General features: G+C 40.6%; 1 protein-coding gene across 1 annotated transcript; it reads right to left on the bottom strand.

The window, feature by feature from the left end:
- Positions 1 to 25,532: 25,532 nt before the first annotated feature.
- On the bottom strand, positions 25,533 to 105,695 carry ABO5 (ABA Overly-Sensitive 5). The gene is made up of 2 exons (XM_089395075.1): positions 104,440 to 105,695; positions 25,533 to 27,062 (listed from the first exon to the last, which is right to left on the bottom strand). Exons 1-2 carry the CDS (start codon positions 105,268 to 105,270, stop codon positions 25,851 to 25,853), a joined length of 2,043 nt encoding a protein of 680 aa, XP_089251201.1. The 5' UTR covers positions 105,271 to 105,695; the 3' UTR covers positions 25,533 to 25,850.
- Positions 105,696 to 144,179: the final 38,484 nt, after the last annotated feature.

Here is a 144,179-nt window from a genome sequence, read left to right as displayed (position 1 = left end):
CTTTCTCGGCCTCCTCATGAGTGAGGCACCTATGTAAAATCGTATCAATACCACGATGATAAAGCATGTCACCAATGATCAGATAATTCTTGGCTTGGTATTTGATACGTCGTTGTTTAGAGCGAGAGGTATCGAGCCGGAAAGCTTGGGTCTGGAGATAGATCAGTATATCTACATACCATGAATCACTTGAAAAAATGAGAAATAGAGACTCATCCATGATTGATGTCTTTGATGTTGAATCGTTGGAGGATGAGGGAAGATCGGAAAGTAGTTCGGCAAATACGAGAGATTTCTTTGACTTAGATTTAATGAATTCCAAATCAAATTCCTGCAATATAACTATCCACTTCGAGTATTTTCCCCCTAGCAATTGACGTGACAAAATGTATGTCATAGGGTTGCAATCGAAGATAATTATAGTTTTACGCAGGAGAATATAGTGACAAAACCTCTACACAGCTCGAACGGAAGCCAAAGCTAACTTTTCCACATACGAATATTTTATTTCTGTATCATTGAGATTGCGACTCAAATAATATACAGGATGTTCAATTCTATCTACTTCTTGGACTAAAACCATTCTAATGGTTGTATCTGCAACGATGAGATATAGGTAATAGTCATGTTGATAGTTTGGGGCATACATTAATGATGCTCTAATTAGGGAATCTTTAAGAGCACTAAAGGAAGCTTGCACAACCTAATCCCAATAGAAGGGTACCTCTTTCTTCAACAGACGTGTAAAACCTTTAGCCAACTCAGCATAGTTTGGAATGAACCTCCTCAGAAAGTTTGCCTTCCCTTGAAGTTTCTGTAACTCTAATAAATTCGAAGGTGGAGGCAAGTCAAGTATTGCCTGAACCTTAGTTGGATCAAGTCAAATTCCGTCTTTTGAGACCACGAATCCAAGCAATCGACCAGAGCCAACACAAAACACACACTTGTGCGGATTGAGTCTTATTTTGTAGTGTCAGCACCGTAAGAATATTGCTCTAAGATGCTATGGGTGATCAGTCCGCTTTCGTGAATGAGCAGGAAAATCATCAAGATATGGTTGTATGATGTTCTTAATGTCATGGAAGGCATAATTCATTGCCCTCTGAAATGTAGCCCCTGCATTCTTCAAACCAAAGGGTAATTTCATATACGCGAATGTGCCCCAGGGACAAATAAATGCAGTTTTTCACTAATCCTCTGGGTGGATATTGATTTGATTGTAATCGGAAAATCCATCCATGAATGAAAAGATTTCACATCCAACACATTCATTAATAATCTAGTCGATGAAGGGTGTAGGATAATTATCTTTTGGACATGCTTTATTTACATCCCGGTAATCAACACACACTCGGATTGTTCCTTGTTTTTCATCACGGGAACAATATTTGATACACAATCGGTAAGAGGTACATACTACAAGGTAAATGAAGCCATCACGCAAAATTTTTTCAACCTCTGTCTTAATGGTAGCAGCTTTCTTTGGATGTACAGGTCAAAGCCGTTGTCGTACTAGTTTGACATCAGGGTACATTTTGATTTAATGTTCAACAATACTTGAATCAATGCCTAGCATTTCCTCATAAGACCATGCAAATACATCTCTAAATTCATGAAACAGAGCACGGTAACTATCGAGTTTCGAAGGAGAACAAGATTTGTCGACATGAATGTTTTCTACAATGTTAGGCTTGGTCGAAATGTATATAGAAATGGTTTTTGTCTATGTTAGACAAACTACGCTCAGAATCTACCAAATCTATTCTAACAGAATTCGAAAAGAAATCTACAATTGAAGGGTGTACTAGTTCATCTGAATAATCCTCATTGGAATCTGGAGGAAGGAAGCGATGATGATAATCTTCCCAAGGTTCTTCTCCTATCATCATGGATTGGATGCTTTCCTCATCTGTAGAATATATACAAGCAAAAGGATCAGAAGAAGTACCATATTCATGTGAATGATCTACCCATACAATTGGCGAATGTGGATCTAGAAATGCCGCACAAGTAAGAAAAATTGATTTCTATGTGAGTTCAATAGGAATTAGCGGAATAACCTCAACAAAATTCTCATCTTCATCACTATTGGTGATCCTATTTAAATCATATGAAGTAGAGGATAACATATTACATGTCTCGACTCTCGCAGTTTCCAATATTCCAGATGGTGGCGGAAGTGTGAAAGTACCCATTAAGGAGGGAGCTTTGAAAAGACCTACACCAACATATTGAAGTGAAAGCGGGGGTCCGTTAACAAATGGAATGCTTTCCATAACTTGAGAACTAGAGGCAAAAAATGAGGTTTTGTTGATAACTGTTATTCCACCTTTATGAGGAAATGTAATCGTACGAAAGTACGTGGAAACAATAGCAGCCATAGCATAAACCCATGGTCGTCCAAGTAAAATGTTGTAATCAAGGGGTCCATCAACCACCTCAATCTCAACAGTTACTGTTTTGCCCCCTAGTTCTACTTGCAAATTATTCAAAATCCCACATGAAGTATAAGTCCTTCCATCAAAATCCTTCAATGTGGTTGGTGATCTTGACAACGTAGGTGACCCCAGTGTTTTCCAGCAGCTCATTGACATAATACAGGTAGAAGCTCCCTCATCTACGATGGTTCAATGAATATTTTTGTTGAGAGATTTAACCTAAATTAGAAAGGCTAATTGAGCTGGTAACTGTGGTGTATATCCTGAGTGATTAAAAACCACAAGATTAGAATCCGTTGGATCTATTCCACCTATTGCCGACAGTAAAGCCTACTTCTGGGAGGGGCAATTTTGTAATACCTCAAGCGTCGACATAGCAGAAGGAGACTGAGCAAGATCTTCTACTATGTTATAATTTTGAGCAACTTGAGCTCGAGGGTTAAATGTTGATTTATGTACAACTCCCTTAGGTGGGTTTATTGTTAATTATGGTGCAATGGGTAGTGGAATATTTTCCGATGCGGTCGAAGTCGAAGAACCAGGTTGATCAGTGGCCTAATTATTTGACGACGATGGCGGATTACCATAATCTTTATTACGTGTCTGAACCAAAACTTCATCTTTAGGTTTTTCGATGGATAACATTAATACCTAGGATGTGGAAGCATTTTCAATTGCAACCATATTGGTATCCGAGTTCGGAAACAGATCTGTCAACACTGTAGATGCGGTAGAAGCTTTTAACAGTTTAGAAACTTTTGAGCGGTGAGGACAATCCCTTGTAAAATGCTCGTTATCACATATCAGACATGGATAACGAGGTTTCTTTCCCGAAGTAGAGGAATCAGATGATTTCTCTTGAGGAGGGTTTTCATTTTTCTTTTTATTTTCCCTTTCTTCTTGCTTCTTGGTTGCTTTGGATTCTTACCTTTGTCAGATGACATGGAATTAATCTCGGAAGCAAGAACCTCAGGTGCATTTACAGTTTGATTTGTGGCAAGTGATTGACCAGATGGTTTACTCATCGTTTGCGTGCTCAAGGAACCGATCACATTGTCTCCGGCATGAGAGTCCCTATTTGATGGTGGAGGTGGAATGGATTGATTTAGGCGCGGTGCATGTGGAATTTTTTCATAGAGCATGCTAGATTGTGTGTAAATTAAATCCAAATATTGGGCATGAGCAACCACTTACTCTTCTGTAACAACTCCTCCTTTAGCCACATCCTCAGTGATAGATGGCAATAAGGACTTAATGAACCACTCAGCTAAAAGCTGATCAAGAACATAGGTTTTAACCATACGACGACAACGACGCCACTCATGAGTATGATTTGATATGTGAGTAGAAGTCATTTGTTTAAAGTTGGTCAAAAGTTCTGTTCCAGTTTCATATCTGATGGGTAATTGGAAGTGGGTCAAAAAGGTAGTGGCTAAATGGGTGAAATTATTAAAAGAAGCTCTCGGCAATTCAATATACCACTTAGCAGCTGAACCAATTAGTGTTCTTTGGAAAAGATGGAGTCTTACCGAATCATCATTCAAGGAGTTTGAAGAACACCATAAATGATAAGTCATAACATGATTTGACGAGTTTTCTACAGGATTTCCACTAAACTTTGGAATATCAGAAGGCAACTTATGAGGAATTACCGGCCACAATGGTGAATACAAAATAGGATCATTAGTGAGCCAGTTTAAATCTGGTAATTCTAGAGTTTCCATAAATGGCAACTACCGATTTAGATCAGGTTGAGCATACCTGGGATAAGATGGAATTGCATGTGCCATAGGCCTTTGCATACCCGCATAAGGCGGGTATCCTTGATAAGGCGGTGGGACATATCTGGTATATGGATTAAAACCAGGTTGACCTTGCATTTGTCTGTAACTGGTTTGGGCTTGATACACAGGACCCTGATATGCTTGATATTGTCCTTGCCCAGGTTGAGCTTGAAAAGCAGGCCCATACTGAGGTTGGACATTCTGAAAAGGAGGTTGTGGATACTGTGGCTTCCAAGGTTGTTGGGGTATCGGTTGTGAAGTTTGATATTTCCCCCCAACACCAGTTTGACACAAGAATAAATTAAACCTGTAGCAACTTGAGTCACTCCAGATAATGGCACACTAACCTGAGGTAATTGTACCCCAGAGACAAGCAGTTGTTTCATAACAGCGTGAGAAGTTTGGGTTTGCTGACTCGAAACTTGAGGTTGCGAGGCAGTAGAACTAACTTGCACAGGTTGAGATACGACTGGTTGAGCTTGTATCTGTGGTTCCATAGTTACGACAGGCTGGGTTGAAATAATTGGCTCAGTTCGCATAGGTTTTGTCGGATACAGAAGCCTTGTTTGTTGTGACATAGTTGGCTTCCACTGACAGACTCTAATTTCAGACTGACCTGGATATGGCGGGACATAACCATAGGGTTGTCCTCCTTGATAGGGAGGATGTTGTGAATAGGAATATTGTTGACCATATGGTAGCAATCCAGTGTTAAGAGGATAAATGGGTCTTTGTTCACCGAATTGCCCAGTTTGATACTGGTAAGCAGGATCAAACTGTTTTCCTTGATAAGAACCAGGTAAAATTCTCGATGATGACATGGGTGATGACCATGGCGAAGAAGAAACCCCTGAGTGGATTCCAGACATATACTGGTAACCAGTCAGGACGGACGATTGTCCATATAAATGTGACTTAGGTGTGGTTGTAAACATCGAAGAAGTAGAAACAAAGGACTTTGTCGCAGCTACATCAGATGAAGCAGTCTAGGATGTTTGCGGTTGTTCTAACATGGTTAACTGACCCAAAAGTTGACCTAATGAATCAAGTGGGATTTCAAAGGCAACAACAAAACGAGGAAGAGACTCAGGATAAAGATATAAATCAGGTCCAAAATGATGTGGAGTTCCAGGAGTAGAATCTTCTTCAGCTTCTTCCTCGACAGCAATTAATCCAGGTGGAAGGATTTCATCGTCAAGTCTGAAAAAGACTTCTGGCGTTAAAGGTGGAGTTTCAGGAACTATAGATGACTGAGGTATTTCAGTAAAAACCTCGGAATGTTCAAGGTCAAAGTCCAGATGTTCCGGTAAAAGAACTTCAATTTCAATGGAAGGTTCTTGAACAACTTCAGGTTCATAAATGTCTTCGGTTTGAACTGCTATGGGTTCTGGATCAAATTCCAACTGAACAGGTTCAACTTTTGAAGTAATTTTTAGTCGATTAACTTCAAGTTGTGGATCAACTTCAGTTACTGGTTCACTTGTTTCCGTTATAATGGCCTCAGGTAGTTGAGTAACTTCTTCTTGTGTAATAGATATGCCAGAAATAGTTGGAGTAACGTGAGGCTCAGTACTAGTCGTAATAGGTGGCTCTGGTAATTCATATGAAGTACCAGACTCAGTTTGACAAGTCCGTCTTGACTGGACGGGTGTTGCTTCCAGTGGCAAGGGTGGTTTGCTCGTAACTCTCCTCGAATGATGGAGTGGAGGTTGATTTTCCTCCAGAATTGCTGATTATTCTTATCAACCTAAACTCAACTAAGGAAAAAAGGGTGTTTTTCACGATCAATTAACTTTTACGACACTATAACTTAACTTTTCTTTTTCATTTTGTAAGAGTCGATAAAAAGCAAAAGATGACTCTAGTTGCTTTCATTGTTTAATGAGCTTGCAAGGACAAGTTCTCAGATGAAGCTTTTCTTTTAAGGAGTCGAAAAGGAGCAAAAGTGACTACTCTGGAGATACTAAGCAAGAGGGTTTACCAAACTAATCACAAAACTGCAATATACACCTTGGTGTTAAATTAAAGAGAAATTACCAAAGATTTACCGTACGGCAGTCAGTCTTCCTGAATACTGTGTTCGATGCATTGTGATTGGTAAGGCGGTAGACTCGGCTTCCTAGGGATAAAAGATTTAAGCCTATTGGGGTCTCCCAATATATACATGATGGTACAAGGAGCACAAGTCCGTACTAGTACTTATCGGTTCAGAGAGGAGGAATCACCCAACCTCAATAAAAACGACAGCCACTAGGTTTTAAGACATCAGAACACATCTCTAGCCTAGACACCTCTAGATGTTTGCGTTAAATTGCAATGCGTTATTAGGTTAATTTTAGGTTGATCTTGCTTAAAATTTTCCTTTGGGTTTCACCATGAGATGTTTTCCAAAATTCCTAAGTATGAAACTAGAATGAGAAGCACTATTTCCATTTGTTTTCAACAATGAAAATCCTAACTACAAGGGATAGAGAAAACAAGTACTTTTTGGATCAAACAACAAAGAGCACAAACTAATGCACTTCCCTAACCATTCCTTTTAAGCACACACACTCAAACTCTAAAATGCAATTACATGTATTTATTTTCTTTTCAGTTCTCCTTAATGTAATTATGCACTAAGAAACACTAATGCACAACTATTCAAAAACTCTTTTCATAAAAATGTTGATTTATAACAATTTCTCTTAAAGGTAAAGGAAAGACACTTTCAACTTTAAGGAAACGAAGATTTTCGACTCTTTAAACGAAAATATGAATCAGATGTACAAATAGACCAAACGACTATTCAATGAAGGAAGATTTTACGACACTTCGTTTTTGACAAAACAATCAACTGAAACCATTTTCGACAAAGGACTGCGAATGATAAACAAATACATAAACAAACATTTAACAATCCAGTCTAATTTGGGTCGAAATAAGGAAACAAAGACTATTTTCAGAGACAAGACCTCACCTAAATCCAACAGACAATTCAAACAACTGAAAATTGACTTAAGGTTTCAGCTCCTAGATGGGAAAATTGATCCTAAAGGGATCATCGCAGGCCAAAGTGAGGGACAGTGGGATGCATCTCATTGTCTCTATGTAGAGGGTGCAATGCAGTGCACTGTTTCAGTTACAGAGGTGTGCTAATTACATAATGACAATTTTATACTCAAAACTGACTCAATCTTCAGTGAATTGAACTTGAATTCGATGAACAGCAAAAAGGAAAGTATGTCAAAGTGTTTTAAGAGATTGATAAGCTACTGTAAGGGATAAATTCGATCCCCAGTATGGTCGCCATTTTGTTATGGGAAAATTTTGTGTTTCTTCAAACAACTAACCCCTAGACCTAGTAGCAAGTCTAGAACAACAGTTAAAGTAATTCCATTGCTTTTCCTATAGCTAACAGAAAAAAGAAAGAGGAGAAAAAGAACCAACCTATATCTCTCGCTCGATCCCTCTTCCCTTTGACCGCTTTCACTGCTCCCTTCCGTACTTAACTCGCTTGAAAGGTACCTGCACACAAGCCGAGACAGAAAACCATCAAAGCATACATATCGATTTGTTAACTAAGCATATTATAGAATCAAAAATAAAATATACATCACATAACACATGAATGGAAAAAGCATAGAACTCTTTATTCATACAAGAAAAGATTACAACCCATGTAGATTCATGTCTGATTCAGTGTCATCCTTCTAGCTTCAAACCCTTCTCTCCTCATGAAACAACAATTTGACATGCTAACATTACTCTGTCTACTAATCTCATTCCAACAGCATTTCCTTAGCTCAAGAAGTTTCAACCTAGACCAGTGTTTGAATGCTTGGTCCTTTTATAGCTGAATGGAGGAGGTTAAGCCATTAATGGCCCTCATGAATGCTTTGCCATAATTCAGTAGTGGTTCCATGGAGGAAGGGATAATGGATTAAGGTTCATTCATTTCCTTCCTCATCCAAAAGTGAGTTCTATCCTTCTAGAAACCTCTAGAAGCATCCATTGGATGAGGAATCCAATGGATTCATTTCAAAAATTTGATGGATCTCGCTCAGCACAGGTAGAAAAAAGTCTAGGTGCGATGCATAGCACCCAGACAGTGCAGTTCCTGCAATGCATTGCAGCCTGATAAAGGGCCATCTACGCTGATCTCTCTAGGGGCATTTTTTGGATGAATGGTGTCATGAAACTCATGGGAGGCAAGCATGATGTAGGTTAACTTCATTAGGGAATGAAAACAACTGAATTAGGGGTTTATGGACCCTAATAATACGGATCTGGAAGTCGGTGTTGATGTGCCCAAATTTTCTTATAACACTAACCATGCAGCCTCATCATAACAGTTCACTCCAGTTTGGAATAGTAGTCAAAAGGTGTGTTTGACTGAGTTTTACCTTCAGTTGGAGCCTAGTATCTCGATCAATTTGGATGGGATACTTGTTGCAACCTATGGAAGCCATGAGTTGAAGTTGACTTGGGTGATAGAAGACTTCAACAAGGAGTAGATTTCACAGTGAAGAGTTGGGAGCCATTGGACTGGTGGAGGGTAACGTGTTGGCTACCCAAATTAACCCTAGAGCAGCATACAAGAAGGATGTTGGTTGATTCATAATTAGGTGAAGTTTGAGCCTAATGTGTAGCCCTTTGATGGTCGAAAGAGGCTATTAGCTTGGCAAATTGGAGCTCAGGTATTGGCCATCCTAGATAGCATATTGGATCAGCCTGTGTTCATTGTAACACAAGCAACTTGCAATAGTGATAGGTGGCAGCCCTCCTAGAGACTCTATGTGTTGTCCTTTGATGGACTAAGGGATAGCTAGAGAGCAGAACGGGAGTGAAGGACCAACGGGACAAGATACGACATAGAGTCTGCAGCGTGATTGTCATTGTATCTTGTATACCATAGACTCTTGTATTATTCAGATTGGTTTTATTATAATGAAGATTGGGTTGTACATTATTGTACAATATTTTGTTAAAAATTGTCTATACTTGTGCATATATGATTTACTGCTTGATATTTTCCGTTGTGCAAAGTATTTCTTGTTGAGATTCTTGGTTTGGTAGCATCAACAATTCTAAGATTCTATCCTAGACCCGAGATCGTGGAAATTCAACATGGTATTGAAGCGTGCCTGAGCTACTTTGGAAGACAATGAATCAGAGTTATACACAGCGAAGTACAAATTAATAGGGATTTGGTCACATTGTAGGTGACAATGTCGAAGTTGCAGGTTGGTCTCCAGTATGAGGACAGGTTGGAGGGGTTGTCCAACTATAGTCCATGGAAGGAAAGGATCAAGTTGGTCTTGCAGGTCAACAGGATCTGGGAGTTTGCCGAGAAAGCCATAAAGAAGCCAACTGACCCAAAGGAGCTGGAAGTGTACGAGGATTTGGATACGAGAGCGAGATTGATCATCCTTGATGGTGTGAAGGATGCCCAAATATCTCATTTGTCCAAGAAGAACACTACATATGAGATGTGGATGGCTCTTCAAAATTTGTACCTGAATAAGAACGAGAACCGGGTATTGGTATTGGAGGATAAGTTGAAGTCCACCAAGATGATACAGGGTGAAGGAGTGACTTCGTATCTAACGATATCGTCTTGGGTCAAAGATGAGATTGTTGTCGTTGGTGTGACTATTTCAGATTCTAATATGGTGAGGAATCCTTTCAAAGGGTTCACCGAGAAATGGAAGCCCTTCATCAAAGGGATTGTTCCCAGAGAGAAGTTAGCATACTAGAATAGGTTGTGGGACGACTTCATGCAGGAAGAGTTGCGAGATGAGAATCTTCATTCAAAGAAGAGGGCTTCAAATGATGACATGGAACTTGTAGCACGAATAAAGGATAAGAAAAAGAAGGACTTGAGTAAAGTCAAGTGTTTCAATTGTGGCGAGATGGGTCATTTTTCGCCGAGATGTCCGATGAAGAAGAAGGGAGATGACGAGAAGAAGAAAGTGAAGCAGGTGATTGGTGTTGCCACTTCTGCTGAGATAGATGCTCTCACCAGGAGGTTGGAGGAGGAGGACTTTTCTAAGATATCTCATTTCTCGCAGGGTACTATTAGGATTGATGGTACATGAACAGTGGTGCGTTGAAACATATGATAGGGTCATAGGAGGTTTTTGAGACTCTAGCTGAATGGGACTTGAAGTTGCACATGGTGTTGGGCGACAAGAGTCAAAAGGAGATTAATGGATCAGGAATTGTGCCATTCAGAATGGAGACAGAACGAGTGATGCCGATCCAAGATGTATTGTTTGTACCAGGACTCAAATATAGCATGATTTTGTCTCGGTGATCGAGAAGAAGGGGTTTGAGGTCTTATTCCAAGATGGGAAGGCAAGACTCAAGCCTAGAGGCTCTAGATCCAATGGTATTGTGCTTGGAGTTAGAGAGCATGGTCTATACAGGCTAACGGGAAAGCCTATGGATCATGGGAAGAAGGAGCAAGTGCAGTTTCCAGAGAAGCAATTGCAGATGCAGGCTTCAGAGGAGGAGGTACATGTTCTCGAGAAGAAGGTCTAGTTTCCAGAGGCTCAGAGGGAGTCGAGTTCTAGCAGGAGCTTGCAGATTCAGAGGGAGAATTTGCAGCCCAAGAAGAGTGTGTGGTTAGTGGGAAGCAAGGGTGATTCCACATCTGGAAAGAAGGAATCATGGAGGGATTGGAAAGTAATACAGCAAAATAAGAAGCAGGATGCTTCTTATGACAATGACACTTTCGAGAGAGGCGTAGTTTATGCTACATGGATTGCTGCAGTGGTGAGCTCCAAGAGTTGGGTGAGTGTTGCGAGTAGTGATGATGATGATGAGTTACTTCCTAGTCCTAGAAGTACCCCCCTCACTAAGAGGGATTGTTTATTTTTTAGTAGCTTGGGAGTTACTCCAAGCCCTAGGGTTCGGGGTTTGGAGGGAAAAGCGCCACAAGAGTCACTTGTTGGCTTGGAACCCAAGCTTGGGGTTTTGCACCCATCGTGCTTTGGGCCAAAACCATGGACACATTTTGACATGTGATGGATGAGGATGATATCTCTCTTCAAGACGATTCTGATGCAACAAAAATCCTCTGATTTCGAGTTGTAGAAATGGAGTTATGAATTTTTGAAGTATATGGTTGGGTTTTTCACATGTATGGTCAAATCGGCCTAATGATTAGAAGGCTCATTATAGTTGTACAAGCCCAAAAGGACGTTTGGGGAAGCCATTTTTATGGATATAAATAGAAGGTGATTGGTGTGTCATTCCTCACATCCAAAGAGCAATACAAGGCAGCGTAGAAGGAGAAGGAAGCTCGTTCAAAGAAGAGAAGGGTCTATTATTTTGGGTCATAGGTTAGGGAAACTTCAGCGAGTAAGGGAAGGACATTAGGGTCACTCTCATGATTGTTTTGAAGTGAAAATGAACCAGCAGTAAGGTTGCATTACATGAGACTATTTATGGATTGTTTGTGAGGTTGTTTGTGGCAAGGTTCAACATTATTTTGGGCAACGGATTGCACAAGAGATATTCCAGGTTGGACGAGCCCCAAACAGTGGGTTGTTGGGTGAGTATAGGGGTTGGTTTTAGCCCTATATTCTAGTGTTTGATAGCAGCAAGGAAGGGAGACTATGCCGCAATTGTAGGAGGCTTGTTGAGGGTAAATGAGTGGGCTGACAAGTGGTTGTTGGAAGCCCTAACCAGGCAGCCTCATCACAACAGTTCACTTTAGTTTGGAACAATAGTCAAAAGGTGTGTTTGAATGAGTTTTTCCTTCTGTTGGATCCTAGTATCTGGATCAATTTGGATGGGATACTTGTTGCAGCCTGTGGAAGCCATGAGTTGAAGTTGATTTGGGTGATAGAAGACTTCAACAAGGAGCGGATTTTTCAATGAATAGTTGGGAACCATTGGATTGGTGGAGGGCAACGTGTTGGCTACCCAAAGTAGCCGTAAAGCAGCATACAAGAAGGACGTTGATTGGTGCGTGATTAGGTGAAGTTGGAGCCTAATGTGTAGCCCTTTGATGGATGAAAGAGGCTATTAGATTGGTAGCTTGGAGCTCAAGTATTGGCCAACCTAGAGAGCAGATTGGATCAGCTCATGTTCATTGTAGCAGAAGCAACTTGCACCAGTGATAGGTGGCAGCCCTCCTGGAGACTCTATGTGTTGTCCTTTGATGGACTAAGGGGCGACTAGAGAGTAGAACGGGAGGGAAGGACCATCGGGACGAGATACGACATAGAGTCTGTAGTTTGATTGTCATTGTATCTTGTATACCATAGACTGTTGTATTATTCATATTGGTTTAATATAACGATGATTGGGTTGTACATTATTGTACAATATTTTGTTAAAATTTGTCTATACTTTTGCATATATGATTTACTGCTTTACATTTTCCTTTGTGCAAAGTAGTTCTTGTTGAGATTCTTGGTTTGGTAACCTTAGAGATTCTAAGATTGTATCCTAGACCCAAGATCGTGGAAATTCAATAGGGTTAGAGTTTAGTAGATGCTCAATGTCTTGAATAATAGGCTCACACATAATTCTCCTTTTTGCTACCTTTGATAATAGGTTTGGTCCCTTGAGATACTTGTAACCTTCTATTCATTCATAAAAATATATTGTAAAGTAGCTTTGATACTTCTCCAAGATTGCAAATTAGATTCCTCTTCAACGTTTCATAATTTGATGAATGGATAAGTTGTCACTAGCTTGAAGATGATTGATATAAATTGATGTGTTAGGACTTTGACAACCACTGAAGTAGGCCTTATTACAAGACCCTTATATCATTGCACACTCTTATAATTTTGATTTTGAGATGATTTCAATTATCTTATGCTTGGGTCTTCGATATTCCTTTCAGTAGACTCAACATTATAGTATAGTTTTTTTATCCTTGAAAAGATGGCTAGGTTTCTTCTCCACTGTCTTAATCATTTTAGACTTTTAGTCTAGGTCTGTGACCCAATTGCAGTGATCTAGACCTTTTAATAAGCACGGAAATATGCTCTTTAAATGGCTTGGTCCTGCTTCTATAATATTTATTCTTGATTCTTCTACAACGTGCATACTTTGATGGCCTATAAGTTTGATTTTAGGCCTCTGAGATTTCAATTTCGTACTTTCTAGTTAGGTCTCTTTGTTGTGCACTTGAGATGATGAAAATTGGAGCTTATAAATGCCACAAGCTCCTCGGATATTAAGCACAACACTTTGGATTAGTTTATGAGGTGTATACTTATTATAACAATGACCTAGAATAGTCCTTTAACTTGCTTGGACATCCTTTTGGATGGTACAAATTTTAGGGCTATTATAGACAGTCCTCAAATTCTTGACTTTGAATAATCCTTAAAGCAGTATGAAACTCTTCTTGTGATCTTCTAGCAGCCTATTCTCGTAACCTTAGCTCTGATACCATGTTGAGAAATCCTTAGGGCAACATTAGGTCATTTGTTAACTTGATTTTTCTTTACATGAAAATTATTTGTGATTATGTATTTTATTATTTATTTATGTTTATGTTCTCATCATCAAAAAATTGCCAAAACTATGAAGATCACAAAGCAAATAACACAAGATGTAGGCACTCAACCAGGGAAAAACCCCTCTCTTAGGGGAAAACCCAAAAAATATTCTTCTCTTCTTTAAGAATCAAATCAAAGAGACAACCAACATCACTAAACAACAACAAATCTTCCTCCGACCCACCAAGTCATCCTCCCAAGAAGATTGATCAATCTATAGTCAAGTTCTCCACATATCAACACAAGACAACCCTTCCAAAACAAGTCAACTAGGATATCGACCCACTCTGCAACTTTTGAACTTCGGCTTGCAACACTTTGGACCTACAATAACCCTAACAACTTGCACACGTGACAAAACAAAGATAATTTTGGTGTCTATTTCTTGACAGATTGTTCCTTCCTTCCTTGCTATGGTTTGACTTTTTTTCAACTTCACACTCATTTTCCCTTACCAAAATTGCAGATTGAATTCCATGATTGGATGGCCACACAATAGGTCAAATGCACAACTATATATAGTGGTTGAAGCTCCTTAATGAGGCCAACATGAGGAGAGGGCAGGCCGACTTGGTGGAGGAGAATTACATGACCAAATTATATGAAATAAATTTTCTTTCTTTGACGTAATAATCCCAAGAAGCGCCTTTTACATGATGACTATGACATTGACTTATGACTCAACCCTAGAAGCACACAATGGGTGCCTTGACCTAGAAACATAATAAATAGAACATGAAACCCATGCTTATAAAAAAAAAAAATTATTTTATGATATTTTTTCTTTCTTTTGACAAATACATAAGAATTACATCACGATCAAAATACAATTATGAAGATCGCTACTAGTTACATTTTCAACAACCCCAGCTCTCATCAGCCTCAGACAGCTCCTAGGGCATTCTAGGTGGACAGAGTGGAGGATGTACTCTCTGTGGAAATTTCACACCCAGACTTAGAGGACTTCCTTCAACTCTACATTGAGTCGGGCCTCATCTGTCGTTTCAATGGCTTATGGTCGCGTACAGAGGATCTTTATAAGTGGATTCATTTGTCCTGGACCAAGAAGTGCAAGGTCATTTTATACTCAAAATGCTTTTTTGTAGTGTTTTTCATTGAACTGGAAGACTACCAGAAGGCCCTAACTGGTGGGCCTTGGTTCTGGGGTAAATTTGGTATGTGTATAACCTCTTGGTTTCTAGTTTTCAACCCCTCTACAACAATTTTCACCAAGCTCCCAATCTAGGTTCGACTTCCCAATCTGCTTGCCCACCTATGGCACTTTTTAGTTTTTTAGGGTATTGGAAATTCCTTGGGTCATTTTCTTGCCAAAGAACCTCTCGAGGACAACTTGGCTTGAGTAGAATTTGCGTGAAAATTGACATTAGCAAAGGGCTGCTAGAGCAAATAAATTTAAAAAACAGAAATTATCATTAGACCCAATCTTTGGATTATGAGAAAATTTTGTTTCAATGTCGAGTTTGTCTTCAAACTGGACATTTACAATATTCCTACCCTCGGTCAAATCCCAAAAAGAAACGTCTCAATAGAACTTCAAAATCTAAAAGTTGGAAACTTTGTGTCTCGCCCCCTATGGAGGGACCTGTGAAACTTCTATTTCTGACCAAGAGGATGAGGGTGTTGATGATGTTATAATTTCGGGAGATCAAGGTCATGTTGGAAAATACTGGGGGGGGTGAATCAGTGCAACTAGCACTTTTAAATCTTTTCAGAGCATTAGTTAATCTTCAATTATTATTAATGTTTATGCAGTAATAACAGTAAATAAAAGAACAAAGGAGGCACAAAAATTTTAGGTGGAAAACCCCCTCCAGGTCAAAAACCACCGAGCGTTTTTCTAATAAATTATTTAATCTTCAGCCCCAACTAAAATGAAATCAACGACTTCCTAGAATTCTAGAAAAGCATTCTTCTCCAGCTCCCACTGAAAGGATGCCCCAACGCCCTGGTTTCTTCAATAATCAACTGAATGGATGCCCCAACACCCTAGACCAACATACCACCCTAAAGTGTTCACAGGCTCCAACCTGTAGGCAACTTCATGCACCTGCCTAGCACCTCCCTGCCACCCTATAATGACTGAAATGAGACAAGAGTGTGGATTCTCGTACCAAGGACAATGATCCACGGTACAATATGATTTACAATGATTTTGACCAAACACCCAATCACACTATTACCTGCATCCCAACCATGACATCATTCCGACAGAGACTCCTATACCTCCCAACAATTCCTTTTCGACTCTAGGTAGATTGATTCTTTTACAATAATGACTCTTCCAATGATGACACTTTTACAAATGAATCTTTTACAACTTTACAATGATGACTCTTGGCCTTGACACTGTCATGTCTTCAAAGGATGTCCCACTACAATGCTTCCTTTGATTTGATATTTCTGCTCTTGAATTCTTGCTTGAAGTTGTACTTGAATCTTCTTCTACTTACATGCAAAATTTGCCCGGAAAAACCAATCCCAAAACAAAACAAAATACCCTTCAACTTACGTCTGCCTGCAAAACACATGTAAGTGCATAATAATAAATACAAATTAAAATTACAATGTGTACCTGAAATATTCTTGTCAATTTTGTTGTTGACTTGTTGCAGCAGTGGACAAAGGCTCCCACTCTTGATATAGGTCTGGACTCTATGCAAGACTATATCCAAAACTGACCTAAAGATATATACAATAGAAACTGATGACAGACCCTAGACTTGTGATGAACCAAGTTCTAAGTACAACAACAGAGACCATTCTATCAACTATGACAAGACAAGTAACATGAACTTACAACATCATATAGATTTAGCAAACTTGGTGTAGCATCAAATGTGTAGTATCAAGAATAGGAAATCTGAAATGTGGTATCAAAACTAACTGTGACATATAGAGACATAGAGATATAACTGAGACCCTGTATATACTTACGTTGTCCTGCAAAAACATATGTCATAGATGATATTCAAAAATTCAAATGTAAACACTTAATCATACATACCTTGTTGTAGGAGACTTGCCCTTGACTGTTGATGTGTGGTCCTTACTGCAGTGATCCTTGAATGCATGTTTTTTCTTGCCTTCTAGGAGCTCGATATTGAATCTGTTGTATCTATGTAATTTCAAATCTTCAGGGTCTGAAATTTCGTCTTGTGGTAGCCCTCTGAGTTCTCTTTCCAAACCCACATGTCTGATTAAGATTGGATTCTTCAAGAAAGAGTTATGTCTAATCTCCCACGATGACCTGATTATAAACTAGTTTAGTATAGTGAATTTGTATGAAGTGCCACGTGTCATTGTTGCAACCTTAGGTCCTGAAAACGCTACTCAACAAACTACAGTCTGTCCTCTTTCTGTGAATATTTATGAAATTTGAATCCAATGCTTAGAGAGAAAGTTATGACAATTTTCCCAACATCACCTGTTTGACATGGAATTTGGGAGTCTGCAAAAACCCTAACTTCCTCATATCATATCTCCGAAAATATAGCAAATCAAGATTTGAAATTCGGTCACGAGGTTCATCAATATTTCGGCTCAAATGGGTTTTAATTTCAGCTTCTGAAGCTTCGTACAAAAAAAGTTATATCGAAAATTCCACGATGACCTATTTGAAGCCACAAAATCCCTACTAGAGGAGGATATGAGGGTCATTATTTATATGAATGTCTTGAGTGGAGAAGGACCTCAACAAGTGAACGTTGGAGGGATTTTAGGAGCAATTTTTTTTTATTAATTATTGATTATTCAATGACCACAACCAATTATGAGTGCCATGCCACAACTCCATAGGGTTTTAGCCCACTAACTGGCATTACTAACTTCAAACGTGAATATCTCTCAAACCGTGAAGAATTACTTGGCATGCCATATATCAACGAACACATCTCGACGAGCAAAATACATCTAGAAGATCCTTGACTCATAATAGAGTAAGTTGTCAAGTCAAAATGCCCATGCAAGATCAGGGTAGCCCCTGGTGCTGCTTAGGTTGACATCAATGACAACCACTGACAATAGATCAAACTATCATTATTCACCAAACTCATGAGGACTTAGCAAGGAATCCAGTAACCCCTGCAAACAAGCAGTCGGTAAAGAAGCAAGTATATTTGGGTATTTTGAAGCGTGCTCATGAATAAACATCTTTTGACACTAATAAGGAGTCTCCTTCAGCTCTCAACAATAATTTGCAAATTACTTGGTCCAACCCGCTTCTTGTTGGGTGGACCAAGGTTGTGAGAGAGAGAGGAGAGTGATTCTTTCTGGTCTGTCAAATCCATGAGAGTGTCAATGAAGAACATGAAAGTCTTGTGATAATCAACTGCTACATCCATGTAATTATGTTTTTTGATAATAAAACGTATTAATTTACCCAAAAAAAAAACTTTATTTTTATTTATTTATTTATTTATTTTTCCAAAAGTGGATTTTTTTTTCTCATATATATATATATATATAGTACCTTAAATTTTTTGTTTTAATCATATTTTTGTTAGGATATTCCGACACATAAGAAATAGTTAAGTATAACTTGGTCTAGTGTAGAGTTAGGTAAAGTGTGTTTTCTTTACTATGTACTTTTGTAACTTACAATCCGACGGTCACGATATGTTCTAGACATGAAGTAATCTGATGGTTCATTCTTTCATCGGTATTACCAACACTTGATACGTGGCTTAACATCTTATTGGTCCATGATCTCTATTTAAAGAGCATGGAGGGTCATTTGTAGGTTGACCGTTCATGAGATAAGCTTATGTAAATTTTCATTCTTTTATTAATAAATTGCCTGAAGTCGTTGCGTTGGCTCAGGCCGTGGATTGTTTCCCTCTTTGAGGGTTTTAACCACGTCAAGAATACTGGTGTATTGATCTGTGATCTGTTTGTTAGCGGTGTCCTTTGGTGTTCTGTCTTAGGAACTTACCCTGTAAATTTCTACAGGGTATCAGAGCTATTTGAGGGCCGCATACGTTAGTGATCCAAATCTGAAGCCGGTATAACTGCATTCAATTGTCGTTTCCTAGATCTACTGTTTTTGATTGTTTTCGTGCCAAGAGGACTGCTCTATTGTGTTACAGGCATCTGTTCCAGTGAGGAACCCCTTTCGTTTTACACGAAAAGGTTTCTGGTAGCCCTAGCTACATCATTTTTAAGATCTGGAGGTATACAGTCTTTATTTACAGTTCTAGCTATTCATCTCTCTGCTTATTTCAGTTTATTTAGCTCTCTATTTTTTTATTATTGGATCTATACCTTTCATTTCTGCGTATGCTCTTTACCCTACGACTCTGTGCGATTTGAGCAAATCTGAAACAGAAAGGAAGGATTTTTCTCATGCGTATGCTCTTTTCCATCGTCCCTTAGTGTGATCTCGGAAAATCAGAAACATTGAGGAGAATATTTAGTTACCGGCTAAAGCTAACTTCAAGTCGTAAGGTTTGTTTTTGTTTTGTATGTCCGTGCTGGGTTTTGTGGTTTTTATTTTGTAAGCAAAAAAGAGTTTTCTCAAGTAAGCACGCACCCCAAAGCTTCAGTGACTTACACACAAAAAAAATCCCCTTCCTCTTTTTCAAAAATTACTAACCTTTTAAACTAGCTCACTTGGTCCAAAGTTACTTTATGAGAATAGAGATCTTGGGTTCAAGTCTTTCTTTTTGTTGAGTTACTTTTTCAAAAAGCACATGTAGCTTATGTTTTAAAGTTACTTTATGTAAAAATGTTCTCACCCATTATAAAAAGTGAGTCACTTATAATTCTAAAGTCTCTTTATCTTTTATTTAAGTTACAATTTAGTGGGTAGCTCATAAAGTACCATTGTGAAAGTGACTTTCACTTATTTATAAAAGTGAGTCACATAATTTATTTTTAAGTGAGCTAATTAGATTAAGTTTGGAAAGGGGGCAGATTTTCTTTTAAATATAACATTATCATTCATTTCCGCACATTCACGCACTTCATCGGCATCTTCATCAACTTTTCTTTAAAAGTCATAACTTCTTCATCCGGAGGCCGTTTTCAGAGCCGTTTTTTTAATCAGCCTAATTTTTCGAGATCTTTCCATTGGAACACTTAGTTTCAGTGTCTATAGCTTCAGTTTCTATTAAAATGGAAAGTTCATGCCAAGTTATTCTTGACAGCGCCAACTACTTCCAATGGTGGTCTTACATTGTAGATTTACTTAGAAGTAAAGGTCTTTACAGAATAGTCTCAGGCCAAGAAACCAAACCTCAAGATGAAGATAAAGGCAGCCAAATGGGAAAATAGGCAAGATCAATCATATGGGTTGATAGGGATGTCTATTTCTCCAGATCTTAAATTCCATATCGCAAAACTTGATACTCATAATGAAGCAATGAAACAGCGCACTAAAGTTTTTGAAATTAAAAATGAAAATTTATATAAGCTTCTCTCATGAACGGTTAATCTACAAATGATCCTCCATGCTCTTTAAATAAAGATCATGGACCAATCGGGTGTTAAGCCACGGATCAAGCGTCAATAATACCGAGGAGAGAATGAACCATTGGATCACTTCATGTCTAGAACATATCGTGACCGTCGGATTGCAAGTTACAAAAGTACATAGTAAAGAAACACACTTTACCTAACTCTACACTAGACCAAGTTATACTTAACTATTTCCTATGTGTCGGAATATCCTAACATCCCCCCTTAAAAACAACTTAGGATAGGATTGAAGGATGTACAAGTATGACACAATAGGAGAAGGAAGGACCTTTCCTTTGTTGTTGGCCTTATTTCTCGGTTTATGCAAAACCCACATGAAAGTCATGGGAAAGTAGCTAAAAGAATACTTCGTTATGTTCGAGGTACAATTCAGTTTGGGATTCATTGCAGTGCAGAAGCATCTCCTCTATTGGTTGGTTTCACTGATTCTGATTGCGCTGGTGATCCTGATGATCGAAAGTCTACTACAGGTTATGTGTTCACTCTTGGTTAAGGATCTATTACATGGGCTTGCAAGAAACAAAGTACCATTTCTCTTTCTTCAGCAGAAGCAGAGTATCATGGTGCCATAGAAGCTAGTAAGGAAGCCTTGTGGCTTCGTAAGATCCTGCCAGAGTTTGGCTTTCAGCAGCAGCATCCAACTACACTTTGGTGTGATAATCAAAGTGCCATTCAACTATGCAAAGATTCAATTCAACATCAGTGCAGCAAATACATTGAACTGCACATGCACTTCATCGGAAAGCTCATTCATGACCATGTTCTAGTGCAATATTGTTCAACAAATGATCAAGTTGTAGACATCTTTACAAAGGCTCTCATAGAGGCGAAGTTTACTAAACTTCAATTTATGGTTGGAGTTCAGGAAGTTGTCACTAAGGGGGATAGGCTCTAGTGCCTTCTTCCTTCTCCTATTGTGTCATATCTTTACATCCTTCAATCCTATCCCAAGTTGTTCTTAAGGGGGGATGTTAGGATATTCCGACACATATGAAATAGTTAAGTATAACTTGGTCTAGTGTAGAGTTAGGTAAAGTGTGTTTCTTTACTATGTACTTTTGTAGCTTACAATCCGACAGTCACGATATTTTTTAGACATGAAGTGATCTGACGGTTCATTCTCTCCTTGGTATTACTGACACTTGATCCGTAGCTTAACACCCGATTGGTCCATGATCTCTATTTAAAGAGCATGGAGGGTCGTTTGTAGGTTAACCATTCATGAGAGAAACTTGTGTAAATTTTCATTCTTTTATTAATAAATTGCATGAAGTGGCCGCGTTGGCTCAGGTCATGGACTGTTTCCCTCTTTGAGGGTTTTAACCACGTCAAGAATATTGGTGTATTGATCTATGATCTGTTTGTGAGCGGTGTCCTTTGGTGTTCTGTCTTAGGAACTTACCCTATAAATTCCTACAATTTTATCTTTTTTTTTGGAAAATACATGTTAAAAAATTATTTAATTTGTTTTAAACCAAAAAAAATAAAAATTTTATATTTGATATTTTTTTATATTTTTTACTCTTTACATTACGCCACTTTTGCGATGTTTTTCATGATTTTGTGTACACTAATAATAATCTTATAAGTCATAGTTAACAAATATTGCAATTTTAGTGTCCCATTGAAAATGGGTCAAATTGTCATAAGTTAAAATCTCAAAAGAACTATGATTTTAGCTCTTAGAAGAAATATTGCTCTCGGTAGAATTAATTTTTGATTTAGGCATTGAATTTAAGGTTTTTTAATCATGATATTGTTGGAGTTAATGCTTACATCCTATATTTGAGATGTTGGTTTGAGATGGTTGAGAAATTCTCTCAACCTCTCCTTCTAAGTTAGGAATAAATTAGATCTGAGAAACTCTATATATTAGAGTAATCTCTAAATGTAAAAGTGTGTGTGTGTTGAGCACATACACCTTTGTGTGAAATATATGAGTGCTTTCAGCCATTCTTAACATGGTATCAGAGCTCAAGGTTGGAGCTGAGTTTCCCTAAAACATGGCTGAGGTTTTTGAGTGAAAATTTGTCATTGAACATGCTGCAAGATTGAGATCTGATGAAAGCCACAAACATAAGAATCCATTGCGCTGAAGGAAAAGCAAGGCCCTTTCTGTAGCGTAGCTAGATCAATTATGAAGAATGTGGGTGAAGTGACAAAGAGCGAATGGATCTGCTAATTCAAACAATTGTTGCCTTGTGAAGTAGATCTGTCGATTCAAACAACCAGTCCCTCCATGAGAAGTAACGAAGGGCCACCGTATGCATGGAAATCCATTCTCTGTGCACTGTCTTGTTGAAGGACTCGGAGACATCGTCAGATTCCCCTCCATATGCAATATCAACGATGGCTTCTACAAGTTTAGCAATGCCACTCAAATAGTCTTCTTCGTGATCGAGGACAGGTTCCTGCCCAAAAGCATAGATTGTCTTGGTGTGTTGTGGAGGCTTTCGTGGAGCATCGTCATCGTCGTGAGTTTGATCTAAGTCGTGGAGCACAGAACAGTGAGATGGGAGGAGAATGAGCCATAGAGAATAAGTCGTGGAGCGTAGATGAGTTGACTGCACTGTTCAGAAATTATAAAAGAAAAATTCTCTAGAAACTGCACATTTCAGCGCATTCTTATGTGAGACTGTCTTGTTTTGTTTTGTTCGAATTTCGAGGTTTATCCAAGGCATGCAATTTTCACAAAGCAACCGAAGCATTTTTTTTAATTGCAGGGAGGTACCTCGGTGTTGAAGTTTGAACAGGGATTTTTTAATAGTCTTCTTTGATCATGGAGTTTATGGTTTTAGAAAAAATTAGTGGTGCAAATTTCCCTTCATGTAAAGTAAAAATTCAAACGCAATTATTGAAGAAAAATATGTGGGGCATATTGAATGGTTCAGAAGTAGCACCTACAAATGTTAAACAGTTAAATGAATGGCAAAATAGAGAGGACAAAGCTAAGTCCATTATTGGACTTGCTCTTTCAGATTCGCAATTACATCTTGTAGATCTCACTAAACCATCTAAGGAAATATGGGAACATTTGACTCAGTTGTTTGGTGTAAAAGCTACAAATGCAAAATTTTCCATAAAATTGCAATTATTTAGACTGAAAATGAATGACAAGACATCTATGTTCACTCATGTAAACAATTTAATGTCTCTTATAAGACAATTAGCTAAAGCAGGTGCCAAGGTGGAGGATGAAGATGCTAAAGCAATATTACTAAATAGTCTTCCTTCAAGTTATAGTAATGTTGTCTTCACTTTGAGTCAAATGTCTTCACAAAAATTGCATGAGACAATTGCAACACTTCTCGCAGAAGAAAAGAGACTAAAACTGGAGGATACAGAAGAGAACTCTCCAATAGAAAACACATTGTTTACAAAGACAATGATGAAAAAGAAAAATGCAAACAAAAGTGAAATTGAATGCTACTATTGTAGGAAAATTGGGCATACAGCATGGAATTGCAGAAGTCATGCCAGTGATTTGTTAAAAGGGAAAGAATAAGCAAATATAGCCACAGATGAATATCCAATTAATTCTGATGATGAATTCAATGAAGAATTTGAACCTCTTAAACTTTTTTAGAACATTGCAGTGAAAAGGCTCAACATGAATGGTTGTCCACGGTAGTTGCGGATCTTAGGAAGAATCCATCATTCATTGAAGACAAGGGAATGGTTTTCTAATGAGGTTATGTGACGGCTTGGGAAGTTGTTCAATAATTGACTTCGGGAGGTCCTTGATTCGGGAGTTCACGAGACAAACTCGGGAATCCAACTTACCGACTACACCTTTACGAGGTTTATGAGGCAACTTGATGGAGTCTATACTAATAAGTTATAAACCAGTTAAAGAATGACTATGTATTTTGTTGTTAGTGGATGATTTCAATAAATTTATGTAATATCAGCGTTAAGAGAAGATGTTGGAGTTAATGCTTACATCCTATATTTGAGATGTTGGTTTGAGATGGTTGAGAAATCTCTCAACCTCTCCTTCTAAATTAGGAATAAATTATATCTGAGAAACTCTATATATTAAAGTTGTAAAAGTGTATGTGTGTTGAGCGCATACACCTTTGTGTGAAATATATGAATGCTTTCAGCCATTCTTAATAGATATTTGATTTATAATGCAATGGTTAAAAAATGTTCAAATTTTAAGGTTTTTTATATTAATGATATTTGGTTTTAATTCCATGGTTGAAAAATGTCAAAAAAAAAAACAGATTTATGTTATTTGATCTTTAACGCTATGGTCGATTTTGGAATGCTAAGATTTTCCATGATCATGATTTTGGTTTTTAATGCCATGGCTTAAAAAAGTTGGAATTTTAATCCTAAAAAAAGGGTGATGCAACATAACCGCTTTTTTATTTTAGGGTGTTTTTTCATGTATTTTTCCCAAAAATAGGGGTTTTTTGGGCCAGCTTTCTCATTTTAAAGTTATAGTTCTTGTTAAATTGGTAGCATTGTTAATAATGGAAAATGGTAAGTATGAAATACCATGTACATGCTACTTCAATCCAAGTCTCCAAAGTAGTGCCCCTCCTATAACCCCAAGGCCTCGGAAGAGGTCCCATTGGACTAGGGTCAAAAACTAATCTCCCTACTGAAGTGAGAGAACAGGTTTATAGTCAAGATCAGCCAATCATCCAGATAACCCCTTAATCCATGTTAGAATGCCAAAAACATAAAGTAAAACTTAAAAGCACATGATTGCAAGATGGTTAAAGTGCCTACGGAATGATGACTCATCTTTCTTAAGAGGAATGGTAGATGGTGAAAAGTGTCTAACCGGTACAAATGGTGGAGGATCGTGGCATAATGTCATGCACTGAGCAATGTAGGGCTGTTGGTTGGCTGGCAGTCAAGATAAGGAGAAAACATTTATCCTATTGGGTTACCCACATTTTGGTGGGTAACAATTGCCATTCCAATGACCTAAAATAGTGTAAACTCATTGGGAAATACATACAATGTGAAGTACAGTAAAACATAGAATAGAAAGTATGCAGTGTCTTCTCATTGGCATGAGCACAACTCTGAGTAGAGATTTGATAATCAAGAGCACACATTTTATCACTTCATTAATTGAAATAGAGGGTGGTAGGAATCAAGAGCATAACTTCAGAAGTTTCACTTCTCTCACTATCAATTCACATATTTCCATACTGACACTACATAAATGTGTTTAAAGGCAAAACAAGCCAAACTGTCCAGCTTTTTCAATGATGGAAAACATATTCTTATCGAAAGTAATTCTTTTCTAAAAGCTCCAAGTATTGATTTATCATACAGCAGAGCAGAAAGAATAGTTGGCAGCTTTCATTACAAAATAAGGGTTCTATTTTGCAGATACAACTTTGATGAATCACATTCAATTTGTTAGTGGAAAGCTCAACTATAATGCATTTCTTACATGTAAACTACCAACATTTTCGCTCAATATGTTACAGATTGTTAGTGGAAAGCTCAACTATAATGCATTTCTTACATGTAAACTACCAACATTTTAGCTCAACATGTTACAGATAATATTGGAATTTTCCTGGGGATTATGGAAAGAAAATATGAAGAGCTGCTTGCACAATATCTTCAGCCAGCTTGCCATTCTACCCTGTTCATTTAGGTGAGAGAGGGCTAACAACCCAACCTGCTATAGAGCGCTGTTTACGAGATCGTAAGGGTCTATGAGGACCACTTTGCAGACGTTCAAGCACGGAATAAGTGATAGAATCAGGAGTTAAGCCCTGTTGCTTTAGCTGCTCATAAAGATTCAGGGCTTCATTTGATTTTCCATCTTTTTCAAGGCAGTCAAGGAGAATGTTATAGGTCACAATATTTGGGTAGCAACCTTTATCCGACATCTCTTCAAACAAAGCGTAGGCCATCTGCACCCGACCTAATTTGCCAAAACATTCTATAAGTGTGCTGTAAGTGACAACATTTGGATTCAAGCCTTTTTCTTGCATCTCCTTGAAACGAAAATGGGCTTCATCTAACTCACTGTTTTTTCCAAGACAATTAATCAGAGTGTTATACGTAACAACATCAGGCTTGCATGCCCCTTCATCCATTTCATTGAACAACTTGCAAGCCTCATCCACATCACCTGCTCTACTAAAGCTTGATATCAGAATATTATACGTCAATATATCTGGAAGAATACCAGCCTGTTTCATTTGTTCATAAAGAGCATAAATCAAGGATATCTGTTTTGTTTTGCCGAGGGCTGAGAATATAATATTGTACATGGCACTATCAATTTTCAAATCAGACTCACACATCTTGTTGAACAGGTCAATAGCCTCTTTTATTTGACCTGCATTACAAAGGTTATCCAACATTGTGACATAAGCATTTCTATCAGCTTTATATCCATCATCCCACATTGTACAGAACAATTTATGGGCCTCTGCAACATGCCCCAACTTACTGACCTCTCTAATTAGAAACCCATAGATTGACCTATTCATAAAACGCTTTGCTAATCTTACAACCTGATTTGTCTTGTCCAACTGACCTGCTGCTGCCAAACCCTCTAGGAGAACAGAATACGTGAACTGGTTAGGGCAACAACCCTTGTTAATCATATTGTCAAAGATTGAAATAGCTTTGTCAACCCTACAATGTTTACAAAGGGCGTGAAGAATGGTATTGTATGCAACCAGATTTGGAGTGCACCCATTTGTAATCATCTCATCAAAAATCATAAGGAATTCATCCACTCGTCCTTTCATCCCCAACATACGAATAAGGATTGTATATGTATATTCATCTGGCTTGCAGTGGCGCTTCTTCATTTCCATAAAGAGCTTGAACGCATTTTCAACCTGGCAGAATGTTTTTTCCTCAGACTATCAGTAGACATGTATTCAGCCCAAATTGTCTCTTGGCTTGAAGAAAGTGAAGAAAAAATAACAAGAGCATGGAAAAATTAAAATTTTGGAAGGTCCATGAGAACACCTACTGGGTCAGCTCATCATTTATTATCGCCCATTCCTATATTTAAGAAACCAGTCATTTTCAATGATAGCATAAAAACTATAACTAATTATAAGCCAAATGAAAATAGCCAATATAAATAAGCACTTTCATATCCAAATAATAGTTCTAGGTAAGCAGAAAGATGGCCCACAATAATATTAAAGACGGTGTACATGGGGACCAACATTCCGTCCCATCATCAGCTAATATCAGCGACAAGGATTCATATGTAGACACCTCAGCCACATTTATTATTCTTTATAACGTAGAACAAAGCAACAAATACAAATAAAATTCATGTTATCACACACCAGAGATCAAAAGGCCTCTGGACTCAAAACCATTACAGAATGACTATATTAAACAACTTCTAGTTTTTGTTTAGATGGGAGATTTGGTACTCAAATGAGGAGCCAAGGATTACACAGATGCTGCAATAGTTGGTATTTAAAACTCTTTTCTTCATTCAGATAAATCATTAAAATCAAATCTTAAATTAGAGCCATTACAAATTAATAATGGATATATATCCTATGAAATTATAGTAGTTTACAATACCAATAAGAAGCATACAAAAGGCACAGCAGACTGAATTCCCTGCTCCAAGATAGTGCCATCACAATAACCAACAAACAACCAATCTTCACAGATGTGGGACAACGAACAACAAATATTGCATGAAGCATGAGGACCAGGTATGCTATCTAACGAAAGAATATCCAAGCATGTACCCACTCACCAGACGAGAGGAATAAGCCACAGATTAAATCTAAAAAATCTGCATCTTGCAGAAAGAAAGAATATGAACATAAAAACTATTACATAAATTTACAAGCTAAAGATAATACCAACTCTGCACAATGGGTAACACAAATATCAAAAAACAAGCAGAATATCTGATGGATGCAACCATAAAGTTTAAATGCAAGGTCTCTGTAACCTACCAAGTAGATGCAGAGCCTAGGTATCCATCAACAGGTTCAATCAGTTGAACTTCAAAATGATATAAGAGGCAATGCTATCAGAAAACATTATTCATGAACAGCACAACAAGAAAAAAACTGTTCACATTGCATACAACTTGAAGCAAGTAAAACATTCAGGGTCACCTCAAGAAGGTATCCACAACTCAAGAAAGCCACCATATAAACAATAGGATTCTAAATAATAAATATAAAGCATACATGTGGAAGAAGCATACCTGCAGTGTCAAGACTTTACATGAGATCAAAAAGTTACAAATGGAAGATCACATGAATCAAGTCCATAAATATCATACTTAAAGGGAAAACACAATTGATAGAAATCTGACTGCCAGATTGGAAATAAAAAGATTATACTAAAGCATCAACAGGATGTTTGTACTTGATGGTTGCATCTTCACATTTCCACAGTTCCTTGACCTAGGACGTCATGTTTTAATTGATAAAAACAACTCTGAGCCTAGCCTTAAATGGTCAACATATGTTAGTTGACTGTAAACCTGTTGATCCAACCTAGGAGAAAAGCATATTAAATTGACATCACAAGAACTGGCCAGCTACATCCATAACTAGCTGATCTAGATCCTAAACTATACCAGCAATCCCTACTCATTAAAATCAATATAACATAAAACCCATGGGTGTTTCTTTTACGAAAAACATATCGGAAGCTCCAATACAAGAAAATTGAAACTGCAAATATGCCCATTGTTAGGGTGATCCACTACCATATGTAGTCAACTTGATCAAGTCAGCATCTGGGTCTATAAGAATGTCGGTTGGCTAGTCAACATAGTTAAATTGGTGTTGAGGAAAATTTTGGGGCACAAGTTAATGATACTTGTGGGAATGACTCATCCCAAAGTACAGAAAATAATTGCAAAAGTAAAGGGAAAACTAGAGAGTTTTGCTCCACTTTGGAGAGGATCAGTGCCCTGCAAAAAGATTCTCTTTTTAAATTCTGTGCTCAAAGCCCTCAAGGGAGGTGTGAAATGCTCTTGTATGTAAATGAGAAGGAGATCTCATGCGAGAACTAAAGATGCCATCCACCGCATGGGAAGAAGATAGTTCCAAAGCAAAGGCATTTAGACAAATAAGATAGAACTGGAGGACTGGCATAACAGAGATCAATCTATTCAGAACGTACTCCCAAAGTCATGTCAACCCAGAATATTGGGAACTTCCTGTTGAAATTTGATGACTAAAAAGTTTCCTGCAATCCCAACCCGGTTTTAATTTCACCTTATCACTCCCATTTAGTTAAATGCCCTTTCTCATAAACATACATTCAATATACAGAATTCTGGAAATGAAAATTTCAGATTAAAATCAACACATGCTGAAAATAAATATGGACATAAACAGAGTAGCAACAAATATAAAAATACACAGATTTTTGGTCAGCTTAGACCCAAGTAAAACCCCTTCAATCTTCTCCAGGGAAAACCTGTTAGAGAGCTCTTCAAATTTATTTATCTTTCAAGTTCAAGAAAAATACATTTGCAGACAAAACAAAACAGAAAAATACAACTTATCTCTTCAACCCAAAACTCCTTGAAAACCGTGCCCACTTTACTTCGATTTTCATGCCCACTTGAAGCTGAAAATGTGTATTGTACAGATATGGACTATACTGTATGGATTCCATACGGACTATATGGATTTATGTACCACTATACGGATTGTATGAATTTTTTCCAATTTTTTTCTCAAAAACTTTTCTCGAATGGCGTGCAACTCACAACATTAATTGTTGTTCGTATGTACCTTTTGTTGTCTTCTATGTCTTGATTTCCATGCCCAGCTTTGCCTAGAAATCACTCCTTCAACTTGCTGCAACAAATTTCTCCTTCAAAACTTTTCTCCAGCTCCCAGCCTCCTTTCTCCAATCTGTTCATGAAGAATGAATGCAGTCTCTCTTTTCTTTTCCCCTTTTTGTTTCCCTAAATGACTTTTGGGAAACCCTAAGATCTAATGGCTCAAATTCATTTAGATCAAGAGATGAGAATAAATGCGCATTTAATTCTAACTTTCTATTTTTTAACTCACCCATTAAATAAAGTACCCACATTGTACTTTATGTCTAAAGTCACTTTTCACTTTATAATTTAACATTGACTTTACCACTTATAAAGTCACTTTCACTTTATAAAGTCACACTTTTCCCTAGGTAGAGGCTAACCCATGGGAAACCACTTGTCCAAGGTACATTAAAAATCAACACTTCCTTTTTATTATTATAGGAAGAGACTAAGTACATTATCAAGATCTTATATCAAGAAAATTTTACAAAGCCCAAAGAAGGATGTATCTCCAAGTCTCAAATGCCAAAACAATGCTCAAAATAACTTGATTGAGACTAGCACTAGGCCCCTTGTGATCCATGCTCCTTGTTGCTCATTGGCTTTAAATATTGGATTTCAAGTAATCACGGGCAGTTATAATAAGCCTGACCACTACTTGGGATACTGCTTGTTGTAACTTGTGTTTGTGTTGAATAGTTGTTGGCCAATTATCTTATAGCAGAAATAACTTCCCCATAACGAGCTGAAATTTGGTTCAGACAGTTGAAATTCCCTCTAACTATCCCTTCATGCACCTTTGCAACAACTTCTTCGATGCTCTAACTATCCCTTCATGCACCTTTGCAACAACTTCTTCGATGCTCTAACTATCCCTTCATGCACCTTTGCAACAACTTCTTCGATGCTCTAACTATCCCTTCATGCACCTTTGCAACAACTTCTTCAATGTAATCAGCAACATCCACTATGACAGGAGGCAAGTCCTTCACTTGTGAGAGTTTCCAACGGTTGGAACTTGAAAGTTCTAAAATCTTAGAAGAATTACTAGTACACCTATTGTGCTTTTTTTAAATGTACACTAGAAATATTATGTGTGTTGGGTGGTCCAATAATGTACACATGGCAACTTCTGTTTGGCTAGATGAAAGTGTTGAGCCTATGGCAATCTATCATTGATTGTACCATGGACAGTTGGCACCTTATTATTAGGGCAAGGTTGTTGACAAGTCACTTGTAATTTTGATATCCTTCGGCCTCTTGAGTCTTGGGTCTCTGCCCTCCAAGGCTAACAAGTAGGGTTAGACCCACCTGGGAAGACAATGAAGAGCAAATGGATCAAGGATCCAAAATCTTGTTTTACTCCTTCAAAATCCCATCCCTCCAAATGGGTGGAAACCATAAAAACAAGTTATTGGAGGGCCTTTGAACTATAATCATCCTCCAAAGTCCCACTCCTACCATTGAGTGGGATCATATGGGAGGTTGAACAATCATGCTCCTATTAGGTGGTACCCAATCAAAGGTTATGAGATCAAAGGGCCTTCCAATGACTTCCTCCTCCACCATCCCACTCCTTTGATTGTGCGAGGCCCAATCAAAGGTTAAGTTATCAAAGGAGGTAAGATTCCAATTCTTTCCTCCTACAAATGTGTGGGACCCATCATAGGCATGGTGACCCCATTCTGTTGAGGGTTATACAAAACAGTCAACTACTTCTTAATACCTCCCTGAGCACACAAGTCCTTGAAGGCATTAGAGGTGTACTTGCCTCCATCACTTGACCTCAGGGTCTTGATCTTCCTCCCTGTTTGATTCTCCACGAGAGCCTTAAACTCCTTGAACATGTTGAAGGCCTTATCCTTATTCTTCAGAAAATATATCCAGGTCTTCCCAAAGAAATCATCAAGGAAGGTAACATAATACTCGTACCCACTCAAGGATAATGTTGACATGGGCCCACACAAATCTGAGTTTACTAGACCCACAATATTTTGGACCTAGTGTTGCTACTCGAAAAACTGGTCTTGGCATATTTCCCCAGTGCACAACCATTACACACCTCATGCTTCTCGACCTTCATCTCCGGCAACCCTGTAACTATCTCCTTGAGCACATTAAGTGCTCCATAGTGAAGATGGGCCATCCTCCTGTGCCACAATTCTCCTAACCCTCTATTGTTGCTCACCAACGGGTGTGCTCACTAAAACTGCAACCGAAACAAGTTTCCATGTCTAACTCCAATCACTTTCGTTACCTTAGAATCGTTGGGACAAATATAGACTTTGTCCCCCTCAAAGGTCACGAGGAAACCTTTGTCTTCCAAAGTAGAAACTGACATTAGGTTCTTTGTCATCCCTGGGATATACAACACATCCTCCACCAACAAGGGCTTGTCGAACTCCCTCTAAAATGTTGATTTTTGGTAGCATCGAACGTGCTCTAAGTCTCAAAATTTGCAGGGAGGCTTAGACACATGCATTCTCCAATACCCAGAAATCATTTTAGGAAATTCCATCCGAAGATAGTTCTATTAAAATAATTAAATATTTTTAATGGGGCCCTAAGTCTAAACTTGGGAAATTAAAATAATTAATGGGTATTAATCTAAACTGTGGGTGTAACTTCTAGAAGAATATGAGGATCAAGCCAAAATGATCTAAGCCATTGCCTTGAAGTTAATCTGGGTCGATGGTTGTCCAACAGAAAGATATAAGAAGAGGCTCAAGGGGCTCTTGGAGGATACACAGAGAGAAGATCAAAAGTTTGATTTTCGGAAGCAGAGCAGCTGCCAGAAAGATTTTCAATAGTGATCTTTTGCAGAGAGGGGCAGGGATAGTATCTGAAAGGAGATCTTTCTCATTCTGAGAATACTCAGCAGAGAAGGCAGAGCGAGATCCAGCAGTGGCAGTGCAAAGCTAGAGAGGTTGTCACAGGGCCATGCAGAGGCAGCGAAGAAGCCAGGAGGGAACCTAAAAATCAGCTGAAGGAATCGATTGCAGAAGTCGGAAGTCGGGGTGTGAGTCCGAGAGGTGAAAATCAAATTTCCTGAGCAACAGATTGATTAGCTAAAGGGTTGACGCTATCCCCAGGGGTGTGACGTTGACCCGGCGCAGTGATTGCGCAGAGGCAGCCAAGGGCAGTTCATTCAGTGGCTGGATCAGCCAGCATTTCCAGTGATAGTGTGAGGTAATCTCAATTATCTTTCTGTCAATGATATTCTCTTTAACTGGATCGCTGGGAAGGCATCCAGAGATTGTATTCAGAAATTACTACTACATAAAAATAAAACCCTCAATTGCTGCACCGGTTTCCCCGCATTGGGTTTTTCCGAGGACATTTGTCCAAACTAACTGTGTAGATGTGTTGTATTTCTTTCTTGTTCAGTTTCTTGTTTGCACTTATAATTCAAATGGTGTAGACTGCAATGTATTAGTTTCGATATTTACTGTAGGAAACAGTAACTTGATTCAGAAATTAACAACTAGGAGAAACTTAATCAGTTGTTGCGGTAGAAATTTAGGCATCCAAATTTTCACACGGTATCAGAGTTGCAGGTGAAACAAAAGAGCAGTGTCGGAAGAGCCCAGTGCAAAAGGAGGAAGGGAGTTCAAAATTCCTGCAGAGGTAGCAATTTGAATCCCCTGAGGGTTTGCGTAGTCAGGCCAAGAGGGCAAGATTTTCGTGGTAAATCGATCTCTCTGAGTGGGTCAACAGAGAGGTAGGATTTCCAAATCGAAATTTGTCAACGACAGAGGGAGTAGCACAGCAAAAGCCTCAGCAAAGAGGGGTTTCTAGTGGGACGTTCTTTTCTACAAGCAGTTGTTGCGCAAAAAGACGTCAGAGGAAAGAGAGAGACACGATTGAGGGAATTCTTCCTTAAAGGACTTCCAGCCGAGGAGTCTGAATTCTCACTTACTGAGCAACAATGGAGGGGCAGATCTATAATCTCCAGTAGGGAGTGCGTAGGTCAGTCTAGTGCTGCGCAGAGGAGAGAGGAGGCTATTCGACTTTTTCGATTTGCAGAGATGGCAGTGAGTGGACTGAGAAATGAGGATAGGTTGGATGGTGCATCCAACTATGTGATCTAGAAGGCAAGGATGTCATGCCTTCTGGATAAGCATTCTCTTAAAGTCTACGTCGACAGTGTGGTAGCTGAGCCCACAGATCTAGATCTGCTCAAGAAGTACAACGGAAAAATGGCGAAGACAGAGAATGATTCTCGACGAAGTGAAGGATCATATAGTTTGTCACATTGCTGGCAGAAACATTGCCAAGGAGATGTGGGATGCATTGTCGACACTATATCAGGGATCTTCCGAGCAGCGGAAGATGTACTTGGAGCAAAATATGAGGTCTATGCAGATGCAGAAGGGGGAACGCATTGATCTGTTCCTTGCAAAGCTTCAAGAGACCCGAGATGAGTTGGCAATTGTGGGGTCAACACCTCAAGGTTCCGAGATGGTAAGATTGGCCCTAAATTCAGTATCTGAAGAGTGGCAAGTCTTTGTCCAAAGCATCCTGGGCAGGGCGACTTTGCCAAACTGGGATGAGATGTGGGCAGCTCTTAAGCAAGAGGAGCTGAGGAGAGACTTGGTCAAGTGTAAACTTGACGGAAGTAGCAGGAGTGTGTCGAAGCCCAAGGAGGAGGAAGAAAATGCAGCCCTTGCATCTAAGGGGTGGTAGGAGCAGTGGAGGCGAAAGAAGGACGTCTCGAAGATCAAATGCTTCTTATGCGGTGAATTTGGTCACTAAGAAACACAATGTCCTCTCAGGAAGAAGGACAAAGATGAGAAGCATGCTCCAAAGGTTGTAGCAGCGAAGATCGAGGAGGAGGAGTTCGCCTTGACAACCCAGGCATCTCCAGGAGGGAGGTGGGGAGATTTAGTGCTGTAGTTCGAACGGACTGCAGTTGGGCAGGATCCTTGAGGAGCCTACCTATCGAATCAATTCCTTGTTACAGGAGCCCAGATGAGAAGTAGCAAGATGGACCAGTGTCATTTGGTGCAGAGTGCCAGAGTGACAACTGCAGTGGCTAGTAGCACCAGAGATTGAGTAGTGCAGAGCAGAGTTGGCAGCAGTGCACATGGCACAGAGCAGAGGTCAGTAGCAGTGCAGAGGCTTCAAAGGGTAAGCGTAGAGATGCGTGATACTGAACACCGGTTTAGTAATTTGGGATGATTTTCCATTGTTGATGCAGTAGCAGCAGCAGTTGGAGAAGGTTGCAATGCAGATGCAGTGTTGGCAGTGGCAGTGCTAGCAGCAGCACGGATGCAGAATTGAGAGGAAGTTGCAGTACAGATGCAGTGTTAACAGTCACAGGGTCAACAGCAGTACAGATGCAGCATTTGCGCAATAGTTGGTGGATAGAAGCGCAGAAGGAGATGTTACAAAACAGAGTGATGCTTCAGCAGGTTGCATTGCTAGAGCACATTCCTCGCTAAGAGGGAGTGTTGATTTTTGGTAGCATTGGATGTGCTCTAAGTCTCAAAATTTGCAAGGAGGCTTAGACACATGCATTCTACAATACCCAGAAATCGTTTTAGGAAATTCCACCTAGAGATAGTTTTATTAAAATAATTAATTATTTTTAATGAGACCCTAAATCTAAACTTAGGAAATTAAAATAATTAATGGGTATTAATCTAAACTATGGGTGTAACTTCTAGAAGAAGACGATGATCAAGCCAAATTGATCTAAGATATTGATTAGAAGTTAATCTGAGTCATTGGTTGTCCAACAGAAAGATACAAGAAGAGGCTTGAGGGGCTCTTGGAGAATACACCAAGAGAAGATTAAAAGTTCGATTTTCTGAAGCAGAGCAGCTGCCAGAGAGATTTTTGATAGTGATCTTTTGCAGAGAGGGTAAGGGATAGTATCTGAAAGGAGATCTTTCCCGGTCGGAGAATACTCAGCAGAGAAGGCAAAGAGAGATCCAGCAGTGACAGCGCAAAGCTAGAGAGGTTGACGTAGGGCCACATAGAGGTAGCGTAGAAGCCAGGAGGGAATCCGAAAATCAGTTGCAGGAATCGATTGCAGAAGCCGAAAGCCGAGGTGTGAGCCTAAGAGGTGAAAATCAAATTTCCTGAGCAGCAGATTGATCAGCTTAAGGGGTGACGTTGGCCCCAGAGGGTGTGACATTGGGCTTACGCAGTGACTACGCAGAAGCAGCTAGGGGCAGCGCATTCAGTGGCTGGATCAGCCAGAATTTCCAGTGATAGTGTGAGGTAATCTCACTTATCTTTCTACCAGTGATATTCTCTGTAACCGGATTACTGGGAAGGCATCGAAAGATTGTATTCAGAAATTACAATTGCATAATAATAAAACATCAGATACTGCACCGGTTTTCCTGCATTGGGTTTTTCCGAGGACATTTGTCCAAAAATAACTGTGTAGATGTGTTGTATTTCTTTCTTGTTCAGTTCTTGTTTTTGTTTATAATTCAAATGGTGTAGACTACAGTGTATTATTTTCAATATTTACTATAGGAAAAAGTAAGTAACTTGATTCAGAAATTAACAAGTAGGAGAAACTTAATTAGTAGTTGCAGTAGAAATTTGGGCATCCAAATTTTCACATGGTATCAGAGCTGCAGGTGAAACAAGAGAGCAGTGTCGGAAGAGCCCAGTGTTGAAGGAAGAAGGGAGTTTGAAATTCCTGCAGAGGCAACAATTCAAATCCCCTGAGGGTTTGCACAGTCAGGACAGGAGGGCAAGATTTTCGTGGTAAATCTCTCTCTAAGTGAGTCGACAAAGAGATAGGATTTCCAGATCGAAATTTGTCAGCGGCGGAGGGAGCAGTGCAGCAAAAGCTTCAGCAAAGAGGGGTTTCTAGTGGCACACAATTTTCTACAAGCAGTTGTTGGGCAGAAAGACATCAGAGGGAAGAGAGAGAAACAATTGAGGGAATTCTTCCTCAGAGAAATTTTTAGCCAAGGAGTTTGAATCTTACTTGTTGAGCAACAGCGGAGAGGGGTAGATCAAGAAGCTACAACAGGGAATGCATAGGCCAGTCTAGTGCTGCGTAGAGGAGAGAGGATGCTTTTCGACTTTTTCGATTGGCAAAGATGGCAGCCAGTGGACTGAGAGATCAGGATAGGTTGGATGGTGCATCCAACTATGTGATCTGGAAGGAAAGGATGTCATGCCTCCTGGATGTGCATTTTCTCAAAGTCTACGTTGACAGTGTGGTAGCTGAGCCCGCAAATCCAAATCCGCTCAAGAAGTACAAGGGAGAAATGGCGAAGACAAAGAAAATGATCCTCAACGAAGTGAAGGATCATATAGTTTGCCACATTTCTGGCAGAAACACTGCCAAGGAGAAGTGGGATGCATTGTCGACGCTATATCAGGGATCTTCCGAGCAGCAGAAGATGTACTTGGAGCAGAAGATGAGGTCTATGCAGATGCAAAACGGGGAACACATTGATCCGTTCCTTACAAAGCTTCAGGAGACCTGAGATGAGTTGGCAATTGTAGGGTCAACACCTCAAGGTTCCGAGATGGTAAGATTGGCCCTAAATTCAGTATCTAAGGAGTGGCAAGTCTTTGTCCAGAGCATCCTGGGTAGGGCAACTTTGCCAAACTAGGATGAGATGTGGGCAGCTCTTAAGCAAGAGGAGCTGAGGAGAGACTTGGTCAAGTGTAAACTTGACAGAAGCAGCAGCAGTGAGTCGAAGCCCAAGGAGGAGGAAGAAAATGCAGCCCTTGCATCTAAGGGGCAGCAGGAGCAGTGGATGCAAAATAAGGATGTCTCGAAGATCAAATTCTTCCGGTGTGGTGAATTTGGTCACTACGCAACACAGTGTCCTCTCAGGAAGAAGGGCAAAGATGAGAAGCATGATCCAAAGGTTGCAGTCGTAGAGATCGAGGAGGAGGAGTTCGCCATGATAGCCCAGGCATCTCCAGGAGGGAGGTGGGGAGATTTAGAGTTTTAGTTCAAAAGGACTGCAGTTGGGCAGGATCCTTGAGGAGCCCACCTCTTGGATCAATTCCTTGCTACAAGAGCCCAAATCAGAAGTAGCAGTATGGACCAGTGTCAGTTGGTGCAAAGGAGTGTCGGAGTGACAGTTGCAGTGGCTAGTAGTGCCAGACACTGAGCAGTGCGGACGAGAGTTGGCAGCAGTGCAAATGGCACAGAGCAGAGGTCATCAGTAGCGCAGAGGCTTCAGAAGGTCAGCGTAGATATTAGCAGCAATCAGACTCCAACAAGATGTATCATACTGAACACAGTCAGTAATTTGGGATGTTTTTCCATTGTTGACGCAATAGCAACAGCAGTTGGAGAAGGTTGCAGTGTAGATGCAGTGTTGGCAGTGGCAGTGGCAACAGCAACACGGATGCAGAATTGACAGTGACAAGGTCAGCAGCAGTACAGATGCAGTAGTTGGTAGACCGGATGTCAGACATCGGCAGCGCAAAAGGAGATGTTACAGAACAGAGTGATGCTTCAGTAGGTTGCATTGCTAGAGCACATTCCTCGCTAAGAGGGAGTGTTGATTTCTGGCATCGGATGTGCTCTAAATCTCAAAATTTGCAGGGAGGCTTAGACACACATACTCAGAAAATGTTTTGGGAAATTCCACTCAGAGACAGTTTTATTAAAATAATTAATTATTTTTAATGGGACCGTAAGTCTAAACTTAGGAAATTAAAATAATCAATGGGTATTAATCTAAACTGTGGGTGTAACTTCTAGAAGAAGACGAGGATCAAGCCAAAATTATCTAAGCCATTGATTAGAAGTTAATCAAGGTCGTTGGTTGTCCAACAGAAAGATATAAGAAGAGGCTTGAGGGGCTCTTTGAGGTTACACAGAGAGAAGATCAGAAGTTCGATTTTCTGAAGCAAAGCAACTGCCAAAGAGATTTTCTATAGTGATCTTTTGCAGAGAGGGGCAAGGATAGTATCTGAAGGGAGATCTTTCCTGGTCAGAGAATACTCAGCAGAGAAGGCAAAGAGAGATCCAGCAGTGGCAGCGCATAGCTAGAGAGGCTGACGTAGGGCCACGCAGAGGCAGCGTAGAAGCCAGGAGGGAATCCAAATATTAGCTAAAGGAATCAATTGCAGAAGCCGGAAACTGGGGTGTGAGTCCGAGAGGTGAAAATCGAATTTCCTTAGCAGCAGATTGATCAGATGAAGGGGTGACGCTGTCCCCAGAGGGTGTGATGTTGGGCTAATGCACTGACTGCATAGAGGCAGCGCAGAGGCAATGCATTCAATGGTTGGATCAACCAGGATTTCCAACGATAATGTAAGGTAATCTCACTTATCTTTCTGTCAGTGATATTCTCTGTAACTGGATTGCCAGGAAGGCATCCAGAAATTGTATTCAGAAATTACTAACTGCATAATAATAAAACCCTCAGTTGCTGCACCATTTTCCCGCCTTAGGTTTTTGCGGGGACATATGTCCAAAAATAATTGTGTAGATGTGTTGTATTTCTTTCTTGTTCAGTTTCTTGTTTCCGCTTATAATTGAAATAGTGTAGATTGCAGTGTATTAGTTTCAATATTGACTATAGTAAACACTAAGTAACTTGATTCAGAAATTAACAAGTAGGAGAAACTTAATCAGTTGCTGCAATATAAATTTGGGCATCCAAATTTTCACGTTAAACTTGACTATACCATCACCAGTTGCATGGTACTTAGCATTGTCTCCAAGCTCAATATAGAAATCCAACTTCTTCTCCTTCAACTTGGTGAAATACTCTCTTGACTCCCATCATGTGGTGAGAAGCCCCACCATCAATATACTACACATTGTTGGCAACTAGGCTTGAGAGACAAGCAATGAGTGAAAACTCATTCTCCAACCGTGCTACAAACTCATCTACCTTTGTAGTAGCCACAACTTGCTTCTTCTGCTTGCCCTTTTTTTCTTATTCAGGCACTGACTAGCATAGTGATCCAACTGATGGCAACGAAAACAATTCACCTTACTTGAATCTTTCTTCTTTCCACTCTTGGAAGAAGACCACTCGCTTGGCCCTTTCTTGGCCTTCTGCTTACCCTTGCTTGCAAGAGCAAGGTTCTCCTCTTCTTCAAACCTCTTCTTTTGATCTCTTCGTTGACCACTTTCTCAAATCTCCTCCTAGATAAAATCATCCCAAAGCCTTGCCTCGTCGGGTAGGTGATCCCATCCCATAATACACTTGACAAAGACCTCCTAGTGCTTCGCAAAGCCATTCAATGTTATGCGCACGAGCTCCTCCTCAACAATCATCTCTCCAACATCAATCAACTCATCCCTAACCTATGTTAGCCTAGACAAGTAAGAAGTCATGCTCTCGCCCCTGGACATTCTTGTGCCATGTAACTTGTCCTTGAGCATCATCTTTCGACTCTCATAGTCACTCTAAAATAGTTTCATGAGCGCATCCCACATCTTCTTTGTAGTGTCTTTCTCCAACCGATGGGGTATCAAATAATCTCTAACCCCATCAAGGATAATCCTTTGTGTCTTGGCCTCTTTGACCTCATGCCAATCTAGGGCAATGGGATCATTTGTTGGTGGAACCACTTATGTACTTGCATGGGCCCATAACCTATTCTCCTTGAGAATAGTTGTGATTTGAACCTTCCATTGCAAGTGGTTCGAAGCACCCTCAAGCACATCCTCACATCAAACACTGGTTGCCATTCTAGAATAAAAGCCTCGAAGAGATTGAAAACTGGATTTTGACTTTTTGTCCTAAAACTTGTGTCAAATATCCTTCACTTCATATTCAGAGTTTAAAGCTCTAATGCAATGTTAATTTTTTATAGCCCAGTTACAGATTAGCGACACAACAAATTTGCACAAAATAGAACCAAAAGAAATTTTATCTATGTGATTTGTAACAATCAATACTCTAGGTTAATTAACAACAATAAAAATCAAAAGCAAATACACATGAAACCAATCACATCAACAAAATAACACAGGTATACCTAGGAAACCCCAGTGTGGGGAAAATCTACAAATGTTGAGCTCTTTTATTCAGCTTTAGGAGCAAGATTTCTTACAACAGTTACACGAATTTGCTACAACAATTACACAACAATAATTTCAGCCTCAAAACCCTCACTCAGCCCTCTCGTACAACCCACACTTGGCCCTCTACCCACATGTGTGGCCCAATTGATTTACTTTAGCGTATAAGAAACTTAACCTCTAAATGACTCAGCCTCTTTGCTAATCAATTCACTCTTGGACCCACTATAGCTAGCTCGACCTCACAACTTGCTTTCTCTACCCAGATCAATGTTGCACGAAGCAGAGACAAAATGGAATCGTTTTTGGAAGCAGGGACGCGGAAGCATCATTTTCCAAAAATCTTGGAAGCAAAGCGTCTCAGAAGCGTCTACTCTATATATATATATATATATACATATATATATATATATATATATATATATATATATATATATATATATGATTTTTTAATATTTTTTTGCATTTATATTAAAAAAATCCAAAATACCAATTTAGTTGTAGAAGACATGAAAACATGCATATTTTTACATAAATTAAGATAGATATGGCATCCATTGTACATCAATGATTAATTATTCTAGCATCAACCATCTACAATCTAGATTCCTCTTCTCTTGTCTAGCCTTTGCCTCTACTTCAATTCTATAGGGATTTTAGTCAACATTGCCTAATTTTGATCAAATAGCTTAATCCAAGCCTTATAATATGGTAGAGAAAGCTTAACATGCCTGATCAATGTTTTTTACTTGAGTGAAGGGTACATAATTGTTAAGGCCATGACAAAGGAGTTCAACAATCAATAACACCAACACTGGGGTACATATAGGGCTTGTTGCTCTTGATTAAATGCCAATCACATGCCCTCATACATGATATAACCCAATGAAACACCACAATCCCATTGATCCTAAAAACTATCAAGTCTGCTGAATTTGAATGGGATATGAAATTCTATTTTCTCCATATGAAGTCTAATGAGGTTGGAACCACTCTCAAACATCCTGAGTCATTTCATGGTAATGTTAAAAATTTAAGTAAAAGGATGGAAATGAAAGATAAAGGAGAATGTCACTTTTACTTTAAGAATTTAACATTACCATTAGGGAGCATTTAGGAAGAGTCTAGGGAGCATCAAGGGGTACCTTAGGAGTATTCGGAAAGTGTCGTTCCTCACAGAACAGTTCGAAATTTCCAAAAATAAGAAAAAATTAAAAAAAAAACCCACAGAACCATCCACCTTCTCTCGGATCCGTTCACGATCCGTGGTGGATACACACCTGAACCTCCACAAATTCGCACCCGATCCTTTCCGGATCCACGGATCGGGCAGTAGTAGCCGCGGATCGGGTCCCCACAAATCCAAATTTGCAGGAATCGCCAAAAAAAGGAGGTACTGCGGATCTGATTTTCCGATCAGTGGTTCCGCCGAAGGTTCAATGGCGGATCCGTACAGGACACGGATCTGCCTTTGGATCCTTGGGGAGGGATGGTTCCTGCAACAATGGCCCAGATGCTCACTCCCAATGAATCTCCAACTCGTGCTAATCAATCGTGTCTTCACCTAAATGCATAGGCTCGACTTATAACTTTTCTAAACCATGACCGACGGCCAAAATTAACTCGTCAAGCTAACTAAAGATAAAGTATTTACCTTTAGTTAACTTTCTTATCTTTAGCTTTCTTTACTTCAACTGAAGTACTAGTCATAAATTTAGCTTGCATTACAATGCATATATCATGCATGCCACATGTAACCCATCTGCATGCATACAACTCTGTATCTGGCATGCAACCCATTTTGTTAGTTTTTGTAGCATCGGAGGTGTTCTATACTTTGTGGAGAGGCTAAAACACAGGAGTTCTCCATAACCCATAAACCGCTTCTATAAATTCCACGTAGAAGTGTCTCAATTAGATTATTAGCCTATTTTTAAATATTTTCTAAGTCTAAACTTGGGAAATATGGTTAATTAATCAGTGTTAATTGAGATAAGATGTGAATCATCTAGAAACTCACATGGATCGACCTACATATGATATTAGCCCTTGATTAAGTTTTAATCTTGGCCGTTAGATTCCCAACAAAAGATTATAAAAAGTCAATGGGTAGATGGAAAACACACACAAGAGATCGATTTCCATGGAGAGTTCGATTTTCCAAAGAGCAACAGCAGTTGTCGAAAGAGTTCAAGCCTGAGAAGGGAAGCAGAGACAGAGAGGGGCAGGGACAGTGAGAACGGAGGAAGATTTTCTAAATCCGGTGAGTATTTTGCTGAGAGGCCAAGAATTTCTCTAGGAGGCTGCACAGAGGCAGTGCAGACCCTTAAGTGAGTAGTTCGTTTTTTGCTGTGGTGAAGTTGATTTTCAGTTCTAGAGGCCCGAAAGCATTTCCAAAGTGTCGGAGATACATTTTCCCAGTCAGCAGCAAGCAGGACGACTAGATTGGTAGTCGATTCAGGCATCACGTGTGACAGGCACAGTGACGCATACCCTGTGCAGGCCAAGTTGGACGACTAGCTTTTCAGGGGCAATCAACTGTCGAGATTGCTCAAAGAGAGGGTAATTTCCCTTAGATAATTTTTGACATTATTTTCTTTTCAGGATTACTAGTTTTCAGCATCCAGATTGTACTCAGACTATTTCACTATTGCTTAATAATAAAAACCCTCAATTGTTGCACCAGTTTTCCCAAGTTGGGTTTTTCCAGGGACATTTGTCCAAAAATAATTGTGTCAATTTTTATGTGTGCTAGAATATTTCTAAGTTTCCAGCACTATTATTTTCCGCAGTATTTTTATGAAGATTACAGTGTGTTTATTTCATTGTTGTCATAGCAATAAACTGCTAATTTAATTAATAGTTAGAAAAAATAATGCCATTTGTTGCAATAGGATTTCAGTGGTGAAATTTCACATGGTATCAGAGCAATTTTGATCAGATGGGGAAGCTTAGAAGCGGAAGCAAAAATTCATTGTTCAGAGGAAGCAGTTGGACGAATTTCTGGAGGTTGCGCAAAGCCTAAGCCAGGCAATTCAAATTGTTGCGCAGATCAATTTTTCAGTGCAGGTTGGCAGAAAAATTCCATTTGCTAGATTCAGTGATTCCAATAGGCAGAGGGAGCAGCAGTCCAGTATTTTCGTTGGGCAGATTCCTTGTTTGGGTGCAGAAGGGTTTTACAACATCTTGCAGTAGCAGAATTAACGTCAAGCGGAAGAGAAAGAGCACAAACAAAGAGAATTTCTCTCAGGGAGTTTCAAGTTCAAGAAATCTAATTTTCCAGTTGCAGATTAGTAGAAGTTGTGAGCGAAGTTTCTCACTCCAAAATGGAGTGCGTGTAGCAGACTCAATAGTGGAGCAGCAGGAAAGAGGGAGATTTTCAACCAGATTCAAAGATGGCCACAACTAGGCTTAGAGATCAAGATAGGTTGGAGGGCGCCTCCAACTATGTCATTTGGAAGGTTAGGATGTCCTTCCTTCTGGATCAATATGACCTGAAAGCCTATGTAGATAATGTGGTAGCAGTACCCCAGGATGTAGATCAGTGGAAGGAGTACATAAAAGATAAAAGAAATGGCAAAGGCGAAGCAAATGATCTTGGATGGAGTCTGAGATCATATAGTCTCACATGTGGCAGACAAAGGTACGGCCAAGGAAATGTGGGATGCTCTCTCCCAGATATATCAGAGTACTTCAGAGTAGCAGAAGATGTTTCTCCAAGAGAAGCTGAGAAGCATCAAGATGCAAAAGGGTGAAGGCATAGATCCCCTTCCTCACCAAGATTTAGGAGGTCTGAGATCAGCTTGCAGCCGTTAAGGAGGCACCTCAACCAATAGAGCTTGTACGGTTGGCACAAAACAGTGTCTCAGAGGAATCGCAGGTATTTGCCCAATGTATCTTGGGCCGAGACATATTGCCTAGGTGGGAAAGGATGTGGGCCGACCTTACAGCAGGAAGAGTTGAGGCAAGCTAAGTTGAAGAGTACCATCAGCGGAAGTAGCAGCAAAGGCATGAAGGGGTGAAAAGGAAGAGGAGAATGTGGCCCTAGCATCAAAGGGTCCCAGTCAGGGATAAGGGGAGAGAAGAAGAAGGACTTATCTAAGGTCAAGTGCTTCAGGTATGGTGAGTTTGGCCACTACAGTACCCGGTGTCCTCTCAAGAAGGACAAGCAGGAGAAGCAAGACCAAGCGGCATCGTCCGTAGAGATAGACAAGTTGTCCTCCAGGCTAGATGAAGATTTTGCCATGTTTGCAGCTACACCTCCAAGATTGAAGTGGGGCGATATGGAGTTATAGTCTAGAGTTGCAGAGATTTGGGCAGGGTCCATTGAGGTGTCCTCCTCATGAATAATTACCTTGCTATAGGAGCCCACAGTATTCAGTAGCAAGATGGATCAGTGCCATTGATGCAGTCAGATTCCAGAGTGACAGTTGTAGACTAGTAGGAGTTAGGTGTTGAGGAGCGCAGAGCAATGTTGACAGCAGAGCAAGAGGCTTAGTGCAAAATTGGCAGCAATGCAGATTCTTCAATGGACAGTGCAGAGGCTAGTAGCAGTCAGATGCTCAAGTGATAGATGTAGCATAGAGACACAATTGATTCAGTATTTTGGATGCTTCTCAGTTGCAGTAGTTACAGTAGAAGCAGTAACAGATGAGAGGGAGTTGTAGTGCAGATGCAAAATTGGTAGTGGTACAACAGTGTCAGCAGCAGCACATATGCAGCATCAGAGTTGTGCAGTGGTTGGTGGGTAGTAGCAGGCAGTCATAGTTGCCAGACATCAGCAACGTGAAAAAGGGTGATACAGAGACAGGGTGTTGTAGCAGTAGTGCAACACTAGAACACCTTCCTCCCTAAGAGGGAGTGTTCGTTTTTGTAGCATCGGAGGTGTTCTAATCTCAAAACTTCATGGAGAGGCTAAAACACAGGAGTTCTCCATAACCCAAAAATTGTTTTTGGAAATTCCACCTAGAAGTGTCTCAATTAGATTATTAGCCTATTTTTAAATATTTCCTAAATCTAAACATAGGAAAATGGTTAATTAATCAGTATTAATTGAGATAAGGTGTGACTCATCTAGAAACTCACACGGATCGACCTAGATATGATCTTAGCCCTTGATTAAGTTTTAATATTGGTCGTTGGAGTCCCAACAAAATATTATACGAAGAAGGTGATGGGTAGATGGAGAACATACACAAGAGATCGATTTTCTTGGAGTTCGATTTTCCAGAGAGCAGCAGCAGTTGCCGGAAGAGTTCGAGCTTGAGAAGGGAAGCAGAGACAGAGAGGGGTAGGGACTGTGAGACCGGAGGAAGATTTTCCAGATCCGGTGAGTATTTTGCAAAGAGGCCTAGATTTTCTCTAGGAGGCTGTGCAGAGCCAGCATAGACCCTTAAGTGAGCAATTCGCTTTTGCTAGGGTGAAGCTGGTTTTCAGCTCCAGAGGCCAAAAATCATTTCCAGAGTACCGGAGAGACAATTTCCCAGTCAGCAGTAGGCAGGACGGTTAGATTGACAGCAGCCTAGCTAGTCCGTTGCCTGCGAGTCGTGGACGATGGAAGCTCTGCGGCCGACGGTGGAAGCCCTAGCCTCTGCGGCGAGCTCAGCGGCCGACGGTGGAAGCCTGTGGAGCGAGACAATAAGCACTCTGTAATGCAATCCGGGCCCGGAGGCGGAGGCCCCAGTAGCAGCGCTTCTCTCTTTTTTCCAGAAGTATTGATCATTGTTATCAAGGCATTGGTCTTTATTTGTTTACCTGACTATTGTCTTATTGATCTAATTGAGATTCATCTTGTGAATATATACATTGATCATCTCATAATCACACTTGTTATATAATCCTTAAATTCAAGTTACTGAAAGAAGTAATTGCCTTGCCCTTATTCTCCTAGGACTTGTTGTTCCAACAAGTTTCCGCTCATCATTGTTTTTAAGGACTACTCCCCTTGACTTAGCTAGGAGAGAGTCTAAACGGAGAGAATAGGGATCAAAGCGACAGCCCCTACTCTGAGCGTTATACCTTAAGTGTATACTTTGGGCGACAACAAGAGGCAATGAGATGTCCTATTGAATGTCTTCCAACATTGTGCTCTGATCTAGTGGAGAGATAGAGCTTACTTGTCAAGGCCTTGGTAATTTGACAATGTTGGTTATGATGATGTTATCATCAATGATGTTTATCAATCTGGATTCTTTCTTATAGAAGTCTTCAACTTGAGAATATCCCGATGAGTCATTATGAATACCTTTCTAGTTAAGGAGTGTTGGAATTATAACTAGGTCCGGTCTTCATAATTATACTTGTCTCAATATGTATTTTTATATAACAACAAAAGAAGAAAATTATTATTATGGTCAAAAGAAAAATCTAAAATGGCATGTTCTTCATGACCCCTGTAAAAGGAAGAAAATTCGAATTTTTGTAAGTGTCATTTGTCTCTCCAAGTTGCCAAGTCGGCTCTCCTAGGAATAGGTCAGCTTGGCCCTCAAGAGACACCTCTTCACATGCATGGAAGACTATAAATAACCCACGAAGGTTCCTCCAAAAGCACACTTCGGATAAGGTTTATCTGAGGCATGAAAACGAGTTTTCTGAAAGCACAAGAACGAGTTTTCTTAAGGAACATCTTTTTGTGTTCAAGCAAACCTTCTATAGCATTTTATTGCAATGACACCCAAACCTTTTGTGACACTATATTACAGTGACATCCCAACCTTCCTGTGGCACCTTCTCTGTGACAATTTGGGTCTGCTTTGAGGCTATTTCTCTGTAGAATCCAAGTGAAATTCTGAGGCTAATCATCTATGCTCTACAAAGGTCTAAAGCTCTGAAGCTAATGCAAATCTGAGGCACAAATTCTTTGTGATATGCAAATCTCTAAGGCATTGTTCATGTGATCAATGCGAAGGTCCTGTGACATTATCTCTGTGGCTTATAAGTTGGAATAAAGGATGAAATTTGGGCTCCTGTTGTGGACAGACATTTGGCATCTTATGGACAATTTTGTGGACAATCTTGTGGGCTCTCTAGTGGACAAACTTGTGGTAGACTTCATGTGGACTGTTGTTTTGTTGGAGGGCTGACTTGGCACTTGGATCACTAGTTAGCTTGACTTGGATTTCTCTTGTTGACAAAGAATCTATAAGGAAAGGATTGATGGGTTTTTCCCTTTGGGTTTTGCCCTTGCCTCTGGCTTGATTTCTGGTGTTCCTTGTCTTTTGTGCATTGTATTTGCATAATTGCTTAATGACATAATGAATGAAGTAATTGCTAAATGGAAAAACATATATAAATTATCACAAGTAATTATCATGATGAAAAATTCAATCTTTTAATCTTTCTGCCTCACATCACCACATTCAAAATGCATACCCCATTTTCCCATTCTACCGTTCTATCATTACCACATTTCGTACGCCTACCCACTACAGAAGGGCCAGTCAACTTTCAGTAAACTTGTCCAGCACACCCTCACCCGGAAATGAAGGAGTATCATTATTGCTTGTATAATTACATATATAATATGCTTAAATTCCTTTAAGATTTCAATTTCTCAATCATACCCGAATCGGAACAGGAAACAACTTCGCTTGGAACATATTCTAAAAACCCTCTCCTGAGGTACGAGGGAGAGCAGTGAGTACCTCGCCCCTCTCATTCTATGGTTTCATGCAATGAAATTGACTCTTTGGGGGAGACGAGGATCTGTTCTAATTGGACACTCAAATTGGATCTTCTTATTTAGGAACTATACGCCTTTGACAACGTTTCTATATAATAAACAGTGTTTCATTACCTCTTCCTAAACCTCTTTATCGACCTAGAATTCTACCCATATGGAACCATACCCCTTGAACCCTGTACATAAAAAAAACTCTCCCCTCTGCCTTTACCTCCTCCAACCCTACAGCTCGACTATACCTTTTGAACTTCTGCCCCTTACCCTACTTGGGTAGGAAGGATTCTCCTTGGGAACATACTCACTATTTATTACTTTACCTCAACTCTACAGCCTTACCCTCATACTTTATCCCTCAACCCCCTAGGTAGGACCTATGAATGAACCTTTCAATCCTTATTCTTTGTTCGCTATAGTAAGTTCGCATTCAACTCCCTATAGTCAGTTACACCCATTAGGCCAACCGCACCAGAAATATGCACGGGGCTCTTTTTCCCGCTATATAAGCCTGGAAGGCCCAGTACGCATTATCGCTTGCCTCCTTGGTGGTTCATGTTTTTTCAACGTTGGCAAGGGAAACAACAGATACAGATACGGCAACGGCAGATATGGCAATAACAACACGCCAACAAACAGCTACGGCACGCAGCTACAATGGATATGGCAACTACGGCAACTACAGAATATATGGCAACAACAAGCAACGCCAGCTACAACGAACGGATACGGCACACTGCAATAAACGGACGGACGGACACAACAGCCAACGAAAGCCAACGAACGACGTATAGTGTTGTAAGGTGCACCAAGAGGTAGAGAGGTGGTATCTTAGTATGCTTGCCGGGTTCTTAAGCTGCTGGCCGGTTGAAGTGACCAGAGGTTCTGTATGCAAAGGTGGGATGCTTGCCGAGTGCTTGCCTACTTCGTGTGGTGCGTGCTTGATCCCTAACGCTTGCCTCCTTCGTTTGGTCGTCGTGGTTGATCAATATTGCTTGCCCCATGAGGTTGGAATGATCGCTACCACTTGTCCCCATGAATAGAAAAGGATCGCTACAGATCGATTATACGCCCCGCATGACCTGGCATAACCAGATTGGCAAAGAAAGGTTCCAAGTTCGCTTACAACAGATTTCATAAACCTCCTAATTCTTTGGTTTCTTTTATGAAAATGCTACTTTGGGGTGTCCAAGGCATTAATCCTCATCGGGCCATACAACTGGATTTTCCTCCATATCAACTATATCCTCTTAGAGCGTTTCTCTTGTATAACCGGTATTTCATTGCCCAGGCATTGATGCCCATCAGCGCGCGTAGTCCTTGTTGAACCCAATACACCCCCCCCATTACACTCTAAGTTCATCCAACATTACACCTTCTGGAACCAATCCTCTATCTACACTTTATGGAATCAATCCTCAAGCCCCAACCGCTTGATTGATATGTATAATATTTGGGAGGGATCACATTGTGTTGTTGGAGGTTAAGCGGTACAAGAGACGGACAACAGCGAACAAACATAGTGTAAAGTTAGGCAAGACATCAGACAGACTAGAACCATTGTTGCGAAGTGGGCCCGGAAACTTCTTTATTTACCACATCAGCGATATAGTTGCTAGCTTCACATAGTAACACACTGTATGGTGGCTTTCGCATAGTCCCCTTTGTATTTCACGCCTAACTAGGCCGGCAGGCAGCTATGCTACAACGATACCAACAATTGAAAGCTTACCCTTATGGAACATAGTGCATACTACACCTTACCAGTACGGAACCAAAAGTAGGTACTTCTACCTGCGCATAGAGCACCAACAACATTCAACCCGACAGAGATATAAGAAACCTTTCAGGAATAGCACTTACCAGAAGGAACACAATTACTACAACCTTCCCCCCTTTTAAAACTTATCTTGCCTAAGCCCCTTTACCCATTATGCATTCACTTATTTGACCAGGTCGTTTTGAAGAGAGAGGTTCAAATACACCTGCGTTACCGACTTATGACGAGATGAACGAAACAACCCTTGAATGAAAGGAATAGTTATCCACATTATTGCTTGCCTCCTTGTTGGTGGTGCGTGGTTGATCGAGACCGCTTTAAGGAAGGATAGTCGCTTCGCCTGCCTATGAATCAGAGTCGTCCCTCCCCCCCCTTGGATTGAGATTTTTTGGAAAATTGATTCAATGGTTTTGAGATGACCGGCTAGTCTCGTCAAAACTTGGACTACCTCCTTCAAATTCAAGTGATCCCATGCAAGGAACAACAAAATGGCTCACCGCGTACAGCACTTCTTCACTAGAGATAGGCCAAGAGCAGGGAAAGGGTGAAAGGAGTGGAAGCCAACGCAAAGGAGACTGCTTAGGAGGTTTGCCTCGCATTTGACGATAAAGTGAAGCCAATTCCGACACCGGGACAATTAGTTTAGTGCCCAGGAATAAAGAAAGGATCTCCCGCGTATTTACAATCGCTTAGCAAAATGAAACCAGCTAAAGATCACCCTTTATACCTACCTATTCTAGATATTGATCTATATTGAATTGGATTTGTCGACTTAAGATCAGAGATCAAGCGTAATCTCTCGTGTAAAGGGCAAATACTCCTCTGGCGGTATCCATCGTACGGACGCAAAGGGTGGGTATAGGCAAGTCAGGTGGTTAGGTATGAATAATATTGCAAGTGTCATACATAAAAGCACTACTGAACTACTAAGCGCTTGGCCTGGTGGTAACAAGACAGGAAAGGGAGTAATCTAGCCGAAGTGAAGCTTTTCCCTTAAGCGAAGAGTATACTAGCAACAGATATTGACTAGCCCCTTTGTTTACGAAGAGCTCCTTTCACCAGATAGAAGTGCCACTGCTGCCTTTCTTTATGGGCTCTGGAGTCGAGATGCCTAGGAAAGCGCCAGAAGAAAAAGGCACTATCATATCGATCGTAAGGCCAGGAAATGAATAAGGGGTAAGCGAATGCCCTCTTGAAGAATAGCTAATCCATTCCCTTCATCAGTGGATGGATCAGAAAATGATTCGGATTGTGGAAGCATATGAAGAAGACTTCTCGTATTTCTCTGAACCAGCGCACGCCCTGCCCTGTCCAATATTCCTCCATCCAATAGATAGTTGCTTTCAGTCACTCTGCTCTACTCTTCTAAGGTATCTATTGATTGAAGAACCGAAATGCTTTTAATTCTAAGTAAGGGCGGGAAAAAAGAATTGGGTTTTAGGACACACTTATGCCTTCCAATCAAGGCAGTGATCTAGACCCGATCTCGACTTATACTTACTCCTTTTACCCCAAACGACGCAGACGCGATGCTACTACTGAGACGGGAATGCCAATGCCTAGGGTTCTGAATACCCATCATTAGTTCCTAAACCCACCATTGGAGCAACCTTTATTTGCGACAATGACGCATAGAAGAGCAAATATTCAAGCAAGCTGGAAACGATCTATCTTGAAGGCGACTGACTCGCTCGATAGGAGGTGGGTCCTTTCTTTAGGCGCCCTTACTACACTACGGGCCCGAATAATTCCTTAGTTTTAGTTCACAACATTGATCGATAGCGAGGAGAGTGAAATTGTCGTTGGAGGAAGAGAGGCTCTATGCGCTAGGGTTTTAACGCTTTCTGCGACGGCAGCCTGCTACAGACAAATGGCGCTCTGCAAACTCTGACGAAATCACAATCCTGGGCCTCCTGCCAGAGGGTTTAGCTATCCATGGACCCCCCTCAGGGGGAGGGTGCAGCGCCTCCCCCGCAAGACGAAGCTGCGCGGCAAGGGAATCAAGAAAGCGATAAACTGGCTCATCAGAGTGAAGACGGTGAGGATCTAGACCAACAACAAGCAAGACAAAACAATAAACATCCCAAGGTTAGCTCGGCTACATGCAAACCTGTAGCCTCTGTGCGTCCGAGGGTAGAACTCCCAGGACACAGGATCAATGCACAGATTCAGTACATGAGAGACCATGCCTTAATCGGTAAGTTCATTGGGCTTTGGCCGACTGAGAAGGCGCTTAGGAGCTGGATTGCTGCAAAATGGAACCCAAAGGGACATATAACCCTGCAACTGGGACCAAAAGGCTTTTTCACTGCCATTTTCAACTGCTTGGAGGACAGGAACAGAGTGCTGGATGGAGGGCCTTACTTCTTTAATGCCGTCGGTCTGTATCTCAGAGGTTGGGTAGAGCGTTTCAACCCTGACAAGGAGGATCTCAGCTGGGCTCCGGTTTGGATCCGACTTTATTCACTCCCAGTGGAGTATTGGGAGGAAGAATCCCTACAAGCGATTGGAAATGTTCTGGGAGAATTTGTCAAGGTTGCTGAGGAAACAAAAATCTGTAAATACACTTCATTTGCAAGAATATGCGTCTACATGCATCTCAATCAGGCGCTCCCGGATGCGGTAAGTGTCTCTCATGATGATATTGAATGGGTTCAGTTGATTGATTACGAACATGTACCATTTAGATGCCGAAGATGTCATGCCCTGGGACATTTATTCAGGGATTGTCCTTTAGTTCCAAAACCTTCTCCTGTTGCCGGATCTGATTCATCTGGTGCAGATGGATTCACCAAAGTAACCAATCGCAGGAAAAATCACAAGAAACAGGCCTCAAATGCTAGAGCGCCTCCGGCCAGTTCCTCCAGGCCATCAACACGGAATAGCTTCGAAGCTTTAGCTCACCAAAATGATACGAGCCCGGAAATTCCTGCCCCCACAGAAACGGAGGTGATGAAGGTCAAACCACAGAGGCAGGCAGATCCCAAAGGATCTCAAACAGAACCCCTGTTCACAGGGGCCTCTACCTCAGAGAAACAAAAAGCCCCAGTATGGAATACACAAGGAATGGACGTGGACAACTTAAACTCAAATACCAGATTAGCAGAAGAGGAATATGAGGAATTCAATGACACTCAGATTATGGAGGAGGAAACAGAGGCTATAGATATTGGGGAACTGGATATCCCAGGCTTAGAACAGGCCTGCACTACAAATAATTTTGAAAATATTCCAGATAGACAACTTGAGAATTTGGAGGAGATCCTAAATCGAGCGCAGAGGCAAAAATCTTTAGGTATTCAGACAGGCGGCCCCTGGGATGGGAAATTCATCACTAAAGACATCAAAAAGCGTGGAAGGAAAACAGACCTCCAGCGAACAATAAGAATAGGTAAAATGTTAGTGGAGTCAGGCAGGTACTCCAAGCTAACTAAGTACTATAACACTGATCACAACCCTTCCCCATGAAGTTAATATCTTGGAACATAAGAGGGCTTAATAGCCCAGGGAAGAGAAGAATTCTTAAAAACATGATGAGGCAAGAAAAACCACAAATCCTTTTCTTGCAAGAAACTAAATGCAATTCATATGCTGTGGAAAGTATTGCAGCTAAAATCTGGCCAGGGAGTCTCAATGCGGCGGTGGATGCTCAGGGGGCTTCTGGAGGCCTGGCAATATTATGGGACTCTCGAACTATCAGACTAGACAAAATACATGCAAACAAGAACTTTATCCAAGCAACATTTCACATCATCGGGACAAATATACACGGGCTCTTAACCAATGTATATTTCCCCCAAGAGGCTCCACATAAAGCAGAAATACTCAGCACTCTCTCTGCAATTAACCACAACAGGGAACACCCTTTATGGATTTCTGGAGGAGACTTCAACATGATTACTAGGCTGGAAGAGAAGAGGGGTGGAAGATGCAGAGGGAGTCAGGAAGGGAAACCTCTAAAAGACTTCATTCAAAACAACTGGCTCATGGATCTACCTTTCAACAATGGTTTATACACATGGAGCAACAGGAGAGCAGGGACTCAGCAGGTGGCTTCTCGTCTGGACAGATTCTTGCTCTCAGATAATGCTATTCATATGGGTGGAGACTTTGCAGCTTCCATCCTGCCTCTGTCGGGATCTGATCACTGGCCCATCTCCCTTCAATGGTCGCGTCCTGGCAACCTGACCCGGAGACCATTCCGCTTTGAGGAGTTTTGGTTGTCTCATCCGGATTTTCAAGAACTAATCACTTCAGAATGGAACAAGTTCTCCCCCCAACAGGATCTAAGATGTTTCAATTTCAGCAGAAGCTAAAGCATCTTAAAAGCAAGATCAAAAGCTGGAATCACAATTCTTTTGGTAATATTTTCCAAGTCCGGAGCGCCCTTGAGATAGAAATGAAGCAACTGCAACAGAGGATTATAGATGAAGGCCGATCAGATGATATGTTAGAACGGGAAAAAATTCTTGAGGCGCAAATCACAGAAAGGGCTAAGCAGGAAGAAATGTTATGGAGACAAAAATCTCGAATCAGATGGCTCAAAGACGGAGAGAAAAATACAAAATTCTTTCATAGCACCACAATCCAGCGCAGAATGAATAATAACATAACTCACCTTCAGAATGAGCAGGGAGTCAAGGTGGAAGCGCATGAGGAGATTGAAAGCGAACTCCTCAACTATTTCAAGCAAATGCATAGCGAACCAAATGCAGATAGATCGAGGGCCATAGACAAAGTTACTCAAAACATTCCTAAAATTGTTTCAGAAGAGCATAACCAACTTCTCCTTAAGCCTGTTGACTTACAGGAGGTGGAATTAGCAGTTCGTCAGCTGAAAGCAGGAAAGGCTCCAGGCCCGGATGGATTCACTTCTAACTTTTTTCACAGCTTCTGGGATTTGATCAAGTTGGAAGTCTGGCAGGTGGTGGAGGAATCGCGATCCTTGAGATGGATGTTTCCGGGAGTGAATGCCACATTCATTGCTCTCGTTCCCAAGGTAGATATGCCTAGCAAGCCTGACAAATATAGACCTATTGCTCTGTGTAATATAATCTACAAGATAGTTTCCAAGGTCATTGCTTCCAGGCTTAAATTGCTGCTTCCTCTCATCATCTCGCCTGAGCAGTCTGGATATGTTGAAGGCAGGCAGATTACTGATGGTATAATCCTAACTCATGAAATAATTCACTCCTTGAAGCAATCAAAAAAGCCAGGTATGCTCCTCAAACTAGATCTATCGAAGGCTTTTGACAGTCTTAGCTGGTTATATATTAAAAAAGTTTTAATCGCTTTTGGCTTTGCTCCCCCCTGGGTTCGATGGGTCATGAGTCTCATCTCCTCTTCATTCTTCTCTGTTTTGGTCAATGGCATCCCCTCCTCCACTTTTCATCCCTCTCGGGGTATCAGACAGGGAGACCCTCTCTCCCCTTTCTTATTTGTTATTATGGCGGAAGGATTAGGCAGGAGTATTAAGCTAGCCCAGCAGTCCCATCGCCTCAGAGGCTTGTCTTTTCATAATTCTTCAGCCTTCACTCACCAGCAGTTCGTTGATGACAACATGCTCTTTGGGCATCCCTCTGTCCAGGAAGCTCGACAGCTCAAATCTCTTCTATCGGACTTTTCGGATGCCTCAGGTGCTTCCATCAATAATTCCAAATCTCAGATCTTCTTTTTCCACACCCCAGCTACCACTCAAGCCGCCATAGCACGCATTTTGGGCTTCTCCATTGCTAACCTCCCATCCACTTATTTAGGTGCTCCTCTGATTGCCTCGGCCCTCAAGCACTCCTCATGGAAAGTTCTCTTGGAAAAATTAGAGACTCGTCTCACCTCCTGGACTCACAGATCTCTAAATATGGCGAGCCGGTTGGTACTTATAAAAGCAGTCCTTCAGGCCATGCCGTTGTATCTCTTCTCCATCCTAGCAGCGCCCAAATGGGTGCTCAAAGAAATCAAGTTGCTCCAATGATCCTTCCTATGGGGCAGCAACGGTCTCAGGCGTAAGTGGGCTCTTGTCAAATGGGAAAAAGCCTGTCTCCCAAAGAATGGGGGTGGGGTTGGATTAAGGGATCCTTCTCACAGTAACGAAGTCATGGGTGCTAGAATTTGGTGGAACTGGCTAACTGCACCTCTCACCCCATGGGCTTCTCTATGGACAGCCAAGTATGCAAGCCATTGCCCAGTGGAGGAACGAATAAGAATTTCAGAAGTCAGCATGGGTTCTCTCATATGGAACTCGGCCAAGCAGCATAGAAGTCTCATTCAGCAGCACAGCTTTTGGGAGGTGAAGAATGGAGACACTGCACAGTTTTGGGAAGATTCATGGCAGCAGATGCCCAAATTAAAGGAACAATTTTCTCACTTGCAACCACCGGAGCAGAATATGCAAGCACAGGATAAAGTTAAAAACTTCTAGAAGCTCTCATCAACCCAAGAATACAGGGAATGGCTCAAGGCGGATCAGTTCTTGAGTCAAGAAACGCCACAAGTCCAACAAATGATAGACACAGAATTAAAGAAAAGGAGAATTCTACCTTCCGAGGAAAAGGATATACTTAGATGGGGATATGAAGAAAAAGGTACCTTCAATACAAGAGAGGCTTACAACATCATTATCAAAGATCATTTAGTGAAAGATCCTATTTGGAGCAAAGTCTGGGACCCTTCCCTATGGCCGAAAATCTCCACCTTTCTTTGGCTCCTATGTCATAACAAGATTCTTACCTGGGACAATCTTAGGAAGAGGAACTTTCATGGGCCCTCAATATGCCCCAATTGCAGACAAGATGAGGAAACCGTAAAGCATCTCATGCACTCCTGCCAATTAGCACAAAAGCTATGGGAAAAGGTTAGTTTCCGCTGCCAGAGGGAAGGAAGAGTTCACGGAGACATCATTACCACAGTGCGTAACTGGGAGTGGACTCCATATCAAAGCAAGATTTTAAATTTCCTATGGAAGCTCATTCCGGGCTTTCTTATGTGGGCCATATGGAAGGAGAGAAACAGCAGAATTTTCAAAGATCACTCTATGCCTCTGGAGAATATATGGAAAATAATTTGCCAAAACATTGAGGAAACCATTTCTCTCAAAACCTGGTACCAGGAGGACCTTCCAAACAGCCCCCAAGAACAATCAATATGGGCCAATTGGAACCTTAACTTGAAGCAAGAACAGATAATCAGAGGAACACAGCCTCCGAGAAATCAGTCACCTGAGAAATGGTTGCCTCCTCCAGTGCATATGTACCAGCTTAACTTTGATGGGGCCTCGAAGGGCAATCCGGGCAATTCAGGCTTCGGAGGGATCTTCAGAGATCATAAGGGTACCCCCCTCTTAAACTTTCTAGGCTCCAAGGGATGGGATACCAATAATTCGGCAGAATTGGAAGGTCTCTGGCAGGGCCTTATCCTTGCGCAAAGCAATGGATTCTTTCCGCTTATTATAGAGGGTGATTCTCAGATCATTATCAACATGATCTCCAAAATCCTGCAAGGAACTCCCTCTCACAAAGTTGGCAATAGCTGGAGGATGGCTAAAAGGCTCGAACTCATTGAATGTTGGCTCTTCTCTCACAGAGCGGTCACGCTGAAGCACATTCGCAGAGAAGGAAATAAAGTAGCGGATTTATTAGCAAACATTGGAGTTGAATGTGGGGTGAACCTTCATGCTGGATCCTTATCCAGGCTGGCCTCTGAGTCACAACTCTTGGACTATAAAAATCTTGTGAAAAATGAAATGTATCAGGAAGGAGAAGCACACCCGGATGCGGGTGAAATCAATGTGTCATAATGTTTCACAGGACAGATGGAGGTGCTTGGTACTGCCAGATGCAGACCCGCGCGATTCTCCAGAAGCTTATTTGGTTGATGTGTGTGACATTCAAGCGACTCACTCGGTTCTTGAGGGATCATTTGCAGAGCAAAAGATTTGGCACGCTCTCTGCATTTACTACTCGTCCCGTCCAAGGTATGGCTTTGGTTATTTTATCCATGGCGTTCAGGGATTTCATTACCACTGTAAGCGCCCTGCCTTCATGTCTCTGGTTAAAGCCGGAAGTGGGTTTCGGGGGCTGGCTGTTCTTTGCAAACAACGGTGAGTTTTCTTTGTGTATTCTGTTTCTTGTTCACCTCTGGCTTGGGAAAGTGTGGTGTTTAGATAGCGGTCTGGTCTCTGGAAACTTTGGCAAGCTTTCAACTTCCCCTGCTACTTTTCCTGCGTCGCTCTCCCTGCATTTACAGTCCTGCCATCCATGTCTTAAGTTGGTTTCTGTGTTGTGTAACCTCTCTCTGGGTTCTGCTTTCGGTTTTCCGGATTGTTTCATCACCCTCCGGTCTCGGCCTCTGCGGACTCTCCTCATCATGGTGTGCCACAGCATGAGGAGTCGTTCCGGGGGAAGTCGGGGAGGGCGTGGAAAACGGCCGACTCCCAGCTCTGTGGATCCTGCTCACAATCCAATTCCGTATCATGGGTTCCAAACAACTCATTTCACTTTTCAGAGCAATTTGAATAGACCTGTAATCACTGCCAATATCACCATTCTCTTCTCTGAAGAAGAAGCTCCGCCTCCAATTCGGGTGCGCCTGATGTCTGAGCCTCCTCAGGAAGCTTTCAACGGAGCCAGCAGTCAAAGCAACAGACAGGTTACTGCAGGGGAAAGTCTGGCGAAAGATCAGGGGGAGAGACTTGAAAGGAGCGAGGCTCCCAGTGCCTCTCGACCTCCGGAAACCATTGTCTCGAGGATTCGGGAAGAGATGGATAGTGACACGCGTCCCCTGATGAGGCACCCAGGCGATGAAGATGTTGGACATGAGGATGCATGGAAGGATAACGCCTGTCCGGTGGTGGAGGAACCTCAGCATGAGGACGCCGCATTTTGAGGCCATCTGGGCCCTTCCACTTTTGATTTTCCGGATGACTAACATGATCAAGCTCAAGCAGTTTTGGACGCAGCTCGGGTCGGAAATCTTCAGACAGGCGGTCTTAATTTTCTCTATGTTGCTTAGTAATGTAAAAATCTTCTGGAATTTTAAGCAATGTAATGATCTCGTGCTCTGGTCATATGCTCTAGACAGACGGTTTTCACCTCCTCTTCATGTTTCCTTGGTTAATTCCTGGTGGCTATATCTGCTCTCTTACTTATGTATCTGGTTCTTCCCTCACAAGGGATAGTTTATGTTGTTCTGAGTGCTCTCGGAGGATGATTCCCGAGGCTTCGCCCCCTTGTATTTTTACTTTGTTTTACAATTAATAGAATTAGCATTTGCCGAGAAAAAAAAAACATTGATCGATAGCATAACCACATCATTACTCTCACAAAAGATATTCACCTACATGCGTGCTTTTTTTTGCTCCAAATGACCATAGTTCCATGGTAGGTACAAGATAGGTCAATCAACTGGCCATCATCAAGCGATAATAAGTGTGTAGGCAGAATCGGCCCAAACCAATGAATCCAATACTACGAATCATGCTTCATCCTTAATGCTTTCCATTGATTGACTTCTGACTCCTGAGTCTATTGTGTGTTGGACTAATCAATAGTGGGCTACCTTATGATGGCATTGTTCATGAGGGCACTATATATCTAGGTAGGCATCTAAGGCACTCTTTTTTTTGTAGTTTTCATTACGCGCACTATTGTTAAATTGGCAACTAGGGCCAAACTCCTTGTGGGTTAGCTTATTTCTGGCAGCTGATATTTTTATTGGATCCCTCTCGTCGAGAGGTGTAGGATTGATCCAAAGATCATCCGATTCCGATAAGTATTTATGGAGATATGAATTTATTTTGTTTATGTAATTATTATCAAGCCGACCAGCAACTTGAGTAGGCTCAGAAGCCCAATAGACGTGTCTATTCATCATCTTTGTTTTTAGTATAAATAGGTGAGGACTTGAAGTCATTTGGTGAGATATTCTTGAGTGATCTCTTCCTCTCCACGTGTTGGGTTTTTGGAGAAGGAGGGACACTAAAGAATTCGCTGGCCTAGCTACAGATGATGCCCTAACCCTATCTGCTATAAATAGAGACATATACGCAGGCATATGAGGATGATATACGTAGCAAACTAAGACCTAATATGCTATCCAAAAGTCTTATACGCAGTTCCTAATCTACGCAGCCAGGAGGCTCCTATAACGCAGTCATAAAGGGTAGCTGTAGTGATATGAAGGAAGCCGTAGTCTATATGCAGTCACTTACTGTCTTGAAGACTTTTATACGCAAGGCATAGACCTTACACGTAGTTCATGAAGACATTCATTCACCGTCAGTGTGATGCCCTAATCTGCTCCGTTGTCATAAAAGAGCCGCAGACATAACAACAGTCAAGCATGGAAGAAGCTGCAGTCATTATAATGTCAAGGAGATCTGGCCACAGTTAAAAGGAGACCTGTAGCTGCCAAACGCAGTGTGAAGGTGTCACCATTACGCAACCCTAAACTACAGCTACGTGGCCCTAAACACTGTAATCATACGCAGTCATGGTTGCCTTTATACACAGAATACAGAGATATTTATATGCAGTCATAACTGCACTCAAGCATAGCCGCAGACTCAGCATACCTGTGTCGCAGAGAAGAATGTATGTGATCTGGGCACATCTATCCTCACGTTGGTAGTCTACATGACCCTCGACCTACTTGTAGCAGTCTCGATGTGCTATGATCACAACAGATTTTGGTTTTGGTTGGATAAAGAAGATCTCGGTGACATACATCTTGTACAGCGGTAACTTGAAGTATTAGATGATGTTCCTATATGCAGTGATAGTGATCACTCTGCAAAGAGTGTTAGTCTCATCGAAGGTAAGAGACAGGATCATAATCTTACAGTACAGTAAGGTGCAGTTATGATCTCAAGGTACAAAGATCATTTCAACCTCTAGGAACAGTCATGGTGTATAATCCTCTCATCAAAGCAGTGATGAATGATGATGAATAGGGCTGCATAATGATAGAAGGTGCAGCACAGTGGGCATGATAAATAATGAGCAGCATGATGATGAGAGTAGATGAGAGCAGCTCAGTCATCAAGGCTCAACACTGTGACAGTACAGCATGGTGTCACTCGATTATGTGTAGCTAATGATGAAAGGCAGCACTACGATAGGTGAAGCAGTCACCTTGGAGAATTAGTTGAAGCAATATGTCTTCAACTGATCTCATTGTTATAGAAGATGATCTATGCTTAGATCTAGACAAGTCAAAGTGTTGACTTCTGTTGTAATTGTACTCTCTCTCTCTCTCTCTTTCTCTGCTGAACTTTGAAGATAAAAAAAGATTTGATCAAAGGGTTTCCCCACACATTGTGGGGTTTGTCCCTGGCTTGCGCCATATCTTGTGTCCTCTTGTCTTGGCTTGTCTTCTGCATATTATATTTATGTTCTATCTGCAGTTTATCGTAATGTTGATGTGATTGCTAACTGTGAAAATTTAAATAAATTGCTCTAGCATAGAACATACCTAAACTTAACATGGTATCAGAGCTGAGGTGAAGACAATGCCCAAGCAAGAGTAAAAGAGCAATCACCGAAGACAATTGGGACAAGACAGAAGGATCAATGGGTTCCTCATAATTCACCTAGGGTGAAGTCGAACCAGAGAATGTTATCAGAATGGCGTAGCGGAAGTTTCTGATGGCCCATCTAAAGATCACTTCATTGGGAAGTTTGGATCTAAGGGTGGAAGGAAAGGTGGATGCCTTGTTGAAATAAGTTCGGCTATTATGCGAAGGAGTGTCTGAATGGAAGAGACACATCTCTTGATGTAAATAACAATCATTCCTGGGACATCTTCAATGATCAAAGGAATGACTGGTAATGCAGGTCATCAAGGAAATGGTCGACTCTTCCACGAAAGCAAGGAACCCCAGAATCTCTTTTATGTACCTGATCGCAAGAAGAACTTGGTGTCCATCTCGGAAATGGAAGTCAAAGGTTACAGGGTGGCACTTATCAATGGAAAGGTACGTGTTTGGAAATAGATCTTTTAAAGATGTTTTTGAGTTCAGGGTTGTATCAAGTTGCAGGAAGTCCACTGGACTCAGCTCTAGAGGTCTGTGAGTCAAATGGTGACTAGGATGCCTGAATTCAAAAGGAAGCATGAAGGTACATGTCTGAAATGTACCAAAGGAAAATATTATAAGCGTACCATTCCCCTCATGCAGCAGGTTCACAGGTTTGGAACAACCCGAGGAGTTTGAGAATCATGATCAAGGAATCTCATGTACACAGGTGGAAGAAAGCCCTCTATGGCTTGAAGAAAAACACCTCAGGCATAATATGAGAGGATTGATAGCTGTCTAATGCAGCTGAGATTCACTAGGAGTGAAACCGATCCAAACCATTACTCGAAGGTTGTGGATGATAAACCTCTCGTACCGGCACCTATGTCTGACAGGTGCAAACCCTCTCATTTATAGGAGACAGAGGGAGTTGGATTCGGAATGTGGGAAGATAAGCTGCAAGCTTGTGACTGCCTCGAGGATCTTAACTTTCAGAAGTTATATGATAATGATGTCGGACCGGATTTGGGAAATGCCTTTGAGTTTCATAAACTCATTCGCATTGATGTTCTTGGAGAACCTCCATTCGAACATATGTGTTGCAGTTAGCATGGTGAGCTCATATTTGGTTGAGCCTCACTGGATTGGTACCAAGAATCTTCTGAGATATCTTCAGGGGCACAATCTCTCATGGATTGAGATACACTGCCGAAAATATGAAACCACATGATTATTCAATGATGAGTGGGCAGGCAGTGTGGAGGATCACTAGAGCACTTTTCAGTGTTGGTTCTCTTTGGATTCTGCTTCGATGCAAGAAGCAGAAGTCGGTCATTATAAGCACCGCCAAGACCGAATACATGGCTACGAGTATGATCTTGTATGAAGCTACATGGTTGCGGAATTTCTTAGATGTTTTCGATTATTGAGGGATCCTGTATTCGACAATTGCTCCAGCGGACAGACATTAGATATTGCCTTATCTAGGATATGGAAAGTCGATGAGCAAGGAGGCTCCATCGCACTGAGATGATGTACAGGACAGAGCCCTGAGGAAAGATCAAATTTGTGATTTTCCCGAACGACTTGGAGTCGTCGAGAGACCTTTGTATAAGGGTCCTACATGTTGCATACATTGAGCTCTGGGAGCTCTGAGGGGTTTGCAGTTCTATTGGAGCAACATACGACCACAGGGTGACTCACCCTCCCCTGGTGGTGCGTACTGGAACAAGATGATTCGCTTTCTTGTGGGACAAGATGATACGCTCTCTTGTGTAGCAGGATGATTAGTTCTCCTGTGAGGCCTGGATTGATGTGTTCTCCATGGTGATTGTAGCAGGATTGATGTGTTCTCCTGTGAGGCCTGGATTGATGTGTTCTCCATGGCGATTGTAGCAGGATTGATGTGTTCTCCTGTGAGGCCTGGATTGATGTGTTCTCCATGGCAGCCTGGATTGATGTGTTCTCCATGGTGATTGTAGCAGGATTGATGTGTTCTCCTGTGAGGACAGGATTGATTAAGTTCTCCAGTCGAGGCATCCTACCCATGCAGTCTGGGACTCATGGGAAGTACCTCTCATCTGATCAATGAGCAGGGAAATGAAGTTAGGGACCATAGTAGTACCGATGGACGCATCGTTGTATCTACCGTACTCCCTACGCTAGGATGTCCTCCATTGATTTGGGATCAATGATACTGGTCTGGGACCAGTGGTAGGAGTTGTACATGCTATGACGCTGACTTCGGGTCGGCTGAGACTGGTCTGGGACCAGTGGTACATACTCCGAGACTGACTTCGTGTCAGTGCAGTACTGGTCTGGGACCAGTGAGAGTGGTACATACTATGACGCTGACTTCGGGTCGGTTGGGACTGGTCTCGGACCAGTGGTACACTCTCTGAGACTGCGATACTGGTCTGGGACCAGTGGTAGGAGTGGTACTTACTATGAAGCTGACTTCGGGTCAGTTGAGACTGGTCTGGGACTAGTGGTATGCACTCTGAGACTGACTTCAGGTCAGTGGAGAATGATATGACTCATTCTCGATCAATTCTTCTTCTTCATAGTTCAGCAGAGATGAGCAGAGCCAGCAGAGCTGAGCTGAGCAGAGCAGAGCCAGTAGAGCTGAGCAGAGCAGAGCCAGCAGAGCCAGCAGCGCTGAGCAGAGCAGAGCTAGCAGAGCCAGCAGCGTTGAGCAGAGCAGAGCTAGCAGAGCCAGCAGCGCTGAGCAGAGCAGAACCAGCAGCGCTAAGCAGAGCAGAGCCAGCAGCGCTGAGCAGAGCAGAGCCGAGCCAGCAGAGCAGAGCTGAGTAGAGCCAGCAGAGCTAGGCAGAGTAGTGCAAGGCACTAATGGCAGAGATAGTATAGTCGTACATATGGATCAGCGGATGGAGTTCCCCCTAGTTGAGAGGGAGTGTTAAATTGGCAACTAGGGCCAAACTCCATGTGGGTTAGCTTATTTCTGGCAGCTGATATTTTTATTGGATCCCTCTCGTCGAGAGGTGTAGGATTGATCCAAAGATCATCCGATTCCGATAAGTATTTATGGATATATGAATTTATTTTGTTTATGTAATTATTATCAAGCCGACCAGCAACTTGAGTAGGCTCAGAAGCCCAATAGACGTGTCTATTCATCATCTTTGTTTTTAGTATAAATAGGTGAGGACTTGAAGTCATTTGGTGAGATATTCTTGAGTGATCTCTTCCTCTCCACGTCTTGGGTTTTTGGAGAAGGAGGGACACTAAAGAATTCGTTGGCCTAGCTACAGATGATGCCCTAACCCTATCCGCTACGCAGGCATATGAGGATGAAATACGTAGCAAACTGAGACCTAATATGCTATCCAAAAGTCTTATACGCAGTTCCTAATCTACGCAGCCAGGAGGCTCCTATAACGCAGTCATAAAGGGTAGTTGTAGTGATATGAAGGAAGCCGTAGTCTATATGCAGTCACTCACTCTCTTGAAGACTTTTATACGCAAGGCATAGACCTTACACGTAGTTCATGAAGACATTCATTCACCGTCAGTGTGATGCCCTAATCTGCTCCGTTGTCATAAAAGAGCCGCAGACATAACAACAGTCAAGCATGGAAGAAGCTGCAGTCATTATAATGTCAAGGAGATCTGGCCACAGTTAAAAGGAGACCTGTAGCTGCCAAACGCAGTGTGAAGGTGTCACCATTACGCAACCCTAAACTACAGCTACATGGCCCTAAACACTGTAATCATACGCAGTCATGATTGCCTTTATACTTTGTTCATAAAGACATTTATACACAGAATACAGAGATATTTATATGCAATCATAACTGCACTCAAGCATAGCCGCAGACTCAGCATACCTATGTAGCAGAGAAGAATGTATGTGATCTGGGCACATCTATCCTCACGTTGGTAGTCTACATGACCCTCGACCTACTTGTAGCAGTCTCGATGTGCTATGATCACAACAGATTTTGGTTTTGGTTGGATAAAGAAGATCTCGGTGACATACATCTTGTACAACGGTAACTTGAAGTATTAGATGATGTTCCTATATGCAGTGATAGTGATCACTCTGCAAAGAGTGTTAGTCTCATCGAAGGTAAGAGACAGGATCATAATCTTACAGTACAGTAAGGTGCAGTTATGATCTCAAGGTACAAAGATCATTTCAACCTCTAGGAACAGTCATGGTGTATAATCCTCTCATCAAAGCAGTGATGAATGATGATGAATAGGGCTGCATAATGATAGAAGGTGCAGCACAGTGGGCATGATAAATAATGAGCAGCATGATGATGAGAGTAGATGAGAGCAGCTCAGTCATCAAGGCTCAACACTGTGACAGTACAGCATGGTGTCACTCGATTATGTGCAGCTAATGATGAAAGGCAGCACTACGATAGGTGAAGCAGTCACCTTGGAGAATTAGTTGAAGCAATATGTCTTCCACTGATCTCACTGTTATAGAAGATGATCTATGCTTAGATCTAGACAAGTCAAAGTGTTGACTTCTGTTGTAATTGTACTCTCTCTCTCTCTCTTTCTCTGCCGAACTTTGAAGATAAAAGAAGATTTGATCAAAGGGTTTCCCCACACATTGTGGGGTTTGTCCCTGGCTTGCGCCATATCTTGTGTCCTCTTGTCTTGGCTTGTCTTCTGCATATTATATTTATGTTCTATCTGCAGTTTATCGTAATGCTGATGTGATTGCTAACTGTGAAAATTTAAATAAATTGCTCTAGCATAGAACATACCTAAACTTAACAACTATAGATCTAGGCTACGAAGGAAGAGTGAAAGCACTAGAGAGTGCCCCCAACATGGCTGGCCCCCACCCATGATAAGAATAGAGTGGATCCACTACATGAATTCTGAACTTTCCCTTACTTGGGGCTCTCCTCTCCTACTAGCTCTGGGTTTCAAGTTTGGTTATGGCAAAGTTGCAGTCCAATTTCCCCAAATAACTTTAGTCGCATCATAATAACGTGAATAATAAATCAATCATACATAGTCACCAAACCTCAAGTCCTAATCCAATGATGGGTTGTCATTAAACATCTAACTACTACTACTTACAGTCCCTTATTCTTCTAGTTTTAGGCCTAGCAATATGACTGGAGCCTTGAGTTAGTAGGTAGGCACTAGTAGGGAGGGAAGCAGCGACACGAGCCCCTACTTTAGCCTACATGCTGGCACAATTCCTACTAACTAGGAATTATGGTACTTGTTGTCGCGCGGATTGACACGACAACGCTCAGACCGGGGGCTGTCACTCTGATCCCCGATCCCTCCGTTTAAGCCTGTCTCCCGCAGCTAAGGGGGGTAGACCCTGCGAGATAATGAAGACCAACTGCCAAACAGTTGGGTGGGAGACACGATACACGATATGATAAGCACTAGATGGATTTAGAGATTTAATAGACCAGTGCCTTGTGAAATTATTGTTAAAATGATTACTTGTTAAATGATATAGAAATATAAGCCGTGAACAGCAATCATTTTTCATCAAGAGATATCAGCTAAATCACGATGACCAGAACGATATCCAGCAACTGAAAGTTTCGAAAAAGATAAATGCTTGAAATTACCAAGAGTCATAAACCATTAACCAGATATCAATTTCATATCTCAACTCAGCATAAAACATATAACGCGAAAGCTCCTGAGACTTGCAAAAAATAATTTTCCACAAAATTTTTATTTTATATTTTTTTTTTTTTTTTTTTTTTTATTTTTTTTTTTTTTTTAAACAAAAAAAGGGCAAATTTCTAAATCTAAACCTAAAATCCTAAAAAAAAACTCATTAAAAAATATTTTTTTTATTTTTTATATTTAAAACAGAACTACATTAAAATCTAACTAAAATAAATCCTAAACTAAACTAAAGGAAATCTAATTGCAAACTATACAAAACTAAAAATTAAATTTGAAATCGAAATTTCAACCTACGCTAACCTTGAATCTGAAGACTAAATAAAAATCTATTTTAAATATGGAACAAAACAAAACTATAAAAATTTTAAACCTAATCGAAACCAAACCACATAAATATCTAAAAATAAAATAAAAATAAAATCGAACCATGTCCCAGGAAATGACTGCGACGAAGAGAACGGAGTTACCTGGCCCGTGAAGACAGCATACCTTTGACAATGCGTTCACCCGCGTGATAGCCTACAGGCTGAGAAGATCTTTACGACTGACGGCATAACCCAGCCCGACATTGCAGATGATAGCAGTTTACGATTGCAGTCATTACCGGGTGAAACTGAAGCTTCTACGCAAAATACTTGAAGCCCTTCGCTGGACGCAATGACAGTCACGGTTTGCAGTCGGTTCTCCGTGGATAGATTTCGACTCGAGATCTTCAACTTAACTGGCCCGCAAGTATTCCTCCACAGGTAATGCGAGTTATGAACTGTGCAGATGGACATGAGCAGAGAGAGATGGAGCGGGTGGCTTCGATGGTAGAGCTCAACGTAGTCAGCCACGTCACATTTTTGATTTGATTTGCAGATAGGACGAGCAGCTTTGGAGCGACTTTGACAAAATCACGCGGATGAGGGGAACAACTATTGAGTAATGGATCTGCGGGTTCTAATGGTTTCCCAAGGATGCATGGGGCTCGGATGGCGGAAGAAGAAAACAAAATGATGCGTTTAGGGAGGAATGAAAAGACTGGCGTTGGATGCACGTCCCACTGTCCGGATGAAGGGCTTCGATTGCAAATGCGATTTTCTTATTTCGTTTGACTGCGCAGTGAGGAGGGAAGGATCAGACGCAAGTTGAGAGAGATGACCATGCTATTTCGCTTTCAAAAGGAAAAAATTGTCCCTGTAACAAAATTTAACACTGAGGAATAGCCAGAAAATTGATTAAACCCTTGAAAGTTTCAGAGAAAACCATGCAACCTGCTGAAGAAAAGGGCAAAATCCTATATTATGCATAAACAAAAATGAAACCAGAGAAAATTGAAACCCTAAGATAGCTGATTTTAAAACCCTAGAACAGCTAATTAATGTACAGATTTTGGCCCCTACACAGCCAGATTTAACAATAAGAGCAGAAATATTTTCAATATATCAGAAATTTTGAACTTCACTGTGAACAGAAAGAGAATCTCTCAATGTAAAACAGAAAAAAGAAACTTTGAATGATTAACCCAGGGAACAATCAGTTGGGCTCTGCACAGAAAAGCCAGTGGGAGTCGGCTGGTTCAGCCTAGAACTTCCCCAAACGCCCACCTGTACCCTTTACCTAAAGATCTCCTGCACACCTCAAGCAAACATCAGTAAACAGGGCAAGAAATGCTGCTAGATTTCAAGGAATAATGGAGATACCTACCATTATTCCAGAAACCCTACAACATTCAAACCCTAGCACGTGAGCAAGATACCTGTACTCACAATACTCTGAAAACCAGCTATTATTAACTGCTGAAAACTGAAATATGCAGAAAAACAATCATCTCACAGCAATTCCGGAGAGTAACACCAGCCAGTTTTGAACCCCAAAGTCTTCTTTTATTAATCAGAAATCAATTTACAAGAGAGCTTTCAGTACAGACTCACAGATCAGATGCTTTGAAATGACCCCCTAAGACCCTATATAAAGGAAATGATCCTAACGGCTAGTTCGAGTGATCCATGTAGAAATGATCTCGACCGTTGATGAGGATCAAGACATCTCTTGATCTCATCCGTCGATTTATTAACTTAAAATATTATTATTTTATTAGTTAGGGTTTTTGCTTCATTTTTTTTTTTATTTTTTTTTATTTTTTTTATTTTATTATTTTTATTCATTTTTTAATTTTTTAATTCATTTAACATGGATCACTGAACTAAGCTTTCGGAAACATCACCTAGGACCTAGGACTTAGGACTCATGAGGGGATTTAAAACATTTCTCGACCCTCAGGACACATTACATCATGGCTTTTACAATTTACATCTCAAGGGGATAAGCCCACTTAATACAGACCCTCATAAAACACCCAGCTCTGCGACACCACGATAATCTAGCAGATCAACACACTAGGATTCTCCTAAAGTTCTAATGACAAAATCAATCCCGGCTTTGGGGTCAGGTTTGAAGGAAAACTCTGCCGATCCGTGGATCGGTGAGACGAAAAACCTTCCGGGACGTAGATTATCATCAGAAAGTTAGGTCCACCTAGGCAAAATACATACATGACTCATGTCTGCTAAGATTATTTACAATTAATACATGCAGACTGGGTTTACAATCAAAAAGATCAAGCTGCTGATGATGGCAGGATGGCACAGACATGCTGATCAGGTGCTGCTTCTTTCTGTCAAGAAAAACGGGGTGCACTGCATGGGTAGTTGACCAGAAGAGGTCAACAGTACTCACTATAGATCGTAGTTCCCTAGATCTGCCCATTCTGCAACCTAACGAACAGGCGGTGTTCATGAACTAACTATGGTTGGACCTGCTTCAATAAAGACAATTTTGTCGTGGGTTTCCATATTATGATGTTGTCGAGTCGGACTATTCTATGAGAGGATAGAACTGACCTCTTAACTGAAGGGAACCAAACCCAACAAACAATAAGTGGTTAGTGAGGAACTGTTTACAACTAGAGTGGCACCTGATGATTATATGAAGACTCCATGCCCAAGGATGATCGAGAGGACACTTGTACCATCAGATATCGTTAGTCAACAGAGTTTTTTAACTCTACTTCTATCTTCTCATCATCTTTCTTGTACCCAGATTCCACACCCTACGGGGAATTGTAATAAGTGATACTAATAATGATGAGTTTTGAGTCTGTAACAAGCCTAGGATGTTGGGACTCGATCAGCAAACGAGTACACCTTGGACTGTTTTTTTTATCTGGTTAATTATCCCTTCTTTTCCAGAGGCAGATAATTTTCTAGGTATTTTCACTCACGTTTTACCCCAAAGCCAGGGTGACGGTTTGAAGGTTGAACCCCTGACACATCTTAGTGTCTAGATTCGATGTATATTACCCAATGTGGAAAAAGTCGAAGTCGGGATTAAATCGGCAAGGGTCCAAAAGTTGAAAAACTCTTTAAAGTTGGGAGTTTTTTGAAAAAGTCGGCAAAATTTAAAAAACACAAAAATATTCATTTATTTTTATTTTTTTTAACATCTAGAGTATCCACAGTCCATTAGGGCTTGTAGTCTGCAACATCAGATCTGCAATCTAACCAATGAGAAATAGACAAGAACAAACATATAGCTTACTTGTTGAAGTAGCCCATCTAGATCAACCCTTTCTGCATTTTTTGTCCTTGACACCTGGCAGGTCCTTTGCCTCATTTGCCATCAATTGCTCACTGAGTATTTGCTACTCCAAAATACACAATATACTCGACCCTAACCAGATCTACTTCTCAAGTGGATTTGACCACCAAATCATTGTACAATCAGCATCAAAGTATATCATCAACTCACAATGGTTTGGCCCTTCCAAGACACTGAATACTAGTTGTCCAAAACCCTTATTGTTCAGCCTCCTCACAGCAAATTTGCCTCGTCAAATTCATTGTATAACAGCTCTAACAGTAGTGGCAACTCATAGTAATTTTGCTTATCAAATCACTATATGATAGCCCTTAAACACCACTGTCATATCCCACATTCAGTAGAGATGGCTGACCTTTTCGGTCAACTCCCGATAAAATCGGGCATATAACGAATAAATCGCGGTTTTTTCTAAAATTGCGATTTTTTCAACAAAACAATTTAATCATCCAATTGCGATTTTTTCAACAAAACAATTTAATCCTCCGATTTTTTGTAGACTTTTTCCACACTGATATTACCATACTAGATCACACAAAAAAAATCGTGGAATTTGATTAGGTCTAGGTAGTCATTTTTTAATTTTTTAGATTTCTTGCAGGTCAAAAATTGCAAATAAAATTGTATTTAAATTGTAATAAGTGTAGTATAGAGAAGTTGTATGGGGTATGAGTAATCAAAATTACACTTCTCACCCTCAACTTTCTACTATGACACACTTTGAGGGGTTAATAATGTGTTTTGGACCCTCAAAACCCACTTTTCCTAAGTTTAGTGGGAAATCTGACAATTAATTAAGCCAGAAATTAAATAAATGGAGAAAAATAAATATCCACACACGCTAATGTTGTGGAAATGAGGTGGAAAATTATGGGGGAGTTAAAGTGAAGTCCCAAGGTGATGCAGACTCCTAAAATCAAGGAAAAGACATGTGCTCAAATAAAATCGAATTCCTGGCATTAAATGAAAAAACTGCTTGGAAATTCGAATTTGTGAAATTAATACACATTTGGGAGAATATTTGGTGGAGATTTTTGTGGGAAATTGTCCCCACATGGATTACCACCCATATACACTTGTCATTCCACCATAAAATTCAAATTTGGCACATAAGGGAGGAAGAAAATGATGTCCACTTGCGAAAATTCGATTTTACCACTTGGCATTGGAGCTCCATTCAACAAATTCGAATTTCTCTATGGGATTGTCACCTCATGCCACTTGTTTAATGACTTCTACATTGGGATTTGCTCCAATGCCATTTGTCATTGTCATTCTTCATTGGGATTTGCTCCCAACTCTCTATATAATAGAGCCATGGGCTCTCACATTGCATCATATTGTTATTAGCTATTGTGCTTGCGGAAGCGCTGCTGCCTTGTACACTTTCAGAAATGTCAATGAAGACTTTGGAGTTTCATTCATGAAGTGTTCCTCCTTTTTGAGTTTGATGAATTGTTGAGCGTTGGTATAATTCCTTTTACTCATGCTTTGATCTAATTTGTTTCCATATGCTCTTGTAGATTTGTTAATGTAGAGCTATCTTGCATTGACATTTGATTTAGAAGTATGCTCTACGTATAAAATGCTCTAGTTGATTTTAAATAAAACTCTAAAGTTTCTTATAATTGTTTATTGCTAAATCTATATGGAACTAATTCTTGATTGAAGTTTTGTAGAGGGAACATCTTGTTGGGATTACAGAATCAAGCTTGAGGGGAAGTCTTTGGAGAGACCAACCCACTCTTGATACATTCTTAAAGGAGCTCTCATTTGTTCTTTGAACCTTCATACTCTTATCTGACAAAGTGGTTTTGCAGGGATTTCGGCACATAGCTTGTACACAAGCCGAGAACTTCTAAATTTAAATCTCTTTTAAAATCATTGTACTTCATTTCTTTCATTTGCTATCTAAGAGCTTAAATATGGCTAAGCAAAGATGAGAGTTTACTCTCACTCTTTAGCTTAGCCTTTTGTAAATTATAATTGTACATAGACATTTTATCTTGCTGATGTTTCCATTAATACTTAACTTATTTTGCAGTCATTGTTTGAATTGTTTGTTAACTCTTGTGTGGCAGATTTTGAAAAGCAACTTCCCGCAACATCTAACAAGTGTTTGCAGGACCTTTGGCAAGTGTTAGGAGTTCGATTTCCATGGATGTCGTGAGCCCTTTTGAGGCTTATTTTGGCCAAGTCGAGTTCACTAGAGAGTTGCCCATGTTCCTCTTTAAGTTGTGGGCATTTGGAGGAAACTCACACCTTGTTTCCCTTGCATAAGTTTTGTGAGATCTTGTCACTACTTTCTCTAAAAAGGAGGTCTAGTGTCCAAGTTTCAAGCAATTATTGTGAGAACTCTCCTTGAAGTATAGTTGAAAACTTTGAAGGGCCCTCTTCTCATTGTAATATTAATAAAAGATCTAACTTGCTTGTGGGAGCTTTGGATTTCTGCCATGGTATCCTATCTCCCCATTTAGAGGAAGACTTCTCTTGGGTGGATTGACATTTGCATGGTTTAAGCTTTCATACTTCATTCACTTACATGCATGCTTTAATTAAGAATTAACACAACCTCACTATCACATTTCATTAAGTTAAAGTTTGTTACAATTTCATTTGAGCTTTGCATTTTCTTTCTCATTGTTGCTTGGAGCTACAAGCTTACACTTTACTTTGGGCAATTCATCCTTTACATGCAAGCATTTTATATTCTTAACAAACTTTGATTCGTTTCCATTTACCTTGGTAAATTGTTTCATGAGCACTTGACTCCATGTTTTTAAAACTAGCCGGTCCTGACCGGTAACTAGTCAAACCGGTCGGTCAGCAAGGCCACCGGTTGAAACCGACTGAAAAACCCGGTCAGCAAGGTGCTTTGGCCGATTTTTGGCCCTAACCGGCCGGTTTAGGACGGAATCGACCGATTTGTAGTCAAACCAGCCGGTTCAGTCCTAAACCGGCCTGTTACCGGCCATTCCAGCCTCCACAATTTGTATTGCTGGTTTGTTTGTGGGGATCCTATCTCTGACATGATTGGAAGCTTGGAAATGAATTGTATGAGGATGACCAACATTCTCTCTCGTCACTTGAACCATATATGCATGAGAGTTCAGATCCAAGGAAGAAAAGTGTGATGAAGGCCTTGTTGTAGCACCCCATGTTTCTATTAAATAGTATGCATGCCATCATGTCTCAAATGAAGCACATTGTGATGATGAGATACACTTGCATGAAGGCAAGGGTTTGGTAAGTCATATTTCCTTCCAAGTTTCTGAATTTAGTAATGATTCTTTTGATGAGTTGGAGAGGGTATATTTTGTAGATGAACCTTGAAGATGAAAACCTTTTAGGTGTTATCGTTCCCTCATGTAATGAAGAGCATGATGGCCAAGAGGATGAGGATTTTGACACTTTTTTTATTGTAAGGCATAGATGGCATTTGTATTACTGGTTTGTTTGTGGAGATCCTATCTCTGACATGGATATTGAGAGTTTAATAGAGAAATGTCTAATTGGCATACTCAATTACTCCAATTCCAATCAACGTCAAAGACCATCTCATGAAGCACAGAGAAAGCATTGTAGGGTCTATCTTTGATGATCTCAGAGAGCCAAACATGGTGGAGGCAGGTGAACCATTTTTCATTATTAATGAACAACCATATCTTTTCATCGTGGTGATTCAGTGCAAGATAAAGGGTTTTTTTATGGCAATAAAATTGCAAACCAAACAAATTGTTTATTTGAGTCATTGCTTATGTATTTTACTATTTTGTCAATGATATGTATTGCACTCGGTGCCATTTTGATATATTCACCTTTACATGGTATATAAATTAGCAAACTTTGCATATTTTGTCTCTATTGGCTTGGAATCGTGGTTTTAAATCTTAAAAATAGTTTTGCTTCATTAAAAATTAATTATTTAATGTATTTTTCTAAAACCGGTTCATTTAGACCTAATCAGTGTCGGTTCAACCGGTTCCAGTCGATAAACCGATTCATTAGGTGGACCGGTCCGGTCACCGGTTCCGGTTTTAAAAACATTGACTTGAATACATGGTTCAATTTTATGCTACATTGTTATCTTGAATATTGGAGCAATTTATTGTCATTGTCTATTTGAAACAAATTTTACTTTCAAGCAAATTACTTGTATCATTTTAGTTCATTGATGAAACACATGCAACACTTGTAAGCTAATTTTATTCCTCCAATTGAAGTTATAATTGCAACTTATGTTGAACACTATTTCATTTTAAAGCATTGCAAATTAATCTCTTTGAAGCATTTGCATGTATCATTATTTTAATTTGGGGAATTAACACAATTTGCGTTTCATCTAGGCATTTTAGTGTAGGAAGGCCCCAAGCCTCATTAAAATTTTACCTCCAACATAAGTTGGTTGAAGTAGACATCTTAGGGATCCTTTACTCCTCTATTGACTATTCACTGTGAGATCCATATCATTGGACGAGGGTGAAGTCTGAGGATTGAAAAGTTAAATTGTAATCTTGTTGTAGAGCTAATTAATAAATTAACCAAAAGCACTTTCCATTACATTTACTTTACTTGTCTCTTGATGGTTTGAGTTTTCGTATGCAAAGTCTATTCCAAAAGCAAGTATTATAATCACATTTCAAACAAGTGTTTTATTTTCATGTTTCAAGTCTAATTGCATATTGATGTCTTGGTTTAGCACTTCCTTTCTTTTATATTTCCAAGTTAATTACTAATTTTGGGTTTTGGCAAGATATGTTTCAGATGTTTTGATTTATAAAATTGATTATCTCAAAAGCATTTTGTATCTTACATATCTTGTGCTAACAATTTTTATTTACATTTCAGGGTGACTTTGTTTTCTCTTTTGAGAACATTGCATTTTACTTTGAGCAAATATATCTTTAAATTGTTGAGCGAATTCCTTATAAGGCACTGGTTTTATGGTTTTTAATCATATTAATGACTAGCATTGTTATTTCAAGTTGTTCACTTCATATTTGTTCATAAATCCTTAAAAGTAATCCATTTTCACTATAACACTCTCCTAGAAACTCACATCTTTTAACTTAACTTTTCATTAGGGACCACCCCCCTTAGCTAACCTAGGAGATAGCTCAAACAGTGAGAGTCGGGATTAGTGTGACAGCCCTTCTTTGAGTTCCCTGCCACCAACCACACCTTGTGGGGTTGAAGGCTTTTCTCACTGACTTGTAGGTAGGTGTAGGCGGCAGGGTCAACAAGGAACATTTAAGGAAGTCGAAGCAAAGGCGGCCCTAATAAGGAAGATACGAGAGCTTGCCCGGCTGAGTTGTGATTATGCTTTTCCGCCAATCCAAGGCCCTGTCAGGAGGACTGACTCCTAAACTAGGGATAAAGAGGTGGTTGCCAAGCGTAGTGGGTACAGTGACTCAAACTATACTACTTATTGGTATGCTTCCTCCATTAATAGGGAGGGATGGGCCTGTCAAAAAGTGTGCATTCATCTATTTCCAATAGTAGTAGTCGGGACAAGCTGCAAGTAGTAGAGGCAAATATCCCTACCCATAATTTATAGCAATGGAATTCATTAGGGATAGTAGCGGCCAACAAAGCTAAAGTTGAGCACTCACTCTCAGTTCCAGTGATTTATGAAAAAGGTAGGGCTCTCTCTGACGAACCTTACCAATGTAGAATCTGACCTTCCTTACCTGGTAATGGTTTCATGGGCCAACTGAATCATTCCTTAATCCAATGAATCACCTATTAGCCAATAAATGACCGTAACCTACTACATATAGGCTAGAGATCGTACCCTCAATCAATAAGATAGAGGGTTATTTGTGGTATAATAGAAGCTTCAACTATGAAACGAAACTAGGCGGCGAAGAATCAACATGTGCCGGTAATGGAAGAATAGGGATGGGATTCGGACTAGAAAACCTAAGATTGACCCACTCCACTCTCCCTCAATGTATTGGTTGTTCTGAACTGTAGTCAGGCACTCCAGAATAACCATTCTATTGACCGACGTAGTACGGGCTACTCAAATTATTACTTAGTTCACGACAAAGGAGTGAACTAAGGCGAAATTGTGGGTGCAACAAGCGTCGTAATAAGGTGTGCACGGAAATCGATAGGTTATTCCTTCACATCCCCGTTTGGTGCAGTGGTGTTAATTTGTTTGTCTATCATTTGCCTCACCAATCAGGTGATATTACTGTACTGGATAATTTCAATAACCCTTTTTTCTCTTATCAATCCCTCCCTTCATTCACGTATGCGTGTTCGTTTCAGGTGACTGAATCACTTTCATTCTGGAATTATAGCCAGTAGATCCTAGCCCGGTTCCAATGGGTGGGGTTAGAAGTCTTTCCCTCATTCATTTAATACGATATTGACCCGAGCATAGCGTCCCTTTCCCACCTCCCTCTTAGTTAGCGCCTGCCTTCTGGGCTGGGATGGATATATCTTGCTCAGGTGGACTTTTCTCTCTCTTTCAAGGAAGGGTTCCCTTACCAAACCCCATGAAGAGCATAGCATCTCTATCCTTCTCTGAGGTTCCATTCTGACCTAAGTGACTGACGTAGGGTTTTGCATCTAGCAATCTGATCTATTAAGTAAGCATTACCTTTTTTCCGTGAAGGTCTGACCTGAGCCCTTAGGTCCTGGTCTTATGGGGACGGTACCTTCCTTCCAACCAATCAGGTATTAGCCTTACTAATGTTATAGGATATTCTCTTCTTATGGTCTCTTACCTTCCTTCCTTCCTTGATGACAGTGGTCTTATTAGGTGGTCCTTTTAGGTCTTAGTACTTATCAGCCAGCCCTGGGCCTAAGCTATTAGGTCTCTTACCTCTGTAGATCCTGGTCCAGGTATCTATGGTAGAGGCCCTTTATTTCTTATTGAAGAGATTAATCATTGCTTTTCTTTAAGTGGGTCTGCCTCTATTGACTACAACACATTACTCTAGATCTTAGACTTAGTCGGATACATTCTCGGCCTTAAGGATAATATATGTTAACCGAGGTAGGTGACTAGCCCATGCCCTCAAGGATCCATTCCCAAGGCCTATAGGCATATGCTACCATGCTCAGAGCCATCAAGCCCATGCTCAGAGCTAGCATACCAGGCAAGGGCACCTAGCCTAGCTGGCAAGTCGTACCCACCAATTGCCTTCAAACCGATGTTCAGAGCTAGCCTATGCATACAAGGCGTACAAACCCGCCTAAGCATACCAAGCTAGGCATAATGCCTACCTCAGCACACCAGGCAAGGCCCAGGAATGCCTACCAAGGTATACTTACTTATGATGCCCACCTTGCTAGTCGATGCTCAGAGATAGCGCTCAGAGATCTCTATTCAAAGGTAGATAGATATGGAGGGTTGACTTAGCAAGGTCCCATTCATTTCTTATTGATTGAGGGAGGTTACATTCCTTATATATGAGTGTCCTTTCATTATATGGATATGAGTTCGAGATTCGTTGCTTGGAAGGGGTAAGACATTGCGTTGAGGGCCAGCATACTTAGTAGTTTCGGAATGGACCAACCACCCGAGTTCTACTGTATTATGATAGGTGCGCTCATTGATGAAAACACGATCAATCCATTGACCGATCACCAGTAAATAGGTAGAGGGGGAAGCAGCAGCTAAGATTAGAATCTAGTTTCAGTTTATTCAGTTGCAATGTGTTATATGGTATTCTTATCACCAAATCTGTTAATCAATTTATATATAGCTCAAGGCTGCTTCACAGTATTGAACGATTATTAATGAGTTAAAGCAGCGAGCCATCAAACTGACTACAGTAGGGAGCCCATAATCTCACATTAAAGTCCAATAAGCTGTTCCAAGCAAACAAATACTGCCAGCCATTGGTATTACCCAAACCCACGGTATAGGAACCACGTCATGTAAAGAGGTAAATTTATTAGGGAGGGATAACCGGAGACCCTGACGGGGCGACTATCGAAACCTAGTGGCAAATAACGGTGGGTGATAACGCATATTCTGTCTCGTGTACTTGAATAGGCAGGCAGCGGTTCGAATAGCTTGTGTATCTCAACATGTAAGACTAAAAATTCAATCTTTCAAGAGACACCTTTTCGCATGCATGGAAGACTATAAATAACCCGTGAAGGTTCCTCCAAAAGCACACTTCGGATGAGCAGATACATCTCCAAAATATAAGTTTTATCTGAGGCATGAAAACGAGTTTTCTGAAGCACAAGAACGAGTTTCTTAAGGAGCATCTTTCTGTGGTCAAGCAAACCTTCTATAGCATTTTATTGCAGTGACATCCAAAGCTTTTGTGACACTATATTACAGTGACATCCAAACCTTCCTGTGGCACCTTCTCTGTGACAATTTGGGTCTGCTCTGAGGCTATTTCTCTGTAGAATCCAAATGAAATTCTGAGGCTAATCATCTATGCTCTGCGAAGGTCTGAAGCTCTGAAGCTAATGCAAATCTGAGGCACAAATTCTTTGTGATATGCAAAGCTCTAAGGCAATGTCCATGTGATCAATGCGAAGGTCCTGTGACATTATCTCTGTTGCTTATAAGCTGGAATAAAGGATGAAATTTGGGCTCCTGTTGTGGGCAGACATTTGGCATCTCATGGACAGTTTTGTGGACAATCTTGTGGGCTTTCTAGTGGACAGACTTGTGGTAGACTTCATGTGGATTGTTGTTTTGTTGGAGGGCTGACTTGGCACTTGGATCACTAGTTAGCTTGACTTGGATTTCTCTTGTTGACAAAGAATCTATAAGAAAAGGATTGATGGGTTTTTCCCTTATGGGTTTTGCCCTTTGCCTCTGGCTTGATTTATGGTGTTCCTTGTCTTTTGTGCATTGTATTTGTATAATTGCTTGATGAACTAATGAATGAAGTAATTGCTAAATGGAAAAACATATATAAATTATCACAAGTAATTATCCTGATGAAAAATTCAATCTTTCAATCGAATTTCTAACATTCCTCAAGCAATTGCAAGTTCAGTTGTTGCAAAATTTGTCCTCCAAACAGAACTTGAATGATGGAATATTCCCGTGTTGTTTGGTGTGCACGATATGTATCTGCTAATGTCTCATCTAAGCATTCATTGTCATCATCAATCTCTGTGTAAAGCTTGTTTTTCACGCGATTTAGATCTTCATGAAGCCCATCCAACAATACAATTAGGAACTATTATGTATCCTCTTGATGATAACCTGCAAAGTTGAGTTTTAAGATACCAAATGTTTGTTTAAAAAAATGTGGTGCAAAGATAAATTCAGGACTCCATGCCTTCCTTAATAACTCACCAAATGTTGTTGCTAACATACCCTTATATCTAAGTGGATTATCATGATTTATACGCTCTTTATAATTTCCAAGAAAAAACTCGACTAGCTCAGGCATGTGAAGCACACATTGAAGATCATTCTTCATATAAAACGTATTACCAGGGTTCTGAAATCCTTTTATAGTCCAACAAAGTTACCCAATTCCTTGGGTGAACAATTTGAATTATCCTTGTGAGCAAATATGCATGCCCTTTGAGGTGTTGCTGGAAATATGGCAGTGTCATTTTCTTTCACTACAGATGACCTGTAATGTTTTCCTATTCACCACAAAGTTAAAATTAGCATATCGTTTTCTCGTTGGTGGGGTGAATGGTGACATTTTATTACTGTATGTGGTATCGAACGTTATAGCACGTTGGTTTCGCCTCCTGAGTTCGAAGTCTTTCCATTGTTATAAGAAGACTTTCTATCAACTTCCAACAGAATTTCTTGACCCGTCACTTTTTTAGCTTCCTCAAGAGTTTAGTCTTCACAATATACCAAAACATTGCATCTTGTCCCCCCCTTATAATTCCAAATGTTAATTTGTTCAGATCTAGGTTTGAATAGCTCACATGCCCTCCTATAAAGTTCACCTAAAGTATCCTTTTTGCTCATTCAAAGAGTGAATTGTTTCTCTTCTAGCGCTACTACCAAAAGCAACCAAAATGGATAAACTACTATATTGTTTAGGAAATACTTGTAGCAACCACTTTTCTTGGTAATATTGATTCACCACCATACATTTTCATATGCTCTTTAAGATGTCTCTTACATTCAATATGTTCTTTGTTCTCTCCCTTCATAGCATTGCCATCAATGGACCATTCTCCTAATCTTTGTTCCGTAACATCTATAGGAAAATCTACTTCTGCATTTTTTTCCTTTATCGGACTCCAACCTACTTCCACAAAATTCCTGCGCCATATTCAAATTCGTCCATTCCTCGAATTGAAGACGGGACTCCAACCAATGCCCATGCATAACTTCAATTGATCTGCAATGTGTGATCCTACAAAACCTCTCCCTGAGTGTAGATTCAGGGGAAAAATATATCTGGTCTTTATTGAAAATGACCTCGTCTTCTGCCCTGTACCTGTCACCATGGATGAGACCGTCCATCAATTCACAGGCAAACTTATTTTTGGACTACTCTACTAAGAGGTGGGCTCTCCAATCTTTAATGATTATCATGAGTGTACATATGTCAAATCCAACATTCTTCTTTCATTTTGTACCCAACTCATAAGCTTGTAAGCTGATACCTGACGATCTAGGGTTTGCACTCATACAGGCTGTTATGCAAGTTACATCTTCATGCTTATGTACAACCTCCATTTGGTTCGTTGTTACAATTCAAGGGCCACCATTAGTCATACCTTGTTGCCATTTGAGTCCCAAAACTCCATTTTCATCACTTGGTAGTTCATTGTGAATATTCCTATTGAGTAAAACCATTGAACTCCCAACACCACGTTGGTATCTACCAGTTCTATCACATAAAAATCATTGGTTAATGTGTAGTTACCCAATGTCACACTCAAACGTGGAACCACCTATGTGCATGTCATGTTATACCCATCAGCTGCCCTCACTTCAAAGCCTTCAAATTCTTTTGTAGGAATGACTCTCCTCACCACCACAGCTGCATCAATGAAACTGTGCGTAGCTCCACCATCAACCAATGCTATGATTTGTTGCCCTCGTATGACACCCTTGAACTTGAAGGTGTAATATTTAGGAACTCCTTCAACAAAAGTCCTGTTACCAGTATTCAATCCATTAGCAGCATTGTTACCTATGATGTTTGGATTTCTCACGACCTAGGCAAAGAACTGACCCGTATATTGTTGTCCTTGGGCTATCTGTTGTTACCTTTGTGTTAACAATTGGGCTATTTGTTGCTACCCTTGGACTATTTGTTGTTGTCCCTTGTTAAGCTCATTCAAGAGTTGTTGTTGTCCCCTGTTTAGCTCCTTCAAGAGGCCCATGGGGTCTCTTTGTTCTCCCTTGTCCCCCATGGTCGAACTGTGGGTAACCCTTTTCCTTCTGACTGTAAGACTTTCCCTATATTCTGGAAGCATACAGTGCTCATGTGCTTACAGGCTGGCAAGATGCACAGCGCTGATACCACTATAATGTCTCAAAGGAATTTTTGCCCTTAGGGTTATAAAATCACAATATAAACTCTACTAATTTTCACAGTATTCTTTCAATTTCAGGGAGAGATAATATAGAATACACAACAATGCAGTCAACGGTAGATTTCACAATACATCAATAGTTCACATCAGTTTCAATTTAGCAATCACTTCCAGAGCTATTATTATTAGAATATTCCTATTCCTATTTAGTATTTAATGCTCATTCTTTCAGCTGTTGCTATTTTTATTCTTTTAGCAGTTTCTTAGATGAAACTGATTGTTTTCATATTCTACATAGAAACTTGATGTTTCTATTATTGTAAATATCTCTGTATTATTATTGAGCTCAGCTTGCTCATGATTAATTAATTCATTGGAAATCCATATGTGTTGTTCGCACTGTTTTATGGTATCAGAGCGAGGTTAAGAGATTTCTTGAACAGTTATCTCTCTGCATCCTAATCTCTTGAGTCCTTTCTAAGGTCGAGCCCTCTGTAAGCCAGGTAGCCTTCACTGAGTCTTAGCCTCGGCTTTGCTCGCTGTGATAAAAGCTTACAGTCGTCCATCTCGATACAGAAATGGATTCTTCTTCTGCATTATCATTTGTCTGAGGAATTAACTTTGTGGCGGTGATCGTTTCGTGGGAGCGGGATTCGTTTTTTGGCTGGCCAGTTTGCTCGGAATCGTGAAAGTCATTTTGACTCTCCGGCTCGGAATCGTGAAATCGTGAATTAAAATTGGACGGCTTTCTGGCTCGGAATGGTGAAATCGCCTTGAAATTAAAGCCCGACATTTCGAATCCGGCTATTTCTTTGGCAAAGGTGACCCAGCAGCTCCGAATTGACGGCTTGAGAATTGTTTGCAAATCAGTCATTTGCGGGAGAAGTTTCCAGCTGCCGATAGTCACAAAATCAGATCTCAAAATCGCATTTATTCTGTATACTCCAGTTTAGATGATTCCCAACTGCACTTTCCGCCTGGATCTCACCTATACGCAGAAGTTTTGAAACACGGGCCAGGCAAATTTTTCGAAATAAATTTTTCATAGTTTGAAAAATTCAGTATTTTATTTCGAACGAGCTTTCTCTGCAACGGGTTTCTTCTCCGCGGGTTTCTTCTCTCCCGTGGGCGCCATTGCTGACTCGAATTCGAATTTTACAGATAGCAAATACCCAGGCTTCCAGCGTTACGCACTAGTTACATTGGTTCTAATACCGGCATCACCTCATACTGATACGTGATTCCCGTTCACGCATTCGCTCCTTCAAAACCAGCTCGATCAACCAGGCTCGGGCGTCATTTGTCTGTTTTCATTTGCGGGCTGATAACAACGATAACACCAGTTTCGCTGTTTTCATTGACGGCTTCATAACAGCGATATATCGACTGCAACGGCTTCCTATATTGACGGCTCCGCTTCTTATATTGACGGCTTCCTATATTGACGGCTTCCGCATAGCAATCTCTGCGCCTAGGGCACGTAAGTACGCAACCGTTCTGAGAAATCTTGTTTTATTACGGTGAAGTTCCATTCAAATTCCCGTGTTAACAGAAAATTCTCCTTCGTATGGCCGATTTGTCCACTTCAAGGTCAAATTCATTATTGTTTTAGTGTGAAACAAAATTACGATCTTTATTTTTTGAGCAATCAAGGGAACTGTGTACAGCAGAGAGAAAATCAAAGAATTTTACCGTTCCAGAAATTTTGTGCCACTGTTTTTGCGTTTCCTGCCTGTGGGCCCAATTTGTTGATATGGTTAAAAGTTGTTCCTATCTAGTGTTTGTTTAAGAAAATTGTGAATCAGTTTCCTTTGGGAATCATTTCACATTTATATCAGCATCTGTCAAATTTTGTCTGGATCAGCCAGCATCCGCATTGAAATCCGTGCAGGATTTTTTGTATTTTTCCATATCTTGGGAAACGTGCAGATGGCTTCGTTAACCAATCTCATGTTGGAAGGCAGTCAGGAACATTCCGAGCAGACAGAATCTGCCTTTTACGCCTTTATGGCTAAAAGGTCGTCAGATCATGTACCGTCTTCTGCTTGGTACATTGACTCTGGTGCATCACGCCATTTCTCTCACAGGCGTGACTGGTTTATTGACTTCTCACCTTTCAGTGATTCCGTGGTATTTGGTGGAGGTGAAAAGTACACAGTGGTTGGCAGAGGTACTGTTCAGATCCAGTCTGGTGGGCGCACACTCATCTTTTTGAATGTGTACTATGTTCCTGGTATGGAAATTAATCTGCTGTCTATCATCCAAATTATGAGGAATTCTCCTCAGCTTGATGTAGTGTTCAGTGCGCACAAGTGCTCCATTATTAACAGGGAGACTAGTCTAACAATTGCTGTTGGCCTAGAGGACCATGGTCTATACAGGCTACTTGACACCGGTGACTCTCCAGAAGTGGCTCTAGCAGCACGTGTCTCTCCCATCAGTACTCTATGGCATCAGCGATATGGGCATCTAAATATGCAGTATCTCTCTCAGCTCTCTCGGGAGGGACTTGTGTCAGGATTACCTGATATTCAGACTCAGCAGTTGGGGGTATGCGACGCCTGTCAAGCGGGCAAGCAACATCGGTCCTCATTCAAGAATGGAGAATCTTGGCGCGCATCTAAGGTACTCCAGTTACTTCATGCTGGTATTTGTGGACCTATGAATACAGCTTCTATCACTGCTTGCAAATATTTTTTACTTATTGTAGATGATTTCAGTAGAAAGATGTGGGTGTATTTTCTAAAAAATAAATCTGATGCTCTTAGTACCTTTCAGAAGTTTAAAACCTTAGTTGAAAAAGAGTCTGGCTATAACATCATGACTCTTAGGACCGACAATGGGGGGGAATTTTGTTCTTCAGCTTTTGCTAACTTCTGTGATATTCATGGCATCAAACGTCAGTTAACCACACCCTACACTCCTCAGCAGAACAGTGTTGTCGAGCGTCGCAACCGCACGGTTGTTGAAATGGCTCGTTCCATGTTACAACACAGGAGTGTTCCAAACAAATTCTGGGCTGAAGCAGTATTTACTGCTGTTTACCTTCTTAACCGATCACCCACTCAGGCTGTTACAGGGAAAACCCCTGAAGAGGTTTGGTCTGGCCGTAAGCCTAAGATCAGTCATCTCAAAGTATTTGGCTCAGTTGCATATGTTTGGATTCCAGCTGCTAAGCGCTCTAAGTTGGATTCCAAAAGCCAGAAACTAATGATGACAGGGTACAGTGATCATCACAAGGCCTATAGGCTGATAGATATAGCCACTGGTCGTCTTAGCTTCAGTTGGGATGTAGTATTTGATGAAGACAGAGGATTCTTTCAGTCTTCTTCTTCTGAGCAGTGTTCTGAGGATCAGCCTCACAGTGTTTTTCTTCCGGTCGGTCCACCTGATGGGAGGGATGATGTAGCATCAGTATTTGATAATACTCTCTCTGAGCTTCCTCCAGAAAATAACCCTCCTCTCGCTGCTCCTGTTGCTCTTGAGTCTTCTCCACCTCCTCCTGATATTGGTTCCTCTACTCCTGATATTGGTTCTTCTACTCTTCGGCCTAAATGGTGGGCTAAAACCATTGGTGATCTCCGGGATGATGAGCTCCTTCAAGGTAGAACTTCTAGACATAAGAACAGACAACAGTCTACAGTCAATTTTGCTCTTATGGCTAACCTACACAGTATTTTTGAGCCTCAAACCTATTCAAAGGCTAAGGGTACATCTGAGTGGGAACAAGCTATGGAAGCCGAATTCCAGAGTCTTCAGAAGAATCACACATGGACACTTTCTGATCTTCCTGCAGGGAAAAAGCCCATAGGCTGCAAATGGGTGTATAAAGTGAAATACAAAGCTGATGGAACCATAGACAAGTATAAAGCTCGTCTTGTGGCTCGAGGGTTCTCACAGAAGGAAGGCATCGACTATGAGGAGACTTTTGCTCCTACAGCCAAGATGAGTACCATAAGGCTTGTCCTTGCCCTAGCAGCTCAGTTCAATTGGAAAGTTCATCAGATGGATGTAAAGAGTGCTTTCCTAAATGGTGATCTCCAAGAAGAAGTCTACATGACGCAGCCTCCAGGATTCAAGGTTGCTGGTCAAGAACAGAAAGTGTGTCGGTTAGCTAAAGCAATCTATGGATTGAAACAAGCTCCTCGGGCTTGGTACATGAAAATTGATCAGTACCTGACAGATCAGGGTTTTCAGCGGAGCCCATCTGATACAAACCTGTATATCAAGCATACTGGTGATGATATCTTGTTTGTGGTTGTCTATGTGGATGACCTTATCATTACTGGCAGCTCTGCACATTTGATCCATGGGATCAAACAAGATTTATGCAAAACTTTTGAGATGACAGACTTGGGACTTCTTCATTACTGTCTGGGGGTTGAAGTTTGGCAGACTGAAAATCAGATATTTCTCTCTCAGTCCAAGTATGCCAAAAATCTTGTGGAAAGGTTCAGAATGCAGGATTGCAAACCGGCCACGACTCCTATGGAACCAGGGCTCAAACTTTCAACACAGTCATCCTCTCCCCTTGTGGATGAAACTTTATTCAGGCAATTAGTGGGCAGTCTCATCTATCTTACTGCTACCAGAACTGACATCAGTTTTGCAGTAAGCTACATTTCCCGCTTCATGTCAGCTCCTAAAGCTGATCATTGGATAGCAGCAAAGCGTGTGCTACGATATGTGCGTGGCACTTCTGATTATGGCCTCCTATACACTCGAAGTTCCAATCCTATACTCAGTGGTTACACTGATTCTGACTGGGCCGGTTCGGTTGATGACCGTAAATCTACAGCTGGGTATGTGTTTAGTCTAGGATCCGGTGCTGTTACTTGGACTAGTAAGAAGCAACAGGCAGTGGCTCTCTCCTCAACAGAAGCAGAGTATCGGGGAGCAGTTAAGGCATCCTGTGAGGCAGTTTGGCTTCGACGTATGCTTGCAGATATGCATGTTTCCCAGACAGGGCCTACTTCTTTGTTTTGTGATAATCAGGGAGTGCTCAAACTTGCTAAGAATCCAGTCTTTCATGAACGAACAAAGCATGTGGAAACTCATTGCCACTACATTCGCCAGCTTGTTGAAGACGGCTCAGTTCAGTTGCAATATGTTCCCACAACAGAGCAGCCCGCCGACATTTTCACCAAGCCTCTTGGTCCTGATAAATTTGTAAAATTCCGAGGGTCTATTGGTGTTGTAAATAGATTGAGCATTAAGGGAGGGTATTAGAATATTCCTATTCCTATTTAGTATTTAATGCTCATTCTTTCAGCTGTTGCTATTTTTATTCTTTTAGCAGTTTCTTAGATGAAACTGATTGTTTTCATATTCTACATAGAAACTTGATGTTTCTATTATTGTAAATATCTCTGTATTATTATTGAGCTTCAGCTTGCTCATGATTAATTAATTCATTGGAAATCCATATGCGTTGTTCGCACTGTTTTAATTATACCAATAGGCCTGATTCCATAACAGTGACAGTCCCTCCAGTATAACCCTAGCAATTTATGTGTGATTGCAACAATAATGAAACCCTAACCAACAATTTTGACTCAACAATCACTTACAGAATTGTTTGTGATTTATGTAACAACTTAACCCTGACTTCTATCGATTTTTCTACTCTAGTGATACACAATCAATTGCCTCAAATATTGATGTTGGTGCCAACTTGACACTACGCCCAATTTCGTCCTCTACTGCCCAGGTCTAAATCGTCATCAACGAAGTCTCAGAGGGGGGAGGTTGCAGCCTCCCAAGATTCTCCCGCACTGTAATTAGCTACCACAGTAGTTGACCTACTACCTAGTCCAACTCAAATCCACGTGTTGTTTAGAACAGGACCAGCATTTGCTCCTTTGTCTGATCTGTTGTCCAGGAGTCACTCTTGGATGTGATTTGCGGGCTGGTCATGAAGATAGCTCCTCGCTTCTCCTCTGGTTCGTTGTCGCAAAGGAACCCCTAACCAAACCCTTACTTCTACACAAATTAGGCTAAGACCGTGTTGAGAAATGTGTAACTAGGTTCACTCTTCATAAATATAATAATTGTTCTTTTGAAGCATGGGTTTCATGCTCAAGGTCTTTTGTTTTAGAAGTCAAGCACCCATTGAGTGCTTCTTGGGTTTGTCCTAGGTCAAGAAGTCAAAAGAATCATTGACCCCATCAAGCACATTGTAACTTGTAAATAGAATTATTTTTGTATTTAAAAGTGTTAAAATACCCTCCAAGACCAAGTCGACCTAATTTGGGGTATTTCATCCACCTTGGAAGCCTATATATAGGAGGGAACTCGACCTCCTATGGACACAATTCATTCTCTCATCAAGCAAGCTAAGGAAAAAAAGAAAAAGGCTAGCGAAGGAAGAAGGAGGAAGGTTAATTGATTGGGTTATTTCTCTCTCTCTCATCACACGTGCGAAGGAAGGAGACTAGGGTTTTTGTTGTTGGGTTAGGGTTTTGCTGTTGCAAAATCGAACTTGGAGAAAGTACAGAAAGAAGGTCGAAGGAAGGCTCATTAGGTCATCCTCAAGCCCTAGAAGAAAGAGAAACTCAAGCGAAGGTTTCAAGAAGCCTTGGAAGCCCTAAATTAGCTCACATGTGTGGAAGCAGTTGTTGTTGGAAGGGCCGAAATTTCAAACCTGCAGTAGAGGCCGAAATTCTGTAGCTAGGAGCCAAAGTTGTGCTGTTGGAAGAGATTTGACTGGATTTGACAAAGGAAGCACATCATCAAGAAGGTCAGACTTGGTCTTGGTATAAAGCTCTTGGAATTTGTCAATTGAAGAATCTATAAGAAGAGAAGAGATTTGTGGGTTTTCCTCTCAAGTGGAGAGGTTTAGGCCCTGGCTTGTAGCCTATATAAGGTGTTCTTCTATATTGTTGATCTTCTTGTTTTGATAGTTGTTTGATGATAAGAATAACATAATAATACAAGAAGAAGCTAATAAGTGAGAAAAGTAAAAAGACACCACAAGCAGTTATCAAGTATAAGAGAAATCATCCTAACCATTGCCCTATAGATTTCTCAACATGGTATCAGAGCTAAGGTTGGCTAAGGGAATGATGAAGATCTCTACATCCTTGAAGAAGTCTTTGAAGAAGTGTTCTATGGTAGCAAGACATCTCAAGAAAGGTATCAAGGCATTGTGGAATCTCCTATTATCCATCAAGAATAGTGTGACCAAGACTTCTATGAAAGACGAAAGCATATTCTCAACACTTACTAGCACATTTGAAGATGAGAATATTTGGGTAATCGACAATGGAGCATCAAGACATATGACAGGTGAGCACAAGCAACTAAAGACCTTATCAAGAGGAAAATCCTCTTACTCTGTTGAGCTTGGTGACAAGAAGAGCTATCCTGTAAGAGGAATTGGATCAACCTCGCTGGAACTAGAAAATGGAGGAAGTATTCATCTCAACAACATTCTATTTGTTCCAGGTTTGCAAAAGAATCTACTTTCTATTTCATGTCTAGAAGATAAGGGAGATAGAGTCACTTTTATAGATGGAAAGGTTGTAGTATGGGATAAAAACTCTAGCATCAAAAATGCAAAGATGATTGGGATTCGTGAAGGAAGACTCTACAGATTACTAACTCCTCTCTCTCAAGCTTTGGTTCACATTGAAGTAAGCCCATGTGAACTTTGGCATAGAAGGTTTGGTCACCTTCACTACAAAATCTTACCAACTCTAAATTCAATGGTGAATGGCATCCCTGAACTCAAGGAGGATCATGAAGGAGTATGCAAGGGATGTGCATTAGGTAAAAATGTCAAGAGACCATTTGGAAGCAGTGCTTCAAGGTCAAAAGAAATTCTAGATCTCATTCATTCTAATGTTTGTGGTCCTATGTCTACAAAGTCTCTTGGAGGTCATCTATATTATGTGACATTCATTGATGACCATTCAAGGAAAACTTGGGTTTATTTGCTAAAATCCAAGGATGAAGTATTCATCAAATTTCAAGAATTCAAAGTTGAAGTGGAGAACCTTACAGAAAGAAGAATAAAGATTCTAAGGTCCGATAATGGAGGAGAATATACTTCAAAGGAAATCATAGCTTTTTGTAAGGAGTCTGGGATTAAGAGGGAGCTGATAGTCCCATACAATCCCGAACAAAATGGAGTTGCAAAATGAAAGAATCGATCTATTGAAGAAAGTGTAAGAGCCATGTTACATGATCAAGATTTGCCAAAATTTCTGTGGGGTGAAGCAACAAAGATTGTTGTATATATTCAAAATCGAAGTCCTCACAGATCACTAGACAACATGACTCCTGAAGAAGCATTCACTAGGAAGAAACCAAGCGTGGACCATCTCCAAATATTTGGTTTTCCTATCTATATTCACATACCGAAGGATAAAAGAAAGAAGTTGGATCCTACAAGCATGAAGGGAACATTTGTTGGCTATAGTAATACTTCAAAGGCATATAGGATCTACATAAAGGAAGGACACCAAATAGAAGTTAGTCGAGATGTGATATTTGATGAAAGTATTGCATTTAAGAAATCAAAAGACCTCCCAATGGACTCTGATGACGAAGAACTTCCTATATTTGAAGAGGAATGTACCAAGGAGGAAGAATATTCAAATCATGAAAATGAAGGTCCCAGTTAACCCGTGCAACCTATGGTCATCTCTAAAAGTAGAACGAGACCTAATTGGTTGAAATCGATTCTTTTAGATGCAAAGAGGCATGGAGTAGCCAAGGGCACATTTAGGGTAAGTAATAAGTCCAGAAGATATTCTGGGTATGCAGCCTATATGACAAAGCTAATAGAAGCAGAACCATCCACCTTTGAAGAGGTTGTCAAACATCAAGAATGGAATGGTGCCATGAATGAAGAGCATCAATCAATAATGAAAAATGGAGTTTGGGAGATTGTACCTAGACCTAAAGACAAATCTATGGTAACTTCCAAGTGGATCTACAAGATTTAACATGCAACAAATGGAAGTATTGATAAATGTAAGGAAAGATTTGTGGGTAGGGGCTTCTCTCAATAGGAAGGCACTGATTATGAAGAGACATTTGCACCTACAACAAAGTATACAACTATATATTCGTTGGTCTCTTTGGCGGCATCGATGGGATGGAACATCCATCAAAAGGATGTCAAAATTGCATTCCAGAATGGCACTATTGATGAAGAAATCTATATAGAGCAGCCCATGGGATTTGAAATCAAAGATAGAGAAACTTATGTTTGCAGGTTAAAGAAGGCATTGTATGGCCTTAAGCAAACACCAAGGGCATGGCATGCAAGGATGGATGGTTACCTACAAAGATTGGGCTTCTCAAAGAGTTCTGTTGATCTAAATCTCTATATCAAGGTTGTGAAGGATGAGCCCGTAATCATTCTTCTGTATGTGGATGATATTCTCATGACAGGTGTGGAAGGTCGTATTCAAGAGTGCAAGAAGCAACTGGCAGCAAAATTTGACATGAAGGATCTAGGGTTGATGCACTACTACTTGGGACTGGAAGTTTGGCAAGGACCTGATGAGATTTATCTAGGTCAAGGAAAGTATGTGATCGAGATGTTGAAGAGGTTTGACATGATGGATTGCAAACCTATGACAACTCCCATGATCACAAACTTGAAGAGGCTAAGAAGTTCTGAATCAAGCCCTGTGGATCCGACCAGGTATAGACAATTGATTGGCTCACTGATGTACTTGGTAAATACTCGACCAAACATTTGTTTTGCAGTGAATGTTCTCAGTTAGTTCCAAGTAGAGCCCAAGCATGATCATTGGATAGCAGCCAAGCATATACTAAGATATCTGCAAGGAACAATCCACTACTACCTAAAGTATGATAAGAGGAATGATGTCCACTTGATTGGATATACAAATTTTGGTTGGGGAGGCAGTGAGCAAGATGGAAGAAGCACTATTGGAGGATGTTTTAGATTGGGATCCTCCATGGTCTCTTGGATGAGCAGAAAGCAAGAATTGGTTGCTTTGAGTAGTGTTAACGCTGAATATATTGCAGCCTATGAAGTAAGCAAAGAAGTTGTCTAGTTAAGGAAGTTGTTGTCTGACTTGTTTGAAGGACCAATGGACCCTACGGTGATACATTGTGACAACACCAGTTGTATAAGGTTGTCTGAAGACCCAGTGTTTCATGGAAAGACAAAGCACATAAATAACAAGTATCACTACATTCAAAAGTTGGTGCAAGATGGAGTGTTGCAGCTACGATATATCTCCATTGATGAACAAGTAGTTGACATTTTGACAAAAACTCTTCCTAACAAGAAGCTTGTGTACCTTGGATACAAGCTTGGACTGGATGATATATCCTCCCTAGTTGAGAGGGAGAGATAGACACATTGTTAAAATTGGCAACTAGGGCCAAACTCCATGTGGGTCATCTTATTTATGGCAGCTGATATTTTTCTTGGATCCCTCTCATTGAGAGGTGTAGGATTGATCTAAAGATCATCCGATTCCGATAAGTATTCATGGAAATATGAATTTATTTGTGTTATGGGACAATTCGTCAAGGTTGGCCAGCAACTAAACTGCCCCCTCTTGTGCTCCACGTTTTGGTATAAATACAAGTGCCTTGCAAGTCATTTGCACACACAACTCTCTTGAGATTTCTTCTTCTCCATTTGTTTTGGGTTTTAGTGGAAAGAAGAATCTCTAAGGGATAAAACCTGTCCTAAAGGATGCCCTAAACGCAGTCCTAGATGATGCCCTAGCAGCTCTACGCATGACCTAGATCTAGGACGCAGTCAGCCCTAATCCAATACGTTGTCAAGGAAGACGCAGTCATATTGTGAAGAAGACAGCCCTAATCCTCTACGTTGTCAAGGAAGAAAGCCCTCATCTACTACGTTGTCCCAGGGGTGATCCTAACCGCAGTTATGGAGATGCCCTAAATATGCAGCCATGGAAATGAAGGCAGAAACCCTACCCGCGGGTCTAAGGAGGAGAGATGCCCTAATCTTAGTTGCTACGCTGCCTAATGGAGATGGTACCTAAACGTTGTCTTAGAAGAGAAGTTCTACACAAGTAATGCCCTCGCTGTCATGGAGCTCTCACACTTAAACGATGAGGTAAAGAAGCCACCTCCAGCGATCCTTAATGTTGTTCTCTAACTATTGTTTTGATTGTCATATATTGTTGTCTTAATGGAAGCCTATTGTTGTCACCTAAATGCTGAGAGGAGAAGACATTGGCATTGCTATGTGCTAGGCCGTAGGCCATAGCACTATAGCTAGCCACCTTGAATATGACAGTTGGATGTATAGTGCAGCATAGTGCACAATGGGACAGCAATGGTACAATGGTACAGCAATGTGACAACAATGGAACATGGTGCAGCATATGGTACAATAATGGGACAGCAATGGTCGATGGCATATAGTGCACAATGGGACAGCGATGGTACAATGGCACAGCAATGTGACAACAATGGAGCATGGTGAAACCATGATGCATGGACAACAAGACAGCAAGGCTACCATATGCCCAGAACAATAGTGTTTTGGGCATGACTGTTAGGTACAGCAGTGCAGCAGTACAACTAGGACAGCTAGGCAATGGTACGTACATATTTGGAGCATGTTATGTTGTTGTAGGGACAGCAACAATGTTGGGTTGCTGTAAGTATATTGAGATAACAAGCCGTGATGGGACAGCAGTATTAGCAGCAATGATTTTGTGCCACAATGTTCAATGGGATAGCAGCATGATGAGACAGAACAATGATGGGATTGCCATGTCATTGAGCAGCAGTGGCACAATGGGACAGCAAGCATGGACAACATGGTTCAACAATGCACATGTGACAGCAGTGCAACATTAGGTGCAGCATTCATGAGGTCCGACATTGTGATGATGTGTGCAGCATGGTGCAGCACGATGAGGTGCAGCATGATGACAAGATGCAGAACGATGATAGGTGAAGGAGTCACCTAGGAGAATCAGTTGAAGCAGCATGTCTTCAACTGATCTCATGTATCATCTTCTTAGAGATGATCTATGCTCTTATCTAAATAAGTCAAAGTGTTGACTTCTGTTGTAAATGTACTATCTCTCTCTCTCTCTCTCTCTCTCTCTCTCTGTTGAACTATTGAAGAACATATAAGAAGAATTGATCAAGGGTTTCCCCACATTGGGTTTGTCCCTGGCTAGCGCCACATCTTATGTCCTCTTGTCTCGGCTTGTCTTCTACGATTTATGTTTATGTTCTATCTGCAGTTTACTTTAATGCTGATGTGATTGCTAATCTGGAAAAGATATTGAGCTAACTATGAAAATTGAAATAAATTGCTCTAAGCATAGAACATAACTAAAATTAACATGGTATTGGAGCGAGGTGAAGACAAAGCCCAAGCAAGAGTGAAGGAGCAATCACCGAAGGCAGTTGGGAAAGGACAAAAGGATCAACGAATTCCTCATCCCTCTTCAAATTCACCAAGGGTGAAGTCGAAGCAGAGAATATTATCAGAATGGCACAGCGGAAGCTTCTGATGGCCTACCTAAAGATCACTTCAATAGCTAATCTGGATCTAAGGGTGGAAGGAAAGGCAGATGCCTTGCTTGCAATAAGTTTGGCCATTATGCGAAGGAGTGTCTGAATGGTAGGGACACATCACTTGATGATGGTAACAATCATTCCGGGGACATCTTCAATGATCAGAGGAATGACAGATAATGCAGGTCATCAAGGAAACGACTGACTCTTCAAGAAAGCAAGGAACCCCAGGTATGAAGAATCAAATGTTGTTTCTGATAAGATAAAGAAGCGTTATCTTGTACTGGCCCTCTCCTTCAGACTCTTTGGGAATCTGGCTTATTGATTGTAGTGCTTCAAGGCACTTCATCGGATAGAAGGGTGCTCTCTCTAATTTGGTAGAGATGGAAACAATCGTGGGATTATACTTGGAGTCGATGCCACCTATCCCGAAAAGGGTGTAGGGAATGTTACCCCTCAATTGAATGAGGGTAACTCAATTCATTTACAGAATCTCTTTTATGTACCTGATCACAAGAAGAACCCGGTGTCCATTTCGGCAATGGAAGTCAAAGGTTTCAGGGTGGCATTCATCGATGGAAAGGTACGTGTTTGAAAATAGAATTTTCAAAGATGCTTTTTCTCATGGGTTTAGGGTTGGTAATTTGTATCAAGTTGCAGGATGGTCCATTGGAGATCATGTCAATTGACATATCTCATCTATAACACCAGAGGTCTACTTATGGGGCCCTACCCGATGTGAGTCAGATGGTGACAGGGATGCCTGAATTCAAGAAGAGCATGAAGGTACATGTCTGAGATGTGCTGAAGGAAAATCTTACAAGGGGACCATTCCCCTCATGTAGTAGGTCCACAGGTACCAAACAACCCGAGGATTTTGAGATTCATGATCAGGAATCTCATGTATACAGGTGGAAGAAAGCCCTCTATGGCTTGAAGCAAAACACCCTGGGCATAGTATGAGAGGATTGATAACTGTCTAATGAAGTTGAGATTCACTAGGAGTGAAACCGATCCAAACCATTGCTCGAAGGTTGTGGATGATAGACCTCTCATACCGGCACCTTCTGAGGATGACCTATTTCTGACAGGTGCAAACCCTCTCATTTGCAGAAGTAAGAGGGAGTTGGATTTCGAATGTGGAATGGTAAACTGCAAGCCCGTGACTACCTCGAGGATCTTAACTTTCAGAAGTTATATGGTAGTGATGCTGGACTAGATTTGGGAAATGCCTCTGAGTTTCATAAACTCATTCGCGTTGATGTTCTTGGTGAACTTTCGTCCGGACATATGTTTTGCAGTTAGCATGATGAGCTCATATATCGTTGAGCCTCACTGGATTGGTGCCAAGAATCTTCTAAGATATCTTCGCGGCAGAATCTCTCATGAATTGAGATACACTGCTGGAAATATGAAGCTACATGATTATTCAAATGCTGACTAGGCAGGGAGTGTGGAGGATCTCAAGAGCACTTTTGAGTGTTGATTCTCTTTGGGTTCTGCTCGATATCCTGGATGAGCAGGAAGCAAAAGACGGTTGCTTTAAGCATGTTGACACTGAATACATAGCTACGAGTATGACCTTGTGTGAAGCTGCCTAGTTGCGTGAGCTCTTCAGTGAGCTATTTGTACACATGATGGATACCAACGTGATCTTCTGTGTCAACCAGGGGGGGGTTCGATTGTTGAGGAATCTTGTATTCTATGATTGCTCCAATATATAGACATCAAATACTACCTTAGCTGGGATATGGTACGTCGATGAGAGAGGAGGTTCTATCGCATTGAGACTGATGTACAGGTCACAGACATTCTGTCAAAGCCCCAGGGAAAGGTCAAATTTGTGACTTTCCCGAACGACTTGGAGTCGTTGAGAGACCTTCTTATGAGGGTCCTGCATGTTGCATGCATTGCGCTCTGGGAGCTCCACGGGGCTTGGGGTACTACTGGAGCAACACGCGACCATAAGGTGACTCACCCTCCCCTAATGGTGCGTTGTGTACAGGGTGAATGGCTCAGCCTTCCCCTGTGATACCTCGAGACGACTTAGGGACAGGATGAATGGTTCTCCTGTTGAGGCATCCTACCCATGTAGGCTAGGACTCATGGGAAGTAGCTCTCATCTGGCCAATCAGCAGGGAAATGGGGTTAGGGACCACAGTAGTACTATCGATGGACGCATCATTGTATCTACCGTACTCCCTATGCTAGGATGACCTCCATTGATTTACAATCAATATAACTGATTTGGGATCAATATGAGCAGTTTGAGACACTCTCTTGTGATATTGATCTGGGGTCAATAAAACTAACTTTGGGTCAGTAGAGAATGGTATGAGACATTCTCAATCAATTCTTCTTCTTCATGGTTCGGCAGAGCAAAGCAGTGCAGGGCACAAATGGCAAAGATAGTACAGTCTGGCAGATGGATCAGTGGATGGAGTTCTCCCTAGTTGAGAGGGAGTGTTAAAATTGGCAACTAGAGCCAAACTCCATGTGGGTCAAGTTATTTATGGCAGCTGATATTTTTCTTGGATCCCTCTCATCGAGAGGTGTAGGATTGATCTAAAGATCATCCGATTCCGATAAGTATTCATGGAGATATGAATTTATTTGTGTTATGGGACAATTCGTCAAGGTCGGCCAGCAACTAAACTGCCCCCTCTTGTGCTCCACGTTTTGGTATAAATACAAGTGCCTTGCAAGTCATTTGTACACACAACTCTCTTGAGATTTCTTCTTCTCCATTTGTTTTGGGTTTTAGTGGAAAGAAGAATCTCTAAGGGATAAACGCTGTCCTAAAGGATGCCCTAAACGCAGTCCTAGATGATGCCCTAGCAGCTCTACGCATGACCTAGATCTAGGACGCAGTCAGCCCTAATCCAATACGTTGTCAAGGAAGACGCAGTCATATTGTGAAGAAGACAACCCTAATCCTCTACGTTGTCAAGGAAGAAAGCCCTCATCTACTACGTTGTCCCAAGGGTGACCCTAACCGCAGTTATGGAGATGCCCTAAATACGCAGCCATGGAAATGAAGGCAGAAACCCTAGCCGCAGGTCTAAGGAGGAGAGATGCCCTAATCTTAGTTGCTACGCTGCCTAATGGAGATGGTACCTAAACATTGTCTTAGAAGAGAAGTTCTACACAAGTAATGCCCTCGTTGTCATGGAGCTCTCACACTTAAACGCTGAGGTAAAGAAGCCACCTCCAGCTATCCTTAACGTTGTTCTCTAACTGTTGTTTTGATTGTCATAGATTGTTGTCTTAATGGAAGCCTATTGTTGTCACCTAAACGCTGAGAGGAGAAGACATTGACATTGCTATGTGCTAGGTCGCAGGCCATAGCACTATAGCTAGCCACCTTGAATATGATAGCTAGATGAATAGTGCAGCATAGTGCACAATGGGGCAGCAATGGTACAATGGTACAGCAATGTGACAACAATAGAACATGGTGCAGCATATGGTACAGCAATGGGACAGCAATGGTCAATAGCATATAGTGCACAAAGGGACAGCAATGGTACAATGGCACAACAATGTGACAACAATGGAGCATGGTGGAACCATGATGCATGGACAACTAGATAGCAAGGTTGCCATATGCCCAGAACCGCAATGTTTTGGGCATGACTATTAGGTACAGCAGTGCAACAATACAACTAGGACGGCTAGGCAATCGTACATACATATTTGGAGCAGCATAAGAATGTTATGTTGCTGTAGGGACAGCAGCAATGCTGGGTTGTTGTAAGTATATTGATATAACAAGCCGTGATGGGACAACAGTACTAGCAGCAATGATATTGTGCCACAATGTTCAATGGGGCAGCAGCATGATGAGACAGAACAATGATGGGATTGCCATGTCATTGCGCAGTAGTGGCACAATGGGACAGCAAGCACGGACAACATGGTTCAACCATGGCACATGTGACAGCAGTGCAGCATTAGGTGCAACAGTCATGAGGTCCAACATTGTGATGATGGGTGCAGCACAGTGAGGTGCAGCATGATGACGAGATGCAGCACGATGATAGGTGAAGGAGTCACCTTGGAGAATCAGTTGAAACAGCATGTCTTCAACTGATCTCATGTATCATCTTCTTAGAGATGATCTATGCTCTTATCTAGATAAGTCAAAGTGTTGACTTCTTTTGTAAACGCATTCTCTCTCTCTCTCTCTTTGTGCTGAACTATTGAAGAACATATAAGAAGAATTGATCAAGGGTTTCCCCACATTGGGGTTTGTCCCTGGCTAGCGCCACATCTTGTGTCCTCTTGTATTGGCTTGCCTTCTGCGATTTATGTTTATGTTCTATCTGCAGTTTACTTTAATGCTGATGTGATTGCTAATCTGGAAAAGATATTGAGCTAACTGTGAAAATTGAAATAAATTGCTCTAAGCATAGAACATACCTAAAATTAACACACATCATTCTTGTCTTCACTTCGGGAAGAAAGAATGGAGGATTGGGTAAGCATCTGGCATCCGATACTCTTTGAGGATGAGGTAGGGCATCCAAGATAAGAGTAATTGTGGAGGACCGATATTCTTTGAGGATTGGGAATCCAAGATAAGAATAGTCCTGGAAGGATATATCCTGTGAACACCTTGGTGGGGTATATGCTTTGAGAGACAATGATGATGGTGTCTATCAGTCATTGGTTTCGCCAGCATTGTGCTCTGAACTTGTGGAGAGATAGAGTTGTTAGTCAAGGCCTTGCTTTGTGACAATGTTGATTGTTATGATGCTAAATAGATGGCTTACCGATTCGACTCTTCTTATGACATCTCTTCACATTGAGAATGTCCATGTACCATTTATGAATACTTCCCTAATTAAGAGGGAGTGTTGAAAAATGTGTAACTAGGTTCAGTCTTCATAAATATGAAATGTACCTTTGATTCTTGTATATTGTAAAATGAAAGAAAACTATTATCGTTGTTTTGAAGCATGGGTTTCATGCTCAAGGTCTTTTGTTTTAGAGGTCAAGCACCCATTGAGTGCTTCTAGGGTTTGTCCTAGGTCAAGAAGTCAAAAGAGTCATTGTCATGTGATTAAGACCCCATTGGGCACATTGTAACTTGTCAAAAGAATTATTTTTGTATTTAAAAATGTTAAAATACTCTCCTCCTGCCAGCTAGGAAGTCAGCCTAATTTGGGATACTTCGTCCACTTTGGAAACCTATATAGGAGGGAACTCGACCTCCTATGGACACAATTCATTATCTCATCAAGCAAGCAAAGTAAAAGAAGAAAAAGTCTAGCGAAGGAAGAAGGAGGACGAAGGTTAAGTGATTGGGTTATTTCTCTCTCACATAACACGTGCGAAGGAAGGAGACTAGGGTTTCTGCTGTTGGGTTAGGGTTTTCTGCTGCAAAATCGAACTTGGAGAAAGTGCAGAAAGAAGGTCGAAGGACTAGAAGAAGGAGAAATTCAAGTGAAGGTCTCAAGAAGCCTTGGAAGCCCTAAATTAGCTCACACATGTGGAAGCAGTTGTTGCTAGAAGGGCCAAAATTTCATACCTGCAGTAGAGGCCGAAATTTTGTAGCTAGGGGTTGAAGTTGTGCTACTGGAAGAGATTTGACTGGGTTTGAGTTGGACAAAGGAACACATCATCAAGAAGGTCGAACTTGGTTTTGGATGGGTATTGGTCTTGGTCTAGAGGTTTTGGAATTCGTCAATTGAAGAATCTATAAGAAGAGAAGTGATTTATGGGTTTTCCTCTTAAGTGGAGAGGTTTTGGCCCTGGTTTGCAACCTATATCCGGTGTTCTTGTGTACTATGATCTTCTTGTTTTGATAGTTGTTTGATGATAAGAATAACATAATAATACAAGAAGAAGCTAATAAGTAAGAAAAGTAAAAAGACATCACAAGCAGTTATCAAGCATAAGAGAAATCATCCTAACTATTGCCCTATAGATTTCTCAACAGACTGGTCCCTCACTTGGCTGCCAGAGGATAAACCCAAACCTTCGCTCAGCCACAAAAATATGTCACCTCAGAATCTTTGATTTTCCATGAACAAAGTTGGAGATGGGGCCATTGTCTCAATCAGAATGTTTGGACTGGTTCGTTGCTCCTCTAATTGTTTTGTTGCCCTAGGTTCATGCCCAGAAGTCACAAAATACTTTCCAAGTCACAGTGCAACAAACTTCTCTTCTTAATTTCCAAAGACCAGATGAAATTGCCTCAGCACAACTGTGTCAAACAAATGAGAGACTAGGAAAGCACTAGCTAGGGTGGGATCATCACCACCGAAACCAATCAAGGGAAAAGGGAATTTAAAACCTTCAAAGCCTCGGCTAATAAAACAGAAATATCCAATCCACAATGATGAGAAAATGATTTCACCTCTCCCTTATTTATAGATTCCTTTTAGGGTCTCTTCTCCTTATTTTAATGTGACGGGTTACAAGCTTCCCTAATGGTTAGCAATCTCCTCGAAGGACACTCAACATGTTCACCACATCATTTGCATCTTCCTCGCCATGTATATCAAATGATTGGCTACAGGTTATATCGTTGACAAGAGCAACATAATTTAGTGGCTATAGTCCAGCTCGCAAGAATCCAACCTTGATATTTGAATATGTAAGAGCCCTTTTAAAAGCTCTATTAGCAAGTTCTGCTAATTCAAAGCTTTTTACCTATCGCTGGATTCTTTGCCATCCACAATGCTCTCTCAGACCTAAAGTAACTCTTAAAAGGCCCAAAAATAGTTTCTTTTCTTTTCTTTTTTTCTTTTTTTTTACCTTTTAAAATTTCAAAACTAGGCTGAGCCTAGACCAAGGCCAACCCCAATGTTGGATGGAAGAATGATCTACCCAACAACATGATGCCTTCACCAGGATTGTGCAAGACTTGATCAAGCCCAGACACCCCATGGGATAGTGTAACCCCCACAACTGGCTCCCACCCTCAACTTCTCCCCATGAGATTTGAACTTGAAACCTATTGGGGACTAAACCCCACACAAGCCCACTGGTCTACACCTCATGGGTGAAAAGACGCAAAAACACTTACATCAAGGGGTTTCAGCTTATGAGTAGTGTGTGCATGCAAAGTCAACAAGTCAATGCCCATCTTGTTTTCCCACTCCACAGTTTGTAAAGCCATGTGGCTGCCATGGCCATAAAAGATCAACAAGTATATCTTTTCAAGTGAGACACCACCAGGTATAGATGCAATAAAATGATAAAACCAATTCATAAACAAGTCTTCAGGCATCCATGCATTGCGATGTGCAACCATGCATACTCCTGGCTCACAATTTATGATATAGTTCAACTAAGGCTTTCCCTTCAACAAATAAAACCTACGGACTAATCCACCGACTACATTTTCACAACACAAATTAGTTATCCACTCCCTGTCTTAGGAAGAATTTTTGGTAAATTCCTACTCCCTCTCTTGGCAATTACCTGCATGGCACAATTCCTTCCAGCTTGTAAACCAATCTTGTCACAGTTCATATATTTTTTGGAGTAGACAGAGTATTATAGAACTTGATCACAACCACAAGGTGTAAATTCAAAGCTCTGTCTCTATCTATGCCCCCTGTTGTTCGTAACACAAGCTCTGGATGTCTTTTCTTGAACCTCGCCCACCATGATTTTGCAGGAAAAGCCATCTCTGAATGGATTTGGCATATACTGACAGATTTGAGCAACATTGGCCTTTAGTTGTATAACTCCAGCCCTTGACCCACTTCAACCATCTCCTTACACCAAACAACCACTTCTTCCTCCTCATGTTCAGTTAACACTGTGGGAGCCCTTTCCTCTTTGTATGTGCAATTCCATATCTTTTCGCATCCGCTCCTTGTTGAGTAATCCATTGAATTCAACATCATCAATTGCCTTCAGCATATCCTCTTTTGTCCAATTTCTGATAGCACTGATCTTCTTGGTTGAACTTCCACCTATCACTATAGTTGATGGTGAAGCAGCTCCTTCAACCCCTGCCCCATTATCTTCTTCGGCATTTGTATTTAAATTCCTCTCAGCAAACCCTGATTTATCTCCTCATCCTGTGCAGCATGTTCTAGCTGGGCACCCCTGGTGACTTACTTTCTTGCCCTCCTTGTACATGTAGTTATATTCCCTCTTCCCATGCTCTTCCCATGACTGCAGAAACTTGTAGGAGAACATAAACATACGAACAGTGGAAACCAGCCATAGAGACGTGCAATACAAACAAACAGAGAATAGATACAGTGTAATAGAAGAAAATATAGCGTCAAACAAACAAATAAAAGATAGTATGTCAATATCTAAACTAAAAGGTACAGATAATAGACATAAAAATAATAGATATAGTGTCCATACCTGAACTGAAGATACTCTGAGGAAGTGACAGTTTGGAATTGTGAAATGCAGAAATGCTGCATCCAGGGATGACAGATGCTACTTTTTGGTATTCTATTTTGAGTTTTGATTGGTGAAATGGACATTAACATGTATTGCATACTTGAATTTTTGAATGTATCTGGCATTGACTTGATTATGATCCAATGGATTGCAAATTCCCCTGCCTGATCCTTGTGCTTCCAAAGTTTTAAATTGTCTTCTGTTTAATGGTCTTGAGGGATTGTTTTGATGAATTTAATGGGTTGGTTGTCAATCTTTGCATTATAGATTGCATTATTAAGGCTGGGCTGTTGATCAGACTTTTAAGTGAGGCTGGTGATAAATGGTTCAATTGATGTACAAGTGAAGATAGCCGTTGGGTTACTCTCGGGCTTGCTGTTTGGCAAATTGATCTCCATATGTCATTCACTTTGATATGATAGATCTCCTGTACTTGTAGATGCACAGTCTAGGATAGTTTAAGGTTTGACTGTGTATAGGATGTGGCAGGTGCAGCATGTTTTGTATGACATATCAATAAAGCATGTACTTTGATTCTCTTCCAGACAATTTCTGGACATATTTGGGCCAAATCAATTAATGGGCAATTTTTGAACTTGTTTTGGAAATTGTCTTCAATATTTTGCTAGTGGAAATACTTATCATCTATTGGCAATTTGATATGACCTCTTGTACTCCCACAAATCAGTCCCCACACCACGACTGTGTCTCTACCCTAGCCAACAAATACCACAAAGAAATAAAACAAAGAGAAAATGTACTAATGTTTTTGAAACACTCAAAAAGAGTCAATCTTTGAAGAAGTTACAACATCGATGAAAAAGCAAGAGAAAAAAAATAAACAAAAAAGAGCAGCAAGTTCTAGCACCTGGTCTGCTTTCGCAAGCGAGTCGAGGAGCATGTTGTGAGCAAAAATATCCAACTTGTATCCGGATCGCCGCATATGCCCATAAGTCTGTACAGCCTTGTCGACATTACCCGCCCTCAGGTAGGCCTGCAAGAGAGACTTGTAAGTATAGGCATTGAACTTGAGCTTCCACTTCTGGGCCAATTTGCAACACTTCTCGGCCTCTCCAATATGCTCCTCTGTCCCAAAAATACCAATCAATATATTAATAGTAGAGATATTCCCCTGCACATTCTTTCTCTCCATTTCATCCCTTAATTGCCTAACTTCCTCAAACTGGTTGCCCTTGCCCAATATGCTAATCATTCTATTGTAAGAAAAACAGTCATGTCGGTACCCAGTATGTCTTGGGGAAGAAACAGCCCACTTGAAGAATGCCAGGGCCTTGTGATAATCGCTTTCTCCTTTCAAAATATGACTCACCTCCAATGTGGTGAGTGTTATTCCCATGTTCTCAATGTAATCGTCTAGCTCATAAACCCAGTCTGGGGACTTTATCATATTGCAGATCCTACAGATTATATCATTTCTTGGGTATGCATACCCTCTTATGTCTTTCAGAGTGGGCGGTGCCTCCACTTCTACTGCAATGAATTTTCCATCCTCGTCTTCGTGAATCACGCGCCCACAGTACTTGGTACCATAGGTGAATTTGAACAACAAGAATGGCAATGATCGACTTTGACGAAGAAGATACTTGGTCGGCATCGAGTACTGGTGTTGAAGTTGTTGTAGAAATATGCCTGTGACCCAATTACGCCTACTCCTTACCATGTGCCCCAGAAGCCTCATTTTGGTGGGGTGTTGGTAGACCTTACATAGGGCAAGGAGATTTCAGCATTTAATTGCCATTTGCATTCGAGAACCCACGAGCTGAAACCAGCCCATTTGGTTTATTATCCACTAATGCAGTTCGTCATCACACATACATGAAAGAATATCATTATTCCGGAGGTGGTCTGTTTGGCTCTTGGGATGTCCTGCCACAGTGATAGAGCAGATTGAAAATGGCAGTATCGTATCAATCAGAGGGAGACTTGCAGTATCGTATCAATCAGAGGGCAACTGGGACTGCTATAATTTAGACAGTATAAGCGGCTGCTTCCAAAATTTTCCTTCCAGAGCTCCTCAAATGTCAAAACAAGTCTTCTTGTAACTTGGATTTAAAAATCTCTGCAGGATTTTATAAAATATTGCAAGAATTTTCATGATTTTCAAGGCAGTTTGTTTAGACTTCAGCTATTTTGTTAATTGTTTAATAAATTATTAAAATGTATTTTATATTACATTTCGTAGGTTTTGATGGTTTATCCTTTTTTTAATGAAAAATCACAAGAACCACGTTGACATATATTGGTTTGAGAATTTCCTAGTTAGAAGTACAGCAAATGGTACCACAGTCCAATAAGAATAGGCCTGTGAACAGATTAATAGAAATTAGAAAATATAATGACTTAGGCTTTTTTTTGTCTTGGAAATTATAGGAATTCTAGTAATATTTTGATAAAATTCGGTAGAGATTTTTGTAAATTTAGGTTGTCAAACTGCAAGTTTTTGGGTGCTTTAGAGGTTTTTGATGGTGTTGAATCCGTTTCCACCATCAAAAACATGATTCAAACACTGCTACTACAAGATTTCTGGAAAAAAAAATTGTCTGGATTCTAGCCACTTTTAGTCGTCCAAGCAATTCCTCCGCCTCGGTAGACGATGCCACAAAGATATAGGTATTCATTGTTGAGTTTTACATATATTAGATGGGATGATTATTATTGTGAAGTAGTTATGAGAATGTTGATGAATAAGGGATGAGGATGGGTGTGGTAGGTTTGTTGTGGATACATAGAGGAAGAGGTAGTGAATTATATTGATGACTAGTTTGAAGGTTTACAAGTTATTATGCTATTAAAGAATATGCTTAAGAATTTTAGTCTTGATAGAAGGGTAAACAACATAATGGAGCCACTTCCAAGCTAGAAAAGACCATGGATAATCAAGCTAAAGGACGTCTAGAGGGTTAGTTTAGGGGTGATATAAGGATGATCAAATGTCCCAATCCCAAAGGTATGATGGAGCTTCCTAGGCAAAAGGCATTGAAGTGGATGCAAGTGCAAGAGGTCTTCTAGGGAAAACCTCAATAGTTGAGGTTAATCTTAAGTGATGTCAAAGTGTTATAGATCTATGGAGGTTTTATGAAAGGAAGGAGGAGTAGGTTTGTGTTAAGAGATCTAGGAAAGGAAGAGGGATCCTATGAAAGAAAAGTAGGTTTGGGAGGCAATGATGTTGAAGCAACTCCAAGAAGGGAAGGGTTTATTCATAGATTGTGGGATGAGAAGGCTCTTAGAGAGAAGAAGCCTTAGGAGAAATGGAATATAGAGAAAACCATAAAAAGAAAAGTCTTAATATTTGTGTTAAAAGAAGGAAAGAGGTCATCGAGATGGTGAGGACTTTTCCTAAAACAAATAGCAAAGATCAAGGGTTTGACTTCAATTGGTTGCTTTCTTGGAAGGCGGATATCAAAAGAGTTTGGCCTCTTGGATAGGAATGCTTTGGGTCCTTGTTGTAAGTTATATGCCACAAGGGTGGCTTGGTTTTATTCTGAAAATGGAGGTGGATGCTAGGAAATTGTTGGAAAATCAACAATATCAGGGTTCATCAATATTATACACAATGAAATGGCACTCATACTTTGATTCAAATGTGGAACCCATCTCAAATGTCTTGGTGTAGGTCAATTTGCCTAGACCCCCTCTTGAATGTCAGTTGAAACAAATTCTTGCAACATATGGGGGATAATATGGTTGGGGACTTTGGATAATGATGAGGATACAAGAAAAGCTCAATGAGGACAGACGCAAAGATATTAGTTGATATGGATATTGGGCAAGGTTTACCATATAATATTGAAGTGGTAATGGGTCAATTCACATATAGGAGAATTTTGGATTATGTGTGCATATTGTTCTAGTGTGAGAGATGCCACACATGTGGGCACTTGGTAAATGATTGCAATATGTCTTTTTCTAAGCAAGTGTAAAGAAAAAAGGGATTCCCTTATAAGGTAGAAGAATAAATAAAAGAAGCGGTCAAGGTGGCAAAGGGTGAGGTTTCCAATGTTAAGGAAACTATATAGGTCATCAACAATGCTAATTAAGAAGAAGTTTCAAGATCTACTAGGGAGGAGGTGATTGATCTTGCCCAAACCATGCAAATACTAGAGGGAAACTAGAGGTAGCATTGAAGTATGATCCTTCTATTATGCAACTAGAAAATAATCATGGTAAGTTGATATATTTTGAATTAATTTCTTGTGTTCATTTAAAAGAAGTTGATGTTGATATAAGGGATCAAGGGGAGTGGGTTTCTATTTATAAAATGAGTAGCAAAGTAGGTGATTAGAACTTAGGGTCTAGGGAGGAAGGTGATAAAAAGAAGGGGAAAGATACCTATTACAAACAAGAGGACAATAAAAACCCTGGGGTAGATAAGGACATTGCCATTGGGTCAAGGGAAGCACTAGATTGTGAGAGCTCTTATGAAAGCTCTGGTATGGAGGTGAATTTGGGGCAACACACATTCTAGGTGTGATCTTAGGTCAAGAAAGTAGGATAAGGAGAGTTCTTATGACTTTATAGAAGGGGTATTCGATGTAAACCCCATTTCAGTAAACTAATCATAATCACCTTGGGATAAAGTAACTCCTCCATCATGCCCAAAAAAAGGCCCTAAAGGAGATTAAACAACGCAAATAGAGGTCTTTGAAAGAGGTCCTTATAGTAGGATATAACCTCACAAGAATTTCTCCAATGATTTTCATTTCCTTAAATGTTAGGGGCATGGATAGCCCTGCAAAAATACTTGCCCTTGCTATAATGGTGGAGGAAAAAACTCGAATGTTATTTTTCTTAAAGAGACTATAATGAGAGAAGGGAAACATTTAATGCATTTGTTGGGCAAAAGGATAGGAATTTTCAGTAATTGACTTAAATGGTTTATTGAGGGGGCTTATTATAGGTTAGAAAAATAACATGTTGTCATTGAACCCTTGTTTTGTTATAGTTGGGACATATAACAAATTTCAACTCCAAAAATTAGGGATTAATATGAATATAACAATCATTAAGATGGGCCATATGAGGACAAGAATCCTTCTTGGAATTTTCCTTTTAGCTCAAAGCATTCTAGGAAGGAAAGAGCAATAACAGGAGAGACTTGAATTTTTCCTTATGCAGAGTTGAGGTTTTGGCATGATCTTAATTGGATCAATATATTATTTATCATTCATCTTGATGTTTCTTGAGTGGAAATTTTGGAGGAATTAGATTATAGGGCCATTTTTGTTGGTGGTCCCAATTTAGAAAATTTTGGGTGAAAAGCTTCAAGAACAATTTTGAGGCCTTAAATGACCACTTTTAGTGGTCTTGACCTTACTATGAACCTAGATTTTGTAATCTACACACAAATACCTTTCCACAAACAAGAATCACCTCAATCAAAGCTCATATGAGAAAGTTATGCCTATCAAAAGTTGACTTAATGAAATTGACCACCATAATTCGAGAGGATGCCACATCAACCCCTGTTACTCATCAAAAAGGGGATAACCATGTGGGTACTATGAAGAATACTCTAGAAGGGTCAAGTTTTAACTCATATTAAGGGTTGAATGGGTCAAACTTAACCCCTAGTTGGCTATCGAGTTGTGCTATAATCATACCACTAGGAGGAAAAGGGGTTCCATTCTATTCAAGTGCATTTTGTTCCATAGATGAGAAAAGTAGCTAGGAGTGGATAGACAGAGAACAAATAGGGAGGGTTGTGTATTGTAGTAGCCCATGGGCCACAAACCTCACTTCTTTGTATTTGCATTCATTTCCATTATGAGAAATAGGGATCAAAATAGCCTCAACTTCTAGCTAGTTTTTCTCCCACAAGGGTTTCCCAAGTCATATATTGTGTTATTATGGTTGTGAGTGATTGTATCTTTGTTCACTATTTTCTATATTTCATATATTGCATGCACGAACATAACATATAAATAAAGAATTCTAAATTTTAAGGAAAAATTAACCCTCATAATATAGATTTCAAATCTTCATTATATATTCATAAGTTTGTCGTGACCAATTGTCCAGTGGAATATCCACGACAGTTTACGACTCAAGGGGTCAAGCACCATATCAGGTAGACTTGTAGATTTATTGGAACTCAAATAGGGGAGTTAGGTTTGGTGGGTATAGAGACCATTGAGATTATGCCCACTATAACACCTTCCAGGGTAAATGTGCATATAAACAACATAATATGAACAGGAATATAATAAACATATCAGTCGTCAAAATCGATATATACATCAGTACATTTGCACATCAAATCAAGGGAATGAATTTTTTCATTAATAAATGCAATCAACCAACAGTGATGGGACTACCACGTTCCACCTGACCATAGATTGGCTGAGCCAAGTCTCTCTTCAACCAATCACCCCCATGCCATATTCCAAGAATGAATGTGGGATCTTAGAGAACACATCAATCAAAACTCATCTAGGGCTTCCAGAGGCCACCCACCTCAACCCATCAAACAGTGATTCCACCTCATGGTCGGACATCACCAAAAACAATCATCAAATTGGTCTCCATCCAAGCCTTCCAAGACTTCCAAAGTGTTTGTCCAACCAGAACTAGTAACTCAACCCACAACTTATATAGGGCTTCTAGAGTGTTTTTCCAACCAAGGCTTCCAGAACTAGTAACTCAACCCACAACTTATACAGGGCTTCCAAAGTGTTTGTCCAACCAAGGCTTCCAGGACTAATAACTCAACCCACCAAGGGCTTCCAAAGCGTTTGTCCAACCAGGGCTTCCAGGACTAGTAACTTAACCAAGCTGTTACAGGGCTTCTAAAGCGTTTGTTCAACCAGGGCTTCCAGGACTAGTAACTCAACCCAAGTTGTTACAAGGCTTCCAGAGCATTTGTTCAACCAGGGCTTCCAGGACTAATAACTCAACCCAAGCTAAGGAAACATGAGAACCAACCAAAACAAAGCAATGAAAGTAAACCCACAATCACCATGGCTATCCAGGAAATGGCAAGGCTAGGAAATCCATTGTCAATCCCGACCATCCTCCATGCCAATGACAAATCATAACCAAGAAACCACATGCATGTGCCATGCATGCCAAAACTAGTGAAGAAATCATACATGCAACTCGGTACCTGCAAGCAATCTAATGTAGCTACTGATGTCGATGCCTTCTTGTGCTTTCCTACTCTTCCTTTTCCTTCTTGCTCTAAGAATCCAAGTATGCCACACCCTCCAAGAGTGTTCTAAGAAAACTCTAAGTATCCAAGAATATGAGAGAGAGAGAGAATAATGAGAGAGCTCCCAAAACTGAACTAACAGAAGATTCACACTAAAAGTAAGAAGCTTGAGTCAAGAGCTTGCTAGCTGATCCTCAGAAGTCTTTTTATTAATGAGGCCTCTATTTTCTTCATTTTCCATTATTTTCCTTCATTTTCCTCCTCACATGCAACTTGTGACCTTTCACCTCCTTTTTCTCCTAATTTCCATTATTTTTCTTCATTTTCCTCCTCACATGCAACCTGTGACCTTTCACCTCCTTTTTCTCCTAATTTCCATTATTTTCATAAATAAATGTGCCAAAATGCATTTTTGCCTCTTTAATGCCTTAGCCATTGCCTTTGCCAATTTCCTTAACCATAAACAACCAAATGAACACCCACTAGGATGTCTTACCCACCATTCAACTTGGAATACGTGTCCTATCATCCGTGGTATTTATATATTTTTACATGGAATTTTCACCAAGGTTGTTACAGAACCCTCCCCCTTAGGGGAACACCGTCCTTGGTATTCAATTATAAGCAACAAGACTGATGAAAACAAAACATATTGCCCATGGAGCTTTATAACACAGCTCGTTGCAGTATTTACAATGAATGACCCACTCAAAATCAAAACATCATGACAAGATGGCCAGATAAAAACCATACCACATATTGGAGCTTTATAACACAACTCATTACAGCATTTACAATGATATACACATATACACATTTTCTTAACCAACAAATAAAGGATACGATGCTCGTATCAATCAACAAGGGAATCCAGAGGCTCACACCTCCACCCTCAAGTAATACCAGAATTCACCTCCCTCCCAGGAAGTCAAGAATCCACTACAAAGTCAAATCTGCATCTAATGTCCAACGCTATAATCCTGTGCCACTTGTCCTCTCAGCGAACAGTTATCAACTCATTGTCCCAATGCTCACTCCCAATATGCATCTGATTCCATCTGGCAATGCTAATGACCAAAACAAATCCATCTATGACCTTCCCTTCTATGTTACACAGTCCCTCGGGAATCCGGTCACCTATTCTATGCAATCACTCACCTTCCAAGTTCTGTTGGCACCCCCATCCCAGGTAGTCCATCCCTTGGCAAGGCTTCTTCGCATTAAAAGATTCAAAGACCAAGGCATATACCTACCTCAAAACTACCATACTGGTCATAGCATGCTCATGGCAATCAATGGACGCTATTGGGTACCAGTGCCCCACAATGGCCCTGCTCCTGAAGTGCTTTACCATCATACTGCTGCATGTTCCAATTTCTTTCGTTGTTGCTACAAATTCTTGTAGTCGATTTCAACCACACAACTAGGCATGTTCATGCTCCTTGTACCAAGAACATAACTTCCATTAGATTCAAAATAAATTTAAATAAACTCACATTATACCTCATTGGTAGCTCGTCAATAAGGTACATTTGTAATCATCTTCGCTTCCTGTTGCTACAAGTCAAACTAACATATTTGACCAAATCAACATATATAAACATATCACATCAGGTTAGCTCAAATCACAACAATCATAGCTCAAAATCATAAATCACATGTAACCATCATAAACCAGAATCATAGATCATAAATCATAATCATAGATCATAAATCAGAATCATAGATCATAAACCAGAATCATAATTCACATGTAATCATCATATACCAGAATCATAAGTCACATGCATAATAAAACTGAATTACAATACTGATACCTATCCTTCATCGATCCTTACTTTTGCCTTTGTTCTTTTGTATAAACACTGGATCGGTTTCCACACCCAGCAAACACCCAATGCCTTTCTCCTCTACTAGGTGCACATATGCATAGTGTGCATCACACACATACAACCACACCTAACACAAAACACCATGCAATACATGCACCTACACCTGATGTACAATGCATACACCTACAGCCAGTATACAACATAGTGCATCCATCTATACTTGATGTGCAATACCACCCAATACATGTACCTACGTATAGTACAACACAACAAGTACACATGCCGCAATACCACAACTACATGATGCACATACATAATACCACATGCCCTCAACACAATATGTATGACATGCACACATTACCACATGTGCACTAGTACCATATGTACAACATGTACACAGTACCACCGGTATACCACACCACCTTCACAACGTGTGCACAACATCACATGTACATGATGCCACTTGCACAACGTGTACACAACACCACATGTACACTACACCACTGTAAAATGTGTACACAATACCACATGTACACAGTACCACAAGCACAATCTGTACGCGACACCATATTACATAACATCACATGCACGACATGTACATAGCACCCCATGCTCATAGCACCCTATGTACAACATGTACACAACACCACATGCTTGCATCACCGCTTGTACAATCATGCACACAACACCATATGTACATAGCACCATATATACAACATGCACGCAACACCACGTGTACATTGCATATCCAACATGTACATAGCATCATCCGTACACAACACTGCATATCCAACATGCACAAAGCACCATATGCACACACGCTGCATATACATCATGAAGATAGTACAATATGTATACAACACCCCATATGCAATATTCGCACAACCTTATTTGTACCATATTGTACATAACATTGCATAAATAACATGTACACATGCTATGTATACACAACACCACAAGTGCACACATCATAGATGCAACATGTACAACATAGACAATGTATGCTCAACGATAGTACCACACATCCAAAACCACATTGTCCTTACCAAGAAACCTTGCTTCTAGTATCTCATCCATGCTTATCCTAGCATGTCGCAGACCACACTGCTTTCACTTTGCTGATTTATCCTTCAACATTACCTGTCATAACCTAAACATAGACATAATACAAGTGTAGAATACCAAATCATATCCACATGATACTGACCTCATATATTTGTTGTGACTACTCTTCCCAATTGATTCCTCGTAAGACTAGGAACCTCTTCATGTTGTTCTCCTCCATAAGCAATCATTCCTCCACAAGAATGATCCATGACAACCTTGTCAGATAGTAACATAGATACATGGGTACATATATACATATATAAACGTTAACATAAAACAATCATGATCCTGTCAGGCAACAACATATATACATATATAAACTTCAACATAATCATGATCATAACATAATTATCAGATAACATAAGGTCTAGGTTAAGAGAAATTCCTTTATTCATGCAACACATGCACAACATTGAGAACAACAGTTCCCAACATAACCAAGGCATATGACGCCTCAAATCCATTTACTTTACTTTTTCATGTTACCTTTCTCATGACTATACTGCTACTGTACATTTACCACAATGGACCCATCGAGTCCAACTGACTGCCATAGCCTTACCTTTCGTTGCGCTTACTCATGCATCGAGCTTCATCTGAATATTACATTACCTTTTGGGTACCACAAAACTCTCCTCGAGCTCCATCAACTTTCGTCTTTCCCAACCAATTCCTAAGACTCAAAATAATAAAAGACAAGACAAGAAAAAACCAAGAAGAATACCACAAAATCCCATAACGATATGACACTACAACAAAGTGGCAAGGCCTTGCACTAGACATAAACAAAACCACAAATCAAGCTCAAAAGACCAAAAGCACAAGACTGACACCATGAATCAATCCCCATGGTTCCCAAGGAAAGCTCAACCTGAGCCATATTCAAGATTTCATGGCAACCTCTCTTGCCATGCAACTCCCTGCATCATGCTCACACATGTCAAACACATGTTCCAAATATCAAGACAATCATATTTATCATTTTCAAATCAACTGTTACCAAGACTAACAATCATGTCATAATCCATAGTCAACTCATAGTCATCAGTCATAATACTACAACTATCACCTACTATACTCTAGTACATATCAACTATCTCAACACATATATTTTAGTACAATCATCTTAAAACAAGGTCATTTGAACACACACTCATATTATGCAATTCATCAAACATTCATACCACGTTAAATAAATCAACTAGATGACATAATCAACAGTCAAGCGCCAAATATATGACATAAGCAACTGAGACCTTAACGTATCTAGGGAAGGTGATATTGTCTGCACAATCAATCTAGTTAGCACGATATAACTTTACAACACATCTGCTCAAGCACTCATAAGATAACAATATCTATCTAGCATGTTCATATCGTAAACTCATACACATATGCAAAGTCAATCTAGATTAGTATGACACCATCTCACAAATATGTCGGTTCATACCTGAATATTGCAACCATAACCATCTGCATAGGTCAAACTAGGTTAACACAATACATATAACATCAAGATCTTCAAGGTAATGAACATAACCATCATGCATATGACCAATCCAAATTATAACATCAATATCTCAACGAAATGACCCTAATCATCAAGTTAATGGCATATAACAACAATAAGCTATATATCATACTCATCAACAACATACAACATAATCATCAAGTTATCTAATATAAAACAACAATAGCAATGCATACAACTATAGGTTACTATCATTCTTGACTATCCAACACATGTGCATGTAACTACACTAAACAACCAACATCTATCATGAATGTAACCATAACATCAAAAGACATGTACATAAACCTAATGTATATAAACCTAATGCATATAAAAATCCTTAACTTACATATTTTCAAGCCAAACATACAATACATGTATGACAATCTACTCTTACCCCAAAGTCCAATGTTGCAATCTCATTATGATGATCTAAATCTCCTGCTCTATCTCAGGCAACACATTAGAATCATAACAACCAATAGCGTCAAATGACCTAAATTGCATACAATGACTCACAAGGCATGCTTTACCTACTATACATGCATAAGCATAACCAAGACCATACATGCATAACAATTGCATATACACACATAAAAAATGAGTACCAAACCATATACACATCATTCTAGCTAAAGTCCAGTCATCAATGCATGACCATATCAACTACAGAAACCATGACCTCATGCATGACAACAACCATTACTTCATTGTACACATTGCCACATGCAACCAATAGTATGCATAAGCAATGCCAAACCAACTACCAATACGCATAACCGAATGTAGTCAAACATAATCGATTAGTTCTTATAATCAACCTACAAGACTGATGCATGTAATCAAAATATTCAAAAATGTAGCCTAACATACAAGGATGTAAGTAGGTATTATGAAATCAACATGTAAGTGACATATAATCCATATATAGTCAGTCACATGTTCCAAAAATCAAGACACCGTGTATATTAATTTGAAATCAGCATTCACCAATACTAACAACATATAAGCATACCCCCTTACTATCCATGGTCCACACTAAGCTAGAAGGAGGAAGCTACTATAATGGCCTGATCTCCAATGCCCAATTATGGAAATGGGATCTCAAAATCTCTACTAAACTTAACCACACTTGAAAATAAATTGATTTTTTATTTCTCGTACATTTGTATGAGACTAAGTAAAAAACATTGCACTTATTCCACTTGTAACATAATAACTAAAAACATGTCACTTTTCCATTTCCTTACATGCAACTTTTCAAATTCCTTGCATGCTACCTTTCAAATTCCCTACGTGCAACTCTTCAGATTATTTGCATGCAAATAGGCATAGATCATCTACATCCATATTATCATACTACAATACTATCCCATCCAAAAAGATATAATTTTCTTCAAACAATTACCATACTTTTACATTTTCTTCAAACAACTACTATACTATTACATTTGCATGTAAGCATTTCTTCAAACACTTTACATGCAAAGTAATATAACAAACTATTTTCATACAAGTAAGCATATATCAACTACAACAATACTATTACACATCAATACTATCCCCAACCACAAACAACATACTCATTGGGGCATTTTATCAAACAGTTTGTATGCAATTAATCATTGAACCATTTAAGAATTTCATCAAACATGTTGCATGCAAACTAATATAGTGAATGATTCAATGCGTATATCCTAAACTATAGTAGTACAAGCTATGGTAACTGAAACATATGATCAATGGTATTTTACCTCACTATGGTTCAAGTTTCAACTTCTGAGATTTCATAGATGAAAAGTTATAACAAAAATACCAACACAAATCCTATTTGGTGCACAATTCTAGGAGTATCCAGAAAACTCGACTTCCACTGGTCATATCTCCTAAAATATAAATGTTTGAACTTTTATCACAATATTAGTGGGATTTCCCCTCACTGTGGAAAAAAATTCAGCTCTTGATAGTTCCCAGAAGAAAAGTTATAACAAAAATATTAGCGTGACCTGTTTGAGGTATGATTTTAGGAGCATTCAGAAGGCTCGAATCCCTCTACTCATATCTCTTAAAATATTGTGACCCAGTATCTAAAATTTCTACCACATAATTAGTGGTATTTCCCCTCAACGTGGACAAATTTTCAGCTTCTTAAAGCCTATAGAAGATGAGTTATTGCATAAACATGACCTGTTTAAAGGTGCATTCAGGAAGGTCATCTTCCTTAGATCATAATTCCTAAAGTATTGTGAAACAATATCTGAAATTTTTACCACACTATCAGTGGGATTTGCCTTCAATATGGACAAATTTTAAACTTCTAATATGCCACGGAAGAAGAGTTATAACATATATGACAAAAAGGTCTAAAATTTAACCTTTGTTCTTCATTTCACCTATGATAGAGCCCATCCAATCCAAGTGTTTGAACCTGGAAGCTCTGATACCACTCTGTAACACCTTCCAGGGTAAATGTGCTTATAAACAACGTAATATAAACATAAATACAATAAACATATCAACCATAAAAATCCATATATACATCAGTACATTTGCACATGAAAATAAAGGGAATGAATTTTTTCATTAATAAATGCAATGAACCAACCGGTGATGGGACTACCATGTTCCACCCGACCATAGATTGGTTGAGCCAAGTCTCTCTTCAACGAATCACCCCCGTGCCATATTTCAAGCATGAATGTGGGATCTTAGAGAACACATCAATCAAAACTCATCAAGGGCTTCTAGAGGCCACCCACCTCAACCCATCAAACAGTGATTCCACCTCACGGTCGGACATCACCAAAAACAATCATTAGATTGGTCTCCATACAAGCCTTTCAGGGGTTCCAGAGTGTTTGTCCAACCAAGGCTTCCAGAAATAGTAACTCAAACCACAACTTATACAGGGATTCCAGAATGTTTTTCCAACCAAGGTTTCCAGAACTAGTAACTCAACCCACAACTTATACAGGGCTTCCAGAGTGTTTGTCCAACCAAGGCTTCCAGGACTAGTAGCTCAACCCACCAAGGGATTCTAGAGCATTTTTCCAACGAGGGATTCCAGGACTAGTAACTCAACCCAAGCTGTTACAGGGCTTTCAGAGCATTCGTTCAACCAGGGCTTCCAGGATTAATAACTCAACCCAAGCTAAGGAGACATGAGAACCAACCAAAACAAAGCAATGAAAGTAAACCCACAATCACCATGGCTATCCAGGAAATGACAAGGCTAGGCAATCCACTGTCAATCTCGGCCATCCTCCATGCCAATGACAAATCATAACCAAGAAACCACATGTATGTGCCATGCATGCCAAAAATAGTGAAGAAATTATACACGTAACTCGGTACCTGCAAGCAATCTGATGTAGCTGCTGATGTCGATGCTCTCTTATGCTTTCCTACTCTTCCTTTTCCTTCTTGCTCCAAGAATCCAAGTATGCCACACCCTCCAAGAGTGCACCAAGAAAACTCTAAGTATCTAAGAATATGAGAGAGAGAGAATAGTGAGAGAGCTCCCAAAACTGAACTGACAAAAGATTCACACTGAAAGGAAGAAGCTTGAGCCAAGAGCTTGCCAACTGATCCTTAGAAGTCTTTTTATTAATGAGGCCTATTTTTTCTTCATTTTCCATTATTTTCCTTCATTTTCGTCCTGTTGAGCATGGAATCCCCCCAAGCCATGTTTTGGGGCTTAAAGCCCAAGTTTTGATCAAGTTTTTTGTAAAAGATTCACGAATTGCAGGCACGGAGCGCGAAGTCATAATAGAGTCATAGGGTTGTCCGCCCTAGTTTTGTAATGTAATGTCGGCTGGATAGACCTACCCATGGTCCGTGGACCATGAGATTGTATAAATAGAGTGATCTCTAAGTGTAGAAAATAATGAATAACTAAGAGAGGTGGGAGGAGGAGAAGTCTAAGTGATTGAGTCGAAGTGTAAAGTGTGTCTGTGGGTCGTAGAGTAGGAGAAGGCTCTGCAGCTGAGTGCGCGGACCCCTACAACTGAGTGCGCAGGGCAGGTCGAGTCTGTAACTGTTGGAAGAATCAATAAAGAGAAGTTTTGCTATAATTCTGTGTATCTTTTTATGGTTTAATGCATGATTGAATATAATTTACAAGTATACTATTTATTTATTACACGAACCTGTATGATGTTTTATATTGTTAAGTATAACTTAATACATCTAAGTAAGTGAAGGTGCTTAATTGATACTGGAAGATAAATAAGATCTCGGGTAATAGTGCAAAGCGCGGCACAGCCCCTGGTTAGGGCTGCGCAAAGGCAAGGTATCAGGCCGTGAGGAACGGAAGGTGCGCAAAGCCACCTGCGTGCACGAACAAACAAAGGACTAGACGAACCTCTCAGACATATCAAGGGTGCGAAAACTTGGTTCTAGTACCCTCCCATACTACTTTGGGTGAGACCTCAGTCCGCGCTCCACGGACTGTTTCCGAAAGGGCCAATAGTACAGGGATTTTTTTGGCTAATTAACTCTGAACTTGGGTCAGGCCCCAACAAGCCAATAAATGGTTTCGTTGCCAGGACTGGGATCTGCATAGAGATGTCTGATGTCGTATCACTGGAATCCAACAAAGAAAGGAATTGAAGATTGGTTGGACAAAAAGATTCACGAGTTCGCAGCACAGGAAAATAGGAATCTGTGACTATCAAAGGAAGAGTGGTTAGATTGCTACTTGTATACAGAGATCCATGAAATTTTCTTTGCATCCTTCCCTACTGAGTTGTACAAGTGGATCGTGAAGCTAGCAGATAGCCAAGGAAGGTGTAAACTCGACAAACCTATTGTGTGGACTCTAGAATTGGTGCGCAGACTGGAAGCATCAGAAGATAAGATCACGCGCGCTGTTGATCACTCGCTCGATCGAATCATAGGGAAATTCATCATCGAATTCGCGAAAAATACGTTAGTCAGCTATAGTGAGGTAGAACGATGCTTCCTCAAGGGACCGCAAGGTAAGTACATTAAATCTTTGAACACTTGGATTAAAATGCTACTGTGTGAAAAGCGGGTTATGTGAATAAATTGATGTTTGGGGCTATGCGAAGTGGGAGAATCTACAGAAACAAAGGTAGCATAGAAATAGAAACTAGCCCCTTGATTTCACCTCCGCAAGGGGGCGAAGAGGAGCTCGCGAAGGTTTCGCCAAGAAGTGCGATCAATATGATAAGGCAGAGAATTCCGCGCATACCACCCCCACCCACACCACCACCAGTTTCACCATCTTCACCCCCAACTTCACCCATACCACCTCTGCCACCACCGCGAAGCAATATGACCAGCACAATAAAGCTACCAGTGTTCAAAGGAGTAGGGAATGAAGATCTAGACCAGTTTTGGTTTGTGATAAAAGCTGTATGGGAAGCACAGGGTGTCACAGACGACAATATAAAGAAGGCAACGTTGGTCAGTGCTCTACAAGATCACGCTCTGACCTGGTACATTAAGCATTCCAATGACAATCCGTATGCGGGGATAGCAAGTATCCAAGTTGCGCTAAACAAAGAATTTAGCAGGCCAATATCGGAGGCACAGTCGATCATTGGATTCAAGGAAATCACAATGCTACTAGGTGAAACCCCGTGGGAGTTGGATCAAAGAATTAAGTGCACAATTCACGAAGTGAACATGACATTAACAGATGGGCAGCACCACGAATGGTTTGTAGCATCATTGATGTTGCATCTACGGAATGCGCTGTTGCAACAAAGGCTAACCACTCAAGTTGAGGCTTTGGAGGTTGTGATGAGATTGCACGAGACTACGATACAAGATCCTAACCTGGGATCCAGCAGATTCACGCGTAGTTGCAAAACTTGTGCCTTGAGATGTAGAGTTTGAAACAAGACAAAACAACTCGTCCAGAAGTGTGCGATGAGGTATGGTGCGTAAAATGCAAGGGCCAGGGGAACGACAAGGACCACTGCTCGGTGTTCGCGAAGTACCTCACGGGAGGAGGATCAATGCCATTGAGATCGGAGGCACAAGTAGGACCAAGCGCGATGCCTGCATTATGGTGCGCAATTTGTCAAATAGGAGGAAAGCATGCTACAGATAACTTCCATCTATTACAGAAGTATACGAAGAATTCCCAAGAGTTGTTCTGTAATTTTTGTAGGTCAATAGGACATGATGAGCACACCTGTATAAGTTATGAACTGATGATGGATCGAACTCCTACCTACAGATTTTAGGCCGAAACACAGGCACTCGATCAAAACACAAGAATGACGCACACCGGATTTCAGTGGTGCGGATGAGGCCAAGGTGGAGGGGGACCAGGAAGAGGTCACGGACAGCTGATATGTTACAATTGCGGAGGGCTAGGACATTATGCCTGCGATTGTATGAATCCAACATGGTCATCATGCTTGTATTGTACATTGTTTGATCATGAGACAGAGGATTGTCCAACACTGATAGCGAGGTTGCGCGATAAGGGAGCACTTCAACCTCTCCCGACTCAGAACCTACAAATGATGAGGTCTAAGCCGTGCGAGGAAGACCCTAATGTAAATATCGTGCTCCGGAGTGGTATTACGATAGGGGATGACAAAGGCAAGAATCTTGAAGAAAGTACCTAGGTTCACAAGGCCCCAACGAAGGAACCAAAATTTGATTTGGAGTGCGCTAAGGAGACCTTCGTGGAAGCTAAGGGGAGCTTCGCAGATGCCTCCACTTCAGGAAGTAAAGACAGACTAGAGCCGGAAATGGACCCATTGATGCTCACTACGTTCTTGGAGACATGCATGAAGCTGTTGTGCAACAGTAAGGATGTAAAGGGGCTGCAAGAACTCATAACTAGATGCGTTGGGACCGCGCCATGAGAACCACGCGTAGTCCAAAAGCTCGAGAAGCACACGACGTGAACAGGAAGGGAGATGAGATTGACCACGCAGATCGGGGAATATGAGATGGACCAAGTGATTCTGGATCTAGGATCGGATGCAAACGTCCTGCCAAAGCAGACATGGGAGTGCATGGGCAGGCTTGCGTTGCAATGGTCTCCTATCCAACTGCGAATGACGAACCAACAAAAGATCCTACCTATGGGGAGATTGCGGGGAATCACAGTAGACATCGAAGGAGCAAGTGTGCTAGCGGATTTCGAAGTGATAGAGATTGTTGATGACAACAATCCCTAACCTACGCTATTGGGAATATATTGGGCCACTGACATGAATGGACTGCTAAATCTAAAGAAGTGCAAGATGATTTTTGAGAAAAAGTCTCTGCGTGTAGTAGTTCCTTTAGACCCTGCAGAAGGATCAAGCTACACAGAGCCAGTGTGCAACTACAATAGCGACGACGATCTGGACTGCATCTACAAGATAACCACATGGGAGAAAGATTAGGTAAATCCAACTGCGGATGGTCGAATCTCATGGAAGCATGAAAGCTCCTGCACCACAGATTCTGATGAGGAGATAGAGCTATGGCAGAACCGGTTACACGAGGTAACCATGCTCAACTGTAACATGATGACAAGGTCACTGTGTTGCGTAGAAACAGAGGTAAGAGATCTACCTACGTATGATGGGTTGAGCGAGGTGGATGATTTCCTGAACAAATTTGAAAGGGATGTACCGGAACAACAAGATGGTGGGGTACACACCAACGAAGTTTTGAAGATTGGCGCGAATGCATAAGGATGATGCGCATGCGGTTTGGGAAGCCTCATATGCGGTTAAAAGACAAGTATGACGGATGAAACGACCCACGCGCCCACCTTTCCATGTGGATACAAGCATATGGTGTGAAACTTGCAGGAATGCACACAGTACTCGCAGTATGAGACATGATCAGTAAGCAGGTGCGGGAAAGACAATGGCGTGAACGACCTCTCCGGTTGGGACCACGAAGTACAAAAAGACCAAGTGCGTAGAAGAATACCCACACAAAAGCTTTTAACAAAGTACGTGAAGCGCTGAACAAGGTCCACAATGTGAAGCAGACTGACTGGGACCTGTGCGTACCAGTGGTTCTGTGGGCTTATTGGACTGCATGCAAGAACCTGACCGTGAAAGCACCCCCAAGGCTTGAGTATCAAGGAACCACTGTAAATCCTATAATACAGGGAAATGTTGGACAACACATACTAGCATTGGTAGATACTGCGGTTCGCGGAACCCTAGAAGAAGAAATCCAATTGGGAAACTCTAGGCTCCAGGAACTTGAAAAAGAAAGGGTATGTTTAAGAAAGAAAAGCGTTATGGTGGACGTGGAAGTCAAGAAACTGGAGGACAAAATAAGGGAAGATTTCCTTGATAAAAAGACCAGGATGATAAGATAAGGTGCGCATGATCACACTGACAAGTTTGAGGACTATTGCCACGGATTGATCAGTCTAATGCCTTTGCTTGGACCGCATATTACTAAGCAAAGTAACCAGGGTGGTGCAATACAGATGATAAGGTATGCGACATCGCCAGTAATGGAGAAAGTGGGGTATTTCCCAGGGAGAATGATGGATGACCGGAGGAAACCATACCTGGGTGGCGTGGCCACCAGAGTAGTCGAGAGAAGTACAGTCTTAGCGCTCTAGGTAGTTGAAAGGAAGCACGGGACTATAAACTATTCTGCCCGGGAGCTGCGCGATGTTGGAGTTGTGCGCAGAATCAAAGAGTCACAAGGTCCTTGGCCGCGCATAGGGGGCAGTGCTGCCACACGGGTTAACCAGAAAGTGACAGTTGAAGTCCTTATTCATGATGGGATGCTCAACTTGAGACCAAATGGAGCGGGTGGCAGGCATTTAAGATGCGATTTATGGGCAAGATTCGGGAAAATCTGTCGCGAAGGGAGCATTAAGGAACTGGATTTGGGGGGATGGTCGAATTCAAATTCAAAAAACGCTATAAACTACAAAGGGCTGCCCAACAAACAACACTTGGTCATTTGCGAATTGAGCTATTGAGCAGAGCCCTGATTGTTGTGTGCTGAGCGTTGATTGAGCCCCTGAGTTCGCGAGTGTTAGATTCCTGGACAACTACGATGGCAACAGCTGAGGATGTTATGGAGATAACTGAAATGACTGTGCAATCCCTGGCTGTGGGGGATGCTCCGGAAGGTGCCGGGATTGTGGCAGAAATCTCGAAATCACCGCGCTCGCCAAGACCCAAGAAGGAAAAACAAGTAATGGTCCCTGTACGTGTGTCCCCGTGGAACCCACTGCACACCAAGTCGACAATGGAGGACAAGGGGAAAGCCGTCACCATTGAAACTGACGAAGAAGAAGAAAACTTGGAGGACCTGCTCATCGCAAAAGACAAGGACGAAGGCATGGAGGTAGAAGCTGAGCTCGCACACACCCCTCGACAAAGTTGCCCGCCTGTGTCCCCCCATGGAAAGGGAAAGCTAGAGTGCCCAAGGACTTTGACGAGACCAAGACCTCACTCCAGACCCTGCTCCTCTTAGACAACATTATCTTTGAGGTCACGCACCTAGGCGGGTGTTGAGCTTAAAATTTGAATATTGGGATGTCGCTGACCACGCGAAGTTCCCTCACCTTGAGACCCCACACCTCATGAAGCCCAAGTAGAACACCACGATGGGGGTGACAAAATTAGAGCCGCGGAAGTGTTTACGCGAAGTGGAAAAGGCTGGGCTACTGAATATGCTCTGGGTGCCGCACTTCCACCGCGCACCAATAACCATTTTCGTTATCAAGTAGCTCCTTTGCCTGATGCATGATGGGCGTTTGTGGCTGGAGGAGCCCATCCCCATCACGGTACACTTGATTCACCGCATTTCCCAGCTTCCATGCAAAGGAGAAGACTCCGCAGTCATATCGGAAGGGAAGAGCAGTGACTTGGCCGTCGCAGAGGCCATGAAGAAAAAGTACAAGCTGGAAAAGAATAAGAGGGGCTCTGCCATATCTAGCATTAAAGACAAAGCAGTACGCGCAGCGACCCAAATCCTGGCAGGAAAGGTTATGTGTAAGTGTCGTGCGGACGAAGTACCCGCGCCGGTGGTAGCACTCGCTGAGCAATGCATGGAGGGAGTCCAGTTTAACTGGTCCGATTTCCTTTGCAAGGAGTTTTTAGAGAATTGTCGTGAAGCTTAGGAATAGGGCAAAACATTCCACTATGCATGGCTTCTGCTATCCACAATTCTCATGGCAGGGGAATTACCAGAAGATAGTCAATTCCCCATAATTGACAGGGACCTGCCAGAGGCCGCGAAGTATGCTTCGCTCTGGGCCACAAAGGTTGCTAAGAGGATCCGTGACAGTAAAACATTATGGGTGTTCATGGAGATGAACCTCAGAATGGAGATCAACTGCAAGCCGCGGTTGTCCCCCACTGTCTACAACAACCTGTAGAGTTTTGAAGAATTCAAAGTGGATATCCACAACATTTATATCAGAGCGTGCAAGGACCTGACCAAACAATGGATAAAGCTACCCTTCGTAGCCATAGACGATGTCATTTTTAACGTACTAGAGGCATGGCTGCTAAAGTGGTGCGCCCTAGACATCGTGGAGATAGAGAAGTCAACGGCACAAAGAAAGAAAGAAGAGGCCAAGCTACGCATCGCACAGTTGGCCGAAAATTGAAGGAAGGAAGTAGCGACAGTAGAAGGGCAGGCGGCGCGGGACGCTGCACAGACAACACTTGAGCAGGAACAAGCTGTAGCAGCAACAACAACAACGCAGGAGGCAGTCGTGAAGGCTAACCGTTGCCTTCGCATGGGCAGGAAGCAGAGGAAGAAGAGGAAGGCACATACCCCCAAACCGCGTCAACACAGTTAAAGCGCCAACACCTAGCTGAGCAGGCAAGGTCGTGTAAGAAGGTCAAGGCATTGAAGTTGCCGATTGACCCGATCACCCTAACCGAGGGTGATCTGCATGACATATGCGAGACGGTGCATGATGTCACCTCCAAGGCCCTCCATAATTTCATGCAGGAGAACTAGATTGTGTTGGGATCCCTCAGAGCGCAGTTGCAGGAGTTGCAGGTGCGCCCTCCTCAGGCTGGTACCCTTTCGACCAGCCTTGCAGTCAGCTCAAAAACAACAGAGTAGATGTTGCACGCGCGAATGATGAATACCATAGTGTTGCCGGAAGGGGCACTAGTGACATCAAATGAGGCTAATAGGCCTACAGTTAGTGCGTTGAAAGGTCTTGGTCTCAATATGGCTGCACCTCTCACGAGAGACCTTATATGTTTTGCAAGATGGGATAACTCCAGAAATGTGCACTAGGGAGAGTCGCACACTGCAAGTCCTCAGTGAGAAGAAAATCAATATGGAACAACTGAGCTTGTAGCGTGATGAAGTGGTGTCGTGGAATCAACATCTGGTACAGGTAATAGACGACGCTTGCCAAAGCGTCCTGGAGCTGGCCATCCTAGCAGACATGCCAATAGAGGCGCGGATCCACAGGTTAGCAGCAGGGGTATGCTAGGCGAGGGAAGAAATGACAAAGTTTCAGCTGGAGCTTAACCTTCAGATTGCCGAGATGCGGTTGAAGGTGCAACGATCCACCCCCCCGGAAGTTAGAGAACAACGTGCTAGCGCTATCACAGTGGGACTGAAGGAAATTGGCAGTGCAGTGTGAGACTGCACTAGCATGTTGAAAGAATCATTTGAGGTCCTCACAAATCTGCAAGAGGAACCCAACATCCAACGTTTAAAGACAGAGGCGCGAGAACTCCAACAACAATATGAAAACATTTGAGGAACTACGCAGACGGTGGTCCTCACTCAGAGGCTCGCTCGGATGCAACTAGCTAAAGCGTTGAAAGAGCAGGTGGACGAGACACGACACAAGGAAGTAGTCCTGAAGGCGCGCGTTCAGCCTTGGATCGACGAGGCCTTCACCATCACAACAGAAATTGAAGGCAAGCTCACACACATGCAGGGGATGCATGTACTGATGCAGAGAAGCACTCCCGACACAGAGGTCTCAGAACAATGTATGCAGCAGATCCAACACATAGTAGCTCAGTGCGCTGCTGACCTTGCTGCAGTTCAAGTTCAGTTGAAGGGACTTCGCACAAAGATCTCCGTGCCTATAGAGTGACTCGAGGGCGAGTCACGATATTTGTGTTGGGGGCTTGTTGGGCATGGAATCCCTCCAAGGCATGTTTTGGGGCTTAAAGCCCAAGTTTTGAGCAAGTCTTTTATAAAAGCTCCACAAATTGCGGGCGTGGAGCACGAAGTCATAATAGAGTCACAGAGTTTTCCACCCTAGTTTTGTAATGTAATGTCGGTTGGATAGACCTACCCATGGTCTGCGAACCATGGGATTGTATAAATAGATCGAGGCTCTAAGTGTAGAAAATAATGAATAACTAAGAGAGATGAGAGGAGGAGAAGTCTAAGTGATTGAGTCGAAGTGTAAAGTGTGTTTGTGGGTCGTAGAGTAGGAGAAGGCTCTGCAGCTAAGTGCGCAGAGGCCTAGTAGTCCGCAGCTGAGTGTGCGGACCCCTGCAGCTGAGTGCGCAGGGCAGGTTGAGTCTGTAATCATTAGAATAATTAATAAAGAGAAGTTTTGCTATAATTTTGTGTATCTTTTTCTGGTTTAATGCATGATTGAATATAATTTACAAGTATATTGTTTATTTACTGCGCGAACCTGTATGAATGTTTTATATTGTTAAGTATAACTTAAGACATTTAAGTAGGCGAAGGTGCTTAATTGATATTGGAAGATAAATAAGATCTCGGGTAATAGTGCAAAGTGCGGCACAACCCCTGGTTAGGGCTGCGCGAAGGCAGGGTATCAGGCCGCGAGGAACGGAAGGTGCGCGAAGCCACCTGTGCGCAGGAACAAATAAAGGACCAGTCGAACCTCTCAGACATCTCAAGGGTGCGGAAACTTGGTTCTAGCACCCTCCCATACTACTTCGGGTGAGACCTCAGTCTGCGCTCCGCGGACTGTTTCCGAAAGGGCCAGTAGTACAGGGATTTGTTTGGCTAATTAACTCCGAATTTGGGTCAGGCCCCAACAAGCCAACACCTCCTCACATGCAACTTGTGACCTTTCACCTCCTTTTTCTCCTAATTTCCATTATTTTCGTAAATAAATGTGCCAAAATGCCTTTTTGCCTCTTTAATGCCTTAGCCATTGCCTTTGCCAATTTCCTTAACCATAAACAACCAAATGAACACCCACTAGGATGTCCTGCCCACCATTCATCTTGGAATATGTGTCCCATCATTCGTGGTATTTATATATTTTTTACATGGAATTTTCACGAGGGCTGTTACACCCACTTGGAGGAATAATGGGCTAGGAAGTGAGGGTGAATTTGAGAGATTGGATCATTTCATAGATTCTAAGTTATTAATGATGGAGATGGAGAAGATTTGGTTATGGGTGCATGTGCGAGGAGGGTCCAATAATATGACTATTTTTCTTACAAATAGATAAGAGAGAATCCAAACCTACAACCCTCTTCAAGTTTAATAAGGAATGGATTAATAAAGAAGAATGCATTGAGGTGGTAGAGGAGGAATGAATAAAATATTATCCTTCATTTGAGGACACTACAAGCTTTCAATTTGTAGAATCCCTAAAGAAGGTGAAAATGGTTGTGGTAGCTTAGGCATCTCAAAAGCACAAGATTGCAAAAAAGGAATTAAACAAGTTGAAGATGAGTTTACAAATTTGTGTGGACAAAATTTAGGGGAATTTTTGTGTGGCATAATTTAGGGGAATTTTCTTAGAAGTATGAAAGCAAAGGATGAAAAGTTTAGAAATAAACAAAGCATATCATTTTATCAATGTGAAAGGCCAAATGGAATATGAAGAGTAGAGCCACTTGAGTGAAAAAAAGAGGTGAAATACAATCTTTTCCATGATTATGCTAATCACAAAAAGAGGGTAAATTATTAATGGGAGATGAGGAAGTAGGATGGAGAAGGGTTAGAAGTTTTCATGTAATGGTTCAAGTAGGGAGTTTCATTCTTTCAGTATTATATTCAAATTTGAACATAATCAAAATTGTAAGATTCATAAATGGTAAGATTCATAAATGAAGAAGGAAAGGGAAGGAGTTTCTAAGGAGGGATTAAAGCTTATTCTTTCTTCATTTAAACAAGCAAAAGCTTGGGTCTATATGACTTCCTCGTGGAATTGTACATAATGTTTTATGACTTGATTGAAGAAGAGTTGCTAAGAGTGAAAGAAGAGATCAAAAGCTTAAGAAAAGTTCTAGGTGCATTTAATGTTGTGTTTTTATTGTATTTTATGCTCATGTAAGAAGGGTTCAAAAACCCAAAACTAATTTGATATGAAATAATGAAACTAAATAGATCCAATAGGTTTTTTGAGAAAGCTCTTTTTTGGGATTTTTAAATTGGGTGATTGATAAGAGGGTTTTGAAGTTGTTTGTTACCTTTTTGTTATGTAAGTGTTGGTAGGTGCATGGAAAGTGTGACTTAAGTTCTCCTTGAATATAAATGATGATTTTTTTCCTTAGAACAAAAGGTAGATTTAGATATTCATTTTTAACACTAACAATGATTTTTCAAATACATAGGCATGGTCATGTTGCAGTGATATTTACATCTAATGCTAGCTATTATTTTGAATTGGAACTCACTTCTCATCCTATTCCCTTTTTGTCAAAATCTTGAAATAATGAGGACACCAAGTTAAGATAGATATATGAACAAATTCAAATAAAGGTTTTGAAACAACCATGCTTACAAATTTCCAACCCTCCAAAACCTTGATATCCTTGGCATCTAGTTACAACTACAACACGAGCAAAACTCAAAGTAATAATTCTTCATTAAAAACTAAATAGACTTGTGTATTGTACAAGGATTTATGTGTTCTAATATTCATTTTTTGGTATTTTAGCTACTAATTTGAGTCCTCATATTGACATATCTTCAGTCTCTTCATTGTCAATTTCACAACCTGTGGACTTCATGGAATATGCCTCCTCTCCATAAGAAACTGTCTTCTAAGTAGTCTAATGTGGCTTCATGTTGGTTAACATATTGTTCAATGTCATGCAATCTTTGTTTACATACCACACCAAATTCTTTGTTTTATCACAATATTTAGCCATCTCTAATTCCTTAATAAGTTTTTAATGTTGGATATTGCATATTTTTGCCTAAATGTCCAATATGATTATGGCATGACTTATTTGTAATTCCTCTAACATCATCCTAATATCAAAATCTCTTTTCAATGTAAGACACACCCTAATATCAAAATATATTTTCAATGTAAGAGACAAGTAAAGGACCTTTTGGCTTGGCTTCATCACCTATAATAAATGTAAAGGCTTGTTCCAAGTAGACTCTATGTTGGCATGAAAGCCAATCTCTAAGTCAACCTTTGATTGGAAAATGGAATACTCTTTATCCACAATATCGAAACTTTTATTTTGGGGACAAGTCATGGGACTGAAGAACAAAGGGGAATCTTGACTGGAGGTTAAGACAAATCAAATTATCAACAAAGGTTAGGTAAATAATAAGTACAATGTAGTGAGTTAATAATTTGTTCATTGTTTTTTCATCTTATTTACTGGATGGGAATAATATGGTATTCAACCTACATGATGAAAAAATAATAATTCAATCATTAACTTATTGCATGGCACTCAATATTTACAAAAAAATTATCATCTATTGACTTAGTGCATGGTACTTAATATTTACAAAACAATCACCACCTAGTGACTCACTACTTGGTACTTAATATTTATGAAACAATCATCACCCACAGGGCATTACGGAGGTGTAAATAAACTCGGAGTTCAAGGAAAAATCAAATCTTTGCGAGGATGGAAATGCTTGGAAGAGAGATTGGGAAAATCATTTACCTCTGATTGTATTGTTGGGGGATGGGAACAAACTGATGCATAAGGGAAGAGGGTTGTTAAAGATAAATCAATTCATTCGTGGGATGGATAAGGAATCAATTGACTATGAGCAAGAGAAACATTTGCTTCTCTGAGTTTTGCCATATGGAATGAATTATTAAGTGTAGAGGAAAATACTTTAGGGTATCCAATCGTTGGAAGGAAAAATATCTTTTCATTGTGGGGAGAATGGGAAGGGGCTCCTTTGATTTGTTGAACCAAAATGAAATCTGCATGGGAAAAAGTCGTTTTCAATAATCCATGGATGTGCAACCTTTTGAACTTCTCTCAGTGCATGATGCAGTCAAATGTTTTAAGACTATTGGAGGTTTAGATGACAAGGAAAACCAACAAATTGTGGACATGATTTGTCATCCTTTCATATTTTTCCAATTATATGCAGAAGGTAGAAAAGTTGCATTCTAGTGAATATAATCAACTTGAATACTTTGTGAAGAACTTATCGTGCAATTTGAACTATGAATTATCATTCATGAGATGAGACATAGAGTATGAGATCAATGATGTCATAGTCCCAAAGCACAATTAATTACTTTGTTGTTATGTTCCCGAAGACCATTGCGAAGAAATAGGCAATCTACTTAGCTTGGCTCGATTGCATAATGTCTTGTTTTAATTAAATGGCCCAAGGAGGACGAAGTATCATATCCAACCCTGTAAGTTATAGTCATTTATCAAGGAGGAAACTCATTATTCTATGTTATTGAGATAACATTGGGTAAATTGAGGTAATTGAAGGAAAATTTGTGAAATAAGCTAAATTTGGGGCACATTGGAGGGAAACTTGTTAACCCCTCAAATTAAAATAGGAGCGAGGAGAATCATTTTTCTTATCATGGATTGTTTATTTTGTCTAATTTATGAGTTGAGGATCTTAAGGGTTTTAAGACCCCTTCTCGCTGATTGGTTTCAGTGGTTAAAGATTCCACCCTAGCCAATCCTTTTCTCTTATTTTTGTTTAGCATAATCTCTGAAGCACCATTCATTTGTTTGTGGTAATCAAGGGTTTTTAAGGAGTAAAATTTGTGGTAGCAAGGTTTTGTGGTTGTGTGGGTAGCAAACATGGCTAATCTACAACAACATGAGCTTGTTCTAGGCTTCCAAGGGCAGTGAGGTAGAAAACTACTTGATATGAGGCTTGAAGCTATCTTGAAGGAGGTTTTGTGGCATTGTTGATGAACAAAGGTGTATTGGGACAATGTAGACTAGTCAAAGGTGATTTTTGGAGTAGTGTCTCACTATGTGACCATTTCCTAAGGAGATTATGTGGCAGCATGTCAACCTTGAGGTTTGATTTGGGAAGGGGATCATCCCTTTGTCATTATCCAAAAAAATCTAAAGAGACACCATAATTTATAGGTCTACATCAGAAAACGACTCCCTTCAAGGCCAACATAACAATTCTGAGGCAGTAAAGGCATTTATCTAAGTAAGAAAATATCCCTGAATATGTACATGAGGTTACCACTTATCCTTAGGGTAGTTCCTATGGAATCTTAGGCTTAGATTTGTTGTAATGTGATCTCGCAAGGCTTGAATCAGGGCAGCAAGGAATCGAGGGAGTCTCCTTGTGATTGCAACCATGTATGAAGCATTTCTTATGGTTGTCACCCCTATCTAAGGCACTCTATGGTGCAGCGAAGTGGAGTCTGGGTAGCGAGGAGCAGAGAGAGGTAATTTGGGGTAGAAGACCCCAATCCAAGCATCAACAAAGGCCTATTATGTTAGCAATAAGGTCTGTTATATTTTTCTAATGATAACAAGGCAACATATTCGGAGCTAACAAAGTTGTGAGGGCAATTTGGGCAGCGATTAAGAGATCTTACATGTTGTTTAGTTGTGTTCTTGATAGGGTAATTGACATTGTAATCCCTAGTAAAGTAGTGCTATCATTTCTAAATTATTAATTATTGTATCAAAAAGTTTAATATGTTTGTGTAACAACCCTAGGAGTAAAACTGTGAAATTTTAGCTTGCTATGTATTGTTGGTATTGTTTGAAAAATCATTTACTTGTTTACATTGTTGTGCATTCAATGTCATCTCTGTTGAATTGAAAGGTACACTATGATACTGGTGAAAATTTGTCATATGCTCTAATAGTAAATAGACCTAAGGGATATTCCAATGATATTAGAGTTGTGCATCCCACCAACCTATGAGCATATGAATTCTAGATGTTTCTAGTTGATGAAAAAAATGTTACAATGAAGAGGAAGAAGGGTACTCACAAATTAGTCATGGAATACATAAAATAACAAGAGAACCCTTTTGCCATCTTGAATGGGCTATCAAGGGGAGAAATAGATAATCCAAGGGCACCAACAGATAGTCCAATTATCAACACAATGGAAACAATAGTTGGCCCAAGGACAACAACAAATGACCCATTTTTTTACCCAAGTCATGGAAAATCTAAACATTACATGTAACAATGTTGCTAAAAGATCTAATGGTGGTAACAAGAGTTTTTCATAGTGGAGCAACAACCATAATCCTAGCCCCTTCAACATATTTGCACAAGTAAACATTGGGGCAACTAGTAGAAAGAACCATAGGCCTCTACAACCCCAGTTTCTAGATGGTTAGGGGGTAGCAACCCAAGGAACAATAAAAAAGGATAGAAATTTTATAAATTTTTTTTTGGAGTATGCATCACTAGAAGAAGATGTATGGGAAACCATGACTTTCAATGAGTTTAGTAGCATTAAGTTCAAAAACAGACCTAAAGCACAACAAAATCATGATCTATTGCCCAAGGTTTGGAAACTTTCCATTCCCTCTTTCGATGGATCATCCAAGTGTTTGGCAAGGGCTTGGGTACAAAAGATGGACACATACTTATAAATTAACCCAATGTTGGAAGCATATGCTATCAAATTTTCCACGTTACATTTGAAAGGGGAAGTGCATGAATGGTGGTACCATGGATTGGTCATTTTGGGACATTCTAAAATCAACGCTTACAAGGACTTCACTCAAAGATTGATAGATCATTTCAACTAGAAGGATCCAAATATACACTTCATAGAGCTAGCACAACTCAAGCAGACCGGGACATAGAAGTCATACATTTCGTAATTCCAAGGGATAATGATCATGGCGACAGATATATATGAGCAAAAGTTGGTCATGCTCTTCATAGAAGGTTTAGCTGAACCACTGCATGGTTAGGTCAAGGCCTTCAAACCTACCACCTTACATGATTCCATCACCAAGACACAAGATATTACAAAAGAAATACCAAAGCTAAGTTCCCATCCAAACCACACATCTTTCAAAATGGAAAAGAGAAGAAGCCATTTAAAAGATATTGGACTAGAAAGGGCAGGTGGGTTGATGAACATAAGAGTGAACTAAATAGGAAGACACTTTGTTTCACTTGTAAGGAACCATAGGATCCATGTCACCAATGCTTGGGCAAAGGGAAATTCCACTATATTGAAGCAGTGTCCGACAGTGACAATGAAGAAGGTCCAAAACTAGCACCAAGCAAAGAGTTCAACAACTTCGAAGAGGAGCAACCTATTGGGGAGGCTAAAGGAGATAAGAAGCCTTGTATAAGAATCAAGGGTGGTACTAACACAACTCTTTCCGGAGTTCCTAAATATTACATCTTTAGGATTAGAGGGGTCATGCCGGGGTAACAAATCATAGCCTTGGTCAATGGTGGAGCCACACACAACTTCATCGATGCAACTTTGGTGGCAAGGAGAGGAATTTCCATAAATAAGTTTGAGGGATTCAATGTGAGGGAGGATGATGGGTACAACATGACATGCACGCAAGTGATCCCATGTTTGAGCATGAAACTAGGTAATCACACATTCACCGATGATTTATATGTAATAGAAATCACAAATACCAATGTTGTATTGGGGGTTCAATGGATATACTCATTGGAAAGGTTCTCAATGGGCTACCAAGTAATGGAAATGGAATTCAGGGCCTCAAAGAGTAGCAGGGTAGTATTGAGAGGTATTTCCAATGGTGGTATTTGAACTCTATCAACCAATAAAATGGAGGTGGCATATAGGCATGAAGATGTAGTTGGCGTAGAAAAATATTTAATTACGAATTAGAAGTCGACAAATAGATGCCAACAATATTTTGGTACCAAGTGCAAGAAGAATGTTAAGGCCAATTCACTTTCCACGAAACTAGTCGCATGCTCACTCATGGAGATCACCAAAGGTTGGAAAGCCCACCTCCTAGTATAATATTCAAAAGATAAGTTTGTTCGTGAGTTGTTGGGCGGTCTCATCCAATATGACAGATATAAGGTAGAAGATGAGGTCATTTTCTATAAAGATAGGATATATTTGGTCCCTAAATCTACACTCAATGATGAGTTATTGAAGGCTGCACATGACACCCCATTAGGAGGATAGGATGAACAATTCATATCATAAATTAATTACACTTCTCAACCTCTTACAATGGCCTACCATGACATGCCATATGAGGTTACAGATGGGATTTGGGAGAACCCGTCCAACGCACAATCACCTGATATTCATATTTAGGGCCCAGGGTTTTTCCTATAGGAGGGACAACCTCTTGATTTTATTATTGAAAGTTGAGATCAGAAGTTGCATAAAGTGGAATTAAATTACCAGTCTAATGAAGGTTCTCAAGAGCATGTCTTGCACTAGAGATATTTAATTTCCACACACACCATTGATTTGGAGATGAGACAATCACATGGAAACTCTCTTCATCAAAGGGAGTGTATTTCAGGTTATTTGATTTCAAGCCAACTGTTAAAAAATTGTAGTAATGAAGATTTGATTGTGAATGGTGTTGGATTGACTTATATGGCCCATAACTTAGCATATGAGGTAGAGATGTGAACTGGTAATATACATTCAAGAGTAATTAATGAGGAGCTATGTTATTCATAAAAAGATAATGAGCTATCATTGACTCTGCAAGCCTCTAATTCACTTGTGCAATCCTCACAAAATGACATTAACAGTTTGGAATTTGAAGAAGCCAAGAAAAACAAACAATAGATTTATAAAAGTAGAGAGGTATAAAGTGACCAATGTTTCTCCTTCAGGTGCATCTTCAGTGTTAAACTTATCCACATGAAACTTAGAATTTAATCAAAATTGATAAACATTAAAGCATGGAAGTTCCAAGGTGCAAGAGTTGTCATAATGGAGTACAGATTCTAGTCAAGGGGTGTTAGTACATATTGTGGTGGACACTAAAAAAACTATACAAAAAAATGGGCGTGAAATTTCTAAAATGGAACTCAAGATGTTGAAGGTGACAAGGGTGCAATATGCAAGTGAATCACACTTTTGGGTTAATGCAGATGATCCATATCAAGAGTAAGGCCATAATATCATTAAAGGAAATACATGGAGCCTGGAAACACCATTATTCTTATGTACTTTAATATCATTGTGTACACCTTGTGGGGATTTTATTGGTGGAGCAACATATGTGAATAATCAGTCAAACAGATCGCTTCCTAAATACCTAGAGCCAATGAATTTTCAAAAGCTTTTATTGTTTGGATATCAAAGGTTTGGTACTAGTAACATTTTTAAGCAGGTAATAATTATATGCAAGGGTGAAAAATAATTAGAGGAAGAGATGCAAAATATTAAGTTGATGATGCAAAGAAACATGTACTAGTACCATAGTATCTTGTCAGGGGATCATAAGCATTTTCAAGAAGAAATTTAGATAGGAAGAGATCACAATGCATAGGATAAACCTACCTCGTCAGGGTAGAGTGACCAAGAAGTTGATGTTCAAATTATTTATTCCATCAATCCAAGATTGAATATCTTTTATAATTGGACTCTAAAAATCGTGGCGATGGGGGATTTTGATACCCTTTTCCTCGCTTCCAAATGTGAGTATGCTCTTGTGGTTGATGAACTATGGAGGGACCCTTCAGTTCAGGCTATGTATGCAAGAAGAAATGAGTTTCATACCCTCCTTGATGTTGTTGGTTACTTCTTGGAACGAGTTGTTGAGGTATCAAGTAATGACTATAGTCCAATGTCAAAACCTTATAATGAAGGCCTTGATTATCCAACAACACTTGTGAATTATCAATTTATTAAAGTAAATGCTAAGGGATTAAATGAAGGATGTAAGTGGTTGGAAATGTTTGAGAATATACCAATTGTAATTTTTTGTGTTTCTATGAGTGAATATGACTAAATGTGGGTTGAGGACATTGGTACCTTGAGAAATAAGATGTTCTTGAGTAGATATCTCTTTGAGAATGTTGTAGTAATTCTATTACTAAATAAATATGGTAATTTTGAGAAGAATATCAGCAAAGTTCCACTCATCGTATGTGATAGGTTTAAGGATCTTAGTCTAATGAATCCACATCATAACAATCAATCACTGGCCCATCAAGGTTATCATTATGTGGAAATGAAATCCAAGGATCTCTTTGCACCTCTTGGCAGTCATAAGTTGTTTGTATGGAAAAAAAAGTCTTGAGATCATAACATAGTGAATGAAGTCGTCAAAAATATTCGTGGGATTTGAAATTGGGTTGCATATGTGCAAGAACAAAACATGCAATTGCTCGAGGACAAACAATGTGGAGAAGGGAGGACTGTAATGTCCTCTTCTAATTAAATGGTCGAAGGAGGACAAAGTAGCATATCCAACCCCATAGGTTATAGTTAGTTATAAAGGGGGAAACCCATTATTTAATGTTATCGGGGTCACATTGGTGTAATTGGAGGAAAACTTGTGAAAGAAGCCAAATTTGGGGCGCATTGGAGGGAAACTTGTTAGCCCATCAAATTAAAATTAGGAGAAGAGACCCTAAAGGGAATCTATAGATAGGAGAGAGGAAAATCAATTTTCTTATCACAAATTGTTGATTTTGTTTCATTTGTGGCTGAGGCTAGTGAGGGTTTTAAGGCCCCTTCTCCCTAATTGGTTTTGGTTGTGAAAGATTACACCATAGCAAATCCTTTTCTCTTATTTTTGTTTAGAATAATATCTAAAGCATCATTCATTTGTTTGTGGAAATCAATGGCTTTTAAGGAGGAAAACCTGTGGCAACAAGGTTTTGTGGTTGTCTAGGTAGAAAACAATGCTAATCTATAGCAATGTGAGTTTGTTCTAGGCTTCCAAGGGCAATGAGGTAGCAAACTACTTGATCTTTAGCTTGTAGCAACCTTGAAGGAGGTTATGTGGCATTATTGATCCAGGTGGATATTGGTGGCCACCCGCCTATTCCACCTATACCCTCCAGTTAGTTTCATATGTTTCCTTGTTTATTTCAACATTTACTATTTTTAGCAATTTTTTGGGTCATGAACTTCTGAAGCAATTTTGACCCCCTAAATGGCATTTTTTGAGGTCCTCTACAAGTCTTCAGTCATAGGCAAGGACTTGTGGTGAAACCTATAGTACTTGGAGAGACATTTCCAACAAGGTATCGTACGTGCCAAATAGAGATAATATGACCAAGTTACGACCCCGGGAAGTTGGCTGCCCAACTAACCCTAACGGGGCCCACAAACTCTTGGTGTTACATCCCTTGGGGCTAGGGTTTTATCATGTTTTTCAATAATAAATAGGCCCTTGAGCTCATTGTAACACAGTTCAGAGGCATGTAGTTGCCACATCTCTTCTCAGAGATAAGCTACCATTGCCCAAGCTATCTTATTTCCATTTTGTTTGTAAGCATAGTTCAATATTTTTCTATTAATGAAATGAAGTGTTTTTCTGCTGCATCTCTATATTTATGATTATATATGTAATTTTTTGCATTTCTATTTACGTTCGGATCAGTGGTATGAGAGCAATATGCTCTTTCTCTGTTTTTCTGTGCATGTCCCCACCAAGGTCAGGGTATAAGGAATTAAGGCTTGATTTGGTTGAACCGCTGCAAGATCAACCTTGCACACCTCGACGACCTCCCATGGTGGAAGGAAAGAAAGACGAGGGGGCAGGTGATCCTTTCAAAATGTTGCTCGAGGAAGCCCTCGAGCGACAGAGGAATGCGATGATAGATAACTTTGCCCAGATCCTTCGACGACTACCCACAGATGACACATCTTCGTCTAGCAGCCACTCTCGAGGCGCCACTCCTTTTAAGGTACAAGTTAACTTCGATATTCCTATATTTGAGGGCCTAATAGATGCATACGTCATAGATAAATGGTTAAATCTGTTGGAAGGATATTTTAGTTCATGACTTTTCCAATAAGTAAAAGATTACTTTTGCACTTCTAAAAGCTGCCCCACACATCAAGGATTGGTGGGAAACCTACTGTGAACAAAAATACGAGAGTGAACCCTCACTGTTTTCAAACACACCCACTTGGGATTCTTTCCGTGATCCAGGTGGATCTCCAGACACCAAAGGCATGAAAAAGGCTTAAAATTCAAAGTGGCAGAAAGTCGATTAACTTGACATCAAATTGAAGTGCTCGTCACCTTGATTCCAATGGTGCGAGCAACACTCCAATCCAAGTCTGTATGAAGAAGATAGAAGCAGTCAAAGTTCGGGGTTGACTTACCCATGTGGCAGGCTTAAGGAGGGTGTAATTTGGCAAGAATCTAGCACCGGAATCCGGCCAGTTTTCCGGGCGAAATTGTGGGTCTGTTAATTTGTCTAATATCCCCTAAGGTTCTAGAAAATTTCTAAAGAGGGCGGCAGGCCATAACCCCCGTCGCCCCCAGTGGAACCTTATTTATTTTTAAATAAAAAAATATGGGGTGGCCGGCCATGACCCTACCGCCCCTAGTGGAACCTTATTTATTTTTAAATAAAAAAATTAAAAAATATGGGGCGGGTGGCCATGACCCTGTTACCCCCGGAACCACCACAAAGCAGTGGATTAAATATGGGGCAGGCAACCATGACCCCGCCGCCCTCGGTAACCATGTAACTACATACTATTGGGAGGCGGGCAGTCAACCCCGCCGCCCCCTCCAAACCACTATATATATGGAACAACATGGGGAGTTCGGGGAGCGGGCCACTGGATTGGCGGACCCGCCTCCCCTTATATATAACTTGCAACGATTTTAACATAAAAAAGGAGGGGCAGGATTTGATCCCCCAACCCCTCCTCAACTATTTGACATTTTTAACCAACGCGCCCAACGACCCTCCTTGGTAGATCTGCCTACATAACCATATATCAACCTTTTTGCACAGTGCGCCTGGGAGGAAAGAGTGCGACATGTTTTTCGAGGTAGATGAATTGTAGGAGGTGGAACCGTGAGCCAACCTATGACAGGGGGCAGAACCTTGCCTGAGCACATTTTCCAGGGGGTCAGTTTTGGTTCGGTGTCATAATTGAGAAAATTTTATATCGATTTTGCACCTCTCAATGACAGGAACTCAACGGTGATGCCAATTTCTACAACAGAGCTCTCCATTTTCGACCATTTTCCAGATTGGAGGTATAAGACTCCTTTTTGTAAATGTTGATTGTACTTCTTCTTTCTCATGCCACTTAATGAATGAAGGCCTCCCCATTGATTGAGCAGGGCCTGGAGACGTAGTCCAAATTGGACGAACTCCGTTATCAAGTCTCTTGTCTTATTTCATGCTTTTATGTGTTTCTCCTCTTCTTTCATGTGCACATTAAATTTCTATGGTTAAGCTGCAATTTATCCATGTAATTCTTTAATACATATATAAGCAAAAGATCTTGGATCTAGTGGTATCAGAGCAGGTCTTCATAGATGTGAATTGCATGTTTGTATGCTAACAAGAAACAGGCTCTGAAGAGGCAAAGGGAAACTAAAGCCTTTTGATCCCAAAGTGGGGCATGCACATCGAAGGAGAAACATGGCAGATGAAGAGGCTCATTATGAAGAGGAGCACAACTACAGCAAAACCTTCTATACCATGGCATAAAAGGTCGATCAATTGCTTTCAAGGCTGGAGAAAGCAGAAGAGAGAAGGCCAGAAGTACAAGGTTCGATGCATGGAAATGGTGGAGAAGAACCCCCTCATTCTCCTTCCACGAGTGAAAGTTCTTCTTCCTCTCATCACCATCATCATAGGAATTCAAGGGATGCATCTAAGAAACCTTTCTTTAATTAGATGTCAAATTTGACCTTCCCATGTATAACGGTCAAAGTAATGTAGAAAAGATTAATAACTAGACTAGGCAGATTGAAATCTACTGTAGGATTCAACAAATCGAAGAGGACGAGGGAAAGATCTAGTTGGCCTCTCTTCGACTCAATGGCACCACTCTCGTCTGGTAGGAGAGTGAATTGCGAAGCAGTAAGAGTGTGGGTAATATTCTTTCCTCATGGCCCAATTTTATTTCTACATTAAAGGAACAATTTTATCCCTTGGGTTATAAGCAAAAAGCCTTAATGGATTGGCAATACTTAAGGCAAGGCAGAGGTCAAGATGTTCAAAGCTTTACCGAGGAATTTAAGAAACAAGCACTTAATTTGGGCATTGCACTTGACTCACCTAAAGTAGTAACTAAGTATATTGGATCATTACATAGTTACATTAGGCATTCTTTATTATTGTTTGAACCAACTACTATTGACTCAGCCAGTGTAAAGGCCATTCATCTTGAGAACAAGGGCAAAAATGAAAGAGATGATCATTCCAAGAAACCACCTTTCAAACCTCCAAATGACAAACCCAAAGTAAAAGGAAAGGGAAAGGAGAAGAGGATGACATCAACCAAGAAAGATGAAGGAGAAAGGCCTTATTGCAATCACTGCAAAAAGGAAGGTCATGACGACTATCATTGTTGGAAATTGTACCTGGAAAAGAGACCAAAGAATTATGGAGGAAACGGCAAGCAGAAGACAGTGGAAACTGTGCAACAAGACCTTGGATCCGATTTCAGAGATGAAGCATTGATCACGGCAGCAGGAACAAAAGGTACTCTTACACCTTATGTTAATTCTGAATCACATGAAGGCACTAGTTCAATAAATGAGTCTCTTCCTAATGAATGAAAGAGAATTGAGTTATTTCATATTAGAGTTGTCATAAATCATACAAAAGTGCAAACTCTATTTGATACCGGATCCTAAGCAAATTTAATTTCAGAGTCCTTGGTAAAGAAGCTAGGCTTCGAAACCAAACCACATCCAAAACCTTACTCGCTTGGATGGATACATGATAAAGCAAAATTGAATGTAACTAAGTAGTGCAAGGTTAAATTTGTGATCACTTCTAAGTTAGTGGATGAGGTAGAACTTGATGTGATACCATTGGATATTTGTGGCATGGTGTTAGGGAGTCCATATTTATATGATAGAAAAGCAGTCTTCTTCCGTCATGAAAACAAATACCAAATCACAAAAGATGGGGTAGAATATATTGTAAGGGCTCATGAAACTAAAATCAATGCCAACCTTGTAAGTGCAGGACAAGTGAAGAGGTTGGTGAATTCCAGTAAGGGTTGCATGCTTATGGTTGTAAGAAGAAAAGATGAAGAACTATCCGATGCTTTCCATGGTTGTGATCATGTGCATAAAAATGAATTATGTGAATTAATTTCTAACTAGGATGAGATGTTTCAGGAACCAAGGGGATTACCTCTGAAGAGGGAAATCCAACATGAGATCCATTTGCAGCATGACGCTTCTTTACCAAACATTGGCATATACAGGATGTCAACTATTGAGATGGAGGAGATAAAAAAGCAGGTGTAGGAACTATTGAACCAAGGGGTCATCAGACCGAGCACTTATTCGTGCGGCTCATCGATTTTCTTAGTGCCAAAGAAAGATGGAACATGGAGGATGTGCGTGGATTACCGAGCATTAAAAAAAATCACGGCAAAAAATCGTTACCCTCTCCCGCGCATTGATGATTTACGAGATCAATTAAAGAATTCTATCTATTTCACCAAATTGGATTTGCGTAGTGGTTATGCTCCAGCCACTTTCATGGGGGTCATGAATGATCTCTTTAGGCCTTTCATTGATGAATTTATTCTTGTATATCGAGATGATATTCTTTTATTTAGTAGAAATTGGAATGAACATGTATGCCATGTAAAGAAAGTGCTTGATGTATTGAAAAAAGAAAAACTCTATGTAAAATTGTCAAAGTGTGAGTTTGGGAAAACCTCTTTGGTTTACCTAGGTCATATCGTTGGTCATGGTCAGTTAAAAATTGATCCTTCTAAAGTTGAAGCAATTGTAAATTGGCCTAAGCTTACTAGTGTAACCAAGGTTCGCAGATTTTTGGGTGTAGTACAGTATTGGAGGAGATTTATTGCCAATTTCTCTATTATTGTAGCACCACTACACACATTGACAAGTGTAAAGAAAGTCTTTCAATGGGGAGGAAAGTAGCAAAAGTCCTTCAAAGCATTGAAAGAAAATATATGCACCTCACCGGTCTTGGCCTTACCAAATCTCCAGTAGCCATTCGAGATAGAGATAGACGCTAGCAGATATGCCATGGGAGTTGTACTGATGCAACAAAAGAAGCTGATATGTTACCATTCGGAGAAATTCTCTCAGGCTGTGATAAACTATCCCACTTATGACAAAGAGTTATATGCCTTGGTCCAGAGTTTGAAAAAGTGGAAACACTACTTGATCGGCAAGGAGACCATCATCCATATGGATCATCAGCCCTTGCAGTATCTTCAGTCACAAACCAAGTTGCACCAAGCTCGTCATTTCAGGTGGATAGGTTTGCTTCAGCAATTTCATCTGGTAATAAAGCATAAGAAGAGCACTAGCAATAAAGTGGCCGATATGCTATCTCGCCCTCCTATTTCTACTTCTGTTATTTTGCATAATGCTTCGTTATCTTTTGAAAGTTATGCTGAACAATATGCTAACGATGATGACTTTAAGGAGATTTATGCAAAACTAACCCATGGTTCACAAGTGGAAAACTATCACTTGTAGGGGAAACTGTTGTATCACCTTGGTAAATTGTGCATACCCATAGGGGAAAGGGTACATGTAATCCGGGAGGCCCACACCTCCCTTGTGTCTGGTCATTTTGGTGTTGAAAAAACTGTGTCATGTACAAAGATTTTGCTTTTGGCCTCATATGAAGAACATTGTGACTCGCTATGTAAAGGGATGTGTGATGTGCTATGTTTCAAAGCCCTCTAATAGAAAACTTGGGCTCTACACACCACTCCCTATTCCG

This window comes from Pinus tabuliformis, chromosome 1_2, assembly GCF_031772625.1.
Source record: "Pinus tabuliformis cultivar Carrire ecotype Pingquan chromosome 1_2, CPIR1, whole genome shotgun sequence".
Taxonomy (NCBI): domain Eukaryota; kingdom Viridiplantae; phylum Streptophyta; class Pinopsida; order Pinales; family Pinaceae; genus Pinus; species Pinus tabuliformis.
Note: the sequence above shows the minus strand (reverse complement) of the source record. Positions and strands in the feature narration are given on the sequence as shown.

What these genes read in the sequence shown, in the direction of transcription:
- ABO5 (XM_089395075.1), bottom strand. Translation starts at nt 105,270, where the DNA reads ATGAGGCTTCTGGGGCACATGGTAAGGAGTAGGCGTAATTGGGTCACA. An exon ending in CGCTTGCGAAAGCAGACCAG is followed by an intron (nt 27,063 to 104,439) that starts GTGCTAGAACTT and finishes ACATTCTGCCAG; the next exon opens with GTTGAAAATGCGTTCAAGCT.